This window comes from Lytechinus variegatus, chromosome 10 (genome assembly GCF_018143015.1).
Source record: "Lytechinus variegatus isolate NC3 chromosome 10, Lvar_3.0, whole genome shotgun sequence".
Lineage (NCBI taxonomy): Eukaryota > Metazoa > Echinodermata > Echinoidea > Temnopleuroida > Toxopneustidae > Lytechinus > Lytechinus variegatus.
Genome location: NC_054749.1, coordinates 4,689,353 through 4,833,531, shown reverse-complemented (window position 1 = coordinate 4,833,531; position 144,179 = coordinate 4,689,353). Strand labels below are relative to the sequence as shown.

Here is a 144,179-nt window from a genome sequence, read left to right as displayed (position 1 = left end):
ATTTGGGACTTGCGTTTGATTTTTTGACTTGCGTTTAAACGCAAGTCAGAAAATCAAACGCAAGTCCCAAATGCGCGCTGTTGATTGGTTGAAAATCAAGTTGCGCGTGATTTTTAGAGTTACAATCGATTGCAACTCTTTCTGCAACGGGCCCCTGATGATTTATTTGTGACGTCTAAACGATCGAGCAGCTACCCATATGTTCAGTTTATGCGCCCGGAGGGGCCACTTACATTGACGAGTGGATACCATGCGCGACCAAAAAAAAACACGTATGGTAGGGGGTCCTAAAGCTGCGCGGGTCCTAAAGCTACGCACCACTCATCGCGCATGCAGTTCTTAATGGCAAATGCGCACTTTGTGTTGAATTGTGACTGCAGAGTGACGAACGATTCCTATTCAATTTTTTCTACAGAGGCTGCAGTAAATCTCTAAATGCAGAGAACACCCACAACTTTTTTTGAATTTTTGAGCTATATTCTCTTTAATTTCATATTATCCTATAATAGTATGAACATATTTTAGAAATTGAGGCACAGGAAATTCTATTTTTCTGCATGATAAATCGAGTGCGTAGCTTTAGGACCCCCTTCTAACATCGGGCGGCGAATTCAAGAGGTGTTCGGAAAACACGGCGGGATTTTCGTATTAGTGAGTTTTGTGATATTTTGTTCTTGCTTAATGATCTTTAGATTATTTGCTACAAGTTAGCGACAGATAATTTGTTCAAATATTAAAATTGGCATCGTTTCTATCGTTTGTAAACAAAGTGCGTAGCTTTAGGTCCCCCCATCATAAAAAGGATGTCATTTTCACGATAGGGCACGTTACGTACGTAACGTGATAAGGGTGTCAAAAACACAAAAATAATGAAAAAAGGGTATCTATTTCGCTAGGAAAATTACGTGTTTAGGGTCTAATTTGCGGGGATGATAAAACAAAATTAAAATGTTTTATAAGGGATGTCATTTTTGCCCAAGCGTGTTTAGAGTCCGATTTGCGCGAGGTGTAGAAGTGGGCCCGGGTCGTACTAAACCAAATAAGGTAAAGCCGACGACCGAAGGAACCGTAACAATAAAACATTCCTGTACTTGTTTAGGGGTCCATTTCAGGGAATATTTGCCAAGAGTATCGTTTTTGTTTCCAATACTTGTTAAGGGTAGGGTTTCACACGCCAATACTTGTTAAAGGGTTCATTTTCAGAATATGGAAATTACGTGTTTGGGTGCTTTTCCGAGACCCCTTGGTCGCGCATGGTATCCACTCGTGAATGGAAGTGGCCCCACGGGTTTATGCGACATATTATGCCTAATTTTTCAGAATATCATGCCTATAAATCTTTCTCTTTTTTCGTGGTTCATGATGACTTTATTTTTATTTATTTTCTTGTGTAGGATCGCGTGTGAAATGATTGAAAGTACAATAAACACCATTTTCAATTTTCTGAGATATTTGATTTTTTACCTATACATGCTGAAGGAAGGTTGCTCGCATATGACCTCATAGTCATATAAATCAAATAATCAAAATTCTAATAACTTCTTTATTCTTTGATGGACTATTCCTCAATAAACCTTCGATAATTCTCACAAATATTTTTTTAAATATTTTTTTTCTGCTATATTATTTCCATTAAATCCTTTTTTTCAGGATGAACTTCGAAACCATGGGTGTCGATCGGTATTCTTGGTTGGGGGGGATGATTGACACAAATGTTCTTGTGGACGGGGATATTTCAACATTACCCCCACTAAAATAACAAGTTAGGACATTTGGGAGTGGTTGATATGCATGGTGTTCTTGGAAATTCCTTCATTACTGTAGTGTACTATACTTGTATATTTTTTGTGAAAATTCAATTTGTGTTACAAGTAAGCCTATTCTAAACTCATACCGAGAAAAAATGGCAAAAATTGACTGGACCATGTACATAGTGATCTGTTTATTGAGCATGATGTATACACAGGGGCGTCGATCCATTTTTCAGATGGGGGGGGGGCAAAATTATGAATCAACGTTCCAAAGGCGCTCGATCACAATATATATATCGTCCCTGTTTTCACGAAGTGACGGATAAGAGGAAAATTTTCACTTTTCCAATTTTGAGTTTTTTGCATTTTTGGACATCTATGACTTATATCTTGAACCTCAAAAAGTTTCAGATCACAATAATGTCTAATTACGTTGCTATGACGACATGACATTCAATAAAATACCGGGTAAAAGGATTTCTTGTTTTCACGAAGTGACGGATAAGCAGCCGTCATTACGTGAAAACAAACGAATACGCTTTGCACTCAAGAGTTTTTTCACGAAGTGACTGACGGAAGGCAAATATTTACAGTTTGGAACAGCCGAAGACCATGAAATGGTGAGTTTTTTGTAAATGTAGGAAAGGAAATAAATGTAATGCAGCCTTTAAAGTCATTTCGAGTGATTTCAACCCTTTTTAAACGTCTCTGATAGCAAAAATCCTTAAAATAACGTCCAATCTCTACATACATTGCCCCACATATTTATTTTCGTGTCAGTGAAAATTGAACTGAGAATTGCGTGTACTTTATTGTCACTCAATCGAACTTGAATGTAAATTCAGTCAAACCATAAGGGTTAGAATATTTTATAACATTTATCAAGACTAAATAGATTTAATGAAGGCTGAGGATTTGGTGAAATAATCGTATATAGGTGCAAAAGTTTAGGCCTAGCCTAGATCTAGTCTAATTTACATGCATTGCCATTGTGTTAACTCATACTCGTTAAGTTCTAACTTGTCTTCACAAGTTCCCAGGCCATATGAATAGTATTTGCAATAAATTTCCATTAAAAAAATCACAAATGAATACATAGATTTTATTATCTGCTTTGCTATAGTGAACTCATCATGTAATTACATACTTTAAAAAATATGTAATGGAAAGATACCCCCCCCACCCGGGGGGGGGGTCTATAAATAACAATATGAATGCTGAGATCATGAATTAATTTGGTAAAGTTAGTGGCCAACCTGTGTGGGCAAATAAGTTGAGTCCTTAGTTAAACTGAAGATTACTGGGGATTTATGTTTTAAATAAATCATCTCAAGTCCAGACTCAGTCTACATCTAATGTAGATAGAGCTTTATACTTTGTTGTTTGGTGGCCACTTCCTCGCCCTTATCTCTATAACGTTTTACAGAAACTGAAAGAATCTACATAAATAACTGCACCTCGGATTTGATCATAATCATGATGATGAAGATATTTTCATTTTTTTTCAGATGCAGTATATACAATAAGTGATGTTTCAGAGAACAAATGAGAGAAGTCCTGGAACTGGTACACTTGTTGCTGATGGTCAGATACAATTCCAGGTGAGAATTTTCATAGTGTTATAAACTCACATGACATCCTGTCAGTATAGGCAATTCATTGATTTTCACTCACTACCAAAATTAATTTCAATTGCAAATCTGGTAAACAATGAAGCTATAAAACTACGTTGATTCAAAGTTATAATCAGAAAATATTAATTTTGGAATACGTTATAATTTAGCAGATATACATGTATTTCTAAGTTGTAAAAGAACATTATTCTCATTTTAACAGATGCTTTGTGTACTACCCTAGAGCATTACAAATTTGACATGTGATCATATTTTCAGCTGAAACTTTCTTATAAATTGGAAACATCTAATTGAAATATTTGCTTAAATTATCATTGGTAAATAGAATGTATAAAGTATATTCTTGTACCATACTGACTGGGGAGGTTTATGTTTGGTAAGGGCAATTTAAAATATTGAGTCTGCTATCTATTTTACAAACTTGATATTGGATTGACAAAAAACTTTGAAAACAAACAGATAATTTGTACATTATTTCATTCCACACACATAGGTTAGATCCAGGGGCCGACACGCTTGTCAGATGTGTCATTGATGATTCCCTGAACATCGCAGATATGATCTGATTTGGTGACATGACAGTGGAATTGGTAGTGACTGGATTTTTAGTGTGCCCTGGTTTTGAACTATTGAAGTAACCAAACTAGAAACATCTTCTGAGAACTCTGACTGCAATTCTAATGATGAAACTCTGTCTACACTTGTGAAAATGTAAAAGGAGTTGGCTCTACCTCGTGGCCTTTCAGGTTCAGTGCTCTCATCTAACTTTTTCTTTTTCCAGCTGGGTAACTGATATCAATTTTAATTTTCTTGAGATTTTGACTTCAACATAAGTTTAGTTTTAATTTTGATAGGACTTTCAAATCTGGTTTCATTTTTAGAGCAGTGTATTATATAAAGAAACTATACTGCTTGAACTATAAGTCTCTGCTCTTATAGTGATATGATTATGAACTCCTTTAAAAATATTTTATATATACAGTCAAATATAAAGTTCAGAATAGTCACTTATCTTCTATACTTACATGTTAAAATTGCTCATACACATCGTCCACATATGGATGCAGAATAATTACCCTTTTTCATTCATTTGATTCGCATGTTTTCATTTTGCTTGGTGCTATCTAAAAAACAGAAACACTGCATATTTCTACATTTAAAATAAAACTGAATGTTATTAGCTGTATTGTGCTTAAATGAATTGTGTTAATACTACATATTCTTTAATAATAACAATCATACAATTTAGACTGACATGCATTGTGAAACTCGATAGCTGCATGATATATTACTAGTAAGGATGTAGGGGTGAAAATCATATTAGGTTTTTGTAAATTCATTTTCAAAAGCCAAATGTATTAATACAGACACCCCCCCCCCCCTCCTCTTCCATGAGGTAATGTTTTATTGGTTTATCAGGGGTGTGAGAATTCTTAAGCTGATTTTAGTTATTTTTTTTGCTTTTTATTTTAAGCTTGATATCCCCCATTTCTGTACAATAGTTTGAGAGCTCATTCAATTTAATCCCCCAACTCTTTACAGAATTTTCAGGTCTTTATTTGTCATCGCTCACACACCTGGTTCATGCAGTTGATGTGTCGTAATTTTATTCCAGAAAATCCAACTGTTAGATTTTGTTATTCACGAAAGAAGTAATACATGATTATGTTTAGCTGGAGGTTAAAGATACACTGCAGCACATGTTCTTCTGTCTATTTTTAGTAAGAATTTTACTCTTTTTTTTAATCCCACTAGATCAAAGATGTTATTTTCTAAAACCATGAAGACGATTTTTTGTAAAGTTTTCAGATTTGGAAGAAACTAAGGTGTATTTTAATATATGTTCCTGTTTTGGACTCTGACAATAATTTGCAATTAAAAAAAAAGTGTTTGATTGGAAAATGTATTGATGAATGTTATTTAGCCAATGACTTGAGAATGATGGAAAAAATACAAATCTACTTAGTCATTCGTATTTTTTATCCTTGCATTTTTTTTTTGCTTTTGTCGCTGTTTGGAATTTTGATTATAAATTTGTTTAAAAAATTATCCTGTTTGATATGACGTTAAATTATTGATTTAAAATTATATTTCTTTCTTTGACCATCATAGTTTATAATTGTTTATTCAAATGTTTGCATGTTTCCTTCGGTAAAGATAAGCTTTTTGTACTATTGGACTTTTTAGTCCTTGACAGTGTGTAAAAACATGAAATAACTCTCAAGGCAATTGATTTAATTATGACATTCTTTTCATTAAAAAATTCCAAAGAGTAGTGAATGTAATAAGTAATGTTGACTATGTTACTTCTATTTTGATGGAAAAGAAATAGGCCATTATACTTGTATATGTGTATGTTAATACAAATATACATTAGAGAATACAACTTTCCTGCACCACTAGCATTAATTATTTTCCAGTAATCTTGTAATTGAAAGTTTATTAATTTGTCATTGGAATGTTTTGAATGTAGAATTTGGTACTTGATAGCAATTCTGTATTTCTAAATGTGGCATTCCCAGACTAGGATTATACTGATTGTGTTTAGCAAGGTTTGATATACAAATAAATACATTGTTGCATAACGGTATATTAAAGTATTATGAAATGTATAAAATGACAAAATTCTGACAATGTGTACCTGATGGTTCATTTCCTATACCTTTCACAGTGCAATATTAAATTAATTTTAATAATTATGAATGTTGATGTGTTTGTCACTAGCGATTATGGTCCTATATGTTATTGAATTTAAAATTTTGTCAAAGATATATTTCCATTGTTAACATTGTATGGAGATGATACTTTAATGAATTTATTAAGCATACCTTTATCATGTTATCGAAATGATTGATATGAAAAAAATGTTACATTTTAATTTTCTATTTGTCACTTGCTGCTATGATTTTATATGCTATAGAATTAAAAGTGTTCTTCTAAATTTATTCACATTGCTAACTTTGAAGAATTTATTTTATATCGTTAGTATTTTCAATGATTTATGACATAACTCTCATTTTGCATGAAAAGATATTTTAATAGGATTTTCAGGAGAGAATACATGACCATTGTGATAAAGGAAAAATGGAGTAGAGATAGAATGAGGGGGGGGGGGGCGAGAGTGATATGTAACTCGAAATTTGTTCGCTTTATTTTGACAAATTCTTATTTTTTTTGGGGGGGGGTAGCAATTAGTCATAATTTACCAATTCTTGTTGCCTTTGACAAGTTAGGTCCACATTTAGTTGACTACAATTTTCGAGGTATTAGTCTCAAAGAATAATGTTGAATTACTAACTCGGCCTTAACAAAGAATTAATACACAACATTTAAGAGACATTGATCAATCGGGATTTCATTTTATGAAGGGGGTAGGGAGGTTAATAGACTAACAAAAGTTTATAATGTTGAATTTTCAATTTCCAAACGGAGTCAGAGCACACAAAGGGTATATAATTAAACTCTTTATAAATTAACAAGAACAAAAGACAATTCGACTACATTGTAGTCACATTTTTCATGACCTGTTATACAAAGCTTTCGAATTTCATTGTTCATCTATCAAAAATGAATATGATATTGAAATAAAATAGGCCTAAGAATTTAAAACGTGTGTCTATTGGGCTTCCCTTTTATTACGTGAAAAAAAAAAGAAAACAGTATTAGAAGTAATTTTTTGTACTTATTAGCGGAAGCTGCAGGCCCTATTAATCTCACATTTAGGATTAATTTTGTTTGCAATAGGAAATAAAGAGTTTGTGTATATCTAAAACATAAGTATGGAATTGCATCCACTAGGCTATACGTGGGACTAAGGCGGAACCTCTTCCCGTCACTTCGTAAAAACAAAATTGAAGCGCGTCCTTGAATTTCGGGTTTTCACGAAGTGACGGTTATGCGCGCGGAGCACTATCCGTCACTTCGTGAAAATAAATCTAAGCGTGTCCCGTAATATTTTTTTTTCACGAAAATATGGTTCTGTTTATAGCTCATTATCTTCGTAAATACTAAAGGAAAATGCAAATGATTGGAATCGAAGATTGTCTAGAATATGCTCTCTACGAAAATGTGATATTTATTCACCCTGCATACATTAAAGAGGTTGAGATTGAGGTCTAAACCTTTGCAAGCGATTTACTCAAAACTGGCTTTTAAAAAGTTGCGCGCACATCCGTCACTTCGTGAAAACAGGGACGATATAACTCATGAGAAAGGGACACATATCTCACCTTCACCAACAATGCGAGCGCGAAGCGCGAGCTAAATCTTTTAGTATGTCATGAAAACAGGAAAAATGTATACCTGTTTAGGTTTGTTTGTAGTAACTCATGAGGAAGGTCGATACATGTATCTCACTAGAGAGCGAGCTGAAATTTCTTTATTTTCTGACCTGAAAGCTTGATATATTCTAAGCATTTTTGGTACCAATGATTAAGATGGGTATCTAGAAGAACAATAGATGCGAGCGCGAGCTGAAAATTTTGATATTTTGATCGGGAAAAAAGGACACTTTAATGAAAGATATATATCCAACAAAAGATTATTGCAAAATCAAAGTTCTTTTGAGGTTTAGAATTGAAAACGGGACATTATATTCACCTATATAATCATGAAAAGTATGGGTTTTTGATACATGATGCGAGCGCGAAGCGCGAGCTGAAAATTTTTATATTCCAATCTGAAAAGCAGACATTTTGAGCACGATTTTAAATCAAAATCGAGTTGGTATCTCAATCTCGCTTGCTGATTTCAGTGTAGCATTACAATCTTATTTTTTTTTAGTTGCACATGCGGAATTATGGGGGGGGGGGCAAAACGATATGTTTGCCCCCAATATTTTTATTGGTGGGGCGATCGCCCCCTGCCCCCCCCCCCAGGATCGACGCCTCTGTGTATACAAATTCTCTCTTAAATCTAACCTGACTGGCAATATCTTTATTCTTCTTAATGCATGATGATAAAATGCAGATTCGGACCAATTAAGACTAGCACAAATTACAACCTGTGTGGCTTCTCGTGCGCCATCGGGCTTACCGTCATTCCTTTATTTATCTTGCCACCCTTTTACTCCCGTTTATTTTTCCACCCTTTTGACACTATGAACACGAGCAGGAATTGCTCTCGTTTTACTCTCAACAAAACGAGAGCCACTTCTCCCGAAAAAGTGTCTCATTTTGAACCATTTTTAACGGATTTTCATCTCAAAATTTTCGAGAGAAAAGTTAGTTTTTATGATCCTCTCGAAGGCCACACCTAGAATTTAATGGCCGTTTGGCCCTGAATGGCCCAAGCGAATCACTTCGCTGATGGGATTTACGATTCTACAGGGAGTATCCGTTCCCTCTCGATCGTGGCCACTAGTGCGCTTAATCTCAGTCCCAGGCTTTCATGAAATTAAAAAAAAAGTGCAGGCTTATGCAGTGAACTGTACATAAAAACCGATATAAAAAAATTATTAGAATAAGTTTGAAATTGAAAAGAGCTTTTGATAGACGGTGTTCTGCAGCATCCTTTGGCAGTATCACGTTTGTGTTGTTTTATACTTCTACGGATCTGAAAGGCCCAGAATTTTGTGGCACCGTCGAACAGGAAAGAAAATTGTGCTGTTAGATAGTGGCTGTTCTCATATCTGAAATTTACTAGGAAAACTCTTCATCATAATTGTCTTCGAATAGTATCATATCACAGCATGACTTCAATAATATTTCATGAATTTGTAAATGTTATTATAACTTTATCACATTTTAAATCAATTACTGTTCTGTGCTATTTTCCACAGATCCCTGTAGAAAGCGTAATGGCAAAAAAGGGTTAAAAGTTACAGTTGATTTTTCTTCAGTTCTTGTAAATTGAAAAAATAGATGCAAAAAAAAAATACAAAGTATACCCAAGTATATTTTTGCTTTGTAAAGTACATACTGCATGCGTTCATCGCATCTGTGGCTGAACAATCTTTATTCGCAGCGAATAAAAAAATAAAGGAAACATTTATAGCTCAGACAACACCCTAAAGAATTATTACTCCCAGTTTTCACCTATTCGTTTTATTTTCAATTTTAAACAAAGTCAACAAAGTTAATGAGCGTACAGATGCAAATCATCGTGTTATAGCAAAGCAAACTCAATACAATAATCTCATATCGACATTTTCATAAGATAAACTAAACAATTCTGAAATTAGGCATATATGACATATTGAATGAATGCGTTTAAAATGAGATCAACAGCAAAGGAGCGAGAGGCTTATAACACTCAAAATGAACGCAAATATAAAACGGACGAAATTTTTTAGCAGATGGCCATGGATAAATGGGGTGGGGCTTCAATAAAAGAGAGAAAATGATACAACAGAAGAAGGAAACAACAATAATGGAGGCATCTAATCAAGGGGCACGATCAAGCTACAAGCTAGTTCTATTGACAGGAAGCATTGGGGCGTAGTGAGTATAAACGGGTCCTACGTAAATGTTGTAAGAGTTCTTTGCAGGCAGGCGACACTTTTTCTCAAAATAAATTGTTAAAGGGATGATCCAGACTGGAGATATTTATATCTTGAAAAATAAAGTAAAATTCACAAAGCAAAATGCTGAAAATTTCATCAAAATCGGATAACAATAACGAAGTTATTGAATTTTAAAGATTTGCATTATTCCAGTGAAACAGTTCTAGGCATGTCTTTATAACATTCGGTAAGCTGATGATGTCATATCCCCACTTCTTCTTTTGAATTTTATTATATGAAATCAGGTTTATTCAAAAATTTTCTAACATGAACTAAAACAATTGGATGGACAACCGATTAAATTCATTACATGTAGTTATTTACTGCCGCAACTTATTTTATCATAAATGAGAGACATGCATCATTTACACATGCATGGGAAAATGAAACACTTATGATCTCATGTAATAACACAAGGAAAAGGGAAAGTGGGGATGTGACATCATCGGCCACCCCATGACGATGTGCATATAACTGTTTTCACAAAATATTGATAAACTTCAAAATTCAATAACTTCGTTATTTGTTATCCGATTTTGATGAAATATTCAGCATATTGCACTGAAAATTTCACTTTATTTAGTTAGATATAAATATTTTCAGCCCGGACCATTCCTTTAAGTAGGGTAATTCTTGGTGGTTATACCCGAGTATATATGGCAAGATTCGATCGATAAAGGATGTTTGAATAAAAGAGACTGTCTAGGGAATGTCTAAAATTAAACATACTTATAATCTGCAGAGGTTTCCTTTTGTAAAATCATGGTTCTATAGGATCCATGGTAAAAATTAATAATTCAACATTATGTTGCACTAATATTACGAATATTACGCGATGAGATTTGAGCAGAACTGACGATGAATATAGGTCAAATCCCAGGGTCAAATAATTTGTAAGTATTTGTAAGTATGGAGGGACTATATCCCCCCCCCCCCCCTGAATAGGGACAGGGGAATCCAGCGTTGATCATAAAATGTCGTGGTAGAAAGGGCAAAATAAATAAAACAGAATGGTGTAAAGGAGTTAGAGAAGCACTTTGTCCGCTATTCAACTTTCCCCTTTCAACTTGTCTGATTTTTCTTTTTCTTTAAGTCAAAACCGTTTGTATTTTGGTTGGATTCCCCTGAAATACTAGTAGGGTCCGTGATTAGCGACATCATCGGGCGCGTGCGACCTTCAACATGCCCACTTTAGATCAGATTCTACACAAAAAAAAACCCAGGTAAAGATAAATCTCATCACGTGTAAGCCCTTTACGACATAGTCTGCTGTGCAAACCCTTACTCGAGTAAAGGGTCTGACTTGCAGCCTATATGCCTTGTGTGAAACAGAAAGTTTTGTATTTGCTAGTCTTTGCGTGGAGACACACCTGTTGATCAGTTTCAATCAGGGTCTGTGCCTGCAAATATTTAGGTCATTGTGTGCAGGGGCGTAACAGGCGTCGTTGGTGGAGGGGGGGGGGGCAAAAATTTACCAGTCATATCATGGTATGAACGGGCAGTGGTGTAAAGGGGAAGTTCACCCTGACAAAAAGTTTATTGTAAAAATAGCAGAAAAAATGATAAAAAATATTGCCGAAGGTTTGAGAAAAAATCATCAAATAATTAAAAAGTTATTAGAATTTCAATTATTTGATTTGTGACGTCATATGCAAGCAGCATTCCTACATAGCGAATGGTAAAAAATCAATGAAATGCCATTTTCTCAGAAAATTGAAAATGGTTTTCCCTGTAACTTTTGTATATCAATAGACAAATCATTTCACATCCGATCATGAAAAGAAAACAAAATTAAGTCATCATGAACCATACAAAATTTGAAATTCATACATTTTATATTATATAACACATGGGGCAGCTGCTCGTTTATGACGTCACAAATCCAAAATTGTGAAATCTAATAACTTTCTTATACTCTTTAACGGATTTTCCTCAAACCTTCACCAATATTTTTCACTATTTTTACAACAAAGTTTTCTTCAGGGTGAACTTCCCCTTTAATGAGGCAAAAATTTTGAGGGGGTCAGATATGGCGTATCGGAAAGAAATTATCTTTAAAAAAAAGTTGCGATGGAGCAAAGCGAGCAAACAAAAAAGATCAAATTTTGTGATAGATTTTGACATAATATTCAGAAAATAAAATATCATACTTCACCCTTATCTCTTTCCTTTTTTGGTCTTGGCACTTGCATAAGATGGCTATGGTTAGATATACAGTAGGCCTATATATTCTTAATGGATTCCTAAACTGTATTCCTCAAATGTCTCTGTTTGGGGTCATACACGAAAATGTCAGGTCGCGCTTCGCGCTTGCATTATTTGTTTAGCTAAACAGGTACGTATCGTGATTACAAAAATTGCTGTAATGTCCCTTTTTAGGTCTGAATATCAAAACTTGAGATTGCGCATCACGCTCGCATTATTTGATGAGTGAGATACATATCCGTTCAATGGCACTGTCCCTAATAGGTCAGTCAAAGTAAATACCTGGAATTTTTGCCGGTCCCCCCCCCCCCTTCAATGCCGCAACCCAAGGTATGCCAGTAAAGGAATATAACAATTTATGTGTAGCGTCTCCGGGAGAACTACTCTGTTACAATCATCCACTTCTCCAATATTTTATGTCTTTTGACACCATTATGTACATGTCCCTAGTTCCTGCTTTGTTATTTGTAGTTAATTTGCAAGTTTTCTTTTAAAGGCATACCACCCGCGCACATACACCCATACGCACACCCAAACATAAAATATGATAACTGATCCACTTACCGTGCCGGATAAGTTTTCCTTTGGCAGGGCATTGCACTGTTTTTGCCTCTTTTGGCGGAACGTGGTTGGTATTATTCTCCATATTTCATTAGCTTCAGTACTTTAGTCACTGAATGCTGGACTGACCATATTTGCAGGGCAGTGGCTGCTGGCAGAGTGACCGATCGAAAGGGTGTGGATGGGCGTGGCACAATTTTTAATGTATGTGGTTGGAACATGGTCGGAGTCACGAAAGCAATCTTGATATTTCTTTGGTTCAGTTCTGCTTTTGAATAACGGTGTACTGAGGGGAAAGTGTCCTTGACTTTTAAAGGCCAAGCCGATAACTATTTAGTCCAAGTTCTATATGGAGTAATTGGCTTGAAGCGGAAATGGAAGGCAATCTCCACTTACCGACTTTATGCGTCGTGTAGAGAAATCCGACAGACAATTCTTCAATGTGTCGAATTATTATTGCACGATCCCAGTATTTGTATTTATACGTGTATAAAATATACACAAGATCACACAGATTACCAAAAAATAACTTGACTAGCACAAGCGGTATTTGGGATTTTTCTCTGAGTGAAATGACGGAGAAAAAGGGTAGTACGATAACTGGTATGTGAGATGAAGTGGATGAAGTTTGCTCCAAGTGAGATGATGGAAGTCCACATAATATAAAGCCTGGGGTATAAAGTAATTTGACGACGTTCTCAAAACACGTGTTTACGAAAGTAGGAAACCTTGAGAAGTGTGCCAGAAAAGAAAGTGCATGTACATGGAATACTTTTCATCCCAAATGAGATGGAGAATGTAAACAAAGAGAGAGAGAGAGAGAGAGAGAGAGAGGGGTACCAATTCAGAGAATTTATGAGTCACAGGTGAGTGTGCGGTGTTTGAGAGTCACCACTTGTTGGCATGTTTATTGCTAAGGAGTGGAGGTAACCTGTATCCAAGGGTGATGTCCTCTCGAAGATGATGGGCAAATTTGAGAAATGGAAAGCGATAAGATTTTGAAAATACTACAGGCTTTTTAACCAACTGGTTAATATGGTGAGTGGATACATTGGCAATTAGACCATGTGGATAGTGGAAAGGCTGATGGTAAATCATAATTATGATAGACGAGTTGGCAATTGGCTTGAGACTAATTGAAAATAAAGAGCTATAATCTTCAATGCCAAAACTTTTATTCATCCGAGGAAAGCAAATGAAAAACCATGGTTTGTTATTGTAAGAACATGCGAAAAAACAGTGGGACATACTTATTTTTGCCTGTAATATACCTATATGTTCACACCTTTGTCAGCTCGTTCTACAAACGTCGCGGTCTCATGAGATCGCGCGGCCTCCTGATAGAAGCAACATCATAACATGTAGAATGATTTGATTCTATTTTCTACAATACTCGATCGTGTTGACTTATGTATACAAGGCAGTGATTATTGGGGTGCATTCATTTGCAGCCTGTATACATGCTGAGTATCCAATTAAGTAACTTAACGATGTTACAGATGTATTCGGATGTTCATAAAGTGCTCCAAATGCAATTAAGGTTTCACTTCAAAATGTTTCTACCTGGTCACCACATTCCCTCGTAATAAAAGGGTGTCATTGACATTAAAACCCAATATCTTGCTTTATTCTGTATAATACATTTTTTTGCATTTAAGGGCTCTAAAATATGAGAATATCGCTCTTAAAAAAAAATCCTGAACGTACCAGTCCCATGAATCCCAGCCCCCCCCCCCTATCGTTAAATGCCCTAACACCCATTAGGGTGTTCTCAAGCATTTTGAAAGTTTGATTTTTTTTTCGTCTGTGGGTCGCTACGCTCCCTCGCATATTACAAATATTTAATGGAGGGGGTGTACAGCTTCTTGGTCAGTATAAGGCTAGCAGCAATAGGTCATTTTCAGTGTAATGAGTAAACCAACGTCAAAATTTTCCCAACTAAGCGCCCCCCCCCCCCTCACCAAATAAAAAAAAACACTTTCGTCTAGAATCGCGCCTGTTCATATTGTGTCTTATGGCTATGGAGAGGCATCAATTAGCACTTGAACGTCTTTCAATAAATGGAAATAAAATTATCCAAATGATGAAATGAGTGATTGATTTGTTTATTCTTATTAAGAAACATGTTCAAACAATAAACCTTTTATGACTCGGTAATGACATGGTAAATAATTGTTAGTCACAGCATAGAGCTATTGTCAAATCTGTAAAGATTGAAATATTGTAGATTTCAAACAATAAAACACAATAGAAGTGGTGAGTGAGGGTGAGGGACATCATCGATTTTGTCATTTGCATGTGACTAAATTGTGCATAGGCCCTAGAACTATATTTTGTGAAAAATAAACGAAACTTTAAAATGTCCCCACTTTCTCATTCTACATCCGATTTTGATGTAATTGTCAGCATTATTCTTGTCTGATTTTTCTTTGATTCAAATTACACTATTTTTAGGTGGACTAGACCTTTAAGTTGTTCCCAATGTATTGCTCTATGGTCACATCATGGACCTATTACGTGGTAGGGTCCATGATGTAGGTAAACTATTCTCGACCTTAACCTAGTCTACAAATGTAGACCCACATCTGCAGTGTGTGTACCTCAGCTGATTCAACGAGTCTGCATAGCAGACTAGGTCTACCGAGGCTGCAGAAGTGGGTCTACAACTTCTTTGAGCCACATCCACGAAACGTGGATGTGAGGCGGAGCTTGCTGAAACCCTCCGTTGCCAGTAGATACCATGATTGACAGCAGATTTGTGGAAGTAGGGGCAAGAGAGGGATTAGGATCCAGCTGTTATGACCATTTCTTATCTTGTGGAATGTATACAAGTAGGGCCATTCTCTTTCACATTCTGGGCTTGCTACATGTATATAGGTCCATGGCTATACATAACATACATGGGTAGATACATATGTGTTATACTTTGAAATATCAAGGAGTTAGATCTTCTATAACGGTCCATGCAGAGAGGAACGTGTATACAGAATATGAATATGTAGAAGATCACCCCCGTCATGTAATTGGGCCTAATAAGTAACATAAAAATAAACATTGCCCTTTCTTTCTTTTCCTTTCTTTCTTCTTTTTCGTTTTCCTTTTTTTCCCTTTGATTCTTCTTGATTTTTTCTTTTCCTCTTTCTTTCTTCTCTTCTGTTTTCTTTCTTTTTTTCTCTTCTTCTTTTCCTGTGACCCTTTCTTTCTTTCTTTTTTTTCTTTTTCTTTCTTTCTTTCTTTCTTTCTTTCTTTCATTCATTCACTCTTTCCTTCTTTTTTTTCAATTTTTTTCTCTTTCTCTCTCTCTCTTTTACTCTTTCATTCTTTCCTTTCCTTCTTTCTTATTTTTATTTTCGTTTTATCTTTCACTTGCTCTCTCATTCTTCTTCCCTTCCTTAAATATCCTGTTTTTAAATGATGTATCTTTATCATTTCTACATTATAATGGAACCGATTGATTAATGTACAGAACCGTTTTCTATACTGGACCTACCAATCAAAAATGCTAGCGCAGAGCGCTAGCTCATATGCCTACTTTTTCACAATCAGACACCTCAGAAGGGATATTTTGAAACTTTAATGTAATACACAAAGACAATATGTACAGTACTTGACAAATTACATAATGCGAACGCACAGCGAAAGCTGAAAATGTTGATATTCACACCATAAAACGGACATTTTACAAAGCACTTATGAAAAAAAATCATTTGTAAAACAAAATAATGAAAGCTCGATGTCCGAACTGAAATAAGATATGTATCTCATCGAACAGGCAATGTCAGCGCGAAGCGGGAGCGAAAATTTTACATATTTTTGTTATTTTCCGGAGTTCCCCTGACCTTATCTTATTCTCTTGTCTTTCTTCTCTTTTTTATCTTCTTCCTCTCTTCTCCCTTCTTTTTCTTTTTTATTTCCGCCTTTTTCCTTCTTTTAGTTCTGCCAATATAAGGGGGGGGGGGGCGGACACTTCGGGCCCACCCTGGATCCGCCTATGAAATGATATAAATAGCATACACTACAGCCAATATAACCGGTAAGCACATATTTAACAGACAACAAAGATCTGACCTACTTTCCACAATTCAAATCCAACAAATTAATATTTGGAAACGAAATAATTATCCTTCAAACCAATGGGGCACATACATGTAAGCAGTTTGCACTAAACAGGTAATTAAAAAACATCAAGGCATATAGTACATGTAGCTCCCGGGCATAACTATATTTCACATCTTTGGCATCGATATTGCATGTGTTGACAAAGCTAATTGTTTTCATATTCAGTTCATTCAGCAGGATTGGCTGATTTAAATCACTATGATGATTATTTTTTCAAATCATTGCTTTAAAGGTCATATCCACGCCAGAAAAAAGTTTAATTGAATAAAAATAGAGAAAAATCAAAGAATAACGCTGGAAACTACATCAAAATTGGCTGTAAAATAGGATAGTAATAAAACATCTTAAAGTTTCGCTTATTTTTCACAAACCGGTGGGTGTTTAATAAAGCTGTTCGTATAAGAGCGACTTTAAGAACGATTGGTGATCCTTTCTTGTGGTAAATAGTATATATATTGGCGATGATTTATCGCGTAAGAGAGGATCATTAGTCGTTCTTAAAGGTCAAGTCCACCTCAGAAAAATGTTGATTTGAATCAACAGAGAAAAATCAGACAAGCACAATGCTAAAGATTTCATAAAAATCGGATGTAAAATAAGAAAGTTATTACATTTGAAAGTTTTGCTTATTTTTAACAAAATAGTTACATGAATGAGCCAGTGTTACATCCAAATGAGAGAGTCGATGATGTCACTCACTATTTCTTTTGTATTTGTACTGTTTGAATTATACAACATTTCAATTTTTACGAATTTAAAAATAGGATCCTCTTGTTTAAACTACAAAATGTTAAAACAATGTAATCCCACATGTTCAGGGGGGGATTTTTTTTTTGTTCATAAAAATATTTCACATTTCACATAATAAAATACAAAATGAATAGTGAGTGATGTCATCGGTCCCCTCATTTGCATACCGACAAGGATTTGCATATAAATACAACTGTTCTTTTTAAATCAAGCAAAATTTTAAAATGTCATTACTTTCTTCTTTTAGATTGGATTTTGATGAAATTTTCAGTGTTATGCTTGTCTGATTTTCTCTTACTATTCAACATGTTCAAACTGCTTTTTGTTGGCCGGGGTGCATGACTTGTCCTTTAAATCACTTCCATTGGAACATCTACAAATTTGGGTTTTTTTCATTTATTGTTTGTGGCAGTTTTACTTTTTAAATTCAAAAGAGTAAGATTTTACCAACTTTATATCATGAGAAAAGGAATAAACCCTTTATATCTACTCATAACAATTGAAATCAAATCAATAAAATCAACTTAATCAAGTCAATCTTGCAAAGCCAAAGATGTACACGTAGCCTATATGGGACCCCTACTCGACTTGTATGTATGAGTGGACTTTGTTGATAGTAAAACAGTTCTTATTTCTTTATGTCAAACTTCAGATCTGTTTTAGAGGACAGTTTTCAAGGAAGAAAAGTACAGGAACTCTGAACTTATTAGGCTGAATCTCAACATAAATTTTGCCAGGATGGGTTTATTGGGTTATAACCTTGGATCCTACTAGAAAAAGCCTGTTCAGACATTCTGAGTGAGATTGTGCTTCATTCAGCCAGTTCACTGAAAAAGATTCAGTAAAATGTACATTTTTATTTTAAAAATGGATGAATGTTCTTGGCAAAGGGCACCAACATGACTAAATCATAGCAACTATACATTTTAGTGCCCTTCGCCAAAAGGATTTATGTTTGTACATTTTTTAGTGAATGTTTTGAATGGAGTACAATAAAAGTAAAATTCTGCAATGTCCCTGGTGACCCATTAGACCAATAGTTTATCATTTTATTCTTTTATATGTCTTATTGAAATAAATAGGCCGACACAGTAGTATAAGGGAACCCGTTTTCTTATTTTTTGCAAAACTTCTAACAACTGCCAAATACTGCAGGTATTCAAGTTTATTGTGAAAGAAATCATTTAAATCAACTTGCAAGTTTGTCAAAAATTTGCAAGCAAATGCTTTGAAATAGTCCAATAGTTCCAACTATGGCTCAAAGAAGAACTTAAAGGAATTGTCCAGGCTGGAGAAATTTATATCTCACTGATTAATAGAGTAAAATTCAAAATGCTGAAAATGTGATCAAAATCGCATAACAAATAACAAAGTTATTGAATTTTAAAGATTTCTTTTCCATCTTTCCGGTGAAACTAGGCATGTCTTCATGAATATCCATTAGTTGGCTGATGGTGGCATATCTCCACTTTTTTTTTTCATAATTATATGATATTAGGTTTATTAAAAAAAGAATTTACCAAGAACTAAAAAAATTGATTTGAGAACTAATTAAGTACATTAGTTATTTATTGCCGCAACTTATTTCATCATAATGGAGACACATTATTTACACATGTATGAAAAAATGAAATAATTATGATTTCGTGTTATAAGAAAAAGGAAAGATGGGATGTGACATCATTAACCCACCAAATGAATATTCATGACGAGGTAAATATAACTGTTTTTTACAAAATACTGATAAAGTTTAAAATACAATAACCTCGTTATTTGTCATAAAATTTTTATGAAATTTTCATCATTTTACTCTATTTATCTAGACGTGAATATTTTCAGCCTGGTCCATTTCTTTAAGTTTGAATGCAGTCGGTCAAAGTTTTTCAAGCCAATGCTTTGAAACAGTTGTTCCAATTTGGCTCAAAGAACAACTTGGGGTTGAAACAAACAAAAGATAAGAGCAGTTTTCTTTAACATTATGATCTTCAATCATGGGCTTGAAAATAAGATTTAAAAAATGTTTCTCTTTGGAGAATTTGAATCTCTGAGTCATGGAATTCTTCCAAATAAACTGATTCTCATTAAATGTTCAGAGTTTTAAAATGAACACCAACTTTGCAGCATTAGCTGTACCAAGACAGTTCCTTTGAACCAATCAGTAGAAGCTCTCTACATTCACTTTAGACACAGCAGAAAATGTCAGCCTATTCATGGCTTTCTGTAAATTATATTCTGTAAATTATATTTTGACTGGATTTGATTATGAAATATAGTTAAGAATATTCTTAGTGGTGAAATGTATGATCTTAAAATTGATGTCAGTGTAAAGGGTTAAATTTTGGGTGTTTGCGCTTTGTTTAAAAAAAAAATCTGTTAGAAAAAAATCATATTAAAATTTAAAAAATCTTATTTAAATCAAATAAATCCGATTTAAGTTTATATAAAAAAATGCCAACATTTTCATTCAGCATACTTATGAGTTTGAATTGAAAGTACCAGATTTGTCACATACATAACTGTACGTCTTTACCACTGGTATTATGGCTGGCATAAAAGCACTTTCAATACAAAGGTGAACGAATGTTGCTGGGCATGACAACTTAAATGATGCTGATTAAGGCTAATTAATATCAAACCGAGCTGTAAACATAACAGTAAAACAGGTTGAATACAGTAGCATGCATGGAGAAGTGAATATACATACAAGGTCCCAGGTCCAATCAACAAACTGTGGTTAGAAGTTAATTCCAAACAGGAACAAAATAATAAAACATAGCTATCCTGTTTGATTTAAAGTATGATAGTTTACAAACTTACAATCTTGAAATTTAAGATTTTCATTTTGTAAACTATCTATTCAAGTTCTGAACTCTATGAGAATGGTGTTTTTGAGTTGGATAATATTTCGAGTTTAAGTACCATTATGATACATGTTTTAAGGAATACTGGTTTAATTTACAAACTTAAGCGTAGTTTGCTTCATAAAAATCTGATAACTTTATACCATTCCATGATTCGCTCTTATTTAAAATATTGCAATACCAATGTAACCTCATATGAATTTGGACTCAATATTCAAAATTCAAAAGAAACTTAAGAATAATTACCAATTTCCATTACCTAGCACCATCCGCGCATTTATTTAAATGACAAGTCCACCTCAAGAAAAACTTGATTTGAACAAAAAGAGAAAAATTCAACAAGCATAACACTGAAAATTTCATCAAACTTGGATGTAAAATAAGAAAGTTATGGCATTTTAAAGTTTCGCTTCATTTCACAAAACAGTTATATGCACATCTCGGTCGGTATGAAAATGAGGAACTGATGACATCACTCACTATTTCTTTTGTATTTTATTATATGAAATACGAAATATTTTCATTTTCTTGTCATTGTCATGTGAAATGAAGTTTCATTCCTCCCTGAACACGTGGAATTCCATTATTTTAACATTTTGTGCTTCAGGCAAGGATGTCATAATCGTCAAATTCGTAAAAATTGAAATATTCTATAATTCAAACAATAAAAAACAAAAGAAATAGCGAATGAGTGACATCATTGACTCTCTCATTTGGATGTAACTGGCTCGTTCATATAACTATTTTGTTAAAATAAGCGAAACTTTGAAATGTCATAACTTTCTTATTTTACATCCGATTTTGATGAAATTTTCAGCATTGTGCTTGTCTGATTTTTCTCCATTGATCCAAATCAACATTTTTCTGAGGTGGACTTGACCTTTAAAGGACAAGTCCACCCGAACAAAAAGGTTGATTTGAATAAAAAGAGAAAAATCCAACAAGCATAACACTGAAAATTTCATCAAATCGGATGTAAAATAAGAGAGTCTTGACATTTCAAAGTTTCGCTTAATTTAAATTATGTGCACATCCTAGCTGGTATGCAAATGAGGAGACTATGACGTCATCCACTCACTATTTATTTTAGCGAATGAGTGACATCATTGACTCTCTCATTTGGATGTAACTGGCTCGTTCATATAACTATTTTGTTAAAAATAAGCGAAACTTTGAAATGTCATAACTTTCTTATTTTACATTCGATTTTGATAAATTTTTTTGCACTATATGCTAGTTTGATTTTTCAGTATTTATTCAAGTCAGCATTTTCCCATTTTCCTGGGGTGGTCTTGAACTTTAAGAAACTGTCCTTATGATATTAATAAGCAAGAACTCACAATATTTATGTATACGTACAAGTAGAGGTTGCTACCCATGTAGAGTTTTCAGATCTTTTTTCAATACAGTAATCAAGTTCATAACCATAATGCCCGTTCTTCCAATAAATTTCATTTATGGTCTATCAGGTCTAGTCACGAAGCTGGGTTATGTAGGTCCCAAACAATGGAATGAGATTCCCCAAATAATAACTAATTCACAATTTTTATCTCCCTTTAGAAAACAGTATACAACTTTTCTAGGAAATGATTATTAATTCTCGCAGTTGATATCGATGCATACTTGTACTGTATTAGACCCCTAAACTCATGTTCTTTGTAATGTGTTGTTGTTTTTTCCTCCCTTTTCCTGCACTAATTATTATAATGATATGACATTTTGTTTTGTATTAATGTTGTGTTTTTTACTATGTTTTGGTGATCCAGCCTCACAGGTTTCTTATTCCTTCATTGGAAGCCACGGAATTTATTTTTATTATCTAATCGCATTATTTGATGTTTCCTTGTATTTTTATACTATTTGTGAAATAAAGATTGAATTGAATTGAATGAGTTAGATATGATGAAAAGTGTTTGATAATGATAATACATAATAGAGCTATCCACTACCATGCATACACAATATGTATTGGTTTGGGCAATGGAGCCATACGTGCAGCTGCTCAGTGGAATGTCATATGTAAACACTTTCTGATGGCCTGAGCCAGGGTATTATATAATAACCCTGCTCGTGGCTCTGTGGTTAAAGTAGGGGATTATCTATACTCCTCAGGGGTCCTAAAATTTGGTTGATAGACAGATGAAGTTATCCAATGAAAGCTCTCTGAAATTTTGGGTGGGTGGGACTTATTTTGACCGTGGGAACAAGATTTCCAAAGAAGAAGCAGACTCTGAAATGGCTCGCTTCGCTCACCCTTTCAGGCTGGTTTGCTTCGCAAACCAGTAGCAGATCCCACCTCACGAGCCATTCAGAGTCTGCATAGCAGACTAACCTTAACCCTTAGCCTTTTTATGGGTACTTCAGAGGGAAAACAAAGGTGCCACTAGTCTGCTATGCAGACTCTGAATGGCTCGTGAGGTGGGATCTGCTACTGGTTTGCGAAGCAAACCAGCTGAAAGGGCGAGCGAAGCGAGCCATTTCATCCATCTTCTGCAGCCTCATCCATCTTCTGCAGACTCAGTAGACCTAGTCTGCTGTGCAGACTCGTTGAATCAGCTGAGGTGCAGATGTGGGTCTGCATGTAGACTAAGGTGCCACCGTCTCGAAAGATGGGTGTGTTTGGACCGATCACCATGTATAGTAAAAGTTGTGAACATGATCATGATTTCAAATGAACAGTGAAACGCGAATAAGACCGGGGAATAAGAACCTTGTCTATTTGTTGCTCTGGGATATGAAGCTTCAAATGCCATTGCAGCTAATAATGAACACGGTCCCTTTGCACATGATAGAACAAACGTTTAATACACAGTCCTCTATATGGCTTTGTGTTTTTTTCTTTCTGTCCAAAGAATAAAACCTATATTCCAGACGTTCTTCTCTCTCTCCATATAAATTTTGGTTTCCATTAGTTCCCACACCTTTTTTCTACTCAGTTTTCCCCTATCTTGCCAGAAATTGTAAAGTATACACGATGTAAGGGTATGAAAAGTATTTTTTTCATTGCACATAAATACACAAAATTTCGGCTCTTCTGTTCGGAGCGGATTAACACTTCCTTCACTCCCCGAGTTCCAAAATACTATTTCTTCCGCTTTTCAGCAAGCAATTTTTGAGCAAAGTATCTGCTCACAGGGGCGGAGGCATTTAATTCGTGTCATGCTACATGAAAATGTATATGTGATGAAACTTTTTATATCGCTGCACATCCATCTCCTGTCTGTTTTGAATAGTGTTTTAATTATAGTTACAGAGGTTTCCATGCCTCGCCTGCATGGAAAAGTAAAAGTCCAGCATCTAGCTTGCATCATGCCGTTCATTATTATGTTGAGCTCTTTTTTTTCTTCGTAATCGAGTTATAAATTTATAAAAATATCAAAACTATAGAGCAGGTTAGAGTTTCAGAGAAAGTTCTAAAATTCAGAGCTTCAACGCCATTCGCGGGAAGGAGTATTTGCTCCCATTGCACATTTTACAGACAGATCAAGTGAAGATTATCTACATGAATTACAGAGATAACTGGATATTATGCAATTTGCATGACATCCATTAAAAGTTAATTTGCATATTTGAAACGGATTAAAATAGGAAACAATCAAAGTCGTGTAATTCCCTATCAGAACAACACATCACCGTGACACACTTCCAAACGTATAGGGTTTCTCAAATGTAAGATCTCGATAAATTCAGAGATTCAGTGATATACAGATCATGCAGATGGAGTTATTTTAATTATTGAACCGAAAGCCTTTTAAATGAATTCACATTTGTGAAAGGTGGGCCTGAATAGCAAACAGTTGTCAAACATTGTTGGTTGTTGGCAAGATATGATATATAGAATGTTTCCCATAATCCTAAAATGTTTGGCAACATGCTGTCCACACAACAATAACTGGTTAAAACTTTTTTTTTCAATTTTGTGTAGTTTTAAACCAATAATGTGTGCTTTGGGTGAACGACTGTGTTCATTTTTTTCTTTAATCCGTTTCAAATACGCAAATTAACTTTTAATGGATGTTATGCAAATTGTATACTATCCAGTTTATATCTCAGTGATTCATATAAATAATATTCACTTGATCTGTCTGTAAAATGTGCAAAGGGAGCAAATACTCCTTCCGCGAATGGCGTTGAAGCTCTGAATTTTAGAACTTTTTCTGAAACTTTAACCTGCTCTAGTTTTGATATTCTTTATATAACTCGAGTACATAACTCGAGTACGAAGAAAAAAGAGCTCAACATGATTATGAAAGGCATATACATGCTGCAAGCTAGATGCGGGACTTTTACTTTTCCATGTACACTCTAAATTACAGGGATTTAAAATATTAAGTCCAGATGGACTGTAGTTAGGGACCAATCGATTTTTGGACTTAGTTTTAATCACAAAGACTTAAATTTAAATCTCAAATGATTTAAATTTAAATCTTTCGAGATTTAGAAATGAATCTTAAGGATTCAAACTAAATCCGGAATTCGATTGGTCCCTAACTACAGTCCATGTGGACTTATTTTAAATCCCTGTAATTTAGAGTGTAGGCGAGGCTTGGAAATAACCTCTATATAACTTGGTTAACAGATCTCGATAAATTCAGAGATTCAGTCATACAGATGGTGTTATTTCAATTGAACGGAAAGCCTTTTAAATGAATTCAAATTTTCGAAAGGTGGGCCTGAATAGCAAACAGTCGGCAAACATTGTTGGTGGTTGGCAAGACATGTTATTCTAGAATGTTTCCCACACTCCTAAAATGTTTGGCAACACAACAATTGGTTAAAACTGTATTAAATATTGTGTAGTTTTGGGGTGAAAACTACAGTACCGGTTGAAAACTATTGTTGGCCAATTGTGTGGACAGTTTGTTACCCAACATTTTACGAGCGTATTTTTAGTTATTATTACAAAAAATACAGTCTTATTCAAAAGAAGATATGGTTGATACTGCTGTATAATGGGGATATGGATCAAGATTATTAACTTTTATTCAAATTATAGCAATTTACAATTTCATTTGGGAAGTCTGTCAAACTTTGGATTGAATGCATGCATTTTACGTGTTTGAGAAGTGTATATACATGTGTGAACTTGTAAATTGAACGAAGGCACTAGTGAAGTATAATTAGACAAGGAAAAACATCATATTCGCTCTTTTACCAGTACATGCATAATTATAATGAAAAATGTATAGGCCTTTGACTTCAAACATCACAAAATGACCATATTTCAGAAGTTCTTATATATTGTATTCGGTCTTAAAAAGATGGAAAACGAATACACTATAATATCATTGCATTATGGTATAAAGGCATATTACTTTCAATTTTATTCATACTGAATCAATGTTTAACCATAGAATGTGTAAAATTTCAAAACAGACATATTTGTTTAAAAATCAGTAAATGCAAATAAAATCATACAAAAATTATGAAATAATTTATTGATTTGTCTAATCAATAAGAATAACAAATCAACCTTGCACGATTTGTTTTTATCGAATAGCGAATACTTTGTTATAAGAAGCTGGAGAAAGGTTAATTTTCTTACAGCTTTCAAATAACCTCATTTTCATACAGGCCTGGATATGTTGCATGTAATTTCAGAGGAGCAAATTTAACGAAAACCCTGCTGAAATGACATTTGATTATATTGTTAAACGGGACAATCATACGGATCTTATCGAAAACAAGGAGAAAACATAAATATTACGTATGGCATAAAATCTTTCAAAATATCCAGCAGGAATGATGCCCGACCCGGACTGTAATTCCCCCGGAACTCAAGGCGGGATGTGTCAGGCGTAGCCGTAGAAGCAGCAGGCTGGAATTGCCAGGCTTGACATGATTTAGAATTCTTTGCACATTTTACAGAAAAATCAAGTGAAGATTGTTTATATGAATTATAGAGATAACTGGATATTATACAATTTACATGACATCCATTAAAAGTTAATTTGCATATTCATTGAAACAGATTCAAGAGAACACAAACATAGTCGTGTAATTCCCTATCAGAACAACACATCACCGTGACCCTTCCATTTAGGTGGTTCTCAAAGTGTAGGCTAAGGGCTATCTAAGAAATAAAACAGATGTCTATATAATGTATATAATATATAAATGTATTGATGTAAGATCTCGATATATCAGAGATTCAGTCATACAGATGGAGTTATTTTAAATGAACCAAAGTCTTTTAAATTAAATTTGTATTTGTGAAAGGTGTTCCTAAATAGCGAACAGTTGTCAAACATTGTTGGTGGTTGGCAGTATATGATATTTAGAATGTTTCCCACACTCCTAGAATGTTTGGCAACATGCTGTCCACACAACGATAATTGGTTTAAAAAAATTTCAATTTTGTGTAGTTTTAAACCAATAATGTGTGCTTTGGGTGAAACTACAGTACTGGTTGAAAATTACCCAGAATTTGATTTTTTTAATAATTGTTGTGTGGACAGTTTGTTACCCAACAGTTTAAGAGTGTATTTTTAGTTATTATTATAAAAAATACAGTCCTATTCAAAAGAAGATCTGGTCGATGCCATAACGGGGATATGGATCAAGATTATTAACTTTTATTCAAAATAATGATAGCATTTTACAATTTCATTTGGGAAGTCTGTCAAACTTTGGTTTGATGCATGGGTGTGTTTGAGAAGTTTATACTACAGTACATGTGTGAACCTGTAAATTTAAAGAAAGCAACAGTGAAGTATAATCAGACAAGGAAAAACATCCCATTCGCCCTTTTACCAGTACATGCATAATGTAATTGAAAAAAGTCGGCCTTTTGACTTCAAACATCACAAAATGACCATATTTCAGAAGTTTTTATACATTGAATCCAGTCTTAAAAAGATGGGAAAGGAATGCACTATAATATCATTGTATTATGGTATAAAATCATGTTACTTTTAAACTATTTTAAGAAAGAAAACTGTTACAATAATTCTATAATATTCATACTGAATCAATGTTCAACCATAGAGGGCGTAAAATTTCAAAACAGAAATATTTGTTTAAAAATCATCAAATGCAAATAAAATCATGCAAATAATGAAATAAATTATTGATATGTCTAATTATTCAGCATAAAAAAAATCAGCCTTGTAAAATTTCTTTTTATCGAATAGCGAGTGCTTTGATTAAGAAGCTGGAGAAAGGTTGATTTTCTTTACAGCTTTCAAAATGACCTCATTTTATAGGCCCAAACATGTTGCATGTAATTTCAGAGGAGCAAATTTAACGAAAACTCTGTTGAAATGACATTTGATTATATTGTTAACGGGACAATTATACGGATCTTATCGAAAACAAGGAGAAAACATAAATATTACGTATGGCATAAAATCTTTCAAAATATCCAGCAGGAATGATGCCCGACCGGACTGTAATTCCCCCGGAACTCAAGGCGGGATGTGTCAGGCGTAGCCGTAGAAGCAGCAGGCTGGAATTGCCAGGCTTGACATGATTTAGAATTCTTTGCACATTTTACAGAAAAATCAAGTGAAGATTGTTTATATGAATTATAGAGATAACTGAATATTATACAATTTACATGACATCCATTAAAAGTTAATTTGCATAATTGAAACGGATTAAAGAGAACACAAACATAGTCGTGTATATTCCCTATTAGAACAACACATCACCATACAGATGGAGTTATTTATGAACCGAAGCCTTTTAAATTGAATTTGTATTTGTGAAATTTGTATTTGTTGGTGGTTGGTAAGATATATTTTAAAAAAAATTCCACCAGTATGATCTGTTTAATATCAAGAATACAAAGTTATCCCACAGCTCTATAACAGCCAAGTTGCAGTGGTAATAATTGGTGGGAAGAGCACCGAAAAATGATTGATTGATTGCATTTATTCTTTTTCATTCCAAATTTAACAAAAGTTACAATGTAAAGCATAACACAAAAATATCATATACAGAAATGAAAAAAGGGAACCCACTGGAAAGCAAAGCTTGTTAGTATGGGTTCCCTGCAATAAATAGTTAAAGTATATATTTGATCGATGAAATTCAATTCGTAAATTAAAAAGGTTTGTACAATGAAAAAGAATACCAGTGGGGTCAAGCTTTTTATGTTTACTAAATAAGTTACAATTAACAGAAAAAAATGTTATATCGTGCCCCTGCTGTATAAATAAAAAAACCTAAGTTCAGGAGTGTTTGAACAGACAATCACTTGGACAAGAGAGGACGAATACTAAAAACAAAACAAAGACAAAAACAAAAACGGCACACACACAAACAAAAAACAAAACAGAACAGGACAAGACAGCAAAAAAAAGGAAAAGAAACAAAATGGCACACACACACACAAACAAAAACAAAACAGGACAAGACAGCAGAAAAAAGGAAAAGAAACATAACAAAACACACTACAAAACATAGACGGACAGAAAGATTATAAAAGCAATAGAACTAGACATAAAGATGACAGGAAGAGAGAGAGAAAAAAAGAAATGTGAGAGGAGAGGGAGAAAGATAAGAAGGAAGAAAATAAGAAGGGAAGAAGAACAAAAGAGGTGGTAGCTGCTTACACAGAAATGTTTGAGTTCTGGGGTTTATACTGAAGGATAAAAATTTTCTTCAACCCTCGACCGAAACTTCAATGTGTTGGTTTGTTACGTAATGATTCTATAAGGGAGTTCCATAGTTTGATACCTGTAAAAATAAATGTTTTATTCAAGAGGATTGTTCTAGCTCTTGGTGGATGAAAGAGCCCGGCAGACCTAGTAGGATAATGATGAATATCGACATTTTTAGTAAACATGGAATAAAAAATATTTGGAAGTTCATTTTTATCTAAACTATACATGAGTTTTCCGAGATTGTATACAAGTCACCAATCTTTAAAATATTATATTTATAGAAAAGTTCGTCAGTGTGTGAACGAAAATCAGCATGACAAATAATACGAATAGCCTTTTTCTGCAAAAGTAAAATTCTGTTCAGGAGGCAGTCAGCACAATTCCCCCATGCTGTTATACCATAGTTTAAATGAGGCAGGATCAAAGTTGAATACAAATTAAATAGTATATATAAAATGACTTTATATCAATGTGTTATTATTATTATTCAAACAAAATACAGTCGATCATATTCAAGAGAAAATCTACATTGGTATACAATAACGGGATATGGATCAAGATGATTTAATTCAAATTACAGCATTTAACAATTTAATTTCAGTAATCTACATCGGTCAAACCATGCGTTTGAGAAGTGTTGTAAAACCCACTCTCAAAACTGTTTGGCAACATACAGTCCACACAACAATTGGTTAAAACTTTATCAAATTCTGGGTAGTTTTAAACCAATAATGTGTGCTTTGTTTGAAAACTACCCAGAGTTGGATAAAAATTTCAAATCAATTTTTGTGTGGACAGTATTTTTCCTAACATTTTGCATATGTGTACCTTTAAATTGAAGGAAATCAACGGTGAACTGTCATCAGACAAGGAAAGTCATATTTGGCCCGTATGGCTTAATAAGAGCCCACAGAATTCCAGGGGTGGTGGAGCGAAGTTGAAAAGGGGGAGGGTTAAGGGCACATTTTTTTCCCGAAATGGCACTCACTGCACTCACAAAACTTTGACATGAAACTAATGTACATAGCTTATCATTTGATTTTAGCAACAGCCTCGTTTTCCTCGAGGCTCGATATAATATTTAGTAATTTAAAATGTGTGTTTCCAGAATCTTTATACATGTAGTAGGAAAACTTGTGCAAAAGGAAAAGGGACGCTATTAGAACATTATCAAATTGAAAATTTATCAAAAGTAATTAAGGGTATGTTTTAAGACTTTATGCAACGCTGTTTACTATATGAACCTTGCAGTATTTGTTTAACCATTTAAACAATCCTGTTTAATTTATTGAAGATAAGATATTGAAAATTAAACTTTGTTGCTTAAGAGTAAAACACTAACCCTTGTTTAATCATTTTACACAATTACTGTAAGGTTCGTATAGTAAACAGCATTGTATATATTTTTTTTACTATGTAGGACAATCAATAATTTAGAGGTTATAGGGATGAATTTCATTATCAAAATAAATTTGTTCTCGTACACAAAGGCTCGAACAAGATTGAATTTCGATTTCATTACCACTACTTTGAACGCTAAGATTTTATTAGATGTAATGTTAATAAAATTTGCATCAAATGTTATTACAATTTATTTGCTTTTCGGATCGCTACGAATCGTTTTGCACCGCGGGCTTAAGGGGAATCCAGTCTTCATATTTTGTAGTTAAGAAATGTTGAGGTCCGTGCGGGGGTGCACTTTTATAAAAGTTTAATTACAGATCTATGGATTAACAATGTACAGAAAAGTAACCCATCAGTAGATTAAGTAAATTAAAAAAAGACCTCTGGAATAATATATCTTGTACGAGAAAACAATGATAGTTATTCAACAACACAATGATAATAACTGTGACGATAATGAATAATTCTTGGCCAACAGAAAGTTTGGGAAGCAACAAAAAATATCGATACAACGTTTATAGCTTTGATGAAAAATGAAACTGAAAAACGTAGGAAATATAGTATTCTGGCTTAAAATGTTTCACACAGCCTTAATATTACGATCATGGTTCCTGTTGATTGTTTTTAAATGCTAACTGTATTAAGCTATGCAAACCAATGTGGTGTGATTGCTGTACTTCTAATTATTTCGTTTAATCCAATACTGTTCGGCGCTAGGAGGACAGGATTCCTTGCAAATTTATAAGATCACTGACATACTGATGGGTTACACTCCCCGGGGTTACACTCACGGTCTACATTTGATTACCGTATATTTTTTTCGGAATCTCAGCTGTAATTGACAACATAACAGAAAACAAAATCAGCTGAAGAAAAGAAAATCATTGCCCCTATGTCAGTGTGTATGTTAAAGTTATGCCTGCCATGACTCATGTAAAAATAAATCAGATAAGCACACGCACCATGATATCGACCAAAGATCGTTGCACGCTGCATATGCCTTTTGGCTGCCACATTTTTGGCACACCCGACGATCCGAAGTGGGGGGGGGGGGTCTCATCCTTGAATTCTAAAGCAAAATATACTATTTTAGAGTCTAAATTTGGCGTGTTGGCTAAAAATATTTTTTACGAATCATTTAGGCTATAAACAATTATTTATGTTAGCAGGGAGTATTTTTTTAATAGAAAAATTATTTTGCCTCTCTCGTATGTTATGCAACTTTCTTTTTATTTTGTTTTCTTCTCACTGGTATAACAATCAAGGGGCTATGTTCCGAAAGAGATGTATAATATATGAAGTGGTAAGCTTTGAAGCTCCATTTGCACCCCCTCTCCTTCCCTCCATGCATGTATAGCATGTAAAAAAATCGTCTCCTGCCAGAAAGTATAAATGCCTCAGACCATAGAGCTATTAATACTAGACCTCCCAGAAAGCGTGCAGACCATGGGTCAGGGGGTCAAGGCGGGGTTCCATTATTGTTAGCACTGACTTCTAGCAAGATTTTATTGTTTACGAAACACGTCTACAAATTTCATGAAAGAGTTTCCCGACTTCGTTTGATCGCAGGAGATGGAAAGTTTCCTCCCCCCTCGACCCAGATAGATTGTGCCTTTATTTATTTGATGGCGTAAATGATATAAATCAATGTGGGAACTAGGCGAGTGAAACAGTTTTCAATTATTACTACGTCAAAGGACAGAATTATGTTGTCCAAACCATATTTCAAGTGTAGTTTACAGTATTTATCACACGCATATGGGGCTCCGTGAACAATAATACTACCATTTCTGAATTTAATATCGTGTTAACAGATAAGGCCTCTCTCGATTTTTTTTCCAGATGGCTATTGCTATGGAAATTAGATCTTTAGCAGCTAAAGGCAGAATAGTATCTAAAACGTCGTTCAAGGGGTATGTAAGCGAGCGTAGTGAGTGAGCCTTGAAGATTGCTTAGAAAGTAATGTGCATATTATTACAGAAGAAAGTAAGTGCAAGAAGAACGAAAACTTAAAGGACAAGTCCACCCCAACAAAAACTTGATTTGAATAAAAAGAGAAAAAATTCAACAAACATAACACTGAATATTTGATCAAAATCGGATGTAATAAGAAAGTTATGACATTTTAAAGTTTCGCTTCATTTTACAAATCAGTTAGGCCTATATGCACATCTCGGTCGGTAAGCAAATAAAGAACTGATGACATCACTCACTCACTACTTCTTTTGTATTTTGTTATATGAAATATGAAATATTTTTTATTTTCTCATCATTGTCATGTGAATGAAGTTTTATTCCTACCTGAACACGTGGAGTTCCATTATTTTAACATTGTGTGCGTCAGGTAAGGAGGTCCTAATCGTCAAATTCTTAAAAAGTGAAATATTGTATAATTCAAACGATTAAATAAAATAAATAAATAGTGGGTGAGTGACATCATCGACTCTCTCATTTGGCATGTTTGGATGTAACTGGCTCGTTCATATAACTATTTTGTTAAAAATAAGCGAAACTTTGAAATGTCATTACTTTCTTATTTTACATCCGATTTTGATAACATTTTCAGCATTGTGCTTGTCTGATCTTTTTCTATTGATTCAAATCAACATTGCTCTGAGGTGGACTTGAACTCTAATAAGAATAGGAAAACGAAATATAAATTAGTTGTCACATCACAGTTGGCAAATAAGGATAAAAAACAAAAACAAATTGCTCTTTGAAGTCGAATCATTTAAGTATTAGGTAATTATTACAAATGTTAATATAATGAGCAGAACAAATTTCCATGTGAACAATAAAATAAAACTAAAATTGAAATGAAAACTAGTTTCCTAACTTTTTAGAGGTGAGATATTTAGACGATGGTTATCGGGTATAGGGATGTCTTATGAAATGATTATGCCATTACAGGCCACAACTTCAAACAAAAAACTTGGAAATATCACGATGATTAAAATGAAAAGGAAAATATTGCGAAAAGGACAGAGTTTGAACAATCTTTAAAACTATGCAGAGATGATGTAATTACCCTATAAAATGAATAAAATTGTAGAGATATGTCGGAAATGTTGTTGTCCTATCGTATAAGTGTTTCATTAATGACATTGATCATATATATACACTTAACTGTTTTGAAGTATTAAAAAAAGAAGAAAAGAATATGTCACTCGCTTCCACACACACCGCTAACATCCACGCCAGTGAATGTCAGGATGGTTCGGTTCATGATCAAAGTTATATTATTAAAGTTAATGAAATCATACAGTTCATATACGGAGCCGTTAATGATAATAAGAAACATGATTGCGGTCATAGACTTAATTGTGCACAATATTATGTACACAGTAACATATGAATAATGAGAATCTGAAATGATTGATATTCACAATAAATCAAAAAAAATATGTATACTTAAAAATCGAGATAAAATGAATTAGAAACAAAAAAAAATATTATATCATGATTGACTGCAAAAGCGGAAAGACCGCAGAGGAACTTTTCGTTTTTAGAATGCAAAATAATAGGCAAAATAAAACATTTTGAGTGCATTAAATTATGAATTCACGCGTTATTATTTGAACATTAATCAATTAATATTTTTTCTTTTAAGTACATTTCTCTTCACAAGGTGCGTACTGATTATCTCTAATGAAAATACTATTACTGGCGGGCAATGCTTGCATATATTGCCTACTTGGATGTGGAAGTTATATATCCATGTTCTGCATGACACAAGTCATGTCCAGTCCTCCTGGCAGTGGTTGAGAATGGGGCTAATAGCTCCATGGGTCAAGGGTTTAACCCCTAGCTCAAACTACAAGGTCTGAAGTAGATGAAATGAACATTTGTATTATGATTTATTGGTCTATGGTCATACCGTGGACCATATATTGGACAAAATAAAGACGTCCAGATCTATAGACGAATGACTTTCCTCTATATGGATATTGCCATCCTCCAAGATGGTTGGATCATCTGGCACAAACTTACAATAATGTGAACAGTATATGGATTAATATTTTCATTGAACAATCCATCATGCTTTCTCTCTCTCTGGCTCTCCATCCTCTAAACACATGTATGTGTGTATTTTATACGGTGAACCCAGCTGGGTTCACCCAGGGATATAACCCCGGGATGCGCGGATATAACTTTCGCGCGTAACGTGACTGTCAGTGGTGGCGGGAACTATCTCACTGGGAAACTCTGAGGGAATATGCTTTCGCGCAGGCTTCTGTACATTGTGATATATATCATGGCGACGAATTGTCCACCAGTAGCATGAATGACCAGCAGAACACGTGGATGTTTGTGAGTATACCTTTTCCCTATAAATTGTATTCGTCCCGAAGGAAAAGTAAATTTTAATATTATAACCACATACAATATATATGTGTTTTCGAAACATACGTCAACATAATAATGTAATTTTCACATGATTGGCGTCTCATAAATTAAAGCAGCTCGTTTATTAGGCCTGTTGCCTAATAAATCATGTAAATTGCCATTGTAAATAAGAGTAAATACAATTGAATGAATGAATATGCGCGAGCAGTATGATATCAGGAGGATTCATCATTTTGATGTTTTTGAGCGTTGGTCCCTTTTCCATGAAGGCGGGGGGGGGGGGGGCGGGGAGTCAACATAAACTTTATTCAACTCAGTGGCGTGCATATGGAGAACTTAGCCTTGGGGCGCTTGCTCCTGACTAAAAAAATCACGACCAAGAAAAAAAGAAATTGAAAAGAGAGAAAGGTGAAATACATTTTCTGAATATGTCAAAATTTATCATAATACTTATGTCAGAATTTTTGCTTGCACGCTGACAACTTTTCATAAATGTTGTCTAATAAGCCATGATCCTTTTCACTTTTTATATTTTACCCCTCATATGATTCCAATTAGTGTATATACATGTTTTTATATATATATATATATATATGTTGTCTCAATGCAATCTGTAGTTTTATGCTGAATTCCTTTCAATATTTTTACACTCTTATATTGTTTGTCCTCTTAAAATTGTATGCGTGCACCAGAATTGTGTGTTATGATGACAGTTTCCAATAATTACATATTCATTTTGAATCATTGTACCTATTTTATTATTCCTTGCTCCTTGTGAAAGCCTTTTCAATAACGTGGTATCAGCCTAATTCATTCAATTTTATAAAATATTTAGTGTAAATTCTTGCCAAACTATTTAATTTTATGATCTTTTCTTATAACAACATATATCATGTCACTTTTGTTATTCTGTTTGATTTACCGTATATGTTCTATATGTGTTTACTTTTTTATTTGTATATATGGACCCATGAAAGAACAGTATAGTCATGTAGACTAAACTGAAAATGGGCTATCCATTCGTTTTGCATTTTTTTAATATACGGAAAATAAATACTTTACTATAGTATAATATCCAGCCCTTACAAAAAATGGCTCATTATGCCACTTATTCAATTCAATTAAAGGGGTACTCCAGCCGGGCTGAAAATAATATAATTTAAAGAGATAAATAAAAATCAGGCAAACAATACATTGGATCCGAATGGGATAAGGAATAGTTTCGGCATTTTAAAGATTTGAATTATTTTGGTGAAACAGTTCTAGGCATGTCTTTATGAATATTCAGTGAGCAAGGTGAAGTCATATCTCCACTTGTTCTTTTGTATTTAATTATATGAAATTAGCTTTTTACATTCTTTTTCAAGCAAGAACTGAAAAAAATGCATTGACAACATATTAAGTGCATCAGATATTCATTGCTTCAACTGATTTCATTAAAAGGGAAACACATCATTTACACGTATTGATTTAATGTAATAACATTTAAAAAAAGACAATGGGGATGTGACATCATCAGCCCACCTAATGAATATTAAACGTGCAGATAACTATTTTCACAAAATATTGATAAAACTTGAAATTCAATCACTTCGTTATTCCTAATCCGATTTTGATTAAATTTTCAGCATTTTGCTCTGTGAATTATACTCTATTCATTTAGATGTAAATATTGTTCAGATTGGAGTACCCATTGAAAAATGAATTGAGAATTAAAAATGATTTATATTCACAATAGTAAATGATAAAGAAGAGAGATAAAATGTGTGCAATTGAAAATATAGATAAAAATGAATAAAAACGAATATGTTTGCTTAATACTATAAACGAGGAGAAGGCATAGAATACAGAGAAGCCTTATTGGTGCTGCCACCAAAAGAACAAAATAATGAATCTATATCAAATGTATTGGCATGAGGCTATGCTCAATGTGGAGAAAAGCTTACTTGTCAATTTTCTTGTTCAAAGTTTATCTAAACATAAAATTTCATATTTTATTCATTTTTGCATATTTTTTTTCGAAATCGTGTAAATGAGCAATGGAAATAGATTAGCCATCTGTACTTCACCTAGTCCAATGACCTTCTATTTGGACCAGATTTCAGTTGCTCTTGTTTGTCCAGACCAGTCGGGAGGGAATGTCAGTTAAACAAAACAAAAACAATGGCGTTGGTGTTATATTTATTACACTTTGCTTCATTTAATTGCTAATTTAAAAACTGCATATTTAATTTCAGAATAGTTATTGCTGGTCAAATTGGTTGTTGTCATTATCTAGGATGCCTTATGAAATAATTATAATCCACCACAGGCCACAACAGGCTTATATAAATACGTGGAAATAGCAGGATGATTAAAATAAAAATAAAAATTTATAGGACAGATTTTAAACTTATATTAAAAAATGATGCAGTCACCATATATATTGGATACTTTGCAAAGATAATTATATGGGAAATATTGTCCAAACGTAATGTGTCATTAACGGGTTGATTTGATCAATGTAATCTCATCATACACTCTTGATTGCCTTGCAGTATGGGATAGGACTTTTTTTTGTAAAAAATATCATCCGCCTCCACAAAGATGACAGGGTATGACACCACCGCTTACATTCACGCCAGTGTGTCTATACTTTGATTGTTTGTCTATCTGTTTTATATTGGACAAAACGAAGTGTTTAGATCTACACTAGAATAAACAGAAGTTTAATGACTTTCTCTATCAATATTACCATAGAGCTATTAACAGATATTACCACACTCGGGACCACACTCCAAGCTCCAAGAGTTGGAGCACAAACTTACAATGAAATGCCAACATATGGATTGAATCAATCACGCATCTCTCCCTTTCTCTATCCTCTTTCACATACATGCGTGTATTCTCAACGGATGTGTCCATGGCGAAACCAAGGATATACAATAACTCAAAATTTCGCCCTTATAGTGTAACTGCCATAAGTGGTGGCGGGAGTTACCCAATGAAAAAATAAACTGAGGAATTTCAATATGCTTTTGCGCCAGCGTCTGTACATGACTCTCATGGCGATGACAATTTAATGTATACGAACACTGTTAGAAAAAATAAAAGAAGTTCCTGCAGCGGAGTCTCGAGAACACCTGTAATCTTACCGAATTGCGTAATAATCATTCTGTAAATTCATAAAACAAGTATTTTTCTGCAATTTAACAGAACAGGTCTGTTTAAAAAGGGGGAAAAGGGTGTTTTATTCAAGGAAATTTGTAAGATTCCATACATCAAATACCAATTTCCTGTAAGATTACGCAATTCGGTAAGATGTTCTCGAGACTCTGCTGCAGGAACTTCTTCTATTTTTTCTAACAGTGAATTCTAGACCTGTACAAATATAGAATGCATGACCAGCGGAGCGCATTGATGCTTGAGAATATACCTATATATATACATATATATATCCTATAGACCTAATATTGTATTAATTTAAGGGAAATCCTTCCTGAAAGAAATATATTTGCATACTATAAGCATACGAATAGAGGTTCTCTAAACAAACGTCAAGAAATAAATGTAATTTTCACATGACTGCGTCTCTGCATTTAATCAAAACAGCTCTTCCGTTAGGCCTGTCCTGAACATTTTCATTGTACATGAAAATAGATAAATGATTGAATAAATAAGTAAATCAATTATTTAATGATTTAAAAATCATTTTTATTATTTTTTTTTCTTGAAAACAAAGCTTGCGTAATATTTTCAATGAATACGGATGCAGTACCATGATCATTATAATAGGTGGAATCGTGTTTATGGTATTTTAGAGCCTTATGCAGTTGGGCCCCTTTTCCTCGAAGTTTGGTGGGGGAGCTCAACTTAAAGCTTTATCATTTCAGTGGCGCACAGATGCCCCCCCCCCCTACTTGGGGCGCTTTACCCCACCCCAAAAGAAATTAAAATCACGATTAAGAATGAAAAAATAGAGAAGTGTCAAATTTATTATTTGAGTATTATGCCAACATTTATCACAATATCGTAAATTTATTTTGAAATGTTGAAATCTTTTTCATAAATATACCCGAAAAGCTATACAGCTCCCTCATTTATTATTATTATTATTTTTTTTGGGGGGGGTCATTACGCCACTGATTTAATTCAATTCAGGCGAGGTTTATTGAAAAAAAAACCCTGCTACAACCACCATAGTGCCAGAATTATTTAGATGTTGGCGGAAATTGCTTTAAAAGTTTTAGTTGGTAAGCTTAATATTTCTTCATGCGAGAGATACACAAGAAATCGAAATGATTTGTGAAATGAGGAGACAGCTCAGAAGGCAGCAGAAATAGCCTTATTATGGGGCTGCCACCAAAAGAACAAAATAATAAACCGATACCAAAAGTCTTGACATGAGGCTATGTTCCATGTGCAGAAAGTCGACTTCTCGTGCATCAATTTCCTTCGTTTAAAGTTTGTTTTAACATGAAATTTCATACTCTATTCATTTTTTTACATGTTTAGTCGATATCATGTAAATGAGATAGGGAAATAATCATGATTAGCTAATTTCTATACTTCACCCAGACCAATGACCTTCTGTTTATATCGGGGCCAGACTTCATAGTCTACGTACAGTTGTTTGTCCAGACCAAATTGGTGGGAATGTCAGATAAAAAAAAATAAACAATGGTGTTGGTGGAAAAATGAATTAAAGTATATGATACATTGATTCATTTCATTGTTACATTAACTATATTACTTGTAGAATAGAAAATGCTGGCCATGTTGGTCGATGCCATTATCATATCCAATCCAATGTATGAATATACAGACTATTTGATGACCTATCTGGGGAGTGAGCGCCCTTCGGCCGCTCGTAAAAAGGGACATTAAATCGGGACGGTTTCTAGTGATTCAGCAATGGTTTACGACCGTTGTCAAAATTTGAGAGGAATTGAAGTTCTCTGACCTTCGCCATTGGCTCAACGATGTATGAAAAATCTCAAATATATCCTTTTTCCAACTTTTTTACAACTACCCCCTTTCACCCTGACGAGATAAAAACGAGTGATTTTGGCCAAGTAGAAAATTAGTCGAATTGGAGGCCATTCGTGACATTGATGAGTTAATAACGAGAGAGTATGGAGAGATTTTGGCCGGGGATCTCATAGTGTGAGTTAATGATTTATTTAAATTAATTTATTCACCACTGGTGGGATGCAACACCCTATCAACAAAAGTTGATTTTCGTTGGGGTCCTTTTATGTCATGTGTTAAAAAATATCAGATACATAAACATTTCATTCTTTTTCATCTTGAACCTCCAACCATATAGTCCTGAAAAAGAATGTTTTTATTTAATAACAATATACACAAATTGCAAGGGAAACAAACTGATTGATGGCATACTATAATCATCATGATCAAACTTTTCATTTTTTCATCATCATTATTAAAAATTTTCTACCCTAAATTATTGGGGGGGATGATAATACAGGCCATTCCCCCCACTTGAAATATTGGGGGGGATATATCCCCCCATCCCCGGCCCCGTGATCGACACCCATGTTCGAAACCTTTACAAAAACTTTAAAATGACAATCTGACTGTGATTTTGTACATGATCAGAATTCATGCAATCTCACTCCCAGTCCGTTCCCCTTTCAAAATGATTCCGCCGCCCCTGTGATGGGTGGAGTTCTCATGCACATTACCGTAGAGGATAATAGGAATTTTTTAATTTCTGGAATTCCAAAAATTATATTTTGGCGTGACGTCACTGTATCGTTTTCGGTTTTGACAGCTAGCTTGGGACGATTCGTGTAGACTGACCAGAGTCCACGAATTGGTACGATTTTCTTGTTTCGGAATTTTGTGAGTATGAAAATTATGTTAAATAAAGCTGATATTGTCCTTTTACAAGTGCTGCGGTTAATTTTAAACTAGGAAGTGGTCTTGTTTATGGTCGTGAAAAGAAATTGCTTTGTGAGAGACTTTCCTCAGCTCAGTCCCGTGTATTGATAACTGTGCCATGCCGAATTTTGTCTCCTTTGGCTTTGAGTCTTGACTGAGCTGAGTTTGAGTTTTATTTCAATTCATTGTTTATTATAAATTGTTTGTCTTAAAAGTAATATCCCCACTCATCCTACACATGATCCTAGACCAGATCTAATCAATGTTAATATGAGGCTATGAATATGAGCAAGCTTAATTAATAGGCAGTGTATACAGCCACACGCGTGTGTCTTTACCATCCAGCCACACGCGTGTGGTTATATCCAGAACACCTATCTGTGGATACCGCCACACGCCGCCAGTAATAACAGTAAAACACGTACCGCGGTATGTAGGTCTGACCGTCTATATCACGATCAAAATAACCTCATTTCTTCATTAAATTCTTACATTCTAAACCCTTTGATTTCTTTAAATCGTTTCAGTTTCATTCTCACCGTCTTCTTTCCTTGCTTTTCTTGTCTTGTTACAAAAGGCCGCCTGTTAAATAGCAAATTTCCACACTTTTTCTACTTGTGTCGATTCTCTACTGAATCTAGGCTATGTGCGCGTACGTACGAAACCCAAACTGTGTATGTCTACTACTGCGCTGCGCTAACGCTGTATGGGTCTGCCACCGCGAAGGAAGCCAGAATCGACACAAGTAGAAAAAGAGAATTTGCTGTTAAACAGACGACCGTTTGTAACAAGACAAGAAAAGCAAGGAGAGAAGACGGTGAGAATGAAATTGAAACGATCTAAGGATATCAAAGGGGTTTAGAATGTAAGAATTTAATGAAGAAATGAGGTTATTTTGATCGTGATATAGACGGTCAGACATACGTGTTTTACTGTTATTACTGGCGGCGTGTGGCGGTATCCACAGATATGTGTTCTGGATATAACCACACGCGTGTGGCTGGATGGTAAAGACACACGCGTGTGGCTGTATACACTGCCTAATTAATATTGGGAATGAATGTGTGAAGATTGTTGTTGACAACATGTAACAAACAGCTAACTTGTTTGTTTTTTCTTCTCTCAAAATAATTAAAAGTATAAAATGTTTCATAACGAAGAGGAGAGTAGGGGTTTTGTGTGTCATTTGTTTTTCTACCGATTATCATGTTGTTGTTTTCTCTGTAATTTTGAAGGAGAAAGATTCATTTTATTTTGAGTTGTTATTTGTTGTTGGATTCTTGGAATGTGTGGGTGTGGCTGTCTTCTTTTCTTTTCATTTTTTTTCTTTCTGTAAATAACATATTAAATCTTTCTTTTAGTTGAAATTAAGTAGGAAAGATCATTTCCATTTGAAGTGATTTATAAATCATATTAGTACTAGTACTAGTACATATTTGTAAAGACTTTTTCTGTGATTTTACTGATACCTTGATATATTTGAAATAATGAAGTTATTTGTCAATTTATGATTGTTTTCTTTGTTGTTTCTAAATGTTGATGTCACTGGAAGAATCAAATTTGTACTTAGACCCCCCCAAAAAAAAAAACAAAAAAAAACCCACTGAATACATTACGACAGTTTCTTTTTATGAGTGTGTCTTTATGGAGGAAGAATAAAAAAAACAGATGGTAACAGTTTGTGAGAAACCATGACAGACATGATTTGTAAGATTTTTTTTTTTTTTGGGGGGGGGCACCTACCTCTACCTTGCCTGTACCCCATGTTCTTCCATGATATGAAATAAATGGTAGAATGAATGGGGAAAATGTGTCCGTCTTCATGATTTATGGTACTCCACAAATGTCACATCAGACTCTGCTTTGTCCAGACTTAGGCAAGGTTATGTTAGCTTATATAATACTAGATGAGGGTTTCAATGGAGAATGAATCCCCTATTGCTGCAATATTCAAATTAATTCTAATAACTGTAAACATTTTCTGCATCTTTTTTGCTGTCCTTAGATTCCTGATCTAGGCCATAAGTGGAGAACGAGTTCCAATCTGTGCAGCATAGACTGAGAACAAGTAAGATGGAGAAATTCAGTTTTGGAGTGGATCCTATTACTACACACGCTTGGAACCATGACCGAACTCGTAAGTTTACTTTTCCAACAACTTGGAGCTTGTGTGTTATCCTTCACCTAATAGAATATAATCGCTCTTGCTGCTCTCAGGAAAAATTGTTCTCATTTTGAATATCTCTGTCTTCCTTTTATTTTGAACATTTTCTGTTTCTGTTTCTGTTTATGGTAATTCCTGTAGGAACTTGGCATGACAGCTATGTTGCTGATAAACGCCAAGCTGGTGAACAACCAATTACCGAGGAAACATTTTACGTCTAGGTTTTTGTTAATGGAAATAAACTTTGTTCATGAAATGTACGTTGTTAAAATACTTCATTAGATTCTTCAAATTCTTATTGAATTTCAAAATGTTTTATATGTGTTAAGCGGCTACTTACAAAATCAGTGTCATTTTAAATGATTTTTTCTGGAAACTAGATACATTTTTTCTGATGTCGATCCATGTTAATTAGCATTGTCTAGTACTCTTAAGGAGATACAAGTCATTTAACAGTACAAGTACTTGTAAAATTGCACTATTGTATCCAGCCTCATGTTTAATTACCACCATCGTGGAAAAGTTGCTTGAGATTTGGGGAGCATTCATGAAGACTAATGTCTGAGTTTTTATTATTATTATTATTATTTGTTTGGCGTCACCTGTGCCTGGGAGGCGAAAAGCGAACTGAATCACTATGACCCGCAGGTCTCTCCTCCCGATATAACTGATTGGGGGGAATCAATGCAGGTGGACCACTACACCAGGGTTTCCCCCTACTCTTATACGAATAGTGCAGTGGGTTCTTAACGTGCAAAGGTGGTGACTTTCCTCTAAACGGGGCCTCCATTTAACGTCCTATCTGAGGGATGGATTGTTTTCCATTGTAACATAGCCTGCATCTATGGAACATGGGAGAGACGTTTACACACAACGCACTGGCTTCAGTCATCCGCCCGGGGTAGACTCGAACCCACGATCTTATGTTCGCTGGGCAGACGCGTTACCGACTGAGCCAACACCGCTCTCATTTTGTCTGTGATTTTCTCTGACTAATTTACTCTCAGCCATTCAACCAATAAGATGCTAGGATTTGCTGTCAACATCTTTTGGTGCCAGTTAAACAAAAATAAAGCAAACTCTGTCAATTGATCAGTGCACTTGTTTGGTTAGTCTAATTGTCTGTTCAATTCTTCTTTTGTCCCCCAGAAATAGCGATTTCTGCCAACAATAATTTGGTCGACATCTATCAAAAGTGTGATGATGGATGGGAGAAAACACACACCTTGAGTGAGGTATGTCTGATATATGGTTAAATTTCTATATTACTTTTAGGTACTGCTTCAAGATATTACACGTAAGGTATTAATCACGGTCACACAGAAAAACACAGAAGTAACCATTTCACTTATGTTTTCACACTTTTTTAATATGAAACTTCCCACTTGCATCAGCATTGGATATTTTTTGATATACATGGTAAATAAGCATAATTTATAAAGGAAATCTGCATATTAAACCATGGGTTCAAGCGATGGTATTGAAAACCAAACCACCTTTGTCAATTCAGGCCAAAGAATCTAGTTGTTTAATGGATGACCGAAACACTGTTTCTACAAAATGTTATTTTCACAAAACATTGTTTTAATTTTACCATACATGTAGCACACCCAGCGAGTGACCAGCGTTGACTGGGCCCCGAAGAGCAACATGATCGTCACATGTGGATCAGTGAGTATACAGCTTTCATCTTAGATCATCAGATATTTCATGACTGACTTTGAGGTAGATATTATATCCCAGATTTTTCGTATTGCCTGGTTCTTGATGAGGGCAATATGGGTCTCCTGTGGGAAATGTGTGTGGTATGTCACAAAAATTAATGCCAGCGAATATGGTTCGTATTACCTACGGCTGCATAACGTGTAATTCAAGCTGTTATTTGTGGCAATTTTATGCCTGCTTGCCTGCTGGTGCTTGGGGGAGCCTTTCATGAAAGGACTGGTCGGACATTTCATCTGACAAGTCCCATTTTATCCGTCAGTTGCCATAGTAACAGTGCTTCTCAGCCTATTAGAATCAAGGAAAGTTCTCAGATCTGACAACCTGTCGGACAGAACTGATGATAAAATGCTCCTCTGCTGATCTTCCTTGTGAGAATGATTTCTTTGATCTGAGTGTAAAAATGTACAAAGTGAATAGGGGAGATTGGGGTTAGTTGGAAAGGGTGTACCGGTAAGTTCAATTTATTGCTATTATCAACAGCCATCCACCATATTACAGACAACACAAGCTTGGTGAAGTTAGAACGGAATTTTTTTTTTTTCACCTTCTGAGTAATTTTTTTCTCGTTCAGAAATTTTTTATTATCTTAGAGAATTTTATAGATCAAGTTGGCCAGTTTGGGGGTCTAATAGACACTTGTACCAAGCTACATAATAAAGTTATTAATATGCCATGGTGAAGTCCCTTTTTTGTGCTCTAAGCTTGTAAATGTCGGGCCTATGGGGTTAGTTGGAACAAAATTGAAGGGGCTAGTTGGATAGTGCAAATTGATTGTGGACCTACAATGAGATGGATAAATAATACAAGACTTTTTTTTCCTGATTATGTGCATCTTAATGAGAACATACTGTACAGGTGTTTTGACAATGGCGACAACCAAGGCATATCTGATTATTTACAAACAAACAGTTTTTACTGGTCTTGGGTTTGTTTTGGCCGATGTCGTGTATCAGATTATACCTTTCATCTCTTTTAACATGCTTCTGATTTGGAGCAGCAAAGTCCATAACCATGTAGTTTTGTGGTATAATATTCTCCCAAGTAAAACAATTTGAACTATTGTGAACCAGAACTGCATTTTGATTTTCGAGGATTTAAGTGATTTATGATCTTCTGCGCATACAGTTTGTGCAGTATCAATGTCTCATTATTTCATCATGGATCGCTTCTGTTTACTCATGGCATACTTGATCATCATACATGTAGGATCAAAGTAGACAGGAATGAAGAGAATGTTATTCAGATGTCAATGACAATCAATGTTTAGTTAATTTATACTAACCGATTAATGTCCATCTCTTTGTATGTCCATTATTGATAAACCATATCAGGTGGGTGTTTCATAAAGTTGTTTGTAAAGTTGCGCACGACTGGAACATGTTCTTAGGTCCTAAATCAATTACATAAGGATATCACACAACACAAGGAAGGATCACCAGTCGTGCGTAAACTCATTCGTATCTTACGAACAGCTTTATGAAACACCCACCAGATAGTTGTACTGATTTCTAAATTCTGATTATATTAACTGTTTTTTTCGTATGAATTTGTTCTGATAGGATCGTAACGCCTATGTGTGGATCCAGAACGGCAATAACGAATGGAAGCCATCTCTTGTCATCCTTCGTATCAACCGTGCTGCCACCTGCGTGCGATGGTCACCATTAGGTGAGGAGGTTTTGTTTTCATTAATAATGATTATAATAAAAAAATTTAGATATCATATTGAGTGCACAAACTGTCTGGGGACGCTCATGGCGCTAGCCCAGCAACATTTCAAGATATTCTGTTATTAGAACCCCTGTGACAATTGCATGTATTTTGTATTTTTTCTGCAAAATTAAAGCTGAATCAGTGTTTCTTGTACATCGGCTGAATATATTTAGCTACCATATATAAATCAGTGCTACTTCTGGGGAGCATTTAATGAAAGGACTTGTCAGACAACAAAATGTCCGTCAAATCCAGTTTCATCCTACAGTTACCATGGTAATGGTGATTCATAACCAATCAAAATCAAGGAAAGTTGTCAGATCTGACAACTTTTCAGACTAAAATGTTGATGAAATGCTCCACTTATTTGCATAAAATGGTGTGTGTTTTCCAAAACTTGATTTAATAAAGAAAAAATCCTAGGTAAGCTTTGGACAGTGGAATAGTGCATTACAGTTATTAATAACAAGATCCAGCTTCATACTGATCAAGAAATTAAACAAATCATACAGAATATGAACAACTTTGAACATTGCCAATTAGGCATCCTATCTATGGTTATGCAAATGAAGTGATTCCAAAAACTGCATTATTCTGTAGATTATGAATAAATGCATAATTTAAGAAAAGCGCACCTCTCTTCAATACACCTGTCCTTTTTCAGAAAAATGCATAGAACTGCAATTTTATATGAATGACTATGTTTTTTTTTAAACTGCATATAAATTTTTAGTATTATAGTGATTCATGATCTATCCATCTTTGAGAATGAATATTACTTCATAGCTATTTACAGTCAGATTGATTATTACATGTATGTTCTTTACCCTGCAGAAAACAAGTTTGCTGTTGGTAGCGGTTCCAGACTGATATCCATCTGTTATTTCGACCAAGATCATGATTGGTGAGACGATTTTCATTCATTTACGTTTACAGTTCTGCCTTTGTCTGATAGGAGCATATAATCATAGTTTGATTTTAAAATATTATTTTGAAGAAGCAATGAACTCAGTACACTGTGAATCCCCTGCCACAGGTAGTCTGCAGACACAGACCCTAATCAAAATTTTTATCAACAAGTGGGTCTTTTTGCAAGACTAGTATAGAAAACTTTGCTGAATTAGTGAATGAGAGTTACCTTCTGTACACAAGTCCACGCCAGAGACCTTAGGCTGCATATTCAGACCACTTTTTGGGGATGATAGGTTTGCACAGCAACCTTTTAAATCGTATGGTTAGGTCGTGTGTGTTAGATGGTCCTGATACAAAAACTCTTAAATCAAATATTTTGATACATTTGTTGGAAATGTATTGTTGAATATTGGTTCTAAAATATGCTGGTTGTGTTATCTATAGGGAGAAATGCTTGGAAGAATACTAAATAGATGTTTTTCTTGATATGACTGTTGTAAATATTGGAGAGAAATTATAACTCAATGTAGGAACTATATGTTTTTAAGACCACATAATGTCATGAGGTAGTTCAAGGTCTTGAGATGGCACTTTTAAAAGTAGCTGCTTGTTTATAGCTTTAATGATGTGTACGTTATACTTCTATATGAAATGTTTTAATGTACTACATACAATTCATTTTTTTATTTGATGTTCTTTTATTAACATCAATTGCTGTTTATATATATATTAATTTAGACTTTTTTCCCATTGAACCTAATCACATTGCACTGAATTTAACAAATACATGTTTGCTGTACTAGGTGGGTAAGCAAGCATATCAAGAAGCCGATCCGTTCAACCGTGACCACCGTTGACTGGCATCCTAACAACATTCTCCTTGCATGCGGATCAACTGACTTCAAAGTCAGGTAAGTACATGTGTAAAGTTGGGCGGCTGCCATAGGCGTTGGGGATGGGGGACATGTCCCCCCCCCTAATTTTTAGGTGGGGGGGACGATCCCCCTAAATTTTTTGTTGGTACTTTTTTTTTTTTTTTTGCTTGTCAATTTTTTTTCTTGTGCCCCCCTATAATTTGTGGTTGATAACTTTTTTTTTTCGCTTGTCAAAAAATTATGTGTGGTTGTCCCCCCTAAAATCTTTGGCTTGCCATTGGCTGCTCAGATCTCATGCTCATGGTGGGAGGGGGGGGGGGGGTGAGATGGTTTCATAAAGCTGATTGTAACTAAGCTGTTCATAAACTTATGATTTTATGCATGACTGAAATGACTGTTTTTTAAATAGCAGGCTTGACTTTACCTATAATTCTGAATCAAATTCTGACACAAACAGACTTTGCATTTAAATGGCTTTTGGCAAAACAATTGTAATCAACATTCCAACTTTAAATGACTCCTCCTCCCGGTATTCTAGTTCAACCATATTTGAATTGCAGCAAAGAAAATTAATTTGGGATCAGGAAAGCCAATATGAAATCGTATATACAGAGAAGTTAGTTGGACATGATGGAAAATTATTTTTGCCTTTTTTCCAGTCTGGGAATTCATAGATGAGTATGCCTGATATCGGAAAATTCAGGGAAGTTTGGTCCTGAAATCAAATTCTATGTTATATTTTTATGCTGCAAATAGTTCACAGCAACAAGATAGAAAGCATGTGACTTTGAAATTAGCTAAAATCATGGAATTTTTAGATTTCATAAGGAAACAAATCAGGAAATTTTGTTTTCTGGAAATGCTGGGAACCCTTGTGATGCTGCCTGAAAATGCTGAGTTATTAACAGATTTCCTTGCTATTAAAGGGGAAGTTCACCCTGACAAAAAATTTATTTTAAAAATAGCAAAAAAATATTGCCGAAGGTTTGAGAAAAATTCATCAAATAATTAAAAAGTTATTAGAATTTCAATTATTTGATTTGTGACGTCATATGCGAGCAGTATTCCTACATAGCGAATGGTAAAAAATCAATGAAATGTCATTTTCTCAGAAAATTAGAAATTGTTTTCACTGGAACTTTTGTATATCAATAGACAAATCATTTCACACCCGATCGTGAAAAGAAAACAAAATTAAGTCATCAAGAACCATACAAAATTTGAAATTCATACATTTTATATTACATAACACATGGGGCAGCTGCTCGTTTATGACGTCACAAATCCAAAATTTTGAACTCTGATAACTTTCTTACTCTTTCACGGATTTTCCTCAAACTTTCACCAATATTTTTTACTATTTTTTCTGCTATTTTTACAACAAAGTTTTCTTCAGGGTGAACTTCCCCTTTAATTAATGAGGCAGTTGGACAAGGGAATGTTCGCCAGGGTATGGAGCAAGATGAAGTTATGTTAATCTTACATGATGTAGGGTGAAGGGTGAACTGTCCCACCAAAAAAATGACATGAAAATGACCGGTGGAAGTGCAGGATATGTTACTTTTGGTTGTGTTTTAACAGTTCTTTCATTTTCATTGGACTTGTTAATCAAATCTCTAATTGTTTTTCCTCAGGGTATTCTCTGCCTATGTGAAAGACATAGAGGCGAAACCGAGCGGTAATGTGTGGGGTTCCAAGCTTCCCCTTGGTGCGTGTCTGATGGAGTTTGGACAAAGTGGTAGGTGTATTATCGAATACTTGTGCAAACGTATAAATCTCTGTCAACCACACTTCCTTCTTCCATTTCTTCATTATTTCAGCAACAAAGATCTATATACTGTCTTTGTTCTGCAGCTGCTGCTTCCTCTGTCATTCCAGAGTCCAGAAAACAGGCCGGTTTCAACTCCTTTCAATCTCTTGGCACCCCCTCCCCCCGGTCTTTGGAACAAAATCACTCCATCTCTTTTAAACCATTCTTCTCTTGACCTCTTAAAAAAAAAGCATCTCAAAACACACTTACATAACCATAAACCTTAACTTGTCGTATGCCATCAACAGCGCTTTGTATCCTCTGGAAAATCCAGTTATCATTATTATTATGTTAGTAGGTATATTACTGGTAATTTTAGAGTTTCAGCATAATAAATTACTCTTCCAAAGATTGGCAGCTCCTTTTGTTCTTTAAAAGTACTTCAAAATGTTTTCTTTTTAAACAAAAGGATTAGTCAAGCTATTCAACAATTACTTAATACTTACTGTATTTCTGTTTAACCTTTCAAATCATACACTGAATCAACACCAACAAGTGATACATAGGCCAGTTTGTAATGAAACTATTACAGTATATTACACTAATATACATGTGCTATATACATTTTTAGGTGGTCTCAAGCTATTGCAAATGATTTTATATGACTAAACACTTAATAGAAATTGAAGCTGGTGTTGTAAAATGTATGATATTAACGGCATGGTTTCATTTTATTCTCGCAAATTAGGAAAAATAAGCAGTTGGTAATAAATACATGAAACCAAACTTACCCCTGGCATGTTTTCCTATGTTGATGATGTTTGTGGTTGTAAAAAAAAGAGTTCAGTGATTTCATTCATTTTCTTGTGTTTTCAAGAGTTGAAATATTGTGTTGTACATTTTGTTTGCTTCGTAGGTGGATGGGTTCATGATGTGTCCTTTGATGCGAGCGGTAATCGCCTGGCTTGGGTCAGCCATGACAGCACCATTAACATGGTCAACGCTACTGCTGATTTTGCAGTGAGCCAAACGAAACTCAAGAATCTGCCTTGCCTGACCTTGCAGTGGGTGGGACCAGATAGTATCGTTGCAGGAGTAAGTGAAGTACACATTGGTTTTTGTTTTTTCGTCTGCTCCCTGTTTGTGGTGATAATGCTGGTGATGGAAGAGATGATGATGACGGAAGTTAATGGTTAGATGAATACTGGCAAAGATCATTAGAGATTTTTATGGTGGTGGTGGTGACGATGATGATAATGATATAGATGATGGTGATGTAGATGATGGTAATGTTGATGGTAATGATGATGATGTTGATGTTTATAATGGTGCTGATGGTGATAATGGTGAGGAGGATGATGATGATGGTGATGATTATAATGGTGATGCTGATTACAATGGTGATGACGAAGATGATGATGATAATGATAATGGTGATGATGATGGTAAAGATAATGATGGTGATGATGATAATGGTGATGATGACAACGTTGATGATGATGAAGATGATGATAATGATGATGATGATGATGAAGATGATGATGATGATGATGATAATGGTGATGATGACAACGATGATGATGAAGATGATGATTATGATGATGATAATGGTGATGATGGTGAGGATGATGGTGATGATGATGATGGTGAGGATGATGATGGTGAGGATGATGATGGTGATGATGATGGTGGTAATGATAATGATGATGATGATGATAATGATGGTGATGATGATGCTGTTGATCATGCTGATGGTAATACCACTTAAGTTGCTGAAGGTAGTTGGTAAGTATTCTTCAAAAGCATTTGGATAGCAAAATTTCAAGATTATATCTCATCTATTTGTTCAAGCAAGTATTAGTTATGTCCATTATTGATAAACTTGTTATGATTATTATTATCTCTTGTCTATTATCAGGGACATGATTGCTGGTTGCTGCGATTCAGCGTTGATGAAAGTAGCAATCTCACCTTCGAGGGAAGAGTTGGTTTCTCCCGAAAGAGAACTGAAGAGAAAGTAACGTAAGTTTGACAAGATCGTGAATATTTGTCTTTTAGCCTTGTAGCATTCCCACCTGAGTCATTCCATCGAGTTTGGGCCATTTTTTAATGACATACCAGGGCCCCGTCTTACAATGATTTACGATTGATCCGATCAATCGCAAGTATGGACGGCCAGCAATGTCAACATGTATTATATTTGGTTGTTCAAAAATTTTTCTATGATGTGTATTCATGCATTCATTGTTTTCTTGAAAATTCACTGTGCTTCTCTTTGTTTAGAAAGGACATTGTGCAAATTTCCTATAGAAAAAATTATGACACTGATGGATTTCCATAGAGTTATGATTGATTGGATCAATCGTAACTCTTTGTAACACTGGGCCCAGAACTAAAACTCTCATTTCATTTAAACTAGGTAAATATCTTCCAGTGATATTTTCATCAAAAAAAAATTATTTCCAACTAAGGTTTACTCATCAAACGTCATGGTGTATTGCAATTTCAGATCCGAGAGTCTATGGCATGATATCTAAATATCATGTCAATGCGAAGTTGGTACAAATCGCTATTTGAACTGCATCAGATTCATAAAAGAATTCAATCATGGATTTCTCTTGTAGGAGGCCTTCCTCACATTGTCACATCATAACATTGCCACATCGAGAAATGAAATGGTTTACAACTTCACTTAAGGCCACCGCACACCTTACGACCCGACCAGTTGCCGACTGGCTTGCGACTGGGAGAGGGGAGATGTGACGTCACAGCGCTTGTCAGCTTCAGAGTCGCAGACCGGTCAGAGACAAGTCGCAAGGAAAATCGGAAGGATTTGACATGTTGAATCCTTATGACTGGATCGCAAGCTCAATCCAACCTCCAGCCAATCAGACAGCAAAGTTGCATAACGCGTATTATGATAAACAACGCGCAAATGCAGTAGTAAGCACAATTTCTCAGATGCTATGCCAAAAAGCAAAAAGCGCATGCGTGAGTCGCAGATCGGATCGCAAGGTGTCGAGGCTTATGGCTGCCTTGCGATTCATCTCCCCTCACTCAGTCGCAAGCCAGTCGGCGACCGGTCGGGTAGTAAGGTGTGCGGTGGCCTTTACACTGATATTTTGTAATTTGTGTCCTCTACCCAATGGAATGACCAATCTGTGTGATTTCTTTTACTTTTTTTCCTTCTTTTTTTTTTGGGGGGAGGAGCAGTAGCTTGACTTTATATTTGGGTTGCTTGCAATTATCATTCTTGTGAAGAAGCCATCCATCACATAATACATATGCTTTCATTTGTAGGGTGTGCAAGACATTTCATATTGGAACCAGCTCTCATATGTCTGACTGTTTTGTCATCTGTCCTTCCACACTACTAGTATTATCAAAATTGATACCTTTTCCATTGATATACACATTTTTAGGAATTTTTGTTATCTTTGTGAACATGCCACTGCTAATGTAATTTTAGGCCTACATGTATATAATATAGTAATTGTTCAACCGTTTGATGTTGACAGTGCACTTCTTGAAATAAATGTCTTTTGTCTCAGCCTATAAATTGCATTTAATCCTTTTTTTTTCTCTCTCTCTCTCTCTACAAGTGCCATGTCAATGTTTCAGAGTATGGACAAGAGAGCTACAGTAGAAGACGACAGCAAGAGGACGTCCATTCATCAAAACTCTATCGTGTAAGATTGTGTTTTTTTTTGTTTTCAATGTCCCCTGTCCTCAGTACTTGGTTGCCAGAGGTATTGTTCAGGGATGCAGTTTAGGCCGGTACTTTCAAGCCACAAGGCCGTTGGAGAAACATTCTTTCACAGACTTTGTACACGCAACTCGGCCCGAGGCCAAGGCTGGCAAAATCTGGCCCCAAGGCCGGCCTTGACTTCATCCCTGACATTGTTTTGGGGCTGATCGTCTATCCCATTTTCAGTATTGTGATGACTAAAGAACTGTTTGATGGATCGACTTTGAACTTTCTTCAAGTATATGTAATGCATCTATTGCACAGCAGTGACGATGATCTGATTAGTTTTTGGATCACAAGGTCAAAGGTGTCATATACCCGAAAATATCTTGTCCCTGCGAAAAATGAAGAAATGTTTCAGTGTTAACTTCAAGTATTGCTCATGCATACATATGGGAGCAATTATGATCTGAGTAGATTTTGGGTCATGAGGTCAAAGGTCACAGAGGTCATTGTATACGTTGATATATCTCTTTTTTATAACTGAAAATTATTTGAGGAATCAACTCAATCAAACTCGATTCATGCATGCATATTTGAGGGACAATGATCTTATTAGATTTTGGGGTCACATGGTCAATGGTCATTGTACATTTATACCTATAAACATTTGACTTCCTTTCTTTACATATACATTCTTTCCTATCATGTTCGTTTGTGTCCACAGACAAGTACTAATTCACTCAGGGGGCAGGGAGGCCGTCACGAAACTCTCATCTGTCGGTGCCGATGGACTGCTCGTCGTGTGGAACCAGCACTCCCTACAGGCCAGCATCGGGGGCAGCACATTCAACATGCTCGCGGAGACCATCAATCAAGTTAACATTGCATCTCAAGACTAGGCAAAATCGCTGCCTTTGGATGATCTTTGAAGGTTTGCGAGGTGGCAGAGAAAGCAAGGGAGAGCTTTGCAGTTTACGCCTCATCCCTGTTACTCTCCACTCCTCATCTACTCATCACTGTTGGGTTTTCTCAACTCTTCTGCTCTTCTTCCACCCAATGGTATTTTAAGATTTGCATGGTGGAAGAGAAAACACGGGAGAGGTTTGTAGTTTATGCCTCACTGTTGGGTTTTCTCAACTCTTCTGCTCTTCTTCCGCCCAATGGTATTTTAAGATTTGCATGGTGGAAGTGAAAACACGGGAGAGGTTTGTAGTTTACGCCTCATTGCTTTTACTCTCTACTGCTCATATTTTTATCACGGCTCATATTCATTACCGCTGGGTTTTCTCAATTCATCTGTGTATCTTCCACTCAATGGTATTTTAAGGTTTGCCAGGTAGAAGAGGAAATGTGGGAGAGCTTTGCAGTTCACGCCTCATCGCTTTTACACTCTTCTGCTCATTTTCTCATCACGGCTCTTCCTCATCACCGCCGGGTTTTCTCAACTCGTCTCAACTCGTCTGCTCTTCTTCCACTCAATGGTATTTTAAGGTTTGCCGGACTGTGGAACAGAAAACGTAAGAGAGCTTTACAGTTTATGCTTCATTTCTTTTACTGCCCACTTCTCGTGTACCCAGTATTTTACCCATTCTCTGTACTGCATATATGACATTGAACAAAAGAGGGCGACATTTCTTGCATGCTGAGTCAACAAAGTCTTCTTACTAACATAGCGGGTCGAGACTTTTGGAGTCCCACGAAAATAACAGGAAGTTCCATAAAAAGATGATGATTTTCAAGCCACCAATATGCAATGAATAAATCCTGGTATCACTTGTAGGGGAAGGCAGGGTAAGTTGTGAGACTTTTTGCATTTTGCATGTTAGAATTGATATGACTAGTAATATTGTAGAAATAAGTACCTTGCCTTTAAATTTGATTCTTGGGAAATCTTTTTCACCTATATATAACTTTCTACCCCCACACTGAAAGTCATTGTGACCTTTGAAAAAAACGATGTCAAATGGCTCAACTTGCCCCATCTGTGGGGTAAGTTGTGCCACCGTCTGGGGTAAGTTGAGCCACAAAAACTATGTACAAAATGTATGCGGGAAGAACCAGGATGTCAATTTTTCATTTAAAGTATTTTCACTTGCTAATTCTCTATAAATACTAACATCTTCTAAAAGTAAAAGAACTGTCATGTGAAGTAGCTCCTTTCTGCCTGCATATCAATGGCTTTTTACATTTTTTTTTCTTATTATACATCACCATTAGAATTACCATGGCTCAACTTACCCCATGTTGATTTGGCTTAAATTACCCCAGTCCAAACTTATTGCGATATTTTCACATCCACACATTTCTTATGCATTCATCATGTAAAAGACTATGACAAGAATGAGAATCCATACCTGGGCTAACAATATTGTTCTTATTTCTATAATATATTTAAAGACATGTGTGGGTAAAAAACACTTATCTATTTTACACCCTTTTTTACTTTTTAGGCTGAAATTTGTATTTTTCCCTCTAAAAAATAACTTTTTGTTTCAAAATTGAAAACAAAGTGGTGGGGTTAAAGGTTATTTAATGGGTCATCAATATATAACACCACCACGATGTCTGACTCATTCATTATTAGCCTGGGGGTGGTGGCTCAACTTGCCCCTATGCTCAACTTACCCCGCCTTCCCCTATAGATGCTATGATATTGTCAGGAGGGTTTATAAAGCCAGAATACAGTAGTAAATGATCTGATAAGCGTGGTTGATGTTACTTTTCTGTATAATTATTTTCTTCAAGATGAGGGAAGAATCCTTGGATCCTCTCATATGATTTTGCATTAGAGCAATGTGCTGATTTTCTGGAGAGGGTGTCATGGAAGGGCTTGTCAGACAAAATATCAGACAAAGACTTGAATATCTGGCAGTTACCATAGAGACAGTCAGACACCTGTGCTTCTCAGCCAATCAAAATCAAGGAAAGATGTCAGATGACAATTATTGATGAAATGCTGTCTCATGCAGGATATGCTGCCCTCTTTTGTTGAAACTCATGCAGGTGGTAGGAAAAAACTAAAAGGAAACAGCATAGTCATAATGGTTCATCTTACTAGGTGCTGCATTGGTGAACATTTAATTGAATAATTATTTAATAATTTGATTTATATAAGTCTTCCACTTACGTTTTGCATTATTCTTTTTTTTTCCTTCATTATTTGATTTTTTTTTATCATGCTTGAAAGAAGTTAGAAATTTGTCCAGGATTGAAAATCAAAATCATTGTTTCATCCACTAATTCAATCACAATTGCAATCCTGTAGGTCAGACAAGAATGACCAGAGCACTGTGAGCCAAGTAGTCAGTTATTTATGAAGATATATACAAATTCATGATAGGGGTACTACCTACCATACTGCGAAGAAATTTTGTATCTAAATAGTGCATGCCATGTGCTAAGCAACCTGAACAATCTTAATACTGGATGGGCTTAGGCAAGTTGTATGTTATTTAATTATCTTATTAGGAGAGATCTTCATTTCCATTTTGTCTGAAAAGTTCAAGTACCATTGATTATACATAGATGAGAGGTGTAGTATACCTCTCATTCTGTCAAAAGGAAGTTTTCCCTTTGCAGAAATTATGTATTCAATTTAAGTTCTCTGTATGCATTACTATTCACAATATGATTATGTTTTTTTGTGTATTCACTTTATATGCATGATTAGACTGCATTAAAAATAGAATTGTAAGAGGAGGCGTGACAGCTCATTGGGAAGAGGGTGGTTAAATTCGGTGACCCAGTCTCCTATTTCCAATTGATGCACTCATGCCTTTTTTAATATTGGAAGGTATTTATCCTTTATTGCCCAGTCGTTGGAGAGGACCTCAAGCCTTTTGTTGCTTACTTACAAGCATTCATACTTTCTTACGAATGATATTTACAAGGTTTGCTTGTTTGAAATTTGATTATAGATGTTTTAAACAGTATTTAAACAGCCTCTGAGGCAATCTTATATCCCAGTATATTTGTTTGTGTGCTAAAATATGTCTATTTGACTTTTTAAGCTTATTTTTTTAACATATATTGTGTGCTGATATTTACTAACAGGGGGCAATAAAATGCCATGGCATGACTGCTATTTCTCAAAACAACTGTTTATAATTTACTATGAATAAGAATTGATGTATGGAAGTGTGTAACTATAATATATTTATTATGTCCCATCTTTTTTCAAGAGACCTTATTCTTGCCTGATTGTTTTTTTTTTATTAAAAAAAAAGAACCAAGTGTTATTATTATTGTAATGGTTAGACATTAATACACTATTTGATAGTCCAAGTACAAAAATGAAATGATAAAAATGACATGTTATAACTTATAAAACAGTATCTTCTTTACTTGGACTTTCATTTGATTTTAAGAAATGACCAAATTTAATGTAAGACACAGGATATTGGGTATGGTCGACTGACACAAGATATGTGTTTGATTTTTTTTCTCAGTGTATTTCACGTGTGAAATAGCTTCTTGGAGTTTGATAATGGTTCTTATAATAAGATTTTGAAATATTTTTTTTGCATTTCATGACTTCCCAATTCAGTTCAAGATGATCAGTTGCCATTTCAGAGGCTGTCTCTTTCAGATGCATGAATTTCCTCTTCTGCAAAATGTTTTCAATATTTTACAATATATTACAGTACCATGGTTTATTTATTGTATCATATTACTGACTAAGTACTGAACAGGATATGCATGATATCATTTTGGGAGGTGGATGAAACAGCTTAGTTTTATCATGCTATACATTCATTTAGTAGCCCTGAAGATCATTCTAATGAAAGTATGAGAAAATGATAGATAATGTGATTGGACATATCGTTACAGTGACATTACCAAATCAGCCACCTTGAAGTTCCATATGATGGTAACTTACAATCATCATGTATTCCACTATTCTTGCCACATTTTTTCTAAGCTATTACCAGTGTATTTTTTGATATTTCTTCTTTTGAAGGCTTTTGATTTGGAGATAGTAATGTTTCTTTCCAAACAGGATGTTTGATCAAGGAAGATGTAATTCTTAGATAATGTTTCATAAGTATGTGAATTTCCTGTTATTTATTTTTTTCAGTGTCAAGTAGTAATTAATAATCCTAAATGCGTTCAGTCATACCTTATTATTTCTTTGGTACAGTGAAACTGCCTCTTTATAGCAAAAATATTAATAAGTACTAGTAGTGCATTTGCTCTCTTAATCATTTGAAAAATGGGGTTTTAGATAGTACTTTGCCGTAGCACAGCATACAATCATTTTATTTCAAGTGCCAACGTTTATCTGAAATGTGATATGAATTTCACGTTTGTTTATAAATATGCTTCCTTGTTATGAATTCACAATGTTGATATTGATTCAACTTCATATGTTCGCAAAAGTAAGCTCCTTCATGTACATGTAGCTCAGATATATGCACACAGCTTGTCGCCAAAGTCAACTCTCTCTCTCTCTCTCTATGGCTGAAAAAGATGTATATTTTACTATATTTAACTTGTGGTGTGAAACCTATATTTATATAGCATGCAATGTGTGATGAAAGTGTGTATTCAGTATTTATTTTAATATATAGCTTGGTATTCAGTAAGTACTAAAAGGACTGATCGGTTTGCTGTGTGAGGTACTTGTAAGGCCATACAGGCAGTGCAATGAAGCAATAAGGACAGGATAAATGTGTCAAGTACTGTGTTATTTCAAAATTTTAATATTAACCAGACATCAAAACTTTTTTTAAAAAATAGCTCTTCATTATGTCATAATCGAGAAGTTTCCATATTGCATTTAATCATTCTTGTTTGCCTATGTCGAGAATTAAAGCTGAACATACACCAAGTTCAAATCAACATTGTACCTATGGATAGCCAATCGTGAACATAATGTAGGTATTCATATTGTTTTCAGGACTGGGATTTAAAGACTGAATGACCAAGAAAATGTGACAAATTGTTTTGTCCATTAGAGCATTAATTGGACCATGATAAGTGCAGTACAGGGGCTGCGGAAGCGGGGCTTCAGCCCCCCCCCCCACCCCCCACTTTTTCCCAAAACCTTGTACGAAAACATAAAAATTACCATATGATTGTGTTTTTTTGCATGGCCAGCCCCCCCACTTTGAAAACCATTCCGCGGCCCCTGCAGTAAAAGGGAGAAACATATAAAAATAAATATTTTTGACAATTTGGCTATCCATAGTAAAACTAATATAAGAAGTACAGTTGCTGAAACTTCTGTGAAGATTGTCACCAATTGACTTTAAAGTTTATAATGATAATAAACTTCCAATTGTTTGGTGTTATAAAATTTCAGCACAGCTGAAGAGAGTATATTCAATTTTTGTATGAAATTGAATTTCATGATCCAGGTAGATGTTTTAAATATTTCTGATGTGAAAATCATGGAAGGAAACCCTTTAAGAAATTATATTTGAGTTTATATTGGTGCATGAGAACATATCCTGACAGTGTACAGGCCATGTGTGTATAAGCCTATTCATTACCTGCTAAAATTGTGCTTATTTATCATTATGCGTGCATGTGTGGCATATGGATGTAACAAATAAATTAAATATTGATAAGAAAATGTTAATGTCTCAGTGTTTGTTTAAATCTAGTCAATTAGTTTTTAATTGTTTGATTTATTTGTTAACCCATTTATTTTATTTTTTTTTTAATTTGTCTATTCATCTTTCTTTATTTCTTTCTTTCTTTTTATCTAGTAATTTATTTGTATATTAAAGAGAGTACTATACAATTAAAATATTACCAGGGTAATATATATAACAGAAGAATAATTTTTAAACATACAATAAATGGCAATTAATGCCGGCCGGAGAACGGTAAATAAATTAATAAACAAATAAATAAATAAATAGGAAGCCAGAGATAGCAAAAGAACCGTAAAGTAAGGGTATGAGTATAAAAAAATCAAAGGTGAATTGTAAGGTCAGCAAGATAATTTGTAGGAGCTCTTCTAGTTTTGTATTTTTTTATCAAAAAGTGATAAAATGAAAATGGGTAAACAAAAGTTATCTGTAATAGGAGACAGAAGTGTATAATATCCACCAAAAACCAAAATATTAAAGAAAAAAAGTTGGTCAGATTCTAAGAAATTCAAGGGTTCAATTTATTGCTAATGATAGACTATGGCATTATATTATCATGATTGGGATTAAAAACATGCATCGATATCTTACCATGATCGACTGTAATTCCTGCGACTGCAGTTCAGGCTGGAAGAATTAGCTATCTGCATCACATAAGATGCGTGTGGGAATTTCATTGAGTTTTTATTTTTTCCAGGAATGGTTCTCAGGAAGAAATGGAATTATTCAAGGAAATGTCAGGAAATTGAAGAAATTAAAGCTAAATACCATTGCGAAGTTTTTGGAGCTAGGTAAAAGCTGATCAGTAAAAACAAGGCTTAGAAGGCATTGTGATTTCTTATTTAGTCTTATCAGGAATGAAAATTGCATTTGTAGAATTCCTTAAATATCAAGCTGACTTGACATTTTACAGCTCTCCAAAATCTAACCACGAATTTTTTGTTAAAGTGTCAAATTCAAGAAAAAGTTTGCGAGTTATACTTTCAGCAAAAAAAAAAATCAGTTGATAAAAATCTATATACAAAAATTGATCTACGAGTCTGCAGGCATAGACTTTTAATATTGTTTCCGCATAATGCACAGAGCAGAGTTAATAGTTGAATATTAGATTCATTTGTAGGTGGTTTCTTACGGGTCGACAGAGAGTTTGGAGTCAAGTCTATACTTTGACCGATGAACGGGCTTAGTCCTACAACATCGCTACTCGCTAGAGTAAACTTAGACCAAACTACGGTAAGAGTCAAATTTGAGTCTGGTTGCAGAGACTATGTAAATCACTTTTCTACCGCGAATTTTCTTTGCAATTTGAAGTCCGCTTCCCAGAAATAGACCCACGACGATGTATGACTTCAAAACTGTGTGAATTTGTAAAAAGGTAAGTTAAAATACGGCCTCCTTGGTTGCAATAAAGACTAATTTTCCCTTCTTGTCAAAATAATTGCATTCATCGCTCGAAAATAGCCGAGGGAAGTCTTGGAAGTCCCTTTTCTGCTTTGCTATAGTATTGCCTCCAGCTCGGTCCCATACATTGAATTTGGCGTCCCCCTTTCGTTTTGGCCTGAGGCTGAGCTGTAGTGTAGTGTCACTCACACAACATGCGAGAAGCACTCCTAGTACCAATGAGGTCCAAACATTAACATGTATGGACCTCATAGGCGACATTACCCAAAAATATGGGTTAGACAATGCTGTTCTGATTTCCAACCCAAGACTTTGGTAAATGTACGCCTTAATTAATACAAATTGGAGTTACGTGATATGACTTTCATTTGTTGGGGAGACATTAAAAGTATTAATTAAGTAGTTCAAATTAAAATATATTATCATTAAACTTACATTTCAGGCCCTTTTTGTTGATTTTCGGTGAGCGTTCCACACAGCTGCGACGAGTGATCAACTCCGAAGTGATACGCGAACTGGTCAGCTGATCGGTCAGGTGATCGGTAGATTATCTTTTTGTCAGACGTTCATAATTTATGTAAAGCGTATCAATCTTCAGTATCTTGATTCCAAAGTATCAGTATTGCAGATAAATGTCATTATTGATTGGAATCAGTGGCGGATCGGGGGGGGGGGGGTGGGGGTGAGCATTTCTGCCCGATCCCCCTATTGAGATTTGTAGTAAATATTTTGGAATTAAATACGTTGTTCATACTAGTTATGCGACCCCTCCCTTATGATGATCACAGCATTATTTGTAATGGGGATATTTCGTTCATAATTATTCTTGTCTCTTTCTCCTTTTTAGCCTTTTTTTGCTTGTTAAAACCTTTTTTCCTTTTTTTTTTTGGGGGGGGGGCTCGCCAAATTTTACGTGGGTCAAAATTACCTTCATTTTTTAGTGACAATCTTTTTTTCATTTGTCCAGTTCTACGCGAGACAAAATTACCTTCGATCATTATTATAGTTAAAAACTTTTTTTTATTTTTTATTTATTTATTTATTTTTTTTTTTTTTGGGGGGGTTGCCAAATATCACGCGAACGTTTGTCAGCTTTTACTGTTTTATTCGACTTATAATCAAATATTAAATGGGGCTTACCACAGTTTTTTTTAAAGTCAATTCATAAGAATATTCCTCCTCGGGATTTGAGCTTTCTTTCATGAAATATCAATTTTTTTCATGATTACCAAAAATACTTAAAATTTTTTATCGGTGTATGCCTATAAAGCTTTAGCTCATGCGTTGCGCCTGCCATATTTTAATGCTGATCAACTTTATGCTTTTAATGAATTCCTAAAAACAATAAATTCTCAGATCATCAATTTTGTCGCAATCGAATAATTCGATTGCGTCTCTATCAGTTTTGAATATTCATAAAAAATATCAGCTCGTGCTTTTTGCTCATAATATTTTGATTAGTAAATTCTTCTCTTATATAATCGAGTCGGATAGATAGATAGATAACTAGAGAGAGAGAGTTGGGGGGGGTCCCTCAGCTACTTGTCCTCGCTTATTTGTTATTATTTGTTATTATGCTCATGTTGTGAGAGCTTTGTGTTTTCACATTTTTTTCTTTTTCAACCTTTTTATTGTCTCGGAGCTTCCCTCTATTTCTTTACACTATATTATAATGTAGTCCTGTTTCAATCATTGGCGGCGGAAGCCCCAAATTTTAGGAGGGGACAACCTAAAAAATTTTGACAAGCAAAAAAAAAGGCTCTCAACCCAAACATTTTAGGGGGGACGTAGGAAAATAAATTGACAAGCAAAAAAAAAAGGTCAACAACAAATTTAGGGGGGAACGTCCCCGCTTCCGCCGCCTATGGTTTCAATTCTTTTTTTGTTCTCATTTCAATGAAAACATCATTATTAAACTGACGTACATGTAGAAGACTTTATTACGAAATTTTGACATTGTTTTGTTTCATTTGTTTGGCTTTCTTTTTTTCTTCTCCTCATCTTCTTTTTCTTCTTACTTTTTCCCTTTCCTTATTTTCTCTTCAGTATTTCATTCAGGTATCCGCCAATTTATACAACACCAAGCATATAGAGGCGGATAATCAGTGAGGGAGCATGACGGTGTGCCGCTCTAAAAAAAAGGAGGAATATTGGAAGAAAAAAAAAAGAAGAAGGGATGGGGAAAAAATAAAGAAAAAAAAAGATGATGATGGCAATGACGATGATGAAAATTATCTTGGTGATGATGATGGTTGTGGTGACGGTTGTGGTGATGATGATGGTGATGCTAATGATAGTGGTGATGATGATGATGACGAGATGTAATTTTGTTATTTTGTCTTTGAAAAAATTAAGTAGTGCAAAGTTGAATTCATTTAAAGTTTATTATGAAAATAGCAGAAAAAAAATTGGTATGCGTTCGAGGAAAATCCATCCCCCACCAATCTTTTTCAAAGGTAAGATTTTTTTTTTGCCCGGGGGGGGGGCCACTTCCATTCACGAGTGGATACCATGCGCGACCATGGGGTCTCGAAAAGCACCCTAAACACGTAATTTCCATATTCTGAAAATGCACCCCTTAACAAGTATTGGCGTGTGAAACCCTACCCTTAACAAGTATTGGAAACAAAACGATACTCTTGGCAAATATTCCCTGAAATGAACCCCTAAACAAGTACAGGAATGTTTTATTGTTACGGGTCCTTCGGTCGTCGGCTTTACCTTATTTGGTTTAGTACGACCCCACCTTCTACACCTCGCGCAAATCGGACTCTAAACACGAAGTGTTGGAGCAAAAAGGACATCCTTTATAAAACATTTTGATTTTGTTTTATCATCCCCGCAAATTAGACCCTAAACACGACGGTTTTCCTAGCGAATTAATAGATACCCATTTTTCGTTATTTTTGTGTTTTTGACACCCTTATCACGTTACGTAGGTAACGTGCCCTATCGTGAAAAGGACATCCTTTTTACGTTTTTTTTTTGGTCGCGCATGGTATCCACTCGTCAATGTAAGTGCCCCCCCCGGCCCCCCGGGTTTTTTTTTGTGACGGCGTAGGCCTTTGCAAGCAGCTATTATTATGGTAAAAAAGTAAATGAAATGTCAAAAAATACATGATAATGATTTTTATGGTACATTTTAGTAGGCCTATATCAATTCATACTTGTTATCAATGCCCAAATTTCCCATTTTTAATGGTCCATTAAAAATGGGAAATTTGGGCATTTTATATTTAGGATAGAGCAACTGCTCGTTATAGACGTCACAATAAATCAAGCATTCTAAATTCTATCAACTCCATTTTTTGTCAAATAACACCTTCATCGATATTTTGAAATGATTTTTCTCATATTTTCATCATCTTTTTATCAGGGTGAAATTCCCCTTTAATTTACAAAACAGATTCGCAAACAATATCAAGAGTAGTGGGAGGCAAGGGTGGAAATCTAAGGTAGGGGACCAGGGGCTGGAAAACAGGCAAAAAAAAACAAAAACAAACTAACAAAAAAAAACAAAAAGGAAGGTTTATCACCCCCAAAAGAAGGTCGTCTCGTCCAAAATACATGTTTTACTTCAATTTAAATGATGTAGGCCTATTTCTTTCCATCATATATAAAAGAACAAAAATAGTAGGGGGACATTTGATAATGTGCCCCTACTATTTTGGGTTAGGGGGAAGTGTCCCCCTGGGATTTGCGCCCATGTGGGTGGGGGGTGCTGCACCTCCTTTCGGAATCATTATGGAACAGTGTGAATAGTCGCTGTGATTTCGATCTCATACCTATAAAAAAAATAGAACAAAAGAACGCCTTGACCACAGGCCAAAATGCCTAACAATTTTTCCGCGGCATTAACAACTCTCGTAAGGGGCGCTCCATTTATAAATAGAGTTGCATGTGTAGCTGTCTATGGCAACAGAATCCATCGCAGAATTGAAGCCAGAAGCGTGGGAATTTGGCAGAAAATTCAAGAAAAGAACCGGTGAGTACCGATTTAAGAGTAATTATATATTCATTAACATTTATTGAATCATAAGAATAAAGATTTTTTACGGAAAGAAAGCTTAGTTCTAAGCTAGGGCTGCCCAAATGCGCGTGAGTGGAGTCTCAGTTTCTTAACACGGGTAAGTATTGCGGTGTCGCCTAGAGGGCGAGAAGTAGGTAAATCAAGGACAAAGACAAATGTAAAAGCCTTGAGGACTCGGTGATGATGTTTTTTAATATAATTTTACATCCATACTTACAGAATAACAAAAAATGAAGGGCCTTAATTTGTAGGTATGTGACAAAAAAAAATGAAAATCATCACATCAGGGTGACCAGACGTCCCGTATTTCCCGGGATTGTCCCGTATATTGCTTCTTTGTCCCGGCGTCCCGACAAACCCTTCCCGGGACGCCTATTTGTCCCGTATTTCAGAATATTGAACAAAATATATTTAAAAGTGACGAATTTTCATCAAAATAACCAACAGATAACGAAGCAGAGACAACAATAAAATCGATCGATTTGCAAGTTCTACGGTGATTTTCTTGCTAACCCAATACATCGTAAACTAACTGGCCTCCTGCCATTGTGTGGCAGGCTACTAGCTAGGCATGTAGGATCTGAGCAGATTCTCTCCACCAAACATACCAAAATAATCACAAAATCGGCGGGAAATTTGTATGACTTATGGGTTCTCAGATTACTGATTTGGAGATGTAATCTCGGAGGAACAATTAAGTTAATGAGTTTTCATAACTAGATCTAGTTGTTTCAGCTTCCGTTTTGAGTCTTGTTGTGTATGATGCCGCGATGTTTCATCTAATTTTTAAGTAAAAAAAAGAATCACTTTGAAATTTTATTCATTTCTAAAACATTATTTTTAATTCTAAAATTATATTTGAAAAACACCAAATATCATGATTTTTGTTAGATGATTGGATTTTTTTTGTTGAAGTTTGAACTTTTTTCCTCTTTCTTTCTTTTCTATCCTTCTTTCTTCATCCTTCTATCCTTCCTGCTTGCCCGTTTTTGTTCCATCTATCTTTATTTCTTATTTGTCTTTCCTGATCCTTTCTCTCTCTGTTCATTTTTCTTTCTTTCCCCCTTTTTCTTACCCGTCTTCTTTATCAAATTTCCCTTTTTATATTCTTTCTTTCTTAAAACTTTTTTTTCTCCCCCCCCTCCCTTCCTCTCCTCTTTCTTTAAATTCTTTCTCTTCTTCCATTATGTTTTCATTCCCTCCTCACTTAAATTCTTTCTCCCTCTCTTTCCTCCTTTCTTTCATTCTTCATTTTACTTTTCCTTCTAATTCTTTCCCTTATTCATTATCTCCCTCCCTCTCTTAATTCCTTCCTTCCTTCCCTCCTCCCTTCTTTCTCTGTTTGCTTCTTTCTTTCAAAGAATGAAGGAAACATTTTTCTTTCCTTCATTCTTTCTTTCCTCCTCATTTTTCTTACTTTTTTTCTTTCTCTCCTTTTTGTTGTCTTTCACACAGTGTATTCTTCTGCCATTCCTTTCTTTTTCTTTCTTTCTGTATTCAATTCAAAGAATGACGGTAACATTTTTCGCTCTTTTATTCTTTCTTTTATTCTAACTTTCTTTTATTCTTTTTTTTCATTTTTCCTTCATTTTCCCCTTAATTTTTTCTTTCTTTCTTCTCAATTCATCTCTTTTCTTTCGTCTTTTCTTTCTCTCCTTCATTCTTTCGTTCACTTTATAATTTTTCACAGGTGTAACCAGTGGCGTAACTACGGGGGGCATGGGGGGGGGCACGTGACACCCAATCTGCTGGCCCCAAAAAACGAGGGGGGGGAGGGAAAAAGAGGGAGAAAGTGAGAGAAACGTAGTGGGAAGGAAAAATTATTGTTAATTATGTTATATTATTATGTTATATTACATAAAAATAAAAAAAGATATCATAACTTTATGAAACATAATTTGCTCAGGGCCTATGTCTTCATTGTTCCTGATGCTCGCATTGTCTGTTTAACGAGATATATAATCCTGTTGTACTAAAACCTCGATCCCGTTTTCAAGTCAATATACACCAAATATATTTCCTCGCACTACGAAGTATTATTGTTTTATGCAGTGACATATCATTTTAAGGTCTTAATATCAAACATTTCACGTCCGCGCTTACGTTCGCATTAGTGGATTAGTGAGATATGTCCGCTCTTCATGAATTCCTAAAACCAGTCCCTAAAATGTCCCTTTTTCTGATCTGAATATAAAAAAATTCAGCTTGCGCTCGCATCATTTGGTTAGTGAAATACGCATGGACTACGTGAATTCCTACAAACAAGCCTTAGAATGCCCCTCTTCAGGTGTGAATTTCCTAATTTTTAACTCGCGCTTCGCGCTCCCAATATTTGATTAGTGAGAAGTGCATGTTAATCATGATTACAATGACTACAGGTGCTTTATGTGTTTGGATGCATATAATTCTAAAAAATCAGCAAGCGCTTGGTACTCGCATTAGATTATTATGGTGAGATATGTATACTCTTAATAGATTCCTACAATATAGTCCTTAAAGTGTCCGTTTGGGGTCAATATATACAAAAATTTCAGCTCGCGCTCGCATTATGTGATCAGTAACATACATATTCGTTTAATGACACTGTCCTTAAAATGTCTCTATAGGTCAGTATACCTAGCAACTGAGCGCGCTTCGCGCGCTCACTAGGTGAATCAAAATTTTTGCTGGTGCCCCCCAATGTCGTGACTCAAGGTACGCCACTGGGTGTAACACTGTGTAGCCTTCTTTGTTGATCTTTTTTTTGTCGATTGTCCCGTATTTCATTTTGTGAAATCTGGTCACCCTGCATCACATCAATGATCAAATATGAATAAATTTGATACTTGAATTTAAGGATTAAGCTCTTAAAAAGACCTTTCAAATGATACCAAGATATAAAGTTATTCCAGTTTAAGTCGCGCATATTCATCCAAATTTGTGGTCATTGTCTTAATGTAAAGTCAATGGAGTACAGAACCGATTTTTGTGACCATTTTGAACCCAAGTCTTCAACAGGCTCTAACTTCTTTGTTTTTGAGCCCTATGAAGTAATTTAGGTATCAATGGAAAGGTGAGAGAAGGTTTGATTGATGTGTATCCATTCATCTTGTAATTTTTCTTATGTGTAAAATAATTTCTTCTAATATTAATTTTAATTAATTATGCAAATAACACAAACAATTACTCGCCTCTTTTTTGCCAAATGAAGGTGATCATGATAGATAATTAATATAATTTAGTTGGCATCAAAACAGCATCATGTAAATAATTTCCTAAATGAATTTGTATTGTTTTTGTAATTTCTAATGTATTTCTTTGTTTTTCTGATATAAATTACAAACTCATTTTCAACTTAGTATTGTAATTTTGTATACGTGTATGTACGGGGGTACTTTTTTATGTATAAAAAATTTTCTTTTTTCTTTGTATGACCAAATAAAAATATGTGTGCTTTTTCTGATGTATTTGATTGTTTCACCAATTCCTTATGTATACTATTGTTTTAACAATTTGTTATACATGTATAATGTGTAGCTTTTGATTTTAGAGACAATGGACATGTGATTACATTTTTTAGGAGGAATGGGTAGCTGAGTGTAAAATATGTATGTAGAATTGTATGCAATTTATTTCAAGTATCAAGAAAGATAAAAATTAAGTTTTAATATATTCTATCAGTTGTCAATGTACTGTATTTATTAGATTTGTATACATACATTGTATTACAAAGGCCCTGTTTGAGCTCTCTTTTTTAAAGAAAATAAATAAATTCAAATTATTAATTGAAGCCAAAAGAAAAGGAAAAGAGTGGTCTATTTCTTTCAAAACAAAACAAAAAACAACCAGGAAAAAATATAACAAAGCTCTAAACAACAACAACAAAACAGACATCAAAGCTCCAAACAAACTCTAAAAACAAGAGAAACAAAAGTGACACAAAAACTTGTACCAATCCCATCCCCATTTTCCAATTCAAAACACAACCTCCAACTGCACCCCTATTGAAAAAAAGAAAAGTAAATAAAAAAAATAAATAGTAAAATTAATAATAAAAAAAAACAAATACAGGACTTAGACTCATCTGGAAATGAAATATTATTTCCTCTGAGTTTTCATGTATCTTCTTACAAGAGTGAATTTTTTTTTTTTAAATAAACAAGATTTAGTTCGTGCATTTTAATAGAAAAATCAACATTTAAGATATTCTCCTTTTAAAAGCAAATCCAGTCTCCAAATAATGAAACATGACAAAAAAATGAAAAAATAAACAATACAAAAATTTAAAAAAGAAACTAAAAATATATATAAAAAAGAAACTAAAATAAAAATAATAAAATAAACATAATTTTTGCATTTTAATTACAAAGTCAACATTTATGATATTCCCCTTTCAAAAGCAAATCCAGTCTTAAAATAATGAAACATGATTGAAAAGTTTCAAAATATACTTTTTTCTACAAAATAAAAAAAAGAAACACTATAGATTTTGCATTTTGATTTAATAAGTCAACATTAATATTCCACTTCTTAAAGAATCCAGTTTCCAATTGATGAAACATGATTGAACAATCAAACAACTCGACTCTATAACCTTGGGAGGAAAGAATGTTTTTGTGACAAATATTTAAATCAATATCAGCATAATAATCTACGGTATGGCAGAATATTATCAAGTAAAAACAATACAGATCCCGTTCAATCCAGCATGAACGACTCACTATCGACCACTCCCCTCACCAAGCCCTCCGCATTGGGTACCGGTAGCTTGACTGCCGAAAGACTAATGGGAGCCCACCGCATTGGGCCGCTCGACTGCCGAGAGACCGGCTGTGACAAGGGTAGCTCGCTCCTCTTATATCTGGACTGCTCCTCAATAGAATGTTATATTTTTTTACATTTTTTGGCAATTTAAATATATTCTAAAACAATTCATCTACATAATTGGAACTTACTTCTACTTATCATAAAATAATTTCGATCATTTACGCATCCAAAAATTTGATGAACTTTCAAGCTCCGATATCCACACTTTACAGGCGAGTATCCACATTGAAACTTATATGTACAGAAAGTGCACATCTTCAACTGTCTGTAAAAAGGCACGAGGTTGCATCAACTATGTGTGCATGCGCATTAAACCCCATTTTCGACAGACAGAGGCAATGCCACTTGCAGCAAAACCCGCGCGAAAACTGTGCAGCCAAAACCAGCGCTCGCGATGCCCTATATTCGCACATACCTATAATTTGCCCTTATATGCCTTTTAAAATATCGCCTTTCTTCTTGTTCTTGATTTCGTGAATGACAAATGAATAATTATGCTGCTGAAGACAGTGTAGTTTGGATTTGCCTTTGGCTTGGAAATATATTTTTAGAGGACCAAGGCCACTCTTGGTGGGAGGGGGGGTGTCCTCTCAGCCTCAATAACCTGTCTTCCTTCTGGTTAACCCCATCCTAAAAGAGTAACTCCCAAACCCAAAGCTGTGGGCCCCTCGTGATACTGATACTAGTTTGCCCCTAGTTGCGGATTGCACACCATACCTTTGTCAAGTGACGGTTCTGCTTTGCTAAAGATTTGCAGGACTAAGTTAGATTGCAGATTTGCAGTTTTCACTTTAAATGAACCAAAGCCTATTAAAACTTTCACATAGGCCACACCTTATTTTCTTTGGTTTTTGTTGAAATGTAGCCACCATTTTCCATATTTCTCATAATTTGCAGGTTAGAAAATTAAAAAGTCAATCATGGCAGTTGCTGGAAAAGTGAAGGCTATCGACCGACGGTCGGTCCATCAAATCTGCTCGGGTCAAGTTGTCCTTAATCTTGCTACAGCTATCAAAGAACTTGTAGAGAATAGTTTGGATGCAGGAGCTACTATTATTGGTAACTATACTCTTAAAATTTATATCAAGGATACTTACATGTACTTATTGATGCTCCTGAACGCAGGCCTCAGTGTTCAGTTACAGATTGTGCCTCTTCTGTATTCATATGAGAGTGACAACAATTTGACAATGAGGCAAAAACTTATTTTTTCAAATCTCTGAAGCTACATGTACTTTTCGACTGCATGCAGTGGGGAATCCATCTAGTAATTTACTTATAATTTAGTTTCAGTTTTAATCTGATGTAAAATAATCAACGATGCAACACCAGGGTAATTATCAAGAAATCTGCCATTTGTTACATGTACATTTTGAATCAAAAACAAAGAGCACAGCATTTTGAATTAAACTAATGGATTTTCAAGCTATGTTTCTACTCATTAACTCCATAAATTCTAAATTTAATCCCTTTTTTTAGAAATAAAATTGAAGGAATATGGAAGTGAGAGCCTTGAGGTATCTGACAATGGTTCTGGAGTCGAGCAATCCAACTTCTCGGGACTCAGTAAGTAAAACTAAAACCTTACATGAATCCTACATGACTTTCAACAAAATGAGTGTGATGGCACAGTCAACAAATTAAGTGTCATGGTGCAGTCAAAGTTCCCATATGAATGCTTTACGGTGAGTCGAAAATGGCGTTTTTTAATTATCGTACCAGCCACATGTAGGTAGTTCGTGAAGAAATACACAAAACGGTTGTTTTCAACTCGCCGAAGAGGCGTCATAGGGGAAATGGGACTGCAGCCTGACATACTTTTTTTTTCTTTGTGTTTAGGTTTAACTTTGAAATTCAAAGTTTGAATATTGTTTTCATATTGTGATATAGATTGATTAATCACTGTAAATTGTAGTTGAGATCAATTTTTTATTAGTCTGTGCTATGTAAGATATGATGTTTTTTTAAGTCTTCTCTTGATTCTTCTCTTGGATTTCTATTTTTCTTTCCACTAAACTGTAGATCCCTTAAGATTCAATGTCTCACAGTATTTGTCTTCATTTGCAGACTATCTGCTCCTATGTGCATCCCTTCTTTATTGCTTTACCCCCCCCCCCCCCCCCGTCCCTCTGTCTCCTCTCTTTGTTTTCCCATCTTTTCCCCTGCCTTTCTCTCTCTCCTTAAAATTCAAATATTACTTTCCTGGGTTTTTTTGTACCAATGTCCTACTACAGTGCGTATCAAAAAAAAGTTTACAGTTTGAAAAGGCCCTGGGAATTAAAAAATATACAAAATGTGGGTAATTTGTTCACATATAATTATGGGCTTGGGTCTCATCTATCCAATGAAAGTAAATGTTTTGACAGAATATTACACTTGAGAGAGCACTGTCCGTTTTTGTAAAGCTCGCAGAAATCTGTTTGCTCAGAAATGCTTGTTTTCACGCTGTGACAAGGGGAAAGGGCGAAATCAAACTAACCCTGCGAAGCATTTCTCATAAATTTCCCTAGCACTTTTAGCCAATTGAAATAAAATGGATACATTCAAGCATTATGTAACAATTTTGCTGCCCAAATTTGAAATTTCAACACTTAGTAAGCACAACCTTAACCCCTTTTGTGCCAGCTAGATCTGAGGACATAACTGAATCTGAACAAAATTTTATATCAGACATCTCCAGCATTTTGTACTAAGTTTTTATCATTTAAAGTTGGTTTACATTTCATTTTTCATTTTATACTTGTTTCTCCACATTTTTCACAAGCTTGGCAATGATTAACAAAATGAAAATCAAGCCTAAGCCATTTCATGTAAATCACAGCTCAGTGTAAAGCAAATATCGTCAAGATGGACTCGGTGTGTGGGGGAGTGGGGTGGGGCCCAATGCATTCTTCGAACTGTTTTGGGCAAGGAAACAAGTTTAAAAAGGTAAAAGATATCTTCAAATTTTATTTCAATTTTACTAGCTAATTTCCACGCGTTCTTCATGATTAAGGTCTACTTTTATTCGCATAACTATTTCAAAGTTCTGCGCAAATCATTTTTCACCAACTTTTCAAAAGTAAGTGGTGCTCACTCAAGCGGAAATATTTTTCGACAGTTATATCGTCACTTGCTTAAATGGATCTGTACCAATGCTAAAATTTGGAAAAATCGTCAGGATATTACAAATATATAATTTTACAGGATTTTTTCTAGTGTAAACTTTTTTTTGATACGCACTGTAGATACTAGTTAATTCTGAAATTCTTTTCTGCAGCAGTATCATAAATGTCAAATAAACACCTCTTTATTTCATTCGTTATCATTCTTCAACTTTATAACCTTTATTTTGAAGCAATTGTTTAATGTTTTCATGTTCATGAAATAAGCCTCCCTTGTCTTTATTTCTAATTCAATTTAGATCTGCTTTGAAAAGCAATTTATTTTGTGTGTCCCTTTCCTCATTCTCTACGATTCTACAACTTTATAGCCTTTATTTGATGTTCTCTGTTGCATATAAGCCCTTTGTCTTTATTTCTGATTTAATTTAATCAGTTTTGAATATAATTTGAATATAATGATGCATATTTTTTTCTTCATTATCTGAGCACTATTCACTATTTGATCCTAACCTTTAATTTGAAGTTTTTCTGTTGTATTATCGTTTTCATTAAATAAGCCAACTTTGTCTTTATTTCTGATTTACCATTAATCAGCTCTTAAGCACCACACATCCAAGCTTCATGATTTCTCTGACCTGAGCACTGTAGACACTTTTGGTTTCAGAGGAGAAGCTCTCAGCTCACTATGTGCACTGAGGTAGGATCACTTTGTATGTGATTAGATATTAGGAGAAATGGCTGTGTTGCTTTATATAGTAACGATAATGATGATGATGATCATAATGATTATGGTGATGATGATGATGGTGATGATAATGGTGGTGATGATGATGATGATAATGGTGATGATGATGATGATGATGGTGATGATGATGATGGTGATGATGATGATGATGATGATGGTGATAATGATTATGGTGATGATGATGATGATGGTGATGATAATGGTGGTGATGATGATGATGATAATGGTGGTGATGGTAATGATGATGGTGATGATGAGATGGATGACGATGATGATGATGATGGTGATGATGATGGTGATGACGATGATGATGATGGTGATGATGATGATGGTGATGATGATGATGGTGATGATGATGATGGTGATGATGATGATGGGGATGATGATGATGGTGATGATGATGATGATGATAATGGTGGTGATGATGAGATGATGATGATGTTGATCAATGATAATGGTGGGGATGATGGTGATGATGATGATGGTAGTGATGATGATGATGATGATGGGGATGATGATGATGATGATGATGATGGGGATGATGATGATGGTGATGATGATGATGATGATGGGGATGATGGTGATGATGGGGATGATGGTGATGATGGTGATGATGATGATGATGGTGATAATAATGGTGGTGGTGATGTTGATGATGATGATATCAATAACAACAACAAATGAAATTGGGGTCTCTGTTTTCTCTTTTTGAATGACATGCGGTTTGTATCCTTTGCAGTGATCGGGTGGGTGTTTCATAAAGCTGTTCGTAAGTTAAGAGCGACTATAAGAACGACTGGTGATCCTTTCTTATGGTAAATGGTATATTCATTAGTGATTGTTTAGCGCGTAAGAAAGGATCACCAGTCGTTCTTATAGTCGCTCTTAACTTACGAACAGCTTTATGAAACGGCCCCCTGCTGTATAGTGATATTTCACCAGTCTGCTTTAATTGGAACTAAAATATCAGACTTGACTGGTTACCCTTTCTTATGATATGTTTATGTATAATTTCTTGGCAGTGATCTTATATATGACTTGTCACCAGTCTGAACCAAGCTGGTGTATGACCATATGAGACATTTGACCGGTTACTCTTTTTCTAATGAATATGTTATGCTGTATTACTTGGCAGTGATTTGAGTATAGTGACTTGTCACCATTCTGCTTCAGTTGGGACTAAGCTGTTGTATGATCATGATGGCAAGATCCTCAAGCAAGTCCCTTGTCCCAGACAGGTATTTATGTACCCTTTTCCATGACATTTCAATTCCATTCAACTCAATTTATTCTGTCCAACATATATTGGTATTATTACATTGACCCAATTTCACAAAGGTGGTTTTGAAAACCCACTGTTGAGTCCATGCTTTATGCAGATTTCCTGTATAGATTACACTTAATTTTTACCGCGTTTATTAAGAAAAGTCCAATACTGAATCTTGGTTTTGTCACAGTGTGCCAAATTGGCAACTGTTGCCGTGGTTATCCACGCTATTTTATTCATGAATTCACTCCTCAAACAGTGGACTCATGAATAAAATAGCGTATATAAACATGGTAACAGGCGTCAATTTGGCGCACTGTGACAAAAGCGCGCATCAGCTTTGGTCATTTTTGTATACACTCGCCCGATTTATACAGGAAATCTGCATAAACCATGGATTCAACCAATGGTTTTTAAAACCACCTTTGTGAATTGGGGCCATTATGTTTCAAATGATATGCAGGAAGAGTGTGGATTGCAAAAAGTGAAATACATCCCCAAATCATAAAGTCTGTATTTTTATAACATTTTTTAGGGGGGTGTTGCATTCTTGCTCCACCCCTAATCCAAGCGGCATAAAGCTTGCATTTTTTTTCTTCTTTATTTCTTCCCTTTTTTTTGGAGGGGGGTCTGCATTTTTGGTCCACCCCCTACCTTCCCTCTTCTCTTGTATCCTGGGGCGGTATTCTGAACATTGTCTTTTCTCCATATTTTATCTTATCTCAGAGATGTGACAAAATCGGTATTCTGGTGGATGTCATAACTTTTGTCACAAAAATTGTCATAAATTTTGTCTCTTCTCTTTAGCTCGTAGCAAAAATATGCGGCTTTAAATGCGCGTAATCCTTTTATACAAGCAACAGATATGACAAAAGTTATGACAGGGGGGTAGCATTCATAAATTTTGTCATATCTTTTAGTACCAAATATCCCGATACCCTGCCGACTGAATGTCAAGCAAATAATTATATTATTTAGATTAGATTGTGGTATTAGTTTCACTCATCTTCCATGACAATTTTCAAAATAATTTTTTCATGTTACAATTAGTTAGGCCCTACATATTCATTCCTTCTTTTTCTGTTTTCCTTACTTTTCTACTTCTCCTTTAAAATCCTTCACAGCTCCCTGTCTCTCTTTGTAATTAAGCGCATCAATATACGCGTAGTTGCGCGATGCCAGCAACTGTTTTGGGGATACGCCCTACCTGCCACGGGGCTTTCCTATTGGCTAGAAGGGCTCCAACTGGGAACTAACGATGATTTTGATTGGTTTGCTTCCGAAAAGATGGGTGGGAACTTTGAGAGACATGACAGGGAAAAGACAATGTTCAGAATACCGATTTGTGACAATCATAGCGGTGTCACATCTCGGAGAGAAATGACAAAAGTTATGACAGAGTTCCAGAATACCACTCCTGGTATGAATGCATCATTATAATCTCATTTTTATATGAATATAATGTACACTTTATTTCACATTTAATTAAAAGTTACTTTTACATTGGATGTCGGTTCTCATAAATTATCAAAATGAATGAATGAATCCTATCTCTCTTCCCTATTTCTTCATTAACGATAAATACCATTTGTGGTTATGATCTCAGAGTGAGTTTGAACAGAATCCAATAAAATGGCCACACAATTGTTTGGATGTATAAATAAAAATTATGTGACAAATGGCTGTTGAAAAAAAGGTGTAATTTGCTGAGAAGTGAGCAAAATAACCACAGAATTCCATAATGGTGTCGGGTGTTTTTCCAAACAATATTAATGCACTGTCCCACATATGCCTTTTTGTGTTAGTGATCACCAGAATTATTGGTTTTCAGCGATTAATACCATGGTCACATTTGTTCTACGGCGAGTCGAAAACGGCCGTTTTATCAATTTTGATTCAAACCACCTATATGTAGTTGGACAAAAATGTTAAAACGACTGTTTTCAACTCGCCGTACGGCCGCCGCAGAACAAATGTGACCATGGCATTAAGATTTCATGATTTCCACAAAGATAAGTTTATTTCAATGTACCCGAACTAGATCTAGGATAACATGGTAGCATTTAACTTTGATTTCAAATACTTTCTCATGAAATAAATGTTTGCTGCATCTACTTTCTTTTACCTTTATATACCATTTCACCCCCCCCCCCCTCTCTCTCTCTTTCCCAATCTTCTGATTACAGCAAGGAACGACAGTAACACTTCAGAATCTGTTCTCCACCTTACCAGTCAGACACAAGGAATTCCTGAGAAACTTGAAAAAGGTGCAACTTTATCATATAATACTGTTGATGATAATAATAATAACAAAATGCAACATTTATATAGCAATTAATACAATCTTTCTAAGTGCTGCATTATATTAGCTCAGCTTTAGCATGGCTACCCTGATGGGGCGCATGAGCATTCAAGGAATTCTTTCCTACCGGGTACCCATTTACTGCACCTGGGTAGAGAGTTGCAACTGTAGATAAATGCTTTACCAAAGGGTGCAAATCCTGTGGAGGCATTGGGACCCCAGACCTAGTGGTTCAGCGTTCAAAGACTTATCCACTGAATCCCAATAGAATGTCAAAGTTAGCTAAGTGTTTTATCAAAGAATAAATCTTAAGTAAAATCGTTCATTCTATTGGTCCTATCAATTCAAGCAGGAATTGCTTCCTATGATATCTCCATGTAATAAAAGTGAATGAATCAAAATAAGTAAAACTCGAAACAAAAAATGATCCGGTACAAACGCATGAAATCACAATCCTCACACAGAATGACATCACAGACTTCAGGCCAGTAAGAAGCATGATAAAGCCTATTTTCCAAGCCTACTCAATATAAGTGTTCCTCTCCAGCAAAGTACATGGCTTGTGAGATGTAAAAAGGTGTAATATTTTTCATTGATTAATTTGATACTTTATATGATTTTGGTTTCATGTGAGTTTTTATAAAGTGCACGATTAGATTTTTGGCCAGAGTATGCTCACTTATCTCAGAAGTTTGAAAGTTCCTTTTTAATTTGATTCAAACAGATTGAATTAAATTTTTAATCTATAAAAAACATTTTAATTTTTGTCCCAAAATTCTCTCATATTTGTCGGGAGTGTTTTTATATGACTGAACAATTGATGTAATAATAAAATTTTCTCTTTATTATTTTAGGAGTTTACGAAGATGGTCCAGGTTTTACAAGCATATTGCATCATTGCTTCTGGGGTCAAGTTAACCTGTTCCAATCAAACAGATAAGGGGTATGTATGTCCTTAAGCAGCAAATAAACACTCACATATTTGAGGTCATTCCTAATTCAAAGTTCAAATGGGGTAAATTTTTATTTTTATTTTATACTGATAATGTAAACATATCTGGGGCCGTTTTATAAAGAGTGTACAACTGTTCAGAGCTGCCAAGTAGTACTGATTTTCAGTATTTAGTACTGAAAAATGAGAAGAATACTGATGGTTTCATGCAAAGTACTTGTTTCTAAAGTTTCAGTTTATGTGTTGTCCTATGCTATTTCCTTGGAAATACTTATTTCCTCACCAAAATACTGATTTTCAGCTTTAGAAATACTGAAATGTTCTTGTTCAGGTTGGCAGCTTTGACTGTTGTAACTTTGCCATTATGGCAACTACCATGGTAATATGGTTCAGTAGCCAATCAAAGTCAAGGCTACCATGGTGGTTGACATATTGGCAAAGTTACAACAGTTGTAAATCTTTATGAAATGGGCCCCAGCTTGTTTAAGGTTCATCTTCAACTGATGTGTTGGTGTGATAAGTATTCAACATTATCCTCATTTTGGAACTGATTTGGATAGTAAGTAGATATCCAAAGTAATTGAAATTCAAAGTTCCATCAAGGTTAGATATGAAGGGTCAAAGTTCACCTGATACCTCTGTAATACCTTCTAGCAGGCCTTGATTTTTTTTAGGGCAAGGATTCTTTCATATTGGGCACATTTCTATATTGCAATACAAAATGGGAACAATGAAAAATGGCTCTATAGATTTCCAAGGCAAATCAGTAGGCGACCGTAGGCCATGGCCTGGAATCAATTTAAGTTCTGCCAATCTAAGTATTTGCCAACCTTCAGAGTCAAACCATATTTTTAGTATACAGTAGCCCCCCCAAAAATTATGAATTTTGTAATTTTCCCACAGTTCATGCTGGTTTTAAAGCAAATTTTCTCTTTACAAGATTTCATTGAAAAAAATCTTTTGATGTATCATCTTGTTTTGACAGAAAGAAATCTTTGGTCGTATCTACCAATGGGACTTCAACGATGAGAGAAAACATCGCCAATGTCTTTGGATCCAAGCAGGTTAGTGTCCTCTTACTATCCTTATATGCTTATGACATATTGACTCATTTTGAAGTTCGGTTTAACTTCGGCCAGCAATGTCAAAATTGTATTTCCTTTTTATGTTTCTTATATTTCCTCTTTCCTGAAGTTTTAATGGCAAAGAGAATTATTTCAATAATTATTCCCAGTCAGCTGTGAATGACAGTGTTTTGTGAGCTGACAAATTGGACTCTCACTGCTTCTCTCTGTTTCTGGCTCAATATTGATATCACTCTTTTACATTTTCCTGGTGTTAGAAAATGATACCATGCAAGAGAATGTTTTTGAAACTATTCAAATGAATTCATGCTCAAAATTCTACCATGTTGTATTTGTGTTTTGTTTATATTGTTTATACAAAAAATATAATCGGAGGCTGCATTCTACAAGCTTCACTTTTTAGCAGCTTCCTCCGTTTCCGACCTGATACATGGTTATCTTGATTACTATACATAAGAAGTTTCCTTGTTTTATTGATTATGATTATATCGAGATTTATGTAACAAAACTTATTGTAAATGATTGTTGGAAATGGAAAATAGATGAAATGAAATTCAAAGTAATTTTAAGTTAATTTAAGATGCCAAATGGTTTGAGACATTTTCTAGTATTATTTTATAGGGTCATTAGTAATTGTTGAAATGTATTTTTTTTTTACTAAACCTGGCAGTTACAGAGTGTCTTGGAGTTTGACCAGTGCAAGCCCACCCCAGAACTGTGTGAGGAGTATGGTATTAAACCTGAACGAATTGAGAAGATCCCTTTCAGGTAAGAATTAAATCTGACCTCTGATGCATCCATGTGCATGTGATTGCCATGACCTGGGGTCCATTTCAAAATGAGTTACAACTGTTGTAACTATGCTATTATAGCAATTACTGTGTGGAGCGTTGTGGCCCAGTGGATTAGTCTTCGGACTTTGAAACAGGGTCGTGGGTTCGAATCCCAGCCTTGGCGTAATTTCCTTCAGCAAGAAATTCATCCACATTGTGCTGCGCTCGACCCAGGTGAGGTAAATGGGTACCTGGCAGGAATTTATTCCTTGAAATGCCATCGCGCTTTAAATGGCTGCGAGGCTAAAGCCAGGGAAATAATATCCAATTAAGCGCATAGGGACGCATTTGGCAGTGATATGCGCTATATAAGCATGTTGGTATTATTATTATTACTATGTTAACCTTGATTTTAATTGGCTGCTGAACCTTGTTACCATGGTAGTTGCCATAATGGCAAAGTTACAACAGTTGTAAGTCCTTTATGAAACGGGGCCCCAGAACTTGCAGGTTGTTTGCATTTAATAAGACATAAGGCATATCCTCATTACCAGGTCCCTCGGAGACGACCTTAGCCCTTGAAGAGGCCTTTTAGGGTTAAGCCGATTGTCTTCTGGTTGCTTGCTCACAAGCATTGGTGTGATACCAATGAGGTAAAAAATCACTACAATTTACTTCTAATTTAATCATGTTTTTGTTGAAAATGTGGTGTGTAATGTGTCTTGCAGGGAAGTGTTTGGATACGAGGACAGTAATATTTCATATAGAAATGGAATGTTATTAGTAGTGTTACATTGTGATAAGAACAAAAGGAACAGTTTCATTGAAGAATTCTTCCAATCTACTTCATGAAAACTCCCGCAGTATCCAGTTGTACGTGTATTGTACATGTAGTCTGTCGCAACCACTTATTTGTAACTTCTGAAGGTTTCCATAGTAAGAAGAATGGTGTAGTAAGTTTCATGGTACACCATTATCAACAACTTATTTACGCTTTGTATCTTCAATGAACAGTTTATCTGGTTTTGTATCCAAATGTGACCACGGTCAAGGTCGCAGTTCAGCAGATAGGCAGTACTACTTCATAAACAGAAGACCCTGTGACTTTCCTAAGGTTTGTTCTTTACTTTCATCCTTATTCTTTGTGGTTTTAAAATGGCTGAATGGAATATTCCAAGAAAATGCTAGGGGATGAAGACATGTAATTCAGTATTGCCTCATACATATATTTTCATTGTAATAAATGGCATTCAAAACAATTTTGGAATGTATTAGTTTTTTTCCAAATACATATAAAAGTGAAAATATGATTAGAAAATGTCTTGCAATTGTATACAGCATGCTTGTGATTGATGATTTCTTTCATATTTATTATATTTACTTTAATATAACATATACTTTCAGAACATAATTCAAAAGAAGATTTGGCAGTTTAGAGTAGTATAGAGTGTGAAGTATCTAAGAGGCTGTTCTCACTACGTTCCTAAAACTAGTTTACTGGAAAGTAGTTTAGTGGAAACTAGTTAAACGTGTAGTGAGAACAGTCAAAGCGGTCTTGGAAGCGATCTTCCAAACCAGTTCGGAAAACCACCTCGCGATGTAGTTTTCAAGATCGCTTTGCCTTGTTAAACTGGTTTTAGCGTAAGTGAGGACACAACCGTTCTTCAGGAAGCGATCTTCGCACATTTTGAGCGTGCTACTCCACACGACAGGTGTAGAATGCCTATGCTGCGGTTTCGAATTTTGCGCGAAACGTGTCACCCCACAGAGCGTTTCCATAGCAACTAGAGCGCTTTACGTGAAGTGAAATTGAATACCACTTTCGTGTGATCAAGTGAGAACGCTAGCAAAGCGATCTTCCAAAGTGGTTTCCTGAATCGGTTTCCAGTAAACTAGTTTTAGAAAGCGTAATGAGAACGGCCTCTATATCTTTCAATTTTCATCTCTTTCACTCCTCCATCCAATATAACCACATGATGAAGTATAAATATCTCCCTCATTATCTATACCACCACGTAAACTTGCAAGGATTATTCACACATATTGGTTCAATACACTTACTTTGACATGTCATATGACAACAATAGCTATTTTTTACATAGCACATTTCCTATAATGGCCCAAAGTGCTTTACAGCATATTATTACCCGGTCATCGGATCCTGGCATACCCACATACAATATCTGCACCTTCTCCACTCCCTGGGGAGCATTCCAACAAGAGTTCCAAGACTCAATTGATAGGCATACTGCATAGGCTTTCGCATCCTACCGGGTACCCATTTAGCACGTGGGTCGAGAGTGGCAGAGTGTGGATTAACGCCTTGCGAAAAGATGCTAGACCGTGGTGGGATTCGAACACACGACCCTCTGATTTCAAGGCGAGAGTCAGAACCACTACACCATGCATGGCCAGGGAATTATAGGAGTGCTTTGAGCACCTAACAAGGTGGATATGATTATGTGCGCAATATAAATATCCTATATTATTATTATTATTCCACGTATGATCAGTTGAAAAAACGAAAGTATACAGTATGTTCTGAAATAAGTGGTATGAATATTAGCAAAGATAGAATCTTTCATGATTTTTTCCCCCTTTATTAATTTGCAGGTCAGCAAGCTGATCAATGAAGTGTTTCACATGTACAACAGGCATCAGTACCCTTTTGTTGTGATGGATATCACACTTGCCAAAGGTTTGCCATGATATGCTGGTTCGGTATTCTGAACATTGTCTTATCTCCATATTTTATCTTATCTCAGAGATATGACAAAATCGGTATTCTGGTGGATGTCATAACTTTTGTCACAAAAATTGTCATAAATTTTGTCTTATCTCTTTGGCGCGCACCAAAAATACGCGGCTTTGATGCGCGTAATCCTTTTATACAAGCAAAAGATATGACAAAAGTTATGACAGGGGGTAGCAGTCATAAATTTTGTCATATCTTTTAGTACCAAATATCCCGATACCCTGCCGACTGAATGTCAAGCATATAACGATATCATTTAGATTAGATTGTGACATAAGTTTCACTCATCATCCACGACAATTTTCAAAATTATTTTGTCATGCTACAATTAGTTAGGCCCTACATATTAATTTCTCCCTTTTTTCTCTGTTTTCCTTATTTTTCTACTTCTCCTCTAAAATCCTTCACAGCTCCCTGTCTCTCTTTGTAATTAAGCGCATCAATATTCGCGTAGTTGCGCGATGCCAGAAACAGAATTGGGGATATCCCCTACCTGTCACGGGGCATTCCTATTGGCTAGAAGGGCTCCCACTGGGAACTAACGATGATTTTGATTGGATTGCTTCCGAAAAGATGGGCGGGAACTTTGAGAGATATGACAGGGAAAAGACAATGTTCAGAATACCGATTTGTGACAATCATAGCGGTGTCACATCTCGGAGAGAAATGACAAAATTTATGACAAAAGTTATGACAGAGTTACAGAATACCACCCCAGGATATTCGCGTCCGTTAATGTTGTTTACATATTTAGATATTATACTGTTAAAATGGAATTAATGAATTGTATATTTGTGTTTTAATGAATAATTAACATGTATTTCAGTTTGTTAAGTATGCAATATGTGTAGAATTTCAATTAATACAAATTTATCTTTCTACCTGTACTACCAAGATTGAAATGCTCAATGAAGAAGTAGAAAAGTAAGCAAATTATTACCGTTGGGGGAAGTTAGTGGTACAAATAATGACTTCCCAGGTGATCTTTATATACCTATCTTTCCAAGGCGATGCTGAAAAAGAAAGTGTGCATATGTTAATTCATACTTGCTACTATGGAGGGAGTGAATGTAATAAGGGGTACTTTTTTCCTGCATCTGAAATAATCGAGCCAAGATATAAAAGGTAAATATTTGTGTAAAAGAAACATGAGACAAATTGAACCTTTATAGCTTAAACCGTTTCATGACATATGTATGCATGCCGGCAATTCAAAATGAATTTAGACAATTGAAATGAAAGATTGAAGAACAGAAGGAGGTAACAATGGAATGGGGAGGGGGTTGGGAGATGGATAAGACTTCAGACAATGATGCTATAATCAATAATCATGCCTAATTAAAAAAAACAACCATGTCTTTGTTCAATAATCAAGCCCATCCAACGAACCAAACAACCATGTCAGTACTTTCACCAAGCCCAACCAATACCACAATTTATATTTCTGTAATTGAATCATAGATGCAGTTGATGTGAACGTAACTCCTGATAAAAGGAAAGTACTAGTCCAGGAGGAGAAAACTCTTCTTGCTATTCTGAAGGTAGTATGATTTATCCACATTTGTTTTGGGGAAAGTTTTTTCGAAATTTAGGGGGGGGTTCTGCTATCTAACTCCAGTGTGTTACATGTATATTACTAAGTTCATTATTAGTGTTATATTTTTACATTCGCTGTAAATACAGTCATTGCAGTATTTATGATAAAATAAAAATATTGTGATATTGCAACTTGACTGAGTATAGAGTATTGATTTTTACGGCTGGTGATATATGAATACCCAATTACGCATTACTGTCAACCCATGTACTGCCACACGTTGTACCAGATGGCAGTGGTACCACTGTACAGGTCTTGCCTAAAATCATTATCGTGTCTTGTCTCGTTCTGTCTTGACAGGCATCGCTCCAGGCCATGTTTGAGCCACGATCCTCCTCGTACGACGTCAACCAGAAGCCCCTGTCAGCGGTCACCATGTCCAGCTTGTCCCTCTCCAACATGTTTGGCCGTAGTCCAAGCAGCAGCCAGGGCAGTGGCCTGAGCAGTAGCCAGTCCAGTACCGATAGCCCGAGAAGTAGTCAGGTCAGCAGTCCTGGGAGTAGTCTTGGCTGCAGTCGCTTGAGTAGTCAAGGGAGTCCATGCTCCAGGCCAGGCAGCCAGAGGGATGGCAGGAGACCGGGGACACTCAACCTGGCCAACCTCAAAAGGTAATTCAGTCTTTCCTAGGCAAAAAAAGAAATTTGTATTCCGTAATCTGGTAGACTCAAGTCAAACTTGCGGTCTTTTATCTTTTAATTCAACCCCCGTCCCTGCGATAACACAACTTGTAGGGACAGTTGGGAAAGCTTCTATTACATTGTCCACCTAAAACTAGTTGGCTTTTCTTTGACCAATAGCCAAATACCAAACACGACTTAACACTTAATTTTCATTCTTTAAATGGGATAACATACATATTTTAAAGTAACTTATGACTGATCATGCTCATCGCAGTGATTTAAAAAGCACTTTTCCATTTTTTTGGCCAGTGGCCTTTATCTACTCATGTGCTAGTTGTAATTGCAAAATGGCTTATAGGTTGGTTTCTTTATCTAATTTCCCAATAGGTCATTTTCCCATTCAAGCCAAGAGCATAGCGAGGAAGAAGGGAGACAATCCAAACGTAAGTATCATTAAATTGATATAAATATGTAGCATTCCTTCATTAATACTGATTTTTTTCATGGGGGGGTTATTATATTATCGTTTGTAGATTTTCAAATAGTCTAATGCCATGTGGACTACCCCCATTTGTTCTATTTTCAAATTTGTCTTATTGCTATTTGGTCTACACTTCATTTGGTCTAATACCCATTTAGTCTAATTCTTATTTATTCTTTAATTTCCCCTTCATCCTACTAATCATTTTTTTCACTTGGTCAAATGGAAATTTGATACATAACAGTTCATGAAATCATATACATGAAGACAATAATAGTAATAATAATAACAGTATATTTACCTAGGGTAGCCACTTAAGTTCCGAAAACTGTTGTTCCACCGGGCCCTGCTAGTGTTAATACCCCAGTTAAGCTCGGCTACCTGTTCAGGTGCACACAGCTTTTTGAGGAATTACTTCCTGCCGATACCCATTTACCTCGCCTGGGTCGAGTGCAGCACACTGTGGATGCATTCCTTGCTGAAGGAAACTACGGATTCGAACCCAATACCCTCTGTTTCAAAGTCCAGAGACTGATCCACTAGGCCACGACACTCCACCGTCTAAATGGATGTTTATAGAACAAAAAGGAAATTAGATGAATAGGGGATATCTCAGCTGGAAATTAGACATTGGGTTAATGGTAATCGACCGAATGGTTAGCAGAATTGATGAACTAGGATCAGACCATGTGAAATGAGAACTAAGGGAAAGTAGACAAAGTGGGTGTTGACCAATCAGCAATTTACCGATGAGACCTTCAATTATTCATTTTCTTCAGAGCCCAAGTTGGATGCCTTCTTTCAAAGATCTCAAGAATCAACGGATGGTTTGGATTGTGTGGAAACCCTTCAGGAAATGAGTCCAGAGACAATGCTCAGTGATTCCGCAGACAGAGTTCCTTCAAGTTTTGATGAGAGGGAATCTTCAGGAACTCTCAAAGACACTGTACCTTCCTGTGCAATCTCATTTGACCATGGCAGGACTGACCATGGAGGTGCTGAAAGTGGTAGCATTCCTGTCATTTCTCTCCAACATAGTATACATCCAGCATGTGCCGATAGTGAGGAAGTAGGAATCTCACCGCTTCAGCAAGGATCACATGACCAATTGTGTGATGGATCATATGACTCGCCATGTGATGAAAAGAGGAGCAATGCCTGTAAAGTGGAGGTGTATTCACCTTCAGGAGTGGCCCTGTTGAGGTCAGACAATGAGAGTGCTCTCTGTGAATCTTCAGCCAGTGGCAGCGGTGGGATCGAATCTAGTGTGGAGAATCAGGCCAGTAGTGTTCAAGGACATAGTGAAAGGACCCAAGAAGGCACTGTGCATGATACCATCTCACACGTGGGAAGCAGGATAGTAGACGAAGGAAGTAAAAGAATACTTGTTCATAGAACGGTAAGTCGTTTTGGGAATGGAGTAAAATCCAGATATGTTACAAAAGCAAACAGCTGCATCTACATGGGTAAAAAATAATCTGTTGGCTGTGCTTACATACTAATTAATCAATATTAGAGAAAAAAGTTGTAAATTTTCATGTTTTCTATTTTATCAAATAAAGGGTCTTGGAATGCACGTGAAACAATTAATGCATGTCTTCCTGATACCTGCCCTCATTGTTGCTGTAATCAATCCTTAGCGTAACGGCTTCATGCAATGGTTTGAAAAGGGCCTCAATTCTTAAGTTTGGATAGATCTTATGATAAACCTGTGTTCATACATCATTCGTATACCGTTCTATCGTTTCAGTATCAATTCTTGTTGTATTCAATATTAATGAGATATTCACATTCACTCTCTTAGATACATTTGTGTTTGTAAACTTGAACAACCACAGGGCAGCACATTCATTCAGGATTGATGTTTTAAAGACTTTTGTATCTTCATATCAGGATGATGACACTTTCTCATGTGATTCTGGTCAGAGGAGAGAGGTCACTGTTCCATTGTCCATAGCTGGTCTGAGAAGAGCTCGAGAGCAAAAAGGTATGTTTTGGTCATTCTGTCACCAAAAATAAAACAACAGCAGTTGTTTGGAACTAGATTGGTGAGGTAACAGTCATATTTTTTATGGGAAACAAAAAAGTCAAGTTCAAAAGGGGAGCTTAGTTTTATTCTAGAATAAAGGTGGGGAAGTATAAATGTATTTATAGTTGAATAGGTAATGTTTTTCTTCAACTTCGTACGAAAATTAGTGAAATCAGAAATTTTCATGGATTGTACTTCCAAATTATTAAGACTTGAGCAGTTCATGAAATGATGGAAACAATCAGGTAATTTTGATCAGCCCAAAGTCGAAAGCATGGTAGTCAATCGGACTATGCTGTATTTTGTTGCACATCAAAACAAAATCCATTGAATGACTAGTTTTACATTATACAGACAATACATGTAATTTGCTGCAACAACTTAGAAAACATTAGAAACTGGGAATGGGTTTAAAGCATAAGGGAATTTTAAACTTCATCAGGGAAAAATCAGGTGATTGTATTTTCTTGAAAAGCTGGTAACCCTGAGCAATACAAAGTGTACAGTTCACATTATATATATTTATTGGAGATGATGATAGCTTGATGATGAATAATAAATAACACACAGAGCTGCCAAGTAGTACTGATTTTCAGTATTTAGTACTGAAAAATGAGAAGAATACTGATGGTTTCATGCAAAATACTGATTTCTCAAGTTTCAGTTTTATGTGTTGTCCTATGGTATTTCTTTGAAAATACTGATTTCCTCGCCAAAATACTGATTTTCAGCTTTAAAAATACTGAAATGTTCTTGTTCAGGTTGGCAGCTCTGAACACAGGAGTAAATCTTATGGTGACCATTTTTACTCTGAAGATTTAAATGAAATGAACTCTGCAAACTGATGTACCGGTAGTATAAAATGTAAACTCAAAGAGCCAATCTGACTGGAGTTCAGAAATGGACTGTTTTTATAACAGTCCGGTCAAAACCCCCAGCTGTTGGTCAACCCCGAGTACTTGAACAAAACAATCTGTACATCATAACTTTACTCTGAATTGGGGGAGTTTACCTTTTTATTGAGGAGGAAATTGATGTAGAGAGTATGAAACCCGTAAGATAAATTTGCATCAGAGGTGTAGCTCGAAGAAGAATGAGTAATACTTTCTCTTAAAAATGGAATTGGTAAACATATTGTTTCCTGTTATACTTTCTATAGAAGTATTGATTAGGTATTTGAGATATATCTTATCACATAACAATCCTGTACAGGGGTTGGACATACTGAAAATACTTGATGAAATTTGCTTACTTTAGCGACCACCTCTGTACAAAGACCACCAGTTTGGCTTTCCTTGAATGTATTTCCTAATGAACATTTATTAAAAAGGAAACTGTTCATAAAGACCGGATGCTCTTAAAGATTGTTTCTCTTGCCTCCTTTGGGCAGTCTTTATATCAGTTCCATATTTAATTGTGCTTTAAAAACTTTTTCCAGAGATGCAAGAAAGAGAGCAAGGCATTCCTGGTCGAACCTTCCGAGCCAAGATCGCCCCTTCGGACAATGCCTCAGCTGAAGAAGAACTCAGTAGAGAAATCAGGTAAAGAAAAAATATATGTATAACTTTCTTGAGATGCTTCAGGATGTCTTACAAAGCACACCTTATGTTGTTTGGTAAATAATCAGAGGTCTACACTCACTGGCCCGTATTCTGAAGTCAGGTTTAACTTAGACCATGGTCTAACTCTGTGCTAAAATTGATCTCATGAAGCTTCGGCTTCATTTTGGTCCTAACCATCTTATGATATATGTTTTGTAATTGATTTTATATTGTATATTGGTTTTAAAGATAAATTCCCGCTTTGATAACAATTTTTTAAAAATGACTTTTTACAGAATCTAATATAATAACCACCCAAGTGTCTGTTTGTATGAATAAAAAACATGTGCCAAAGGATTCTGGAAGAAATTGTGTAATTGCTGAGAAATAAGCAAAATAAGCGCGGATTTGGTCACTTCCGTCGGGTCTTTATTCCAGCAATAATAATACACTGTCCCACATGTGGCTATCTGTGTTGGTGATCTTCAGTATGAATATTTTTCAGCGTAGATTTCAAGATTTCACAAAGTTCAGTTTATGTAACTGTACCAGATCTAGATCCTCGATGATATACTGACAATTAAGCCTGGTTTTACAGACTCTCATGAAATCAGTGTTTACTGCAACTACTGGCATTTCTCTTTAATATTGGTTTCGCATCGTTTCTCTATCCACCAGGCGCACTCACATTACTCCTATTTTCAGAGTTGCTAATTTTCCGGATTTTTCCGGAATTCCGGATTTTTTCCTTTGCTGAAAAATATTCCGGAAAAAAAAATCGATTGTCAAAGTGAAATCCATAAACATTTCCCCTCCAAATCTTGTCACGGAGTTCGCTACGGAGAGCGCAATTTCAATTTCGGATGGCCAATTTGCGCAGACGGAAAATTATTAGCGTTGTGCGCAGCATGAAGTTTAGCTGTTATACTGTACTTGCACGGTACGCGCGAGCAATACATTGTAGCAGTTGCAAACGCCGCCCTATACCCTGCAGGGATACGGGTGTCAGCGCTATCCCAGTCGGGCGATCGCCCGGTAGAACCGCTCGAAGCACGGCCCGGTGTGGCTGCAATTGCCTGCTGCTGCGTGAGTGATTGGTTGTCTGCCGCGGGATTTCAGCTGAAAACCTATTTGCTACCATGAAATATGTGTTCTCTGGTGCGTATTCATCAATTCATATGTGTGAACTATCCATCATTTTGATAGAAATTGTGATTTATGGATTTTCAATACTATAGGATTGTCTTGTTGATGAGTACAGTGAGTGAAAAAGGGCACCCCAGCTGCTACATACCGGTACACCCGTCCCGAGTCGCAACCATTGGCCGCAGCATATTAACCCGCAGCAGGTTAACCCGTAACGTAATGAGTACGGGTTACATGATTTTTTTTTTGAGCACCTTTCTTGCCTATGATATGAAGTTTATTATGTCATTAATTATTTGTTATGTACTACTGTAGATTAATGATTTCAGCCCTCTAAAGAATAAGAAAACGTTCCAGCTTCGCCCTTGACCCCGCCAGGCCCTGGGCGGGCCCCTGGACCCCCGGCCTGGGTTTTCAGGATTTTTTTGAGCTATCAGTTAGCATCTCTGTATTTTAAGATCCTTACATTGGCTCCCTGTAAAACAGCGTATTATGTTTTGGTTGTTTTTGTTGTTGTTAACTTTCCATTGTGTTCATGGCTCATCTCCCCAGTACCTTATTTCACTGATCAAAAGTTATACCCCTTCAAGATCCTTTCGTTCCTCCCTTTCCAATTCTCTTGTTACCTCCAAAGTTTCCAAAACCTGGGGTGAAAGATCATTTGTTTATTCATCCTCGAAACTATGGAATAGCCTCCCTCAGAACATCAAACAGTGCTTGACTTCTGAAACTTTCAAAAATTACCTCAAAACATTTCTGTTCAATTCTTCTTAATTTCTTTTATAATTTCCTAAAAAGCGCCTTGAGCAATCTACTGAGTGGATTTGGCACGATATAAGTCTAATTATTATTATCATTAATAAATGAACTCGAAGCCAAAAGTGTCAAAATTTATTATTAAGTTGTATGTTTCTTTTGTAATACTGTGCTCTTTCCTGACTCATCGATGGTGAAGACAATCATCTATTCATACTTCCTAGCCAATTATGAATGATTTGAGAACGGAAGCATACCTAGGATTTTCCGCAGGGGGGGGGCAAAGTCATTAGCAAAAAATTTGACCCCCCCCAAAAAAAAAAGGTCTTCAACCACAATAAAGAATTTCATGCCAGAAAAAAAAATTGACAAGCAAAAAAAAACTTCAACTTCTCTTCATGGGGGGCAGGGATAGGTCCCTTGCATAGGTTCTGACTCGTCAGGGGGGGGCAGTCTGCCACCCCTGATATCCCCCCCCCCGTTGGTACGCTAGTGTTTGAGAGCCAAAAGAGCTGAAATATTATATCTCTACTGTTAGTGATTTATGTAACAATTGACTATCCATACTTAAACCACAGCTTTAAACCCGAGTTAAAAATAAACCAGACTTCAGAATACGAGCCACTTTGTCAACGTTCCATTTGATCTCATCCTACATTGTCAATGGACTAATTAACAAGTTGACTGCGTGGGTATGAGTGTAGTGTAGTGTAGTGTAGTGTAGACCATCTGGTGATTAGACCAAATTGAAACTTCCTCAGTTGTACTATTTCACTCAACACTTGTATTATTAGTTTACTACATGACCTTTACCTAGACAAGTAAAGGTATGGCAAATATGTTTGAGTAACAATTACAAGTTATATTTCAAGTATCAACCATGCAATTTGGAAATGAAAGTCTGATTTGAATTGTCATTATTATACCCTTAGAAGTGTTCAATTTTGCCAACTGTAAAAGTTGGAGCTTAGAATAGTTTGTATTATTTAAATAATCTATCTGTCACAATCTTTGCTATAGGTAACTTTTTTTATATCAAAATAACTCATATTTTACTTGATCCAATTCCAATGAACTTGTCAATATTGTCCTTGTATAATTTTTGTATTCATTCAAATCATCTTGCTTTTGGGGTAGACCCCCCCAACGAAAAACAATACTGGAATTATTTTTGTTGTAATTATTTTTTTTTTCAGCAAAGATATGTTTGCCGAGATGGAGATACTTGGTCAGTTCAATCTTGGATTCATCATCGCCAAACTTGGACAAGATCTATTCATCATTGATCAGGTATCAAGGCCTATTAAAACATTTATGATGTGAAATAATGCCTGATGACATCCAGAGCTCTGTATACTACTGTTAATGTAAAGCAAAATGTATGAGCAAGTTCTATGGTATAACTTCTGAAGGTTTCCAGGGCGAAGAAGAATAGTGTAGTAGGTTTCATGGTACACCATGTATCTTTCTTGGGCAAGTGTTGGTCCTGAAAAGGACCACCCAATCTCGATGTTTCGACAAGTGTGTTCTTGTCATTCTCCTGAGGACGACAAGAACACACTTGTCGAAACGTCGAGATTTGGTGGTACTTTTCAGGACCAACACTTGCCCAAGAAAGATACATGGTGTACCGTGAAACCTACTACACAAACCTTATGGATTATGTTTTATATTGGCCCGAATTCACAAAGGTGGTTTTTAAAACCCACGGTTGAGTCCATGGTTTATGCAGATTTCCTGTATAAATTACGCTTCTTTTACCTCGTATGTTAAAAAATGTCCAATGCTGATGCGCGCTTTTGTCACAGTGTGCCAAATTGACGCCTGTTGCCATGGTTATCCAAGCTATTTTATTCACTGTTTTTGTCTCACCTGCATAGCAGAGTGAGACTATAGGCGCCGCTTTTCCGGCGGCAGCGGCGTCAACAACATCAAATCTTAACCTGAGGTTAAGTTTTTGAAATGACATCATAACTTAAAAAGTATATGGACCTAGTTCATGAAACTTGGCCATAAGGTTAATCAAGTATTACTGAACATCCTATTAGAGTTTCATGTCACATGACCAAGGTCAAAGGTCATTTAGGGTCAATGAACTTAGACCATGTTGGAGGAATCAACATCAAAATCTTAACCTGAGGTTAAGTTTTTGAAATGTCATCATAACTTAGAAAATATATGGACCTAGTTCATGAAACTTGGACATAAGGTTAATCAAGTATCACTGAACATCCTTCATGAGTTTCACGTCACATGACCAAGGTCAAAGGTCATTTAGGGTCAATGAACTTTGGCCGAATTGGGGGTATCTGTTGAATTCCCATCATAACTTTGAAAGTTTATGGATCTGATTCATGAAACTTGGACATAATAGTAATCAAGTACCACTGAACATCCTGTGCGAGTTTCAGGTCACATGATCAAAGTCAAAGGTCATGTAAGGTCAATGAACTTTGGCCATGTTGGGGTTTTTTGTTGAATAACCATCATATCTCTGTAAGTTTATTGGTCTAGTTCATAAAAAGTGGACATAAGAGTAACCATGTATCACTGAACATCTTGTGCGAGTTAGAGTTGTTTTCAAAGTCAGCACTGCTGCTATATTGAACTGCGTGATGCAGGTGAGACGGCCAGAGGCATTCCACTTGTTATTCATGAGTCCACTCTTCAAACAGTGGACTCATGAATAAAATAGCGTATCTAACCATGATAACAGGCTTCAATTTGGCGCACTATGACAAAAGTGCGCATCAGCATAGGATATTTTTTCATAAACGTGCCCGATACGTGTAAAATTAAAGCATAATTTATACAGGAATTCTGCATAAACCATGGATTCAACCGTGGGTTTTCAAAAACACATTTGTGAATTCGGGCCATTATGTTTATGGCCTTAAAATGTTGAAATCATATTCTGGGGTGACATACATGTATTTAATCATGATTAGAAATTGATGATAGTTTGTTCTTATATTTTAACCTTTATTACGTTACCACCTCTCCTATATGCACTTAAAAATGATTTTTGATCATTTCGTTATGACCCTGGCAACCATAGCTATATGAAGAACCTATAATACAAGGGGGGCAGTTCATAAAAGCTGGAAAACGACAAGCGAAATATTGCTGTTGCAATCAGATGAGCCACAGTGGAATTCTGCACCAACAGCGTCAATGCCAACATGAAAATCTTAACCATAAGTCTGTTTTTTTTAAATGTCATATTAAGTTAACCGGTAAATGTGTTGGGACTTGGTTTCTGAATCTTAAACATTTCTCATGAATTTCAGGTCACAAAATCATAAAATCATAATCATAACATAAAAAAATGTGAACAATAGTCAATATTCTGAATTTTCAAGATAATGTATTAATATTGATTGATAAGTGAAGTCCCCGTTCCATGGAATTTTACAGTATATCAGCAATCAGTACCGTTCATTATTTTGAAATTAAGGGTGAGATTACTGTGAATTCATGGATTTATAAAAGTCTTTGCTATTAATATAAGTTTGAATGAAAATAAAATCCCTCAGTGTCATTAAATTCACTAATTACATTCATATCTGTTTCCGTACAGCATGCCACTGATGAAAAGTACAATTTTGAGACTTTGCAGAAACACACGATACTACAAGGACAAAGACTTATTCAGTGAGTTGGTAATTGTATTAAATTGCTTCATCTTTTTTTAAAGTTCTATTTTGTTTTATCTTTTGATTTGATTTTGATTTGATTTTTTTTTTGCATTCATAACATTTGTTTACAATACAATTTTCATTACATAACAAACATAATATATTATTAATTGATTTTGGTATGAATCATAAAGAAATAAAAAGGCATTCTGAACAAATATCATCTACTACCAACAAAGAAAGTTTTAACAGTTTGCAGGAGAAGGATTGTCATTATAAGCAGATTGCTTGAAAATAAAACAACAACCCTGGAATAAAACTCATTAAATTAATACATACATTTATAAATCAGAATGGAAATATTATTGTGTTCATAATTTTATAATGATGAAGATAAATCAGAATGGAAATATTATTGTGTTCATAATTTTATAATGATCAAGATGGAGATGAATGAGGATGATGGTGATAATGGTGAAAATGATGGAGAAGGAAAAGGCCACCCAGACAAAATGTTTATTGTAAAAAAGCAGAAAAAATATTGAGAAAAATCCATCAAAGAATTGAAAAGTTATTAGAACTTTAATTCTATGATTTTGTGACGTAATATGCGAGCAGCTTTCCTCCATAGCAAATGTTAAAAAATCAGTGAAATGTTATTTTCTCAGAAAATTTAAAATGGTGTTTACTGTAAATTCAGTATATCAATAGACAAATCATTTTACCTGGTGGGTGTACCGTGTTTCATGAAGCTTTTCGTAAGTTAAGAGCGACTTTAAGAATGACTGGTGATCCTTTATTGTGCAAAACGGTATGTTTATTAGCACGTAAGAAAGGTTCTCCAGTCGTTCTTAAAGTCGCTCTTAATTCACAAACAGATTTATGAAACGGCACCCTATTCCTAATATGAAAACAAAAATCAGTCATCATGAATCGTAAAAAATTTGAAATTTGTGTATTTTATATTACATAACGTATGGAGCAGCTGCTTGTTTGTGAAGTCACAAATCCAAAACTTGAACTTAATGTATAATAACTTCCTTAATGTATGTGGATTTTCCTCAAACCTTCACCAATATTTTGTTATTATTTTTGTACTATTTTTACATTAAACATTTCTTCAGATTGAAGTTCCCCTTTAAGGATGATATGATGTATGTAAAACCTTTGTTTTGGTATGAATGTTTGTTGATTAATCCAGACACTGTACATGGAGTGGAGTTGTTTTGCATACACTGTACGGCCAGATTTAAAGAAAAAATAAGAAATTTGTTGTGATTCTATAGATAGGGAAGAATTGCGTAAAAATGTGTCTGTTGCAGACAAAGGGAGATTCTTTACTTGTGACCTTTGTAATGTGTTCAGTTTAGGATATTTCTATTTTTTGTTTTTTCTTCATGCAAAAGAGCAGTTGACTGCAAAGAGTTTGACAGATCACGCTATCACATAATCATTATTATTCCATACTTCACTGTCATGCTTGTTTGATATCAAATCAAATTGTTAGTGTTTTTTTTTATCCATAAATTCCATTATTATAATTCAGTTGTGTTTTAGGTTTTTCTTTTGTAGTTTTCCCTTTTTCTTCAAACAATTTTTTTTTATTTTGATACAACTCTGCTTTTATTATATGATTGCATTTTTATAATCAAATTAAATTAATAAATTAATGAATGGGGAGAAGGTAAGAACTGCTTCATAAAGTCTTTTTACATAGGAGTGTATAGAGATTAGTTGAGAGCCTTTCTTTAATGACCAAAATGCTAGTCAAATTTGGTAAGCAAAATTACTCCCTGGCCCATATTCTGAAGTCAGGTTTCACTTCAACTATGGTCTAACTCTGTGATAAATTATGGGGAGCCAAAAATTAAAAGATTTCTGCTTATATTGTATATATTTTGTTTCCCTTTGCTTCACAATGAAGAAACTATTTCAGTTTTCATTCTGACAGAGGAATAAATGATTTGAATGCCATAAGGGTTAATGAATTGAACATAATAAGCATTAATTTTTTTTTAATAATGAGCATTGATTTATATAGCGCAGCTTTTGTATGGATATATTCAGTTGCGCTTGTTCAGAGCTCGTTTTACTAAAATACGTCTACACAGCATATTTTCTTAACTAGAGAGATATGTTTTTGATTTGGATTTGAAGAGAGCCAAGGATTGAGAGATTCTTATATCAATTGGCAGGCTATTCCATAGTTTGGGGGCAGCAAGTGCAAATGTGTGACTTTTGTTTTGTGAAATGGGATCTGAATCAATATGTACTAATAGATTGGCTCTCCATAGTTGAATCATATCTTTAAAGGGGAAGTTCACCCTGACAAAAAGTGTATTGTAAAAATAGCAGAAAAAATAATGAAAAATATTGCCAGAGGTTTGAGAAAAATTCATCAAATAATTAAAAAGTTATTAGAATTTCAATTATTTGATTTGTGACGTCATATGCGAGCAGCATTCCTACATAGCGAATGGTAAAAATTCAATGAAATGTCATTTTCTCAGAAAATTGAAAATGGTTTTTACTGTACCTATTGTATATTAATAGACAAATCATTTCACACCTGATCATGAATAGAAAACAAAATCAAGTCATCAGGAACCATATAAAATTTGAAATTCATGCGTTTTATATTACACAACACATGGGGCAGCTGCTCGTTTATGACGTCACAAATCCAAAACTTTGAACTCTAATAACTTTCTTACTCTTTAACGGATTTTCCTCAAACCTTCAATATTTTTTACTATTTTTTCTGCTATTTTTACAACAAAGTCTTCTTCAGGGTGAACTTCCCCTTTAAACCAGGGTTTGATTTAAACCGAGTTCAGAATACGGGCCCCTGGGTTTAACAAACAAACTATCCCACTAGAAAATTAATTTTATTATCATGTTTTTTTTTCTATTTCCATATCCAGACCATTTCCATTAGAGCTTACTGCCGTCAATGAATCTATTTTGATGGATAATCTGGAGATCTTCAAGAAGAACGGGTTCGATTTCATCATTGATGAAGATGGTAAGGGCAATTGATAAAACTTACTCTTTTACATTGAAGATGCCTTTCATTTTACTTTCTGTTGATATTCATGAGTATTCTGAAAAATGATTGGTCAATTGGTGATCACGCAATTTATAAAGAGAATTGCACTTGTGAAAATATGTCTCTGCCAAACGTCTAAATATGTCATAGAGCATACTCAGGTCTGTAAAGGAAATGTTGCTTAAAAGTATTCAGAGCTAAAATCATGCAATAAATTTGATGATAATTATAATGATAATAATGATTATTGATAGAGCTCTTAATACACTAAAGCGCTGCAAAATATTACTCCAGCTTTTAGCACAGCTACCCTGATCGGATGCTCAAGCATTCAAGGAATATTCTTCCTACCGGGTACCCATTTAGAACAGCATGGGGAGCAATCTCTCATACATGTAAGAACACGTTCTAGTCATGTCGAAATTCTTGCATAACTTTCGGAACAACATTGGGTGATTTCAAGTCCAGTGTTGGCCCTGGTGTGGGTGTTGAAATTTGGATTGCTTCCCCTAGCTCCAAAACTTACAGTTTGTAAAACTGATCCAGATCACATTATTGACATCTCAACAACTGGAGAGTGACTTTTCAGGATCATCTTCATTTTACGTTTGGTGTTATAATCATGTAAAAATTGACCTAACACCTAAAGATCAACACTGAACTTGAAAACACCCATTATGTAACTTCTATCTGTTCTTGTAACGAAAATTGACAGGATCCGTTCCACTTTTAGATAACCATTCCACATGTTGCAATCAATTGCATGTCAATTTTTTATCCAAAAATAAATCACAAGTCTTGCAATTAATTGCAAGTTGTTTCCTGCAGCAGCCCCTAAGTCTTCCAGAAGCATCCTATCAGATCCTCTTACAAATAAAGGTGAAGACTTTGTAGACAGCTATTCTTAAAACAATAATTGGTTGGAGACATTCTGCTTTTGGCACAACCATTCCACATCTGGTGGTATCAGTTGGCTCACTTGACTGTATCTGTTGATCCGACAGGACGTCCTATGGAGAGAGTCGAGCTAGTGTCCCAACCTTTTAGTAAAAACTGAACATTTGGAAAAGATGAGGGAGTTGCAAGAAACTTTCAATCAATCGCAAGCTAAATATGGATCCAAAAATCAGTCACAAAACTAGCAATTGATAGCATATTTGCACTTGATTGCTTGTTATCTCTTTGTATATTTGCATCAGCGATTCAAAATTGATTGCAAATGTTTTCCCGTAGCATCCCCTAAGTCTTTGAAGTGGTCCTTCTGGTTAACAATGGCATAAAACAATTCTGAAGACAGATATTTTTACAAGTAGAAGTGAGGACTTTGTAGACAGCTATTGTTACAACCAAAATTGGTTGGAGACATTCTGCTTCTTAACAACCAGTCCATATCTTGTGGTATCACGTGGCTCACACATAGTTGACTGTATCTGTTGATCCGACAGGTCGTCCTACAGAGAGGGTCAAGCTAGTGTCCCAACCCTTTAGTAAGAACTGGACATTTGGAAAAGACGATATTGATGAACTCATCTTTATGCTCAGCGATGCTCCGGTGAGTTTATTACGAACTTTGTTTACATTTTCACAATGGGCCATTCTTTATTTGTCTTTGAAAAGAGAAATTCAAACAAAAATTACTATCCAAATCCTAGATTTGTAGCAGGCTCTCTCTCTCTCCATCCAATTTAGCTTTTGGCTTATATTTAGGCTTATGTTTTTTTTTCTGTTTTGTACCCATAACTGTGCTTATATGGTATACTGTATACAAGGGTTTTGTTTTTGTAACCCCACTTTGGATGTCGAGTAAATTGGTTCATAAAAATCCCATGTGGATAATTGCATAAGATTACAAAAGTATGCGGTATGCTGTATATTTAAGTGGAAAATGCTTGAAAGAGCAGAATAGGGATTCAAATAGGAGCAAAAGTTTAAAGTGCTATGCCCATAGGGGGGGGGCAGTAGGTGCATGTGTGCTAGTTTTAAAGAATGTAAAGTTTTATGATAATAATAATAATAATAACTTGAACTTATATAGCGCTTTTCATGAAATCATATCAAAGCGCTTTACAATGTAGAACATACAAAATATACAAATTAGAAATCATTAAACTAAGAGAGAGAAAGAAAAAAAAAAAATCAAGGACACTGTAAATGGGGGCAATGTTGGATATGCTTTCTTCATGAGGTACGTTTTTAAATTTGATCGAAATGAAGTGATATTTGAGATGGAACGAAGGGAAGCTGGAAGAGTGTTCCAAAGACGTGGGGCAGAGCTTGAAAAGGACCTATCACCAAAAATTTTAGTTTTTGCTTTTTTGACTGTTAAGAAATTTTGATTTGCAGAACGAAGGGACCTACTTGGAGTATATGCCTGGACCAATTCGGAGAGATATTTTGGAGCATGTCCATGAAGAGATTTGAATGTTAGGAGTAGAATTTTGAATTGTATACGGAATTTAATGGGGAGCCAGTGCAATTGTTTAAGAGTTTCACATGTTCATTTTTTTTAGTGAGGGAAACTAGACGGGCTGCAGAGTTTTGAATTCTCTGCAGCTTAGAAATATCCTTTTCTGGAATTCCATGGAGCAGGCTATTGCAACTGTCAAGAAGTGAACTAATAAATGCATGAATGAGGACTTCAGTAGATGACTTTGAGAGATATTTTCGAATTTTACCAATTTTTCTTAGGGCGAAGGATGCTTTACGACAGATGCTGTTGACATGGGGACGCATTGAAAAGTTTTTATCAAACAAAACACCTAAGTTAGTAACCTTTTTAGAGGGATCTATATGAACATTTGCAATTTTAATTGGGTCATTCCATGCCAATTCACCCAATGAATGTGCAATTTTGCACCCGACCGTCTCAGAATTCATTGTAATTTGGTATACATAAAATTCAACATGGCCCAAGCACAAAACAAAAAAATTAGTCCAATCGGTCCGTCGGTTCTCGCGCTATGGCCCGTCCTTTTCTCCTTGTTTTGACAAAAATGGGCGTGACCTTCAACTTTCAATGGCCACTGCGTTGTTATGTGTTGACCAATTTTCATGAAAGTGGTACCATTTGATAGGAAATTCAGAGAGGAATCCAAAACATGCATCGAATAATGTATTGGAGCAATTTATAAGGTCATGACCTTTGACCTTAACTTTGACCTTGAGTTTGACCCCCGGACAAATAATTTTTTAACTTGATTTTCGTGTATGTTAATTATTGGTATGATATTGACAAAATATGTTAAAATCAATGATGATATTTTATTTCTTCACCTTTAAAAACTCTTCCAAAGATACCATGAAATTTCACTCTAGTCCCACACACTGATATTCATGTTAGTAAAGTGTTTACCAGTTACATGATTTCTTCCAATCTTAAGTTATAGTATGCAAGCACATGAAAAGAAATTAAGCTCAATCAGTTCACAAATAAAAGATTAAACCTTTATGCTCATGAATAGGTATCTGTTTAGGCATTTTGATGTTCATCAATATATATTCATTTTGATGTTCGGCAATATATATCATATATATTCATGGTAGTAAAGTCTTCACTTTTATCATCAAAATATATACATGTATATATATGTATATGATATATATTGCTGAATCATAAAATGCCTAAACAGATACCTATTCATGAGCATAAAGGTTAATCTTTTATTTGTAAACTGATTAAGCTTAATTTCTTTTCATGTGTTTGCATGCTGTAACTTAAGATTGGAAGAAATCATGTAACTGGTGAACACTTTACTAACATGAATATCAGTGTGTGGGACTAGAGTGAAATTTCATGGTATCTTTGGAAGAATTTTTAAAGGTGAAGAAATAAAATATCATCATTGATTTTAACATATTTTGTCAATATCATACCAATAATTAACATACACGAAAATCAAGTTAAAAAATTATTTGTCCGGGGGTCAAACTCAAGGTCAAAGTTAAGGTCAAAGGTCATGACCTTATAAATTGCTCCAATACATTATTCGATGCATGTTTTGGATTCCTCTCTGAATTTCCTATCAAATGGTACCAGTTTCATGAAAATTGGTCAACACGTAACGACGCAGTGGCCATTGAAAGTTGAAGGTCACGCCCATTTTTGTCAAAACAAGGAGAAAAGGGCGGGCTGTAGCGCGAGAACCGACGGACCAATTGGACTAATTTTTTTGTTTTGTGCTTGGGCCATGGTGAATTTTATGTATACCAAATTACAACGAATTCTGAGACGGTCAGGTGCAACCACTGGGTGAATCCAGATGGAATGGCGTTACCCAATTGGAGGTAGCTCAGGGGTACGTCTACGATGGGAGGAGATATGTAGGACTTCCATCTTATTATCGTTAAGGAGTAAATAGTTCACAGTCATCCAGGAACGAATGGCACCAAGACAATCTTCCAGTTTCTGCAACATTCGGAGAGCTTGTCCAGACTTGAATGAGATATATAATTGTGTGTCATCAGCATATATCATAGACGAGAAACCATGGGAATGAATAAGTTCTTCCAACGGTGTCGTGTAGCATGTAAAGAGTACAGGCCTGATAACCGAACCTTGCGGCACCCCCCATTTAAGTAGAGTAGGATCAGATCGTGAGCCGTCAATGATCACCTGTTGATATCGTCCAGTGATGTAAGAGTCAAACCACTTTGCTGCAGTCCTAGAGACACCAAATCGTGTTTTCAGCCTGGAAAGAAGAACATCGTGATCAACTGTGTCGAAGGCTGATGTTAGGTCCAAAAGTATGAGGATAGCATCATCTCCGGTATCCAAAGCTTGTAGAATATCATCTTGAACACGAAGTAGCGCAGTTTCCACACTATGATCTTTTCGATACACAGACTGTCGGGATGTGAGAAGGGAGTTAGCAGTAAGGTATTCAGTAAATTGATTTGAGACAACTCGTTCTATTACCTTACCCAAAAAAGGTAAATTTGAAATTGGTCTGTAGTTCCTTGAACTTTCTGCATCCAGTGACGATCTCTTTAGGGTGGGAATGACCAAAGCAGATTTGAGCGCCGAAGGGAAGACTCCGCATTCTAGTGAATCGTTGGTAATGTCTGTGATAGCCGGTACCAGGAACTCTAGACACTGGCTAAGAATTTGTGCTGGAAGAGGATCTAGGTCACATGATTTAATTTTATGTGACCTGATAATCTTTAGAACATCTGCTTGGGAAACTCATTATTCTCATCTTCCACATTGTTATTTTGTTGTTCTTTTTGGTAATTAGGGTGTCTATCAAAATGAAAGGCAGTTATGATGGTGCCAGTGGTTTTGTTCTGTTGACTCTTCTCTGAAGTATATTAATAAGGTGTTAAAGTTCAATATTTTCACGAATCATACACAGTGAATACTTATTGTCCGGGACAGGTCCATGTTTTACCAAAAAGGAGGGGGCAAGAGTTTTACACAAGCAAAATAAAATTATTTAACTTTTGTTGAATGGGTCACAGGTTTCTTATTGAAAAGTTTTCTTACAAGCAAAAAAAAGTCCTCTTAATCTTTCTTTCTTCCTCCCTTGTTTCTAATCTTAATCCTATCAAATCTCTTTATATAGGGTGTTCACTGTAGACCCACCAAGGTCCGTGCGATGTTTGCATCCAGATCGTGTCGAAAATCCATCATGATTGGCACTGCACTGAACAAAGCAGAGATGAAAAAGGTAAATAATTTTCGCCATTTTCGTCCATCCTTCAGACTTCTATATTGAAATAATGACCTAATAGTCTCTAGTAACTGATTACTGTTCACTCCTAAGAGGTGTTGTGGCTTAGTGAATCGGTCTCTGGACTTTTTTCCACAAGGTCCTGGGTTCAAATCCCACTGCAGCACTTACATCCTTTGGCAAGTCATTTACATGTATCTACATTTACCACTCTCCCTCCAGTTGTAGATTGGTACTTTGTAGGAAGGAATTCCTTGAATGCTCAAGCACCTGATCAGGGAATTGATCTGCATTGCTTGCACTTTGTAAATTTTGCATACAGGGTTCCAAGCCCATCAGGAAATCTGGGAAAATTATTTTACTTTTTTTCCAGTCAGGGAAAAATCAGGGAATTCGATAGAAATAATACCTCAAATCAGGGGTAAAATGCCTCAAATGAGGGAAAAATCAGAGGATTTTGATAGGCGCAAAAGTCAAAAGCACGGCAGTCAGACTGTTATATTTTGTTGCATATCAAAACAACATCCATGAATGACTGGTTTTGGTGGTACTAATTGGTTTGCCATATTGTTTTTTAGACTGAAGATACGTGTAATTCACTGCAACAACTTAGAAAACATGCAAAACTGGGAATGGGTTTAAATAATTATCAGGGAAGTTTTAAACTTCATCAGGGAATAATCAGGGAATTTTGTTTTCTTGAGAAGCTGGGAATCCTGGCACATTCTTATCTATCTATAAACCACCAATGTATTCATCTACAGAGTAAATTACATTTCTTCCAAGTTGGTAATTCCTTGGTGGAAGTGAGCTGTGAGTGGGAGTGGCTGAAGTGACAAGAGTCGCTAAAGAGGATTAATTGACCGAGAGAGTAGTTGGGGGAGTGGTAGAGAGAGTTACTTAAGTTGGAAGAATAATGGAAAGCCGAAGAACATGAATAAGAAGCAAAGTAGTAAATAACTGAAGTTCCAATGGACTTCTATTAGTCCTGAACACCTAGCAACCCAGTCAGTTTGCCCTCTTTCACTTCCACATTCCAATCGCTAGCCTGGCCCAGAAAAACTAGCAAACGAAATCAACACCTTTAAGGAATGTAAACAATGGAAGAAGGCAAACGAACTTCTTTACCCAAACAAACAAATCTCTATTTTCCATCACGCTATACAAGTCACAATGAGATTCACACTGTTGTTCATCATTCACTCCTACCTTTATCATGATATTTCTACAACTTCCGTCAACTTTGATGATTTGAGGATCTGTTTGTAACTTATTATGACCCTGTATGGATCCTTTTGCAACATTTATAGAACAATTGCTATTGCCATTATTTCCCCTTATTGTATTTTTCTGCTTGCACAGTTGGTTTGCCACATGGGCGAATTGGAACAGCCTTGGGTAAGTCCGAAACCTCTAAATGATTTTCCTCATAAAATGTCAGGAGGCCCTAAAATGATCACTTCCCTTGCTTGGATCTCCGTCTTTTAATAGTGTATCAGATATTTTTGAGAAGTTGAGATCATTAAATGCTTTCATTATTTACTAAAACACTTTTCTTTTTACTTCAAGGATATTATTTTTTTCAGTGCTGTTTGCGAGTTTCATAAATTTGATTGCTCTCAAATGGATGGGAAGTAATTATTTCCTCATGTGTGTCTCTGTTGGGAATGATCCACAAAGGCCAATTTTCTATTGTATTTTCTTTTAAGATGTGTTTTACTGTGAATTGAATGCTTCAGATTAGCATATTGTTCATGTTAACTGAAGGGCATTTGACGAAGCTGTGATTGATAAAAATCATGTGGTAAATTTTTTAAAGAAAAGTCAGCCTTGTGGATACACGTCAGCATTTAAGTTCGTTTTAAGTCATACTGAAATCTTTGTGAAACACCCCTGATATTTTTTTCCTATAACGATCTGTGTGTCATTTTTCACAAGGTCCGCCCTTATTGTGATATTACTCATATGATCTCCTATCAATTTGATCTAATTGATGCTTGTCATGACAATACAGTTGGTCTAATAACCTCCTAGGTATAATTCTTGTTTAGTCTGAAATGCCATTTGGTCTATTTCCACTTATTGGCCCGTATTCCGTCATCAGGTTTAACTTAGACCATGGTCTAACTCTGTGCTAAAATTATGGGAAGCCAAAAGTGTCATAATTTTATTAAGTTGTATGTTTCTTATGTTTACTGTGCTATTTCCTGATTCATCGATGTTGAAGACAATTATCTGTTTATACTCCTTAGACAGTTATGAAGGATTTGAGAGCCAAATAAGGTGAAATATTATCTCTCTACAGTTAGTGATTTATGTAACAATTGGCTATCCATGCTTAAACCACAACTTTAAAGTTTAAGTTAAACCTGAGTGAAAGAATACTTTGATATTATTTTTTACTTTATCAAAGGAAATTTGGTTCACAAACAGTTCATTCCACCATGTAAATGTTGAATGCATTGTAAGCCGTGTTAGACCAAGTAGATAATTGATTTGTGAACAAAATTTTCGGCATTACTCCTATGTGTTTAAGATTGCATGCTCGATCTGTAATGAAAATCATAAGACAGAAAAAATTGGAACCAGTGGGATTCGAACCTGTCATCTACTGCTTGCTGGGCAGCAACTGAACCACCAGGCTATTTTGGTTCACGGCTTAGTCACGATGAACTGGAATTCAATTACCCTTGATCCTCTTCTTTCTGACTTATTAATATGAGGTAATAATAATTTGTGAACAAATTTTCGCAAGCAGCAGATGACTGTTTCAAATCCCAGTTTTTCCAGTTTTTCTGACTTATGATTTTTATTACAGATCGAGCATGCCATCTTCAACACATAGGAGTAATGCCAAAAATTTGTTCACAAATTATTACCTCCAATTAAAGCCTCTTTATTTAGATAATTGATGTAGACGAAATAGTAAATAGACTAAGGCCTGTATTCTGAAGTCGGGTTTAAACTTAGGATTAAAGTTGTGGTTTAAGTATGGACAGCCAATTGTAACATAAATCACTAACAGTAGTGATATGATACTTCAGCTCATTTGGCTCTCAAATCAATCATAATTGTCAAGGAAGTATGAATAGATGATTGTCTTCACCATCGATGAATCAGGAAAGAGCATAGTAAACGTAAGAAAGATACAACTTAATAACAAATTTGATACTTTTGGCTTCCCATACTTAAAACACTACTTTAAACCTGAGTTTAACTTAAACCCGACTTCAGAATATGGGCCTAAGTGGCTATTGGACCAAATGGGGATTAGACCATGTGGGATTAGACAAAACAAGCAGTATACAAAGTGACTGTAGACCTATCAACAATTTACCTACAATTGCAGGTAAGTAGTAGGGGAGTACATTTTGTCAAATTCATTCACTTCCAATCCCTACACTTTACACCCACAACCTTTCCACTCGGCATTTCCCTATTTTCACCAACAAGTCTTAAAGCGTAATCTTGTTTATTTTCTGTTCACCAGAACTGCCCCCACGGTCGTCCCACCATGCGTCATCTCTTCAACCTCAACATGATGCCCGATTGACAAACATAAATCACGATGGTTGGGACTAAGGATTTTTTTGTGCTGCCCAGTTGATAAACATATTCATATATCATAATGAGTAGGACTTTAGTATTATCCTTGCTACAAAATGCAGTACTTCTTGTCTTTTAGTCTTACAGGGGCATTGCGAGAAACTTGTGATCAATTGCAAGTCTATTTTGGGGTTCTAAAATAAATCATGTCTTGCAACTAATTGGAAATTTGCACTTGATTGCTCATCCGTTTCTTGCAACGAATGTTGATTATATAGCTAAAGTTGATTGTATTAATAGTACTAGAAATTTCCTTTGTATTACAGATACTTTCTTGAAACACCCCCTTGAATGAAGTGTTAAAGCCCTGCCACCCATCATTCAAATTTTATTCTCCTACTTTAATTAACTCTTGCTGCACTGATGTCGTACATTTGTACAATTAAATTCAACAATCGCATAATTATTTTTCTTCCTTACCTTAAAACTGGGAAATGTGATAAATAGAGCATAGTTCTCAGATAGCATCTATTTGATAAATATCAATATCGATGGTGAAATCTGGAACTCTATATTCAAAGAAAATATCATGAGTACAATTGTCATCATTTTTCCCCCAAAATTCATTCAGCATCCAAAGAGTTAGTGAAATCAACAAAACCTCCTCAACACACAAATTACATGACATGCTTTGAGTGATTGAAAATGTATTAAGATTCCTTTATTTCTCTGATGATTAATATCAGGTAATTAGAATATATATATTATAAATATTCTATTACATGATTTTCAAATACGGTAAAAAATTGCATAGCCACAGAAAGAAACAAGACTTAAAGGTAAATGCCAGTTGTGGTAACGATATCAAAATGAGTTCGTACAGAATCCAATGAAATAACAACCAAAGTGTTTGTTTGTATAATTAAAAAATATGTGCCTGAGGATTCTGGAAGAAAGTGTTTAATTGCTGAGAAATTAGCAAATAAGCACAGGATTCGGGTCAAGCGTCGGGCCGACATTCAAAGCAATAATAGTACACTGTCCATGTGCCTTATCTGTGTTGGTGATCTTCAGTGTGAACATTTTTCAGTGTAGATTTTCAAGATTTCACACGGTTCAGTTTATGAAACTGTACCAGATCTAGATCCTCAATGATATACTGACAATTAAGCCTGGTTTTACGGACTTTCTCATGAAATAAGTGTTTACTGCAACTACTGGTATTTCTCTTTAAATGCTGAACAAAGAAGAGTTTTTGGGAACACAGAGAATGTATTTTCAAGTGCCCTTCATGACAATGGAGTCTCTGTCCAGGGTCGGTGAATCGAAACGGCAGTTTCAGCCTTGACACTGGAAATTACAACATATTTGCGATTTTTAGTCAGCTCCGAAACAGGACAAAATTACTGCCGTGATTCACCAATTTTCGACAATGACCTCCCTGCTGTTCATTTTGATTTGACTTGCTCTTTCAATACATTCACCATGATGTTCTAGAATTCATTCTGCATCACGGTGAAAGAACTCCCATTTATTCAGGTAAAGCCTCACTTGTAAGAATGAGAAACATAAATAATGAAAGATGCCACGAACACCAAGGCATTACATGGAAAAACTTCACATGAAATTAGCATTCATATTGAATGTTGCATCAACTACACTGGCGGACGGTCGCGGACCGTGACCCACAGGAGACAAAGCATTGGAGGGGCACAGCATTGTTCACAACGAATATAGTGCCCCTTCAATTATTGTCTCCTCTGGGTCACAGTCCGCCACTGTTCAGCTATATGCAGTATAGTCTCCTACCCAGCTTGTTACACTCGACTTCTGTCACTTTTCTCACTTAAAATTGTTACTAAAACCATTCAAATGCTAGGTATAGTATTAATTATTTTCCATTGACATCATCTTTTGAATTGCAAGATTAACATTGGCATTTATTAAAAGCAGTGATTATTTGTGGGAATTTGAATTGGCAATGAAAAATGTCCAAACACTAAACTGAAATTTGAATACCGGTAGTTTTCAAGGAAAATATTCTGAATGAGATTCAAATCGTTTAATACTGATATCATCACAGACTCATAATTATTGTTCATGTACTTGATATTAATGATACACATGAAGTAGAGAAATTTATCTAAAATTAGGAGTACAATTAGATATGTATGACTTTTAACTAAGCATAAAAACAAATGCTAACATCAAGAAAGAATGATTGTTAGGGGAATCGAATCTGGGATTTCTATCATAAAACCAGTTTTCAATCACAGATACTAGATATGAATGAATTATATATCTGAGATATTTTACTTGAAATATGATCCTATCATGAATTCTGTTATAAAATTGAAGTTTATAAAAGAAATTTTACAGAAGATTTTAAAGGAATGTTTTGTACATGTAATTCTATAGATGCTAACTGATAGCTCAAAAAAATCCTGAAAACCCAGGCCGGGGTCCAGGGGCCCGCCCAGGGCCCCTGGCGGGGTCAAGGGCGAAGCCCCCTGAAGCTGGAACGTTTTCTTATTCTTTAGAGGGCTGAAATCATTAATCTACAGTAGTACATAACAAATAATTAATGACATAATAAACTTCATATCATAGGCAAGAAAGGTGCTCAAAAAAAAAAATCATGTAACCCGTAGGGCCTACTCATTACGGTACGGGTTAACCTGCTGCGGGTTAATATGCTGCGGCCAATGGGTGCGACTCGGGACGGGTGTATGTAGCAGCTGGGGTGCCCTTTTTCACTCACTGTACTCATCAACAAGACAATCCTATACTATTGAAAATCCATATATCACAATTTCTATCAAAATGATGGATAGTTCACACATATGAATTGATGAATACGCACCAGAGAACACATATTTCATGGTAGCAAATAGGTTTTCAGCTGAAATCCCGCGGCAGACAACCTATCACTCACGCAGCAGCAGGCAATTGCAGCCACACCGGGCCGTGCTTCGAGCGGTTCTACCGGGCGATCGCCCGACTGGGATAGCGCTGACACCCGTATCCCTGCAGGGTATACAGCGGCGTTTGCAACTGCTACAATGTATTGCTCGCGCGTACCGTACCAGCTAAACTTCATGCTGCGCAAAACGCTAATAATTTTCCGTCTGCGCAAATTGGCCATCCAAAATTGAAATTGCGCTCTCCGTAGCGAACTCCGTGACAAGATTTGGAGGGGAAATTTTTACGGATTTCACTTTGACAATCGATTTTTTTTCCCGGAATATTTTTCAGCAAAGGAAAAAATCCGGAATTCCGGAAAAATCCGGAAAATTAGCAACTCTGTAATTCTAACTGGTCTGCACAGATGGAGATTACATTGTGTTAGATGTTGCAATTTATTAACTCCTAAGCCATAAGCAAGGTAATATTTTTGTAGGCTGTTATTAATACTGTATTCATGATAACCGGATTTTAATGAAAGAATTGTTAATAAAAAGAATACAAAATCTCAACGATAATTTTGAAAGTGTCTTTTGTTGTTTTATATAAGGTATGGTGTTGAAAGATGGTTGAATCCAATTTTTATACAACCAGTGTACATGTATATCAAATTTACCAACCATTTGGTCTAACTGCAGTGTAGCCCATATACCATTCCGCCCAATACCTAATTAGGCTACCAATTTTGGTCTAAACATATTGGCCCCTATTCTGAAGTCTGGTTTAACTTAAACTCAGGTTTAAAGTTGTGGTTTAGGTATGGATAGCCAATTGTTACATAAATCACTAACAGTAGAGGTATCATATTTCAGCTCAATTGGCTCTCAAATCATTCATAATTGTCTAGAAAGTAAATAGATGATTGCCTTCACCATCGATGAATCAGGAAAGAGGACAGTAAACATAAGAAACATACAACTTACCGTAATAAAAATTCTGACATTTTTGGCTTCCCATAATTTTAGCACAGAGTTAGACGATGGTCTAAGTTAAACCTGACTTCAGAATACGGGCCATTCTGTCTAACACGACTTACATGTAGTCTATATGATTGGATGAACTGTTCATGAACTAATTTTCACTTTACAAAGAACAAAAAGGTGAGACAAAGGAGAAATTAGACCATCTAGGAATCAGACTAATGGGTTCAGCCCTTGTGGCATTTACTGTATATTATATGGTTCAGAATGGAATACCAGAAATATTACAAGAGTTCGGGAAAATATTCCACGAATTGGAGATGAGTGGAATATTGGCTCTAACGAGTGGAATACTTCTGGTATTTCATGAAATAAAGCCATCCAATATAATTATCGTCTATCCCCCCCAAAAAAAAAAAAGATGGAAAAATGTGATTTAACAAGTCCTATCACATCATGCCATTATCACTTCATAGGATCAATTTTGGTCGTTGACATGCGACTTGCATGTAGTTCATTATGATGTCATTGAGCATAGTTGTGCTGTATGCTGGGCACCCCATTGCTTTCAGTGATATGCACGTTTATATTACACGCATTCGTGCAGTTAAATTGAGCTGTTAAATTTGCTCTCATATTCAATAGCAAATTTTGTACAGGAGCCTATGGGATTTTCATCGGATCTCAGTCCTTTTTAGGGATACGCTGTGATACTGCATGGCAATTGATGCAGACCAAAATACGTGTTTTAAGGCATCGCTAAAACACTCTATAGATGATAATAGACGATCTCAGACATACATGTACGTGTAGACTAATTGTTTTTAGACAGAGGATGTAAACCTTGTCATCAATATGGAACAGAAATTCATGATCATGGTTACTTACAACCACCAAATGACCAACCAGTGGGTCTAGTAATTAGGCTTATTCCTGTATTTGACCCTAAGTTGTTTTCTCTAGTCCTTCTGACATTGTAGAGTTTGAATAGAATAGTCATTGTACAATACGGTGTTGGCTCAGTTGGTAACTCGTCTGCCCGTCGAACCAAAGATCGTGGGTTCGAGTCCACCCCGGGCGGATGACTGAAGCCAGTGCGTTGTCTGTAAACGTCTCTCCCATGTTTCATAGATGCAGGCTATGTTACAATTGAAAACACTCCGACCCTCGGACAGGACGTTAAATGGAGGCCCCATGTAGAGGAGAGTCACCACCTTTGCACGTTAAGAACCCACTGCACTATTCGTATAAGAGTAGGGGGAAACCCTGGTGTAGCGGTCCACCTGCATTCCCCCCAATCAGTTATATCGGGAGGAGGAGAGACCTGCGGGTCATAGTGATTCAGTTCGCTTTTCGCCTCCCAGGCAAATAATAATACAATGGTTGGAGAGAAAATAAGACCAAACATATATTGCATGAATGGAGAATAAAATTATTAATAAATTAGTGTTTAATATGCTTAATACATCCAAACAATGTCTATTAGCCCTTTACAGATTTATTATAACCCCGGACATCAGATGTTCCATAATATTTATGGAGACAGATTATTTTCACATGCCCTTTACTCAATCAAATTATGATTTTTTTTTTTAATTGCTGTAATTACGGTCAGGGCACCAATACGTGAGTAGCCAATTAAATTCACTTCTGTGCACAAGAGTGTGGGAGTTCAAAAATTTAGGGCGTATATTGTTATTATTTAGTGCATTCAACTTTACAAATTTTTAGGAAGTTTCTCCATTCTACTCACGACCAGAAATACTTGTATATTTGATTTGCCTATATTTCTCTTTAAAAAAATTCACCATTATTATGATATATTGAATAGCTTCCTACATTTCATTTTCTAAATCATTTGATCCTTATTATATTGTCCACTTTCTGGCACATCCAAGAGTACATGATTATTCAATTATATTGGTCAATAAAAACAATGATGTCATCAGTCACATGACCCTACTAAGATCATTGTCAAGCCTTCAGAACCATTACAACAGATTATGTCTTGTAATTCCATCGGTCCATCAAAACAATGTCACTAGTCACATGACCCATCCTTACATCTATCCAACCATCGTTCATCAATCCTTGAGCTGTCAAAAATAGGCCTTTTCAATCTCCTAATAACGTCATTGGGAAGCCAGCAGAATCGTTCCGAAATGTTGTCGTGTCTTGTAATTCCAATGGTCCATCGAAACAACATTGTCACCAGTCACATGACCCACCCTTCCATTCATCGTTCATCAATCTTGGAACAATCAAAGTTGGCTTTTTCCAACCTACAAACCTCATCGTGAAGCCTACAAAACTATTGTGAGAGGTTGTATCTTGTAATTCCATCGGTCCATCAAAACGACGATGTCACCAGTCACATGACCCGTCTTTCCATCCATCTAACCATCGTTCATCGATCTTTGAGCAATCGAAGATGGGCTTTTCCAATCTCCTACTGACATCATTATGTAGCCTGCAGAACCACTGCGAGAGGTTTTGCCTTGTACTTGTATCTGGTTGGTTTGTCTTTAATCTAAGGATGATAATAGAATGAGATTACTAATTTGGTAAAGATCATAATATTATGTACGTCAAGTCTGTCAGATTTGACACTCCTGTTTTTCGTTATCATCACATCTGCTCTGAAAAGGTATTATATTTTATTTATTCATTCATTTATATATTCATTTTTTATTCTGCACTTCAAACATATTCAAGATTACAAAAGCAAAATCATACCCTGTAATTATATTAATTTTTTAAAATTTGCCCAAATATTCTACATGTACATATACCACTATTCTAATTATCACACTTTTGCCCGTGATAAATCATAAAATGACTTGTGCCTGTAAGACACACGAGAAGCATCATCACCCAAAATTGGAGATGTAGTGTAGCTTAGGGTAATATAAACTTCAGACTTAATTTCAAAGATATTCATAAAAAAAACTGGCCTACAGCATTCACAGAAGCCATCTACAACTGTAGGTTAATATATATGGGCAGTATTCTGAAGTCAACTATAACTTATACCATGCTGAATTACTGCTAAAATTATGGAAAGCAAAAAAATGAATGTTAAATTCTTGTTAGTAGTGTGTTTCTTATAGTCTGTGCTCTTTCATAGGAATAGAGTGGCGAAGAAAACTAATTCAGTTACAATTCCTAGATGTTTATGAATGATATGAGTGACATAAGAGCAATTTTGGTTTATCATGATGGAGATGAATGTCGTAATTTAATACATGCTCCCCCAACATGATAAACAACCTTTCTATGTGTTTTGATGTTTCTAATGAGGTAGAATTTGTGTATATTTCTTTTTTTTATTTGATATTGATTGTATTTTTATGTAAATGATTTTTTGTAAAGGGTTATGCAATTTGGCTTTTCAGCCGCTGTAGATACCCTTGTTGAAATAAACTGTTTTAAATAAATAAAAATAAATGAAACCTGCACTGTAAGGAGATTTGTGTCACAATTGTTTCTCCATAGTTAAACCACAACTTTAGACAATAGATTAAATCAAACCAGAGATCAGAGAATACAGGCCTATAGGTTTTCAACATAGAACACAGGGAGCAGCATCATCAAAAGTTAATAAGTGTGGTGATTATACCAAAATAGTTTCCATACCAAATTTTGTGAAAAAATGATGAGATATGAGCCCACAAAACATACGCAAAAATATTATGCTGCTGAATCGGAAGAAGCCTTCAACATTCTCTTGGGGAAGGGGAGGGGGATACAAGGAACTTCGCAGTGCCTAATGCAAATTGCTCTAGATTTTCTAATCATCATACTCACTTTTCCCTGAGGTCCTCTGCACAGTCTTCACACGGGTAAAACTTTGAGAAGAGATTAATAAACTGTGTCATTTCCGACTGCTGCGTCTGAGTCGGCTGGTCTGGATAGTAAGCCGCCATGGTGTGCAAGAAGGACCAGGTGTTCCGACCAAGCTCTTCACGGTCTAACGGACATTCTCGGTCCGTCCTCTCACCCTGAGTAGGAATGGCCCCCTGAGAATTGGATCCCTGTAAAGATTTTTTTCGAAGAATTCGTGAAAAAATTTGTTTGTCCAGAAGCTCACTTTCTTGAAAGTGTTATTTACGTATGCTTCACAAAATTTACTGCAATGACATATCGTTGTTTGGGTTAATAATAATAAAAAAAATAATTAAATATTGAAAACACAAATAAATCAATAAGACAAAGATATCAGAAAGATGAATGTATTACCGGTATATAAAAGAGATGAATATATTGAAAAGGAAGAATATATGACAAAATATATATACACTGTGAAAAGAGACAAAGATATTGAAAAGTAATTTCTTTCTTTATTTCAATTAAGATTAAAGGAATAATTGAATAATCAATGTATCACTGAATCAATGTATCATTGAATAATCAATGTATGACTGTATGACTACTGTTAACTACCCATGGCTTTAAACTTCTGTTTTTTCAAAATCCCTTTCTTGAGTAATTTTGTTCAAATTGGCAGCGATTACGTGTACTTTTTCATCATCAAACGCTTTGGTTCAAGAGGCTGGGGCCATATTCTGAAAATTGTCTTCAGAAAAATATTCTTGTATCTTTAGAGTAACAATAAAATCAGTATTTCGAAAGTTGTCTTAACTTTTGTTGTATCTTTCACCGAGCGCGTATGATGTTAGATGATGCGTAAATATATAATCGGCGCATATTATGTCTGTGCACAAGACAGAGATGCCAAGTTCAAAAAAATGTAATGCGTGAGATTTTTATGACTCGACGTCTCTGTGCGCGCGCGCGGCCAGTACTTACACTCGTATACGTATGTTGCGAAAAGGTGTGCGCGCAACGCGCGCGCGCATGAGATATGGGCTTCAAAATGTTCAAAACCATGGGATGCACACACGCTATTCATCGTATCACGTACTAGCAGTGCGCTGACTGCACTTTTGATTCGTCTCGCTTGCCGGGCTAGACGCGAAGGCGGTCGGCTAGTCGTATAATCTGGCGAATAATGCTACTTTTTCTCTTTTTTTTCTGTCGGGTCCCGATGCGTGAGAAAAATGGATGCCATGCGTGAGATCGTGAGACGGACCCTGAATGCGTGAGTCTCACGCACAATGCGTGAGACTTGGTAGCTCTGACAAGATAAAATATTGAGTTACAAGGTACAGTGTATTCTGAAAATTCTCTTATCTTTGCATTCTCTTAACTTCCTTGGAAAATACAATAAAGTTACAGGAGGTGGAAGGCTATTGTGACTTATTGTTGCATGGGATATTTGTCCATCTGCAATAAGTATTTCTTGCTGCATCCCGCAAGAACATCATGTTTTACAAAAGGAGACATTCCAAAGACATTATAGCGATGGATTGGTAGACTTTTCAGCAATCAAAAATTGGTGTTCAAGACGATGAATCTTTTCAGAGAAAATATATCTTTGAGAAGAGACCCATGTATTTTTAGCACAGAAGCGCACAAGCATATGCGTCGGGAGCGCAAGGAAATTTTGCCTCATATCAACAATGCGCTTCATTATTTTTCAGAAGAGACGCTTCTATTGGTTGGCCTTAGCATATAACAAGCTTAATAATTGGTTGATGACAGAATATTGGGCGTGTCAGAGATAAAATAGGGGATGTCCTTACAGAGATAAGACGATTTTCGGAATACCAATTTAAGAGAATTTTAGCGCGCATATTATCTTGCTGACTTACAAGAAAAGTTAAGACAATTTTCAGAATACCACCGCTGATCATCACTTTGATCCTGCCCAGGACAGGTGATCCACATTCTACAATTACTGGTAAATGCTTATGTTCTATTCAGCTCTATTCTTTAGTGTGACCATTGTCACTAGATTCCAATGTCAAGTAGCACCCAAGGATTCATCTGTGTGCATTCAGAGAGTCAAGGAATGCTTAACAGCTGTTCCTTCAGTTATTGTTGCAAGATGTGATTCTCTAAAAGAAAAACCAGCCAGTTGGGCTCAAACATGAGAGAAACCTCATCATTGATAGCAATACTGTACTTCACTCATTGCACTGAATAGAAAGTTTTCATCTAGTGACGAAGTACTAGTCATCCTCATTTTCTCATTACACTCTGCAACATAAGTAATTATTTATAACACATTGGATTTTCTGCAGTTACTTCTTCATTGAAAGGAAAATGACTTTTCTTGCATCCTTTGTTTCTACATTTGAATATCCATCGCTTGTGCTATCCAAGTGGGAACTGTGCGATATTGTTCGGAGACACATCACACAGCCCCATCAATGCACTTTGCCAAGGGACAGTCATGATTACAGTGTGACATTCTACATTTGTAAATATCGGGCTCCATGTACAGTTTGCATATGTAAATTATTGAACTTCTTTCAAATTTCGAGGACTTGCACTGCATCTACTACTTCTGCATCATTCAAGCACTTAAAGGCTGGTAAGTTTATATATATTTCTTTCCATTTCAGTGACCACAGGCACTTAGAATATTTCTTATTTGTTGTCGCTTTAAATGATTTCCAAATGTATGTTTTCGAAGGTATTGCATTTATTGGTGCCCATAAATTATTGAATAATCCAAAGACTTGTGCATGTTATGAATTAAAGTTGTATAGCTATAGAGGGCGACAACATCATGAGCAGAGCTAGACAGAAAAATACTTGCATCCACAGATAAAAATCGTGAATCTCACCTCGATGCTAAAATATTCTGCACACTTGGCCAGTTGAAGCGGGATTTTGCATGCATGTGCGCAATTCTTCGCGTTCGCCATTTTTTTTGGTTTGGCAGTATAGTAATATGTGTTGGGAACTGGCTTCAAATCACCTATTAAGGGAGCCCAATCGAGAAAATCAAACAAAAATCTCCTTCATTTTACAATATTAAAAGCACTTACCTCAATTAAAATAAGTGGTACAAATCTATTGGAACAGGTCTTGTTATTCCAACATGTAAATGAAATGTGGAAAAAAAGGTTCAAACTTGGCCAAAAACGTTCAATTTCCCCATTGACTCCGTCCGCGCTGCTTTGTGTCAATGACCTATTTATTTATGAGAATATCATGAATATGTTTAACGTTACATTTACAAGAAAGGGCAAGGAGTGAGTCTGTGTCCGATAGTAGTAGGCCTACTACTTCTACTTCTAGGTTTAGTCACTGTAGTAGAGTACGCTTTAATGTCTTTTCTTTAATGACGTGTTGCCTTTCTAATAAGTGACAGTTTGTCACTGGCTTTTGAGAGCGAGTATTTGTCCCCCGAGGATTCGGGTGGGTGTAGCGGCGCGGAGGGTAGCGGTAGTGAAGTGAAGTGGAGTGGAGCCTGCACGAACTTCGCTCGAGGTAGGGTGCGATAAACCTATACCGGTACGTGTGACTGAGTGGCAAAGACCAAAGACCAAGATCAAGTTACTGAACCTGAAGAATGAATTTGACAGTTGACGCCATTTACTTACATTTGGAACTGGAAAACCTGGCGGCAACATCACTCCCTTATCTTTAGCAAAGCTTCTGAAGTCGGTACATGCTCTGCATGGTCTTTTTTTACTCTGTTTCTGCTCGGAACTTCCGCTGCTCGTGTGCTCCATGGGCGCTGCCATCTTGAAACTGATGATGCAATCACCACATGAAATTGCGGAATTGCGCCAGCTCAGTGCGATACCGATACAATTAATCACCTTCTTGGAAGCGAAAGTGCTGTTGGATGGTATTTTGTACACCAAAGCAGCACCCTCTTGGTAATTAGCTTGGTATGCTAAAATGTCTGTTATTTTTCAAACAGAAGAAAAAACATTGTTTATTATCTAATTGTTATTATTTTTGTTATAATTCTGTTTCTGACCCAAAATAACTTTATTTAGTTGAAATAAAATTTTTGTGTCATTTTCCCCCTTAACCAAATTCCCTTTCATTTTGGAGTGAAAACTTTTTTTCTCTGCTTTTTAACAAACCAACATACCATATCTCTTTCTTTTTGCCTCTGCCATCTTTACCTTTGCCATTTTCAACTCCGCCATTTTTTACACTGTTAGAAAATTCATACTTAAAAATAAAAAAAATCCTGCAACAGAGTCTGGAGAACACCTGTAATCTTACTGCATTGTGTATTGCATTTGTGTATAAAATTACAGAAAATTGGTATTTTGTGCGTGTACCCTTACAAATTTATTGTAATAAAACCGTTTTCCCCTTTTTTAAAACATATCTGTTCAGTAAAATTGTGGAAAATCCTCCTGTTATTATAATTTACAAACTTATTTGGTTTTTTGTTTGTAAATCCTGATTTTTTTTCAAAACCTAATTAAAAAAATGTTTTTTTAAACTTTTGTTTTCAAAACCTAATTTTGTTTTTAAAACCTAATTTTCTGTAAAACCTGTTTTTTAACCTGTAAAACCTAATTTTTGTAGAATCTACTGGGTTTTTTTTCTAATAGTGTACCTCGGCCACTTTACCTCTGTCATTATCACATCTTCCACTTTTACCTCTTGTAATTTATGCCTCTGCTCTTTTTACCTCTGCCATTTTTACCTCTGCTCTTTTTACCTCTGCCACTTTACCTCTACCGTTTTTACCTCTGCCGTTTTTACCTCTGCCATTTTAACCTCTGCCATTTCTACCTCTGCCATCAGTGGCGTACCGTGGGTCACGGCATTAGGGGGGCACCAGCAAAAATTTCGGGTCACTTAGGGAGCGCGCGAAGCGCGCTCAGTTGTCAGGTATCCTGACCTAATAGAGATATTTTAAGGACATGCAGTGCCGTTAAACGGATATGTATCTCACTTCTTAAATAATGCGCGCGCGAAGCGCGAGCTGAAAATTTTTGATATTGAGGGCTAAAAATGGACATTATAAGCAAATTGTTTTGTAATCATGATACTTAACTGTCTCGCTAAACAAACAATGCGAGCGTGAAGCGCGAGCTAAAATTTTTGCATATACTGACCCTAAACAAGGAAATATTAAGGATTATATTTTAGAATCCATTAAGAGTATAAATATCTCACCATAGTCATCTAATGCTAGTGCCATCCTTTGCTGATTTTGTTAGAATTACATCTAAACACAGCCATGAAGCACCTTTTGTAGTGCTGAAAATCTAGGAAATTCAGACATGAAGAGGGGCATTCTAAGGGTTGTTTGTAGGAATTCACTAAGAACCCACGTATTTCACTAACCAAATGATGCGAGCGCGAAGCGCGAGCTAATTTTTTTTATATTCAGATCAGAAAAATTGACATTTTAAGGACTGATTTTAGGAGTTCATGAAGAGCAGAAATCTCACCAATCCACTAATGCGAACGTTAGCACGGACAGGAAATGTTTTATTTTAAGACCTTAAAATAGGGCAACAACTTTCAGTAGTCATGAAAAAGAAGAATATATCACTACTTAAAACAATAATAACTCTAATTGCGAGGAAATATATTATTTTGTTGTATATTGATTTGAAAACGGGAGGCTTTAGTACAGCAGGTTTATATATCTCGTTAAACAGTCTATGCGAGCACCAGGAACAATGAAGACACAATTAAGCAAATAATGTTTCATAAAGTTATGAAAAAATGCTTCTTATGTTATATAACATAATATAACACTATAATAAACAACAATTTCTTCTTTCCCCCACTACGTTTTTTCCCTCTTTTTCTCCTTTTCCCTGTTCCACTGTCTGCCATTATTACCTTTGCCATTTTTACCTGGCACCTTTCAGAGGAGTAGCTTTCTTCGATCGTATTTCGTATCAAAATAATTGCAAATGAATTTCTTCATGATCTCGTCATTGTCTATTCGATTGTCGATCGTTTTAAAAGCCTGAGCAATCAATTCTGCCTTTTCTTGAGCATTAGCTATTGGTGTATTTTTTTTCTCTTAATAAATTGGGAAATACATGTTTGGAGACAGAACCATTTCGTAGTCCTGTTACCATATCCCATACTTTGCCTAAGTTGGATGTTCCCTTCAAAGACTGACAGCAATTTAACCAGCATTCCTTTTGTGTTTGTCTCTTTATTTTTTGAACATATGCTTTCTTTTTCCTGTATATTTCCAAGTCCTCCTTTCTAAAATGTCTATTTAATCGATTTCTATATTTATTTATTTCTTTGATGGCTTTTTGGTATTCTAGCGTCCACCAAGGAAATGGGTTTTTGGCTTTTAGATTTCTGTCTGCTTTGCGAAGGGTTTCTTCTGCCACTCCATTAAATATTCAGATCATGTGAAAATATCTTTATTTTACTAAATTTATGCTTCAATCTATCCCGATCTATTTCCCAGTTTACGTGCTTGAAGAACCAATTCTTTTCTTGAGGATTGATATTATCATCTACATATTCTATTTCGTGCAGTGAGCACTTGATGACACTGTTATCACTCCCGAAATTTCCTAGCACGTTCCATTTTAGTTTTTCTAGGCAAGACCTTGTCCCTGTATGGAAGTCCTTTCTTGTAGGTATCCCATCGTTCAATACAACTAAATCATGTTTTGTTATAAAGTTTTCAACTACTGTACCATTACCATCTCGCTTTATACAGAGGGTTGTGTGAATTAATTTCACCTGTAATTATTATGGTTTTTGAAAAATTTTCAATCAAATTTTCTAAATCTCGCAATCCTATCTTTTGACAAGTATTATAATAATTGATTAATGAAATGACCTTGTCATAATTGAAAATGTCAATTCTGTAATATTTATTGATTTGAGGGAAATTGACTTCTTTGAATGTAACTGTTTTATGCACATAATATCGCGATTCCTCCTCTTCCTCCCTGGCCTCTGTTTTTTATTACTGGGATGAAATCTGGAATTGCTAATGTATTAAAATCAGTGAACCATGTGTCTTGTAGTCATATCAAGGCAGGGATGAAGTTTAATTCTACATTTTCTAATATAGCTCTTTGTAATAGTAAGGACCGTGAGCTTTCATGCTTTGGGCATTCCATTGTAAAATATTTAAAGGCCGAGCGTTGATAGTCTTCGAGCTGTCTTTATTACTGAAGACAATCGTGGATCATCTCTGGAGACACCTCGTTGATGTCTAAGCATCGCTTGGCTGCCTCAACCAATCTAATTCTGTTTGAATGTGAAGTTTCTTTGTCAAGGTTATTGTAATAAAAGTGATGAATGCCAAAAAGGCGAGCATTTTCTGTGAATGTGGGAATTACAAGCCCGGATTGTTCTGCTTCATTAGGCCTATGATTAATCTCTTTAGAAGTGAATTCTTGCGCATCTGTCTGCACAGACTTTTCCGACGTTTCTGTTTGTGTGGATATATATGGTCGCCGTTTTTAGGTTCGATCTCTTTACCGTTGGTATTTGTTCTAATTCAACTTCCAAAATATTCGGTTGATCTGGGATTCTCTTTCCGGGGGGGGGGGTTGATAATATTCTTGTTAGATGATTCATGATCTTCCGAATGATTTTCTTCTCCTTTTTCCTGATGGCATATTTTTGTTGCTTGAGCATGAGTTAGCTGACATATTGAATATTTCTTGCTTCCTTATAATAGGTATACCCTTGATAGGCCGCTGAATGATTAAGGTTACATCCCAAGCATTTTGGGTGATTTTTCTTGGGGCACTTTTCAAAAGTGTGGGCCTCACCACATCTTAAACGACCCTTGCAATTCTTTGGTTGCCGTGTGCCCAAATTGCTGGCATTTGTGGCATCTTGTTACAGAATGGACAAACTCATCAACTACATAATTTTGGTATAGAAAGGAGTCGTGGTGTGGAAGTTTTGGCCCATTGAACATGTTGAATGCAAGTAGAACAGAAGGGGTTGGTGAAAATTCCGCCGCTTATTCTTTTATTGAATCTCTTTACGTTCGTCATATCGTGTTCTTTCATGAGTTTATTTAGTTCTTCTTCCGTGATTAGAGCATCTACTTTATGAATAACACCGCGGATTTGAGTTATGGGCAGATATTGTGCAACCTCGACAGGGGTGTGAATTAGTTCAGTCATTTCTAAAAAAAAATTATCTGTAACTTTCAGGCTTCCCTTTTCTTTCGTAATTTTACTCATCTCTCCATATTTCGAGTTGATTTCTTTAATGAATTTTGCTGGGCTTATTTTGCTTATGCATGATTTCTCACCAACATCTCCTATTTCTACTACTGTAGATTTTTTTTTCATTTCTGATATTCTGTTCCTTACCTTTTTACGATTTGAACACGACCCTTCTTTGTTTTCGAAACTTCCTTTCCTAACTCTTTTGTCATCTTCATTTATAGTTCTTGTACTTGCTTTTTTCTCTCCACTTTTCGCCACTCCATTTCACTCTCAACTTCTGTAGAACTCTCTCTATCTTGTTGTATTGATATGAGATTGGAATATAAATTTAGCTTGTTTTCTATTACTGCTCGGGGTATGTGCTTCTTCTCCGGGGGGGGGGGGTGTTTCACAAAGATTGAAATGTTCAGTGGTTTGTTTGTCTCAATACAATCTGCCAAGATTGATAATTGCATTTCCCTCAAAAAAAAACTTTGGGAAATATGTCTCTTTTGTTGCTGTTATTGTTATTTTTATTTTCATTTTTAGGAGGGTGTTTAACCTGCTTTATAAAGCCATCTTGACCTCGGAATGAACTTTAGAAGCTGAATATTCGAACGTGTTCACATCTTAATTAGATCTGTAGGCCTTTAGTATTATATGGATTGCAACGCGGCCCTGCCTCTGCTATTCTAGTCCATAACCTGTTTCAAAGAGGAAGTGCATTTCTTTCGGGCTTAAATCCAATACGGAATTCACCCTTGAATGAGAGATGTTTTTGTCTCACCTGCATAGCAGAGTGAGACTATAGGCGCCGCTTTTCCGACGGCGACGGCGGCGGCGGCGTCAACATCAAATCTTAACCTGAGGTTAAGTTTTTGAAATGACATCATAACTTAGAAAGAATATGGACCTAGTTCATGAAACTTGGCCATAAGGTTAATCAAGTATTACTGAACATCATATTAGAGTTTCATGTCACATGACCAAGGTCAAAGGTCATTTAGGGTCAATGAACTTAGACCATGTTGGAAGAATCAACATCAAAATCTTAACCTGAGGTTAAGTTTTTGAAATGACGTCATAACTTAGAAAGTATATAGACCTAGTTCATGAAACTTGGACATAAGGTTAATCAAGTATCACTAAACATCCTGCATGAGTTTTATGTCACATGACCAAGGTCAAAGGTCATTTAGGGTCAATGAACTTTGGCCGATTTGGGGGTATCTGTTGAATTCCCATCATAACTTTGAAAGTTTATGGATCTGATTCATGAAACTTGGACATAATGGTAATCAAGCATCACTGAACATTTTATGCAAGTCAAAGGTCATTTAGGGTCAATGAACTTTGGCCGAATTGGGGGTATCTGTTGAATTACCATCATAACTTTGAAAGTTTATAGATCTGATTCATGAAACTTGGACATTAGAGTAATCAAGTATCACTGAACATCCTGTGCGCATTTCAGGTCACATGACCAAGGTCAAAGGTCAATGAACATTGGCCGAACATGATCAAGGTCAAAGGTCATGTAAGGTCAATGAACTTTGGCCATGTTGGGGTTTTTTGTTGAATAACCATCATATCTCCGTAAGTTTATTGGTCTAGTTCATAAAAAGTGGACATAATAGTAACCATGTATCACTGAACATCTTGTGCGAGTTAGAGTAGTTTTCAAAGTCAGCACTGCTGCTATATTGAACTGCGTGATGCAGGTGAGACGGCCAGAGGCATTCCACTTGTTTACTCTTTGTTCTGCAATGTTTCATTATTATTTGTATTTATTTATTTTGTACTTGTTTCCTTGATTTTGTACTCTAATCGTGTAATAATTCTTGTAAATATTGTGATTTTTTATAATAATCCCAGAATTATATATATATATACATATATATATGTGTGTGTGTGTGTGTGTAAAGTTATACATGTACAACAACTTTCAGCAACTCTTTTTTATTTAAATATTGTAAAGAAATGGATGAAGAGAACAATGGTAGGCGTAGCTTAAATCAAGGTTCCCCAGAGCTATCTACCCTTTGGAAAAATTGGTGATGCCGTATCGAAGCAATAGCTTTGATCCAGCTGAGGCATGGCGGCTTGTCATTGTTCTAAACCCACCTTCACCCGACAAAGGAAATTATAATTGGTATAGTGTCGAAAATCTGTCTATCTGATGGTCAATCGGATTGAGTTCGCCCTAGCCATTAACCCGTCTCTGTGGTCTAGTGGTTAAGGCACCGGCGTTCAAAGCTGGGGACCCGGGTTCGATTCCCGGCAGAGACATTTTTTCGGCATCACCAATTTTTCCAAAAGGTAGATAGCTCTGGGGAACCTTGATTTAAGCTACGCCTACCATTGTTCTCTTCATCCATTTCTTTACAATATATATATATAAAAGATCTGTAGGCCTCCTAATACGCTAAAAGACCGATGCGGGGAAAATGAGCGTTGCGAAGAGCGCCATCATAATAAAGGGAGTAGGTGTGATGTCTTCTGACTCGTTACACAGATGTGTAGGTGTGTGGATTCAGACCGTGAGTTATGATATATCTGTTGAGATTATTATTCATTATACAGTGAATAAATTAGCATATAATTGTATTCATACATAAACATTGACATGTTTTGAGAAGAAAGTACTTGTTTCGCTACTCGATAGGTCTATATATGATTACAGGTGTATGGATGTATAGAGTAGCGACTGAAGTGTTTCATTCAGAGGGGCATACACTGAAAAAAATCTGGTGTTGATTCAACACCAGCCCGGAATCTATGTATGTCCACATCAGAGAAGTGTTAAACAACACCAGTTTTCTTTTTGGTCTAATACCAGATAGGTGTTTATACAACACCAATTAGCATTAAAACAGCATCGGTTTGATTCCAAACTGTTGTTTCAATACTTCTCTGGTGTGGACATAATAGATTCCGGGCTCGTGTTAATTCAACACCGGAGTTTTTTGCAGTGTATAAACAAATATTGCATTATGGGTTAGGATCCGGGCTTGGTTTGAGCAGGTTAGGACTTGAGGTGGTACTTTAATGGCTGCTGGCTCGTATTTGCTTGAAGAAAATACTTACATTTGGCAGTGTAATAATAATAATGATAATATTAACGGTTAATTATATGCGCTATACACAAAATGTATCTCAGCGCTTACAATTGTCTGAAAAAAAATAAGTATAAATAAATATAAATCTTACGTAACAAAAAAATATAGAATTGTATACATTAAATTGCATCAACTATTGGTGTTGTCAACTGCGCCAGATGAGGCATGGTGGCATCTTGCTTGCTGCTTCGTTCACCAACAGTTTAAGGGACAAGCCCGGTCAGCACATCATTCACAGAAGCTCTAGTATAGCACTTGAGGCCACCAGGCCCCAGATGGGTTAGCCAAGTCAAACCAAACAGTGATAGCAAAAATCATAAAAACAAATACATATTAAATAAATGAAAATATATAGAAAACTAGATATTTGTATATTTGTGTAGATTTATAAACACACCACAAGGAATCATACATGTAGCTAGGTAAATCAATCTTATAACGAATTGATATCGTCAAAGTATAGTATTATTATGGAGCCTCTTCGGCTCCATCTCTCTGGAATGCTCTTCCATTGAGAAACCGAACAATCGAATCGCTTGAAGCATTTTAATAAGTATTTAAAATCCTTTCTGTTTTCTTCTTACTTTTGTTAGTTAACGTATCTTTCCCAGGAATACCTCCATCCCTCTGCGCCTCAGAATAGTTTACTAGATAGATGGCGCATAAAAAATGCTCTGTTTATAAATAATAATAATAACGTTTTATTTACCCAGGGTAGCCACTTCAGTTAGGAAACTGCTCTACCAGCGGGCCCTGCATAACATCATATGTTATTATTACTGCATAACATCATATCTTATTATTACCCTTCTCCAATCTAAATGCTGAGCGCCTAGCAAGAAGGCAGAAGGTCCCATTTTTATAAGTCTTTGGTATGACTCGGCCGAGGATGGAACCCACGACCTCCCGTTCATGAGGCAGACGCTCTACCACTGAGCCACCGTCATTATTATTATTATTTACCATAGAATTATGATTGGTTGTATATCCAAAAATCATCTTGGCACAGGTTGATCGTTCATTTGTTTTCCCGTCTAGGTGTTGCTGGATCGATTCATGGACTCGATTCCGCTTGGTTTATGTCGATGGGGAAACCCCAAAGAATCTGCTAATTCAAAACTCTTTTTTTGTAGTTATATCTTTGCTATTGAGGATCTGAAGTAAATATTTTTCATCATCCATCAACAAGAAAGTACATTTTTTATTAAAAGCAATCAGACCTTCCGCGCTAATTTTGTAATATTCCTTGCATAATCATACTCCCTTCATTCCATCTTTCACTCGCTCTTTTTCTCTCTCTTTAATTTAATATTTCTATTTCCTAACTCTCTTTCTACTTCTCTGTCTCTCTCTCCCTCTCTCCTTTATCATCCTTTCTCTCTCTTCCTCTCTCCCTCCTCTCTATTGTCCTTCAATTTCTCTCCTTTTCTTTTCCCATGCCAATGTCTGCACCTCTATATACACTTTCAATCAGATCATGTTTGCATTTAAAATCCAAATTTCTTACGAACGGTGAAAGCTTTCCCCTTATAATATACAGACATGTCATTTTGTCGACGTTTTGGCAAGTAAACAAATGAACAAACATACAAAGATTTGCATCAATTTGCATGTAACGTCTAACCGTTATGCAAAGACTCTCAAAGCAAACACGTCCTTCCCTCATTCATAAATAGCTTCTGGTCATGTGTTTAACGTCGTGTTTCTTTTTGAACCCCTTAGAATTGTCAGGTGTCGTTTTCACAAAAATACCCATCACCGTATTTCCTTACCGAAATCCTGTATGATCAGTGCTCCAAAAATCAGGACCAAAGTGGTGCGTGAAAACGGGGTAGGTTAAATTTCAATCATTCTAGGTTTTTATACAGCAAATAATATAGTAAAAAAGCAAACAAGTGCCCGAGTCCAGAACCAATGCCTTTTGTGATATGTCTTGTAATCCTATCCGTAATTATTGACTCAAGAAGCGCCCCTCTTAGGTTTAAAATCCATCTCAAAATAGATGCCCAATCCAGATATTTGAGACAAGGATTACACTGTTTTGTCAATAATAAGTTCACGTATCTCGAGGCATTTCGAATTCTTCGTGTTAAGGCATCATTTACCATGCCCACGATTGACTATGCGTTTACGATATCAATCTTGATAATAATGAATCCATTATCAATGTAAATGCACGCACATCGTATTTGTGATATCCATATTTAATTTTGACCTAACTTAATATAATGAAGCAAATGGTAATAACAACAACAACAACAATAACATCGATAATGAAAATAACGATCAGTGACGTATTGAACAAAACGAGTCGGGCCAACATTGCGTTTGGGGGCCCGGGGTCAAATTCCTTAAGAGTCTCAAGCGAGCGAGCGAAAATGTTACCATTATTATAAGATCATCTATAATTTTGTAATAAATTTTGACATAACCCTTCCCCTTTCTTTCCTCATTGGTGGCGAAAGCCAAAAATTTTAGGGGGGACCACCAAAATATTTTGACAAGCGAAAAAGCAAAAAAAAAAGGTTATCCACCAAAATTCAGGGAGGAACCACCAAAAAAAATTTACAAGCAAAAAAAAGGTTACTAACCCCCCCCCCCCCCCCCCCCCCGCTTCCGCCGTCTATTATGCCTTTCCTCCTTTTGGGTACTCCCTTTACATTTTATTTTTTGAATGGTATGAAACAACTATTTCACAGTGAACTTTGAAATATGGATAGAAAAATATGTATCGTGGCAAGGTTAGAACCATCAACATGATCGAAATAAGCAATAATTTCCTTTTATTACATATGTTTTGTTTACTCATATTCCCCATGGCATATAGTACTATTTCACGATGGATATTTTAAATTTGGATAGAAAATTCTGTATCACTGATGAAAATGTGGCGAGGTTAGAACCGTCAATTATGATCAAAATAAGCAAAAACTGTCCTTTCGTGGGTATATTTTGTTTAACTCCTATATTTCTCATGGCCTACTATCACAGTTTCTTATTCAAAACGGTATAGTATATCATCTTGGTCAAGATTGCTTTGGCAATGGGAAGCTTCATGCGGTCAGGATGTAATAACAAAATCATCGCCTCATCACATCTAGAAAATATCAATTTCTTGAGCTACCCCCTCCTATCATCATTATGTTCATGTTAAACGGAAATGGCTATTAATGACCAAGGTAATGAATCTCAAAATTGACTGCTAAACATTGGTGCAAAAATCAATTTCATCCGTCATCATCATTGAAATTGGACGCCCGTAGCACGTATTTATGAACCAGTTCGTAATTCCTTTCTGCGCATGATCAAAAGATTCTACGCATGATCAGAGGAATGTCATTTGTACTAAAGTGACATGGTGGTTTAAAATGTAATGAGATAAGCACCAACTTTGATATCTTGATTATTCATTTATTCTTTTGAATTTGGTTTTTATTTACATCCACAAAAAACGACAATGCGTCCACGAACGACTGGTATTTCACAGATTACCAAGTACATTGTGCAACATGCTATGATATGCATTCAAAGAAAAGCAACAAATAAAGTGTTCATTGGTATGCTATTCTAGTCACATTGTCTATTCAATTTCTTCATCCTGCTATGTAAGGCAAGCTTATGTAATATCTTGTTTTGAAATCTGCCTATCATAATAAAAGAAATGAAAGGTCATTGTACCAGAAGTAACTACGAACTGGTCTATTGTTTCTCGTGGCAAAGTATATCAGCAGATGTAATATAATCTGTCTGAACTGACACCCGATGACAAAATATTTGCACACACCAATTGTTGCATTTTTTTTCAATTAACAAGGCAATATTTTTGTAATACTGATATACATATGAAATACATATTCAAAATAAATCATTTGGATAATCAATTTGGACAAATCTATCTACGTAAAATAATACACTGCAATGAAAAAAGGAAATATGTAGGGTATTTACCGGATTTTAAAACTTGTAGGAATATTTTTTTTCTTATTTGATAGGGTGCGGTGTGAATAATTGAAATTGTTGGATTCGTTATAATCTTACAGTTACACTTGCATTTCACAGCCTAAGAATCGCCATAAAGGCAACACAGCAATTAATTATTTCATTGCTTATTCAATTACATTTTTAGACTGGTAATGTTTTCAAGATCTTCCCCTGTGACTTCGTTTTGTTCCAGATGTTACTAAGGTTCTTTCCCATAACAATTGCAGTTTCAATCCCCCTGAATTCACACTTCGATTCCTAAACTTGGTTTCTATTAACCCAACTGATTACTTATCCGAAAATCAAACATCAAATTTCCAGAAATTGTAATAAAAAGGAAGTCCCTCTACACTGTAAGAACTGCGGTGTTAAAACTGACACCAATTGGTGTTAATAGAGGACCACACCCTGAGGTGTTAAAATTACACCCTAGAGATTAAACACAACACCAAAGGGTGTACATGTAACACCAAAATGCGTTGTAATAAAACCTATAGGTATAAAACTAGCACCACCAACTTAACACCGGTGTAAAATAACTGGTGTGGTCCTCTATGTACACCGGTTAACACCACAGTTTTTGCTGTGTAAGATTATCCCGTCTATTCGTGTATACGATTTCCAAGTTGTATGGCTTCGGGGAATTGTCTGGATCAATTATCATCATTTGCATATAACAGACTATTATAGTCTGTAATTACCAATTTTCAAAGGGACCGTGAGGAGGAGGCTTCTCTAATAATCAATGTAAATACAAAATACGAGACTTGAATTTCCCTCCTAAACTTCGAGTGCTTCATTGATTTTTATCTTTGGGGTTCAATATCGGAGTGGTTTGAGAGATGAGTTCTTGATCAATCGTATAATAGCATGGGTATGAAGTGATATTGATTATCCTCAGAAATCTTACATCACTGATATACGAAGCCCAAGCGAAGTAAGTCTGTGTTCACTTGCTTCTCTCGTTATGGGACGGATGCCATAATCGGGGCCATGATACCCCCTGGGCGTTGTGGCGTGCGCCTGTAATCCAAGCTGTGGGGAAGTTACAAATTGATGCAGAGGTTCGAGGTTCGAGCCCTGGTCACGTCTTTCGGATGGTGACGTTAAAGGTCGGTCCCAGACGTAAATAATCATTTCTGATTGATACACGTCTGACAAAACTCAAACACACCCCCCCCCCCCCTCTCTCTCTTTCTCTACCCCATCCATACTGCGCGAAGTGCGAAAGCTTCTAATTTTCGTTCTTATTTTAATAAGAAAAGAGATCGCTTGTTGGCACAGTTCTTTATCGCTTCTATTATGACCCCTCCCCTCCAACATATTGACGCAACTGCCCCCATGCAGTGCATGTGATAAAATATTAAAGTTTGTTTCAACTGGACACTGGGTGCATCGTGCAAAGCGCAAAAGCAGTTGACGAGAGACACTGAATGTTCCTCTATTTTTTTTTCGCGCGAAGCCCGGATTATAATATTATGACGTTTCACCAAAGAAAAGCTTTTTTATGCATTTATAATTTGTAAACAAAAATGTAATGAAAATATTTATTACTTTCCTAGTAATATACCTTTTTATTCTAATGGGAGCGTTGCAAAAATGATGCAGTCAAATTTAGAAGAAAAAAATGTGTCTCAAAATCTATCAGAGGTCTTACAATTAAAAATATAGATTTTTTTCTCCTGGATTTTTTTAATTTTTTTTATTTATAGGGGTATAACTGAAATCTTGATCAGCCGGACTGTCTCATAGGATGTTAAGTCCAACTATGACGCGCTCATACCAGGACATTCCAAATAATTTCATCTGAGAGTTGCAAAGATATATCAGATACTTTGACAATCGATAACAGAGTATTGACTAAACTGCTCAGCGGAGCGTCCTCATTTCTTCCCATCAATACAAGTCTTACGTAACAATCTTTGGTGGATGATGGAAGCGATGCCAGTCCTTTATACACACGTTTAACATGTGAAACAGAGTGGGATATCAGGTGTAAAAGTGCAAAGTCACACGGCGTTCAAATTGACTATTTTCGATTGTGCGAGGTATACCTGCTGTATCCTGTTGCCGGTCGATCTCACCGATGTGACAGTGTGTACCGATTGATCTTGTGCTTATAATGATGCCCCATATTATGCCGTGCATTATTTGGGGCTATATACTGATCATGCGACTTGTTCATATTCAACCCGGCCTTTCGGGTGGCCGAGGGCACCGGCATATGGGAGGGGGGAGGCTGCCTCCCAAAAGAATTTTTCAAGATAAAAAGATGGGAATTACCTTCCAACGTCATCGTTTTCCTTGAATTTCCTCGAACATTTGACCAAATTGAATTTCGTGTCCTAATTTTTTTTTTGGGGGGGGGGGGGTCATAGAACAACTTAAGGTACAGAGCTTTGAACACGATCACAACTTCACAATAGTTTCCGAACTCGAGTCGGTATTTTCAAAGGTTATCACAATGAATGTGGGGTTCTAACGAAGGATTTCGAATTTTCGATATATATAAAAAAAAAAAATCTTAGAAAATATTAACAACTGCTTGAAATTGGCGAAATGAATATAATATCACAAAGAGTCTTGTATCGGGTGGTGATTCGAATGCTGCTTGTTGTGATGTGAACAGCGGTGTTGGTCATGGTGATGGGGTTCAGGGGCGGTGATACAACGGCAGGGGCGACCACCCCCATTAGAAAGTAAAAAATTACGATGATGATGGTGATGGTATTGGAAATGGTAATGGTGATGGCAGTTGTGATGGTGGGTTGGTAATAGGTTTGGTGTTGATATTTGAGGTGTCGGTGGTGGTGGTGATGGTGGTTTTAGTGTTGTGGTGATGATGGAAATGGTGGTGATGATGGTGGTGGTGGTGTTGTTGGTGGTGGTGATGGTGGTTTGGTGGTGGTGATAATGATGGTGGTGGTTGCGGTGTCGATGACGATGGTGATAATGATGATGGTAGTGGTGATGATAGTGGTGGTGGTAGTGGTGGTGCTGATGATGATAATTATGATGATGATGATGGTGGTGGTGGTGGTGCATGTTGACGTGATGTCGTTACCAAAATTAACTTTTAAAAAAATGTACCTCACCAACCATCACAAATAAGCATATTTTTCGTAATTTAGCCTACTTTTTTTCTCAACCAATGGTATTAAATCAATAATTTATCATCCGCATCCCAGTCGCTTCGTTTGTCTTATAACTTGGTCACATTTGCTCTACGGCGGCCGTACGGCTAGTCGAAAACAGCCGTTTTAACATTTTTGTACCAACTACATATTGATGGCTTTCATTAAAATTGATCAACCGGCTGTTGTCGACTCGCCGTACGGCCGCCGTAGAGCAAATGTGACCAAGGTATTACATTCTCTCTCGTTTTCTCCAAGCGCAAGCATCCCTCTTCCTTTTCAAATCCCCACAATCCCCTACGCCACGGATGAATGAAACCTTTCAAACGCCGGCTTGGCCCGGCCGAACTTATTGAGTGCAATACAGTAATCTTTACCTTAATCAATGCTCATTTGCATGAGATTAAAAGCCAAGACATCTTTTATATCTCTGCGTTGTGTACTACCACGAGCACCCGAGCGAATCTTTTCAATATACTCCTATCTTGTTTACATCGCTCGGTACCGATAGCGCAATAGAGTATAATGCGTCGAAATTTCAAATGTCGCAACGCCATGTGCCAGCACGGAAGATCTTTATATCGCCCTTCTCACCCGTTTTAATTTCTTGTCTTTTGGCGTGACAGATAATGGCTAGTATGATTTTCTTGAATCTTTTTTCGAGATGCAAGAGAAAGATATTTCCTGTCGGCCTAAAAGTAAGGCAATATTACCTTGCAATACATGGATGTACACAGCAAAAACTGTGGTGTTAACCGGTGTACATAGAGGACACCACAAGTTATTTTACACCGGTGTTAAATTGGTGGTGTTAGTTTTACACCTATAGGTGTTATTACAACACCTTTGGTTGTTACATTTACACTCTTTGGTGTTATGTATAATCTCTAGGGTGTAATTTTAACACCTCAGCGTGTGGTCCTCTATTAACACCAATTGGTGTCAGTTTTAACACCACAGTTTTTACAGTGTATAGTTTCCAATGTAAAACATATTCATATATTTATATTCATCGAGTCAAATGTGTATTTAGAAGGCAACGCAAGTCCTGCATGAAGTTGAAAGTTGAATAAATATGGAAACAAACTGATAACTTTATTGAAATTTGGTGTAAAATAATTTTAAGTATAATTCTCAAATTTTACTATTTTTTAAAGAAAACGAGTGTTAGGTGTTACGCATAATGATGGTAGTATTAGAACCGCCCTGCCCCTTGTACCCCGCCCCCTCCATATTTAGAAGTGATGATGAATATACACGTTTGAGTGAATAAAGTGTCTTGCAAGTAAACAAACCAAACCTCAACGTTATGTCACGTATTCTTTCACGTTATTTTCCACTCTTTTTTCTTTTATTTCCACGGTCTTCTTTCTTGCTCTCGATATTTTATTTCATCATAATTAAGCGTCAGAATATTGCTTGACAGCTATTCACAAACAACCTCGAACAATTGGCTAATAATGAACCTCGAGGGTATAATTAGAGATGACAATGGGTCCGCCCGTGAATTTATGTAAAATAATGATGCACAATCTAGCATGATCAGCATCTTTTAAAACTCAAGACTTCATCATGTGAATTACAGTTACATTATATTAGACATGTTAGGATAAATGTGGCTCAGCTGATAAGTGTCCGAACTGTGAATCACGAGGTCCGAGGTTCGAAACGACGATTGCTCCGGTGACAATTGCTCCCCAAAATGTGACATTTGCTCCGCCGATTTTTGCTCCGCCGACTTTTTCTCTACCGAAATTTGCTCCGCCGACATTTGCTCCGCCGACAGTTGCTCCGCCGAAAGTTGCTCCGTTGACAGTTACTCCGCCGACACTTGCTCCACCAACAATTGCTCCACATTTAGCGACAAATGCTACCCGAACGACACATGCTCCGGCGACAATTTCTCCGCCAATATTTGCTCCGCATGTAGGGACAGTTGCTCCACCGACATTTGCTCCGCATGTAGGGACAAATGCTCCGCCAATAATTGCTCCGTCCACAATTGCTCCATCGACAGTTTCTCGGCATGTTGCTTTAAAAAATAAATATAAGACCTAAATACCTGCGACAAATGCTCCTCGAATAACAATTGCTCTGCTCAGGATTGCTCTACCGACAGTTACTAGGCCTAAAAGGAGACAAGACACTTGCTCTGACGAAGATATATTTTACATCCTTTTGCGTTTCATACTTGTTTGTTTTACCATTCAAGTTGTTGTGCCACTTTATATCATAGGCGGATCCAGGGGGCCGAGGGGCCCGGGTCCCCCCTATTGGCGGAGCAAAAAAAAAGAGAAAAAAAGGGGGGAACAGGGAAAAGAGAGAAAAGGAAGAGGAAGACAAGTGAAAGACTTGGAAAATAAAAAGAACCTTTCATATTTCACTATAGAAAATTTTCGCTCGCACTTCGTGCTCGCATTGCCTGTAAGTTGATTTACATATCTTGTTCAATATGGAGCTTAAATATCAAGTTTGGAAGTCAATATGCAAAAGATATTTCGCCGCGGAAATCGAACTTTCATTATTTTGTTTGATTTACAAATTGATTGTTTTAAAGTGATTTTTAAAAATGTTAATAAGGATTATGATATCATATATTTATGTTGATTTATAAGAATAAAACTAAGAAGTTACTAGCAGGACTATCCCTTCAAAGAAATGTTTAACGATGATAATTCCACATGACAAGGTTTTATTTCTCCCTGAACATTGTTCAGGGAGAAATAAAACCTTTTTTCACAAGAAAATGAGGAGAAAATTTGAATATTGTATATTTCTTATAATAAAATTTAAAAGAATAGTGAGTGAGTGATGTCATCAGTTCTCTCATTTGCATACCGACCAGGATGTGCATATAACTATTTTGTGAAATTAAGCGAAACTTAAAAATATTTATTTATTTATTTATTCAAATATATTTATTCAGGATGACAAGATCAGTTAAAAACTGTTTTACATCATGGTCCCGACATTAAAAACATAAATACATGTAAATCAATAATATATTATAGATGAGATAAAAATCAGAGTAATATCTAAAAGATTGTGTTTTAAAATGATACAATGCAATACAAGAGCATTTAAAATATGTTATACAAAGAAATAAAGTAAATGTAACTAAATTTAAGTATTAAATAACCAAAAAAGTACATGATTCATGGACGAAATGTATGAATTAATGATTATAGAACTATATAAAAATCGGTAAAACTCAGGCTAATAAAACATATTCACAAGTTGAACATTGATATGTAATAGAATATATATATATATGTAATATCATAACTTTCTTATTTTTACATCCGATTTTGATGAAATTTTCAGTGTGACGGTTGTTTGATTTCTCTCTTTTTATTCAAATCTCCTTTAACTGTTTAAGAAGAGAGTTTTCACACTGCTAGTAATTGAAGGGAAAAATAATAAATGAAAATGGAGTAAATGTGATAGGAAACACCTTTCTAGCAAGATTGTAAAACTTTATTAGTTTTCAATTCCATTAGAGGGGTTAGGAAAAAGTTAGAAGAATGAACAGTGAAAACAGACCAAAAAAGCATTAGAGCGAGAAGAAAGAGATAGGAGAAGAAGGGAGAGGTTGTAAAAGAGGAATGCAGAGAGAGAGAAAAAAAAATAAAACAGGAGAGAGGGACGGGGTAGGTGTTTTTTAAGGAAAGAAAGGGAGAAATAATCGAGATAAAAGCGCTAATGGGAAATTTAATTTCTTTTTGCTGAGCGATTCAATTAGGAATGTTAAAAATATATAGAATAATGACAATGACCATACAGCTTTAGAGAAGAAGCGTTGTTAGTTTTACAAAAAAAAAATCGGTGGATGGCATTTTCGGCAGAGCTATTATCAGCGGAGCATTTGTCGCTAAATGCGGAGCAACTGTCCCTACATGCGAAGCAAATATTGGCGGAGCAATTGTCGACGGAGCATGTGTCGTTCGGGTAGCATTTGTCGCCGGAGCATTTGTTGGCGGAGCAAGTGTCGGCGGAGCAACAATCGGCGGAGCAACTGTCGGTGGAGCAACAGTCGGCGGAGCAAATATCGGCGGAGCAAATGTCGACGGAGCAAATTTCGGCGGAGCAAATGTCGAGGAGCAAATGTCGCATTTGGGGGAGCATTTGTCACCGAAGCATGTGTCGGGTTACCCGAATCCCACCGCAGTATACTCTCGTCCTTTGACAACTTGAAGGCGTTTATCTACATTTGCCACTCTCCACCCGGATGGAGTAAATGGGGACCCGGTTAGAGGAAATTCCTTGAATGCTCGATCGAGTGTCCGATCACGGTAGCCTGAATGAACAGCTGAGAGGCCTTTGAGGAAAATTGGTGAACAGGGCCAGCGGATCGTTGTGCAGCGTTGTGGTCCAGTGGATTAGTATTCTGTCTTTGAAACAGAGGGTTGTGGGTTCGAATCCCAGCCATGGCGTAATTTCTTTCAGCAAGAAAAAAATTTATCCACATTGTGCTGCACTCAACCCAGGTGAGGTGAAAGGGTATGAAGAAATTCCTGGAATGCTTGAGCACCCAGGCAGCCCAGCTAAAGCCGGGGTAATCATAATTGCAGGGGCCGCTGGGAGAACAGTTTTCAGAACTGAAGTGGCTTCCCTGGGTATTATACCTATATTACTATTGTTATCATATCGTCCTAAGATTCGGAGCCGACGAAAAATCGCAAATTTATGTCGTTTGTCCAGAGTCCAGGGGAGCGTTTCATCAATATTTTCATCCGACAAGTTGTCAGATCTGACATCTTTCTCCGATGTTGATTGGCTGAGAGGTATACTGTTACTATGGTAACTGTCGGATAAAATGGGACTTGTCGGATAAAACGTCCGACAAGTCCTTTCATGAAACGATCCCCAGGGGAGTGTTTCATCAACATTTTCATCTGACAAGTTGTCAGATCTGACATCTTTCTCTGATGTTGATTGACTGAGAGGTACTGTTCCTATGGTAACTGTCGGATAAAATGGGACTTGTCGGATAAAACGTCCGACAAGTCCTTTCATGAAACGCCCCCCAGCAGGACGACGCTGCTGTTTTGATTTTCGCCAAAGGTTGCTTTGTCATGGAGGGCTTTTGGCAATAGATTCTCTACGTTCCATAAAGCTTCTGCATAGTGTTGCGAAACTCCCTTATGCAATCAATCGCAACTCTAAAAATCATGCGCAACGTGATTTTCAACCAATCAACAGCGCGCATTAGGGACTTGCGATTGATTTTTTGACTTGCGTTTAAACGCAACTCTTTCTGCAACGGACCCCTGGTAACACCACAGTGTATGCTGTACAGTGTAGCTCATTCATCTCCAATGGAAGGCATATGCCTATACCTCATTAAAAAAAAGTTCGCATGAAAGAAACATCCTTATGAAAATCTGCATTACTCGGTAAATAGACCTACTTGGAATGAGCTGTTATGAACACACAATTCATTAGCATGCAAATAATGCTCATTCCGCGGAATAGGCATATTAAATAGCGATCATAGATGACACGTTAAACCCGCCCGATATTGATCTTTGGTGATTATAATGTCATCAAGCTAATATATCGTCAAACTACGAATAGTTGTAACAGATCACGCGGAGTTGTGGGAGTGGGAAGGGCTTAGGGGCAGCACCCCCCCCCCCCCCACACACACACACACTTTTATGAGAAGACAATTCACTTTCATCGAATCTCAGGAAAAAAAAACTAACTCAAATAGTCAATTACGATTATGTTTTTTTTATTCAGCTCGTCCTCTTTCTTCCAGCATTTCATGATGAAATGTCGAATTTGCTTCTGCGCTTCGCGCGGGGAAGGATGTCATTCCTTCCTGCTCCCCAAAGAAATTCTACAAATCTATTTCTGTATATGTTAGTATTTTCGAATCCGTCAATTTGTGAAATTTCTTTCAATATTTAAACTCCCCAAACTATATGATGAACTCAACCCACACTATTTTCTTTTCCATTGGTCTTGCTTTGGAGGAGCTATTTCTTAAGATATTGCCACATTTGCGGTTGTCATTTTCCTTCTTTGAAAAACCCTTTATATGTTTGATACGTTAAAACCTTTTTGTTTGATTGTGTATGTTCAAAAAGAAAAAAAATCCCACGAGACGGTTCCGATGGAACATTGGCCCCCGTATACCCCCTCTTATTTCTTTATTTATTTCTTTATTTATTTATTTATTTATTTATTTATTTATTTATTCATTCATTCATCGATTTATTTTATTTATTATATTTTTTCTTTGCTTGTCATTTTTCTCTCTTTTTTTGCCAAATGCTTTTTTCGCGTCTATGGTGGTGATCAGTTATCCCCCCTTTCTCCTTGGTAGAGTATTCGTTACATCAATTGCCGCACCCCTCCCCCTCCAAAGTCAACTTTGATCCACCCTGCCCCCATGAAGCTGGTAAACAATCCTCGAAATTGCATAATTAAGTTCTGCTTATTGTGCCATTGGTTGTAGACAATAATTGCCTCAACGAGGCTGAAAACAAAACCAATTTTCTTTATAATCTTATATGGTTATTTTAACAGTCATTATTTTAACCACCTAAATTAGTTTCGAAATGCTAATTTACAAAGAAAACTATCTGCGTGACCATGTAAAATGATGACCTTCACTCCCATACAATATTAATAACGTGTGTCATTAAAAAAGTCATGAATATTTATGCTGAAAATCTAATAATGTATAGGATTTTTTTCAAGGTCTTGATAGAAAGATAGATAGATGGATGGATAGATAGATAGATAAACTTGATTTATTCGTGATTTATTTAATCCACCAATTCATATTGCATTTATAAAGATATGTGGTGATGATGTTATTGCTACCAAACTATGTTGTGATGAAGTGGCACTATTTAGATGATGGTAATGATGATGATAATGAAGAATATTTCTATATGACTGGAATATGATGGTGCTACTGATTGATTGATTGAATGAATGATGGATTGATGGATTGATTGATTGATTGATTGATTGATTGATTGATTGATTGATTGATTGATTGAATGATCGAATGATTGATGGATTGATTGATTGATTGAATGAATGAATGAATGAATGATTGATGGATTGATTGATTGATTTTCTGATTGATTGATTGATTGATTGATTGATTGATTGATTGATTGATTGAATGATCGAATGATTGATGGATTGATTGATTGATTGATTGATTGATTGAATGAATGAATGATTGATGGATTGATTGATTTTATTAATGACTGATTGATTGGTGGAATGATTGATTAAATACTTGATTTACACAACGTACTTTTACTCCCCTAATAAAATTATACGAATATGAGTTTTGGTCTTTTCTTTTCAAATATACATTGCCTCCTCACCACTCTCACCCCTTGATCTCTCCTTCAACTCCCTTCCTTCATGTTTTGTCTATTGCCATCAGGTTGTCTAACCTGTCTCCTCTCAGTCCCGTTTCATTTCCACGCATGTCAAGTACAAGAGACAAGTCACGATCCTGATGAAATGTAAAGGTGAAATATTAATGAGACTGCGGTAATGAACTATCACCTGATTACTCTAGCCATTACCAGTCCTTTCAAATTAGATATATGGCAAGGTGCAGTTCAGGATTTTTAGTGGGTGTTCATCAATTTTTAAACACGCGCCTTAAAATATAGATAACTAAAATATAATTTATTTTGTACTCAAATGTAACTTGAGGTGGAGTACAGTGAGAGGGACGGAGGGAACGAGAGAGAAAGAGAAAAAAAGAAATACATGAATCAAAATGGTTAAAGGGGAAGTTCACCCTGACAAATGTTTATTGTAAAAATAGCAGAGAAAAATAATATATATTGCCGAAGGTTTGAGGAAAAATTCATCAAAAAATGAAAAAATTATTAGAATTCTGATTATTCGATTTGTGACGTCATATACGAGCATCCTTCCTACAATCAAATGATAAAACATCAATGAAATGTCTTTTCTCTGAAAATTGAAAATGGTTTTCATTTTATGCATTCTGTAGGCCTACACTCTAAAAATGAAGTGCTAATTCAGCTCTTAAAGAGCGTGTATAGTGACTGCACTTTGGCGGAGTGCTGTTTTTTCTCGTTCAAATTTGAACTAGACAAATCAGCACTCCGAAGTGCAGTCACTATACACGCTCTTTAAGAGCTGAATTAGCACTTCATTTTTTAGAGTGTATATCAATAAACAAATAATTTCACACCTGTTCCTAAAAATATTAAGTAACATCTAACCATTAAAAATGAAATTTATGCATTTTATATTACATAACATAATATGGAACAGCAGCTGCTCGTTTATGACGTCACAAATCCAACATTAAAAATTGTAATAACTTCCTCAAAACTTCACCAATATTTGTTATCATTTTTTTTTCATTTTTAAAACAAACTTTTATTCAGGGTGAATTTCCCCTTTAAAATTCACACAATGTAGAGGTAATTAAAGGAAAACGTCAAGAGGAAGAGATTGGGGAGAGGAGTGCAAAAGATTAGGAGAAAGCGCGTATTATTGATAATAATGATAATTGTCTATATTGCGCAATTTCTATTTGTATATAATCAACTGTGCATTACAATAATGTTATCATAATTGGCCGGCTATAGACTTGTTGCCTAAAGGCGCTTTGGCATTCGAGGAGTTTCTTCCTACCAGTTACCCATTCACCTCAACTGGGTTGAGTGCAGCACAATGTGGGTAAATTTCTTGCAGAATGAAAACATACCATGGCTGGGAATCGAACCCACGTCCCTCAGATTGAAAGACGGGAATCAAAACCACTAGTCCACGAAACCCCTACCAGACCAGGGGGGCGTTTCGTGAAAGGGCTTTTCAGACTTTTTATCCGACAAGTATACTGTCTTATCGGAGAGTTACTATGGTAACAGTGACTCTCAGCCAATCAAAATCAAGGAAAGTTGTCAGATGAAAACATTGATGAAACGCTTGCTAGATGACTAAAGAAGAGTTGATGAGATGGCCTGACAAGATAGTGGATAATTTAATAACACGTTAGTTCAGGGAAGTCAATTATTGGTATAGTAGATATTTCAAGAGAAAAGGTCACTATAATTACTAATAGCTCTATTATAATTATCAGAGTAATTGTCATGATAGAACTATAGACATGATAGATAAGAAATGGGAGAGGGATCTGGGGAAAGAAACAAAAATTGGGTTGAAATGGGGTTTAAAATGTCACAACTTTCTTATTTTACATCCGATTTTGATGAAATTTTCAGTGTTATGCTTGTTTGATTTTTCTCTTTTTATTCAAATCAACTTTTTCTTGGGGTGGACTTGTCCTTTAACAAGAGGAAAGTACCACAGGGAGCCGATGGAAGAGATCAAAAACATTGGGGTGGGGCAGAACGAGAAGGAGCCATAATTACGCTGTGTAGCAATTCATAAATGCCTGATCGAAAATTTGAGTGATGCTGATTGGAAGAGAGTGTAAATTAAAGCAAGAATCACCATCATGAATTACTTGCGCGATACTCACATTGATCATTATCATCGCAACATGATACACGTCTCTCTAGAGCAACCACTGCGACAATTACAGTTGTATTGCTTATTTTCTATTTATAGACCATCCTTACAATACACGAAATAGAGAAAAGCGAAATGTTGATCTTGGCAGAAATAATACCAATTTTGGAAAACAATCAATTTCATTTTCTGGTCCTACTTTATGGCATCATCTGCCAAGTAATATTAGAAACACCCATAGTCGCAAGATATTTAGCGAATCGTTAAAATTAATGCTACTGGAAGATTATAATTAATTTGGTAAGGTAAAATACTGCCTGAAAACAAATAATTCTATACAAAGATTTTGTGAATAAATAAGATTTTTTTTGTAAATAGTGCAAATATGTTCACTAAAATGATCGAAATGTTCTGCAACAGTAATAAGTAGAATTACTACTGAATTTGATGTACAATATTGAGATTTAGTTAAAATTATTGTTTAAACTATGATAATTACATTATTTGGGGCTAACCTCGATTAGCATCTTGCTATTATGTTAGCTCTAATTACCAAATGTTTTGTTTATATGTGATGTACTATTCCTTGTAATTGTACCTGACAGTGATATTTGGTAATAAATTCAATTCAATTATCATCGCCGCCCTGTTTAAGCGTTATTTTGGTATCTCATTTACTGGCGAACTCCCCTACCCCTTGTTGCACTATCAGACCTAATGCCCCCCCCCCCCCTCCGTCACACTATTGCCCATGTATTAATTTCCCTGAAACGGCATATGGTGTCTTTTTAGCATTTTCTAAGATTTTCAACATTTTTATTTATGGGTAGTATATGTAATACCGTTATCATGTTATACCGTTATACCGTTATACCGAGGTTGTTTTACCTGACTGCTAAGAAAGCACGAATGCCTGTGAGCAAGCAACCAGGGGACCAACGGCTTAAGGTCCTCTCCGAGGGACCTGGAAATGTACCCGAACATATTCTGCAATTTAAGGGATTAACTTGCTCGCTTTCTTTTTCTCTGACAATGGGTTTGCTGGATGTCCTTCTAAAAGCCTGTGGGGGGGTAATATTGATGGTATCACTTCCAAAGCCGTAGTAGGGGGTCTGGAACTCAACCCATTCCCATCCTTAAAAGGGGATATCTTTTCATTGTCCGCATTATGTGCATTGTTTTTTTTATTACCTCTCTATTCATTTTACCAATTTTTTACC

At 35.8% G+C, this 144,179-nt stretch overlaps 3 protein-coding genes and 1 long non-coding RNA gene across 5 annotated transcripts; 3 read left to right on the top strand and 1 right to left on the bottom strand.

Moving 5' to 3' along the window:
- The first annotated feature begins 2,322 nt into the window (after window positions 1-2,322).
- On the top strand, window positions 2,323-5,108 carry LOC121423219. The gene is made up of 3 exons (XR_005971247.1): window positions 2,323-2,371; window positions 3,260-3,352; window positions 3,879-5,108. It is a non-coding gene; the product is annotated as an uncharacterized LOC121423219 (long non-coding RNA).
- Window positions 5,109-40,509: 35,401 nt separating this feature from the next.
- Window positions 40,510-54,577, top strand: LOC121423106 (actin-related protein 2/3 complex subunit 1A-A-like). 2 transcript variants are annotated; one of them, XM_041618396.1, is made up of 12 exons: window positions 40,510-40,590; window positions 42,635-42,766; window positions 43,943-44,028; window positions 44,399-44,464; window positions 46,078-46,186; window positions 47,066-47,135; window positions 47,947-48,054; window positions 49,653-49,756; window positions 50,685-50,863; window positions 51,687-51,790; window positions 53,371-53,457; window positions 54,184-54,577. In XM_041618396.1, the coding sequence occupies exons 2-12, from the start codon at window positions 42,703-42,705 to the stop codon at window positions 54,356-54,358; spliced, it is 1,152 nt and encodes a 383-aa protein (XP_041474330.1). In that variant the 5' UTR covers window positions 40,510-40,590; window positions 42,635-42,702; the 3' UTR covers window positions 54,359-54,577. The 2 variants fall into 2 exon arrangements, with proteins under 2 accessions (XP_041474330.1, XP_041474329.1); XM_041618395.1 differs by having other exon boundaries at window positions 40,529-40,564.
- Window positions 54,578-61,329: 6,752 nt separating this feature from the next.
- LOC121422535 (mismatch repair endonuclease PMS2-like) lies at window positions 61,330-108,258 on the top strand. The gene is made up of 24 exons (XM_041617671.1): window positions 61,330-61,433; window positions 71,193-71,354; window positions 71,775-71,861; window positions 73,994-74,096; window positions 75,280-75,382; window positions 77,598-77,678; window positions 78,568-78,656; window positions 79,651-79,729; window positions 80,421-80,518; window positions 81,538-81,637; window positions 83,137-83,221; window positions 84,740-84,819; window positions 85,176-85,483; window positions 85,883-85,938; window positions 86,756-87,375; window positions 87,870-87,963; window positions 89,444-89,546; window positions 92,645-92,738; window positions 95,029-95,102; window positions 98,011-98,111; window positions 99,581-99,687; window positions 103,697-103,801; window positions 105,167-105,202; window positions 107,295-108,258. The coding sequence occupies exons 2-24, from the start codon at window positions 71,216-71,218 to the stop codon at window positions 107,355-107,357; spliced, it is 2,805 nt and encodes a 934-aa protein (XP_041473605.1). The 5' UTR covers window positions 61,330-61,433; window positions 71,193-71,215; the 3' UTR covers window positions 107,358-108,258.
- A 4,338-nt stretch (window positions 108,259-112,596) lies between these two features.
- LOC121422575 (FAD-linked sulfhydryl oxidase ALR-like) lies at window positions 112,597-119,222 on the bottom strand. Its single transcript, XM_041617723.1, has 4 exons — window positions 119,195-119,222; window positions 118,692-118,999; window positions 115,042-115,268; window positions 112,597-113,764 (listed from the first exon to the last, which is right to left on the bottom strand). The coding sequence occupies exons 1-4, from the start codon at window positions 119,220-119,222 to the stop codon at window positions 113,599-113,601; spliced, it is 729 nt and encodes a 242-aa protein (XP_041473657.1). The 3' UTR covers window positions 112,597-113,598.
- Window positions 119,223-144,179: the final 24,957 nt, after the last annotated feature.

Bases quoted from the DNA above. Each gene is read 5' to 3' on its own strand.
- LOC121423106 (XM_041618396.1), top strand. From the start codon at position 42,703: ATGGAGAAATTCAGTTTTGGAGTGGATCCTATTACTACACACGCTTGG. The intron at 42,767-43,942 runs GTAAGTTTACTT...TTTGTCCCCCAG, and splicing joins TTGGAACCATGACCGAACTC to AAATAGCGATTTCTGCCAAC. The intron at 44,465-46,077 runs GTGAGTATACAG...TTGTTCTGATAG, and splicing joins TGATCGTCACATGTGGATCA to GATCGTAACGCCTATGTGTG.
- LOC121422535 (XM_041617671.1), top strand. From the start codon at position 71,216: ATGGCAGTTGCTGGAAAAGTGAAGGCTATCGACCGACGGTCGGTCCAT. The intron at 74,097-75,279 runs GTAGGATCACTT...ATTACTTGGCAG, and splicing joins AGCTCACTATGTGCACTGAG to TGATTTGAGTATAGTGACTT. The intron at 89,547-92,644 runs GTAAAGAAAAAA...TTTTTTTTTCAG, and splicing joins GAACTCAGTAGAGAAATCAG to CAAAGATATGTTTGCCGAGA.
- LOC121422575 (XM_041617723.1), bottom strand. From the start codon at position 119,222: ATGGCAGAGGCAAAAAGAAAGAGATATG. The intron at 119,000-119,194 runs GTATGTTGGTTT...GAAAAATAACAG, and splicing joins GGCAAAAAGAAAGAGATATG to ACATTTTAGCATACCAAGCT. The intron at 115,269-118,691 runs GTAAGTAAATGG...AAATCTTTACAG, and splicing joins CAGGTTTTCCAGTTCCAAAT to GGATCCAATTCTCAGGGGGC.